At 35.4% G+C, this 124,205-nt stretch overlaps 1 protein-coding gene across 1 annotated transcript; it reads left to right on the plus strand.

Moving 5' to 3' along the window:
* Positions 1–8,678: 8,678 nt before the first annotated feature.
* Positions 8,679–117,948, plus strand: LOC149806717 (uncharacterized). Its single transcript, XM_089956882.1, has 31 exons — positions 8,679–8,779; positions 32,682–32,778; positions 36,902–37,096; positions 40,815–40,945; positions 42,221–42,329; positions 43,687–43,841; positions 45,889–46,011; positions 51,143–51,254; positions 57,540–57,718; positions 59,597–59,707; positions 61,593–61,676; positions 78,904–79,027; positions 81,116–81,280; positions 83,139–83,369; positions 84,147–84,259; positions 85,136–85,169; positions 86,667–86,776; positions 87,484–87,595; positions 90,666–90,844; positions 94,181–94,291; positions 97,614–97,691; positions 98,989–99,112; positions 100,945–101,118; positions 102,841–103,065; positions 106,869–106,981; positions 108,087–108,153; positions 111,314–111,550; positions 112,610–112,855; positions 113,173–113,415; positions 116,356–116,514; positions 117,328–117,948. The coding sequence occupies exons 1-31, from the start codon at positions 8,693–8,695 to the stop codon at positions 117,459–117,461; spliced, it is 4,362 nt and encodes a 1,453-aa protein (XP_089813008.1). The 5' UTR covers positions 8,679–8,692; the 3' UTR covers positions 117,462–117,948.
* Positions 117,949–124,205: the final 6,257 nt, after the last annotated feature.

Genomic DNA, 124,205 nt, shown 5'->3' on the forward strand with positions numbered 1-124,205 from the left:
TAACACCACATTGAAGCAGTTATTCTTTAATATGTGAAACAAAATTGTTTTCAATGTTAGCATCTGCTGCCAGTTGGTCCAACATCCTGACGGTAAATTACTCAACCTCATCACCGCGCTCAGATTTTGTCTTGTTTATATGATGATTAAAATCTAATCTTAAATACAAACACCAAAGATGGTAAAGTTTCTGTCCAGATAAATGTTGATTACTTCGAACAGAATTTCATCTCCGGCAACTAATAAAGTAGATAATGAATTTTTTTTTTACTTGGCAATATTGGTGGTACAACACTAAAACCATGATGCCGCTTATCATTTATAAAATTTTTTTTAGGTTTATCAAAGCCAACATCTGTAAAATCTAAAATAAGTAGACCATTTTCTAACATTGATGAATTAGTTTTTTCCTCTCCTTTTATCGTTAATATTTCTACAGTTAAGGTTCATGAAGTTACTATGCATGGTGGTGCCGGCATGCGAACGATTTCTTCTTGCACATATTGTCTTATTGCAATATTGGCTGTATCAACATAGTTTTCGACAAACGCAACCGACACACCAAAGTCTCTGATTCCGCTGTTGTCAGTGAGTTCAGCTGGATTGTTTTTAACTTGATAATAATGTCTTGAATGTCTACTTCTGGCATTTTTAGTTTGCTAGTTTGATCTTCAAAAATCACAAGCTCATCTTGATCGACAACAACACGACTAGTAAATTCAGCCAAATCCGCCTTGGTGGCAAATCGGCTCAGATCCGCATCAGCACCTTGTCATCAAGCATAAATATTAGAATACATTGTTGTATAATATTTCACATACTTTTAATGTGAAATCAACAAGCGTTTGAGGGGTTGGTTAGCTCTCCAGTGCATGGAACGCTTCAATCACAAGATGTCCTCATATGGGACCATCTAACCATGTTTGTACTGGAATAGTCGAGTGAAACAACAGTTGTTTACTATACTTGGATAAATAATTGAATTCATCTGGTGGTGCAAATCAAAATAAAACTATGTTGAGGTGTTACCACATATGCGACCCAGTGAGTAGCAGGACCTCTTGACGAATCCAGATTGATGATTCCAGTTTCATGTGTGCATGGCACGATGGATGCATGTTCATCTTGCATAAAAATGCCACGAACATGATTGATCAATATTGCTATCGCAAGCAAATGAAGATTGGTCATTGGATGCGTGATATTTCTCCCACCGGGTAATCGAAGTCCTCTGTCTGAGGGTATTCGACGACTCGTGTCTGGTAATCGAAAGACTCTTAATTTTTTATGCATCAAGGTGGCGCTCTACAGTTTCGTATTTTGCATAGGGTTAGGATTTTAAAGAAAAAGAATTTCCCCGGCTTTCCTCACTGGTTATACTGGCTATTTAAAAAATACCTTGTATATCTTAGGTATAATGCAAAGAACCTTTAATTCCCTTTATTTTGGTGTATGATTGATGGGTGTACTATGGGTTATAGAGTATACAGCTTGGCCTTACTTCAGATGTGCACCTTTCAAAAAAGTGCTAGCTCTACTTGGTCATGTTCACTTCCTGAACTTAAGAGGTAAATTGTATAAAAAAGAGCCGATAACTTTTTTGCATTTTATATATTTGGTAATTCATTCATTGTACTTTCAGAAGCTGGTATTGTCTAGTCCGGCAAAATTCATTTTCCCTATTTTAATAGCTGCTATGTATAGTGTACTTTAGACTAATTCAGGCTGATTTTTTAACACAAGGTAGCAGTCATTTTAGCTAGCAGTGCGCTTAAATCATGTAAATTTCCATAAGTACAATATCCAAAAGAAATATCATCCACATTACATTAATGTAGCATAGAGGTATGCCAACATTCTCTCCATTGTACATGTTTTAAATGCGAACTATTTCACCTTACAAGCGTCACTCTCTCAAAAGTACATATTATCTGGTGAGCGCCACCCAAGCAACTGCTTTTTTCAAAGCCATTCCAGATGCAGTTCCGACAGCTTCTAACGCGGCAGCTTTTGCAACCGCTGGAGCCAGTGCTGCCAATAATGCTGGAATCGCTGCAAGGAATGGAAATATTCCACCAGTCTTTTGCACATGTGTCACCCCTGACTTGGATAATTTTAATGTTACTGTGATGTTAATGTGTTTCTGTGATGTTAATGTGTTTGGCCGCATTCAGATGAGCAAGCTGTGTTTGGATCAACCATTCAGGGACATTTCCAGTTAATTTTGCTGGAAAAAAGCTTTAATGTTTTACTCCACAGTTGTTTTTGTATGCGTGGTTTATCTTTGCAAGTTGATTTTTTAGTAAGGTCGACTCTCACTTTGTGATAGGACATTATTAATAAAATATGTAACAGGTTTAATCAAGAATTCTACTGATTTTCAACAGGTGCATTGATCACCCTCATTCGACAACCAGCACTCTCCAACAAAAGCCTCTTGTCAGAATATATCACAGCATAGCATCGATAGCCACCACCGTTGTCGCTTACACTTGCATGAAAATACATGTCGACAACTCCAGGTGTTCCAAAGTAAAATTGGGTACAGTGTCATGAAGTCGTGTTAGGGAATCTGCCAGGCAGTGTCAACATTTTTATGCCTGTTCATATACGATCACAGATTGTATGCACATGCAGTATGATTGGATGCAAAGAGAAGCCGAATTTATAAAGAATGTTCTAGATAGCCGTTTAATTGCAATGAAACCTCATTCACTTCTAAGCCATCATTTTGCTCCGAGTTTGGATATTGTCTCGATTTGTAAGTTGAAACACCACAAATACAAGACCATGTTGAGTAATTATTTGTAAAGTAAGCTGTACCACAGTAGCAGTTGTAAAGTAAATTGTACCACAATAACAGTTGGCTTGTGTATGTGGTATGTGCAAGAAATGACAACGTTGAAGTGGTTCCTGGCTGCATATATGGCATTGAAGGGGATAACACAGGCATCCACACTGTTAATGTTTCTAATGCAACTATGCCAGCAGCAGCAGCTGCACCACGAGTAATTTTTGTGGGGTAATGTAACTGTGTTTGGCCCCCAAAAACCTAGCGAACATCTCTGCGTCAACCAAATATGTGTATGAGGAGAAGTGCACACGATAATCATAATGAGGCTTCATGACGTTGTTCTTGACAATGAGCAAATCCACCATTAAAACTGCCATTAGGGCCCACAACTACAGCTTGTATATATGCATCACTAGCAGGTTTAGTGTGTACTTTAAGTTGCCTAATTGCATACTGTTGAGAATCCACATTATCACCTGTATCTTTGATAAACATCATTACTGGACCAGCTGTTCTCGTGTAATAACTATATCTGGCAAGTCCACTAATTGTTGTGGTCACGTCAACGTTGTCCAAAATGGAATCAATTTCCATTCCGTCGATGGAGTAACGTGCACTGTTAGACAACAATATGATGTCATTGTTAACAAATCCTACTTTGGTATTGGCGAGATAATCAGTATCGTCATTCTGAGCTAGTTTTCCCTCGACTTCCAAGTATGCCTCATGTGGAAGGAAAAACCTAGATGGACTTGTTCTATTTTTACTGAATGGGATCTTTGAATGGGTATGAGTAATATTGAAAATCTCTCTTGCACTCCCCATGTCAAATGCTGGATGAAATAAATCTTTTAACAGGGCCATTATACATTATTGATTTCCTTTAATGTCATGCAAAACCACTCCCCACTGGCATATTTTCAATCATTGAATGTGACAATCTCTGCTGGGCAACCACGTTAATGACAATACTAAATGCAGGCGACATTGGTTCTGTAGATGGTAATGTAACTGGAACCATCGTTGGTGATCGTGTTATTAATTGTCGTGTTTGATCCTTTTTGGGTGGTTTGTATAATTTTTTTTTTGTTGGATCTTGGAGCGACTGAACTGCCTGCTATCCCAGTTGTTTTAATCGATCTACCGCTGCACTTTTAACTCTATCCACAACTTGTATTGTCACTTGCTTACCAATGGGTGCAGCAAGCGATGATAAGGCAGTATGTTTGTTGCACTTGCAAATAGCCCGTGAAGAACATCACCAAGTCCGGTTCTGTAATAGTTCATGTACATTGGTTTCTCACATTAACTGCACAAATGGCTTGCACACGTTCATGCAGGACTGTCATTGTTTTCATTATTAAATTTCAGGCCGATTTCAAATGTACAGTTGTCTTGTCATTGTTTCGCGAGGGCACTGGAGAGATAAAACCTCTATGGAACTGTTAACCAATGCAGCCAAGGTCATTCTTGGGATTGCTCGATCACGTTTGGCTAAACAAGTGATGTGGCAAATTTATTTACCAGTACCAATAAAGATTCATGGGGTTGGTTTGATGTCCAGACCGCTAATGAAGTTCTTCAAGCAGATTTGTTATTTCTTCCTCACAATTGTGTCCATGATCGACAAGGCTGATTGCGCACCTATAAATCTGCACTAACCATTGTCGATGTGGCTGGCAGATAGAAAGAAGCGGAGCCGTTGAAGTCAAAAGATTCTGCAAGTGTCGCAGATGTACTCAAGCGCATTTATGCACGAGGACCACTCACATGGCCACGTTTGTTACAAATGGATCATAGCAAAGAATTTGTCATATCTGTGGCTGTGATGGATGGATTTTGGTTACACACATACCCAATTGCAAGTATACCTGCAGATTTCACAAGTGTAATACATAATTGTGTTTGGTCTTGAGACTTGGTACCAGTTTGGTGCATTCTGTGAATTTGAGGCCGGACTCATCAGCGATTGAGCACTGATCTAGTGACAACCATGAACCAGGAACCATCAGCGCTTCTGGAGCTAGCAGGATATTCAAGGCCAACTTCAAAGAAGTATCCGTAGTCACTTGATATTGTGATCGCACATGTTTTTATAGATCAATGTGAGCAGGATCGATCCATTGAAAGCCATCAACCGGAAGTTGCTGCATCGTAGCCGATTCATAAAGGTTATAAGTATCTACATGCATGATTTAACTGTTGGGAACATCGTGGTCGTACACGTCCACGTCGGGGTTGTTGGCACGAGCATATCTGCAACTCAACATGGATATTCCGTCACGAAGTGATCGTTCAACAAACAGATGTTGATTAATGTCCTTGAGCACTTCAAGCTCAATTTTGGGTTTGAGCGACAATGCATCCCATGACATACATGTACTTGGTGATCAAAGGTAATGCGCATGATAGAGCTGGATTATTTATATCAGAGTACGTGAATAGTTATATCGGCCTCTTGGGGGATAGTGGGGTATACCATTAAAATTGGCGGAAAAAGTAATAGGGTCATGAGTAAATTTATCATTGGTGACGTCGTGATTTTTATAGGGACAAAATGGTTTGTAGGGACGGAAGGAATTAATAGGGCTAATGGGAATTTAACATTGGTGACTTCACGGTACTGGTGAAAAATGGGAACAGTGTTGCAAGTGGTTGGCCTTGATTGGGTGGGAACTTAGTAACAGTGTTTAAGTTGACCTCAATGCGCGTACTTTAGGTAAGTATGGGAAATCTTATGTGAAATGTTACGTAAAACATGAATTAAAAGAGGAAAAACACGTCTGGCAGGCAGCTCTGGAAAATATCTCCCAATTAACATCGTAAAGGGAACTGACTACATTACCAGAAATGAGAAGACCTCAATCATGTCTTCAATGAATGTCAACAATACTCAATGCAGAGGAAAACATTCCAAGGAAAGCAGAAGAGGGTAGAGACACCTAGTACATACTACATCTTATAGAAATAAGGATCTGACCTATCTCAATATTCTGAATTTCATTTCAGAAATAGGGAAAAAAATGGAAAGTATAGACAGTTGTCTCTGTTCAACGTAATTATCCATTCGCGTAGACAGACTATTATTGACGATCTAAACCCCATGTCCCACACATGCATATTAGCCAGGTCACTCGGTCCTGACATCACTCGTGCGCGTGCTTAGGACCGACTTCGGTTGAGACGGAACTCCCTGCCTTTTTACGTCTAGCAGCTGAAAGAGATCTCAAACACTTAGGGCAATGAAACTGATAACAGGTTGTAAGATATCACTAACGAATATATAATCAATGTAACTATATATACAAACAATGAGAAGACTATAAAAGCAGTGTAAATAATAATAGGTCAAAAGATATATAATCATAACCAACACAAAAGCAATTGAATATAACAATAAGACCATATTTAAACGAGGAGAGCATTGTTTAAAGGCAATGTAAATAATATCGTCAAAAGAATATACTACTCGAAAAGAAATATTCATCCCAATCACAATTCCTTCTCATCCTTTTTTTCTTCATTCTTGATCATGAAATGGCGCAAGAAGAAATATAAAGTGAGAACAACAGGCGTGACCCAACTAGCCACAGCCACACAAGGTGGATCACTTAAAATAATCTAATAAAATAATGACACCAGACACGTATTTTGAGTCGGTCCAAACCATGACCGGCTACACGTGGTAGCTGTTTTTGTTGTTGTTGTTGTTGTGGGGTTTAACGCCATTTTTCAGCACACGATAGGCTATGCATGGCTGCCAGTATTAATTGTGGAGGAAGAACCACCGACCCACGAGAAGCTACTGGCAAGCTTTCTCGCATACCCACATTGGCCGAATCCTAGACTCAAACCCACGCAGACAGAGGTGAGATGGCAGTGATCCGTAATGGAGATCGCCTTAGACCACTCGGTTACACATGGTAGTAACATTAACTATAAACTAACAGGTTACGAAACCCGAAAATAAAAAAAAATTACGAGGTGGTAAAGTTCAAGCCATCAGCTCCCACCCGCACCCCCGAGCAAGGCGGACTAAACAGAATTGTTATAGCAAAATAATTATACAAAGCAAGATTGGTGAGACTACCAAAATCCGGTCCCTAAAATTAAAACAAATAAGGTGGTTATAAGCCCCAAACCATCAGGCCCAACCACAATGTGGCGCAATTTGGAAATAATCAATCTAAAATTATAATTTCAAAGCCTTGTCGACAGTAAAGACCAATATATTTTGTATTTTGGAAAGTGGGTTAAAATATTATTACCCAAGAACAAAGTGCACACGGCTGTGGCATTATGGTGGTTTCAGGGCCCAACTTTCTTCCTTGCTCGGCAACTATAAATTGCAAGCGGTACTCGAATTAGAGCGCACGCGAGTGAGGATCCATTTCTCTCTTGTGCAATTAACTAAGGATCCAGCGGTGCTGGAATTAACCCGTCATGGGCTAAGGCGACATTAATTCACAGAAGGAAAGAAGGCAGTCTGGCTACCAATCGTTGACATGTCAACACTTACAAGAATGAGCTCTGTGAATGACTTGAAAGACTCGTGATATTGGATGGTAGATGCGGAGTATGTTGTAGAAAAGATGTTTGTTAGAGGTATCAAGACAGCCTAGCTTCGTGATAAAGCAAGCGACATCTCTAAAAGCTGCCAGGGAGCTGATTAAAGAGGTGTTGAATGAAGAAGTGAAGAACTAGAGGACTGATGGTCTTTGAATACTGCAGAGTGGGTAGCTTATTGTATGGTGAGATTAAAGATTTTTTTTATAACAGATATAGACCTGATCAGATTGGTCTTATCCATCTCAACGTAGTGTGAGACAGGTATCAGCCAGCTTAAGCAAAGCTTAGAACCTTGTCCGAAAAGTCATAGAAGAGGAAATGAAAAACATTGAGGATACCTCGGTAAAAGATAGGAACAAAAAGAAAATAGAACGAAACAAGCAAACTGACAGGCTGAATGAGAATCGGATCAAATCCAATAACAGTTTAGGAGCACAAGAAATCCGGAATGGATACCAGAGGAAGAAATGAAAAATGTGAATGTCCTTCCAAAACTAACATGGTAGAATAACTGGAGGAAGAAGAATAAGAAGAGAGCAGCCCTTTTCAGGGCCCCTTATATGCCTCGCAAAGTTATACTCTTCTACTCTTGTCGATGTTTTTTTAATTATCTTTGTGTTATATAAGCATTTGTTGTGTGTGTATATTTTGCTTTTCTCCATCAATTCTTTTGTCCCTATAAACATTTCACGTCAGATTTTCCATACTTACTTTGAGCAGAGCATTTTAACATTGTTTCTAAGTTCCCATTTTTCCCAATATCCAGAAAAGTGACGTCACCCAACGTTAAATTCCCATAGTCCCTGTAAAAACTTTCTATCTCCATAAATTCTTTTGTCCATATGAACCCATGATGTCACCCATGTTAAATTTTCCCTTGTACCCATAATTTTTCCGCCATTTTTAATGGTAAGCCCCATTGTCTCCAAGTGGCCCATGTAACTATTTACGTGATCCCAGTCCCACTTGGGTCTCTTGTTTGTCTTTATTTTGACTGCTTTCTACGCTATCAATCATAACGGTGGATCGTGGGTGGAGTGGTGGTGGTTGTGGTGGGACGGGATAGGAGCATAAAACTTGTTGGTTGAGATCGATTAAAGCAGTACGATAGTGAGGAATAGGGCTTCTAAGGTTCCTCGAAGGAACAAAGTTAAACATATACATTATCATCACCAATTATAGTGATGGGGCATATAAGGCTCTATCATTATATGAATACACCGCTGGTAAAGTAGATAATAAAGTATAGACTGTTGTTTCAGCGGTGTATGTATAGTGATAAACATGACGCAGAAAGGACACTGAGTACATGTCAATCTGATAATTAGGATGAACTTTAATCTCGAAACCTCACCCTGCGATACCCGTATAGAAACTAGTATTGTTTTCAAAATGAGGGCATTGACAAAGATGAAGGTAGGTGACATTTTCTGTGTTAATATTAAGTTTATAAAATATCTTTATATACACGAGGGTACATTAATTTCCATTTGATTAATCATTTCCTATGAAGGGGTTGTATCAACTGTTAACATTTGATTAGTCTCACGTGATTCTTCATGTGTATTTAATTTGGTGTTACGTTTGATGCAAAATGTTTGATTCCTTTTTAAAACTGATCTAAACAAATCAAATTTAAAAATGACAACCAAACTGTAATAGTAAAAAATAATTTAAATTATTTAAAGAGCTGACAACGAAATATCGTAATTTTTCGTTTTGATTGGAAATGAACCTTGTATAATTTCTCATTAGCATCGGAATTTTGCCCCATCGGACATTATCAGTCAAGCTATTAATATAATAAATGTAACCAATAATTAAAAAAGAAGAAATTTGATAAAGATCAAAGCCATTACACTATTTACGCCCGTACAATAAAGTGTCCTTCACTTTTCATGACCAGTCTAGTTGAGCAGCAGAGAGGGTGAACAGGCCATTTGCTGGAAATTCCATTTATGAAAAATAAATCTTCCTACGAAAATGAAAAATATAAGGTCAACAACGTCAAACCGAAGTCTCTAACTTACCAAGAGTTTGTTTAATTGGGTTAGTTTTTTTTATACTTTATTGTTGTCGTTAGTGTTTTTTAAAACGTATGCGCGCTTGTTTACCCACTGTGACCTGTGACGCTTCATTGAGGTCGCACCCTATCTGCTGCTATAATTAAATCATTTTATTATATCAATAATGAGACCGGATATGGAATCTTATACAGCTAGATTAGCTTGGGAGAGATTAGAAGCAATCAAAAAATTTCTTCCCGTTAGTGATTTTGTTAGACAAAAACTACAAGAACGTCAAGAATCTCAAGCTGAATATGCAAAAGGCGCAGAACAGTTATTTAGACCTGTTACAAAAATTACTGTAAGAGTTGCAGAGGCTATTGAAGGTCTTTTTTTCATCAGTAAGACAAACTGCCGAGCAAACTGAAAAAATAGCAAAAAGAACTAAACAATCAAAACAGATTTTACGAGATCTTCCAACTGAGATAGCTGCCGTACAACCTCCCCATGTAGATGAAGAAATACTTGAAGGTATTGGCAAAGTTCGTACTGAAATAGCCGATGTGAAAAAAGAACTTGCACCTAAACCTAAAGTAAGAAAAGAAAATGTTGAACTGATTAGTAAATTTAGAGAAGGTGTTATTGAAGAACTGAAAGAAAAAGTTAAAAGGAAGGATTTTCCTCTTTTTGCATATAATTGTTTTTCTCAGAAGTCTCAAATTGTAAAACCTGAGTATGTTAACATAAATACTGATAGTTATTTAAAATGGCTATATCGTGCGTATGATAACAAACACCAGGCTGGAAGTGACGATGAAGTATACAATGAATATATTATCGACATAAATAGATTTTATTCAGAACAACTTCAACAACAAAGACTAAAACCTCCCCAGCAAGAGCCTTCATATAAACTTTCTCCACCGCAGCAAGAAATAGAACGACAACAATCTTCTTCACAGCAGCAAGAGATGATGTTGGAACTTGAAAAGTCTAGAGAAGAAAGGAAACAGGGAGAAAAATAAATGAAGCAGCAACCTAAAAGAGCAAAAGTTGAAAGATCACCCTTAAGACTATGGAAGTAAAAAGCGGACCAAACAACAAATGAGGAAGTAAGAGCAACCGGAAGTGGTTTTTCTTCCCTGACTACGCATAGGAGGAAGTGGTCTTATTGCTTGTCCTAACACTGTTCTTTCTCACGTAGAACAACTAGAATTCCTCATAGAAGGGAAACGTGATGGAAATAATTATCTAGAAATTATTAATGAAGCAGCTGATATTTGTCGAAGGTTATTTACAGGCGGTATCATGGACATTAATGTTTATCGATCTCTTATCGATGAAATCGTTGATGATTATCACAGTGATTAGATAAATAAATAATAAATAAGATGATCGTACTTAATGCTCAACGTGGACCGATTATGGTCAGGGTGATGAATTCGCGATTACCAACTTACGAAGCAATTCACGGTGATAGACTCGGCGATGTTGTTAAAGATTTATTTGCAAGGATAGTCCCAAAAGCAATACCGATTGCAAAACAACTAGGAATGAAATATATTAATCTTGTTCGTGAAAAAATTCCTGGCGCAATTGGTAATGTTGCCGGTAAAGCATTCTCAGCAATCAAAGAAATACTAACACGATTCATACGACGAAAACCGCAGCCACCAGGGAAACTAGCCAGCACTGAAGTTATGCCTGCAAATGTTAGAAGAATAATAAATCAAGCTGCAAATAAATAAAAAAGCTTGCAGAGGTGGCTGCTAATGAAGTCGCTACTGCAAAGTTGACTAATGAAATTATGCCGACAAATACAAGTTTTATTTCAGGAAGTGGTCTTCGTGTCAGACGAAGATAGTTAGAATAAAATGTTCAAGCGTATATCTGATCCAGCGTTCGACATGGACGCACCAATTCTTAAAGATGAATCTATACGCGATTATCAATATCATTCTTATGACGCACGTGTACTTAACGCACGAGGAAGAATCGAACTACAAGTTAAAGATACAAGCAGATATTTTGTACCTGTTCAAGCGTTTATTGAAGTAAAAGGAGAGCTTGTTACAGATGTCTCTCTTAATACAGCATATGGAGCCGATACTTTAGTTGGTTTTGTTAACAATGATATTATGGCGTCGTTTGATAGCGCTACGTACATGATTGACGGAAGGAATATTAAGACAATTCAAAAAGACGTTGATGTTGATACAACGATAATACATTTAGCGAGATATTCAAATGATTATGCAAGATCAGCTGGTCCATCAATGATGTTTGCCAAAGATAACACTGAAAGTAACTAGTATGATATAAGACGACCAAGAAACAATGCAGACGCCGCTGACATTGATGCTGAAAACATGATTATTAACACCAGACCAAATTATAACCTAGGATTTGCTATACGTAAATCAATATTGAAAGATGGTCGTAGTAGATTTTCATGCGCTATTCCATTATCACACATCTTTGGAATTTGTAGAAATATCAGAAATGTTATCTTTGGAGCGAAACATACAGTTGTACTTGTAAGAAAGGGTAACGATAATGATGCTATTTGGTGACCAGACGTTGATGCTGCTAGTAAAGCATCATTATTTAAACTTTCACTGTCGATGCCATTAATGACTCCATCAATTGCCGAGGAACAAAAATTACTTTCTTTTATGGATTCAGGTGGTAAATCATTGTTATCATGGTTAGCAATGATCACAGATAGTATTCAGAGTAATATTGCTGGGTTATTTACATGGCATATTGCATCACAACAAAGAGTTTCTGCGCCAAGGCATATATGTATCGCTTTACAAAATGCTGATCAATTAGATAGTCAAGAGCGTAGTCATGTGATATTTGACAACTTTGCAGTTAGTGAAGTTTCTTTACGGATAAATAGACATCAAGAACCATCCGAAGATATAACTTTAAATTTCGAAAATAATTCCATAGCACGTGCATATCATCGTTTAATTGCATTCATGGGACGTGATCAAAATATTAATACCGGTTTACAAATATCACAGTTACATTTTAGAAATCTGTATCCGATTTATTACTTTTCACTGGAACATCTTGATTTATCTAGACAATCTGTTGTTGATATTCATTTTCGAGCTCGTGTAAATCCAGGCGCTGATGTTAATTATAGAGCAATTGCAGTTATACTCTAGAGACAAATCAATGTTGCTTGAAGGTGTTAGTGGGCGAATGAAAGTTATTGATACCCCAGTGGAAAATATGTCATATTTTCTAAACATGTAATTAGATCACTCACGATATTTAAAATGTCATATCATCATGTTAGTGTCAGTCTGACTCCTGGTCAGATTAAGACGATTCAGTCAAATTAGCAAAGAACTGCAGAATGAAAATATCACTAAAGCGAGATCAACTCGTAGGTGGTCAAAATAAATTATCATTATCAGAACGTCAACTTAACCATTTCAGTTACGCTAAACATTCAAAAACAGGCGTTAAACCTAAGCTCTCTGCGGGTGCGATTATAGACTCAATTAAAACAGGTGGTATATTTCCACTTCTTGCAGCTATACCAGCGTTAATAGCCGCTACAGCTCCAGCTGTTGCAAAAGCAGCCGTACTTGGTGCTGTTGGAACCGCTGCTGGAATGGCATTAAAGAAAGTAACAGGAAAAGGATTTTAAAAAAAGAGCAAAAGGTCTAAGATTACCACGAACCCTTTATCAATACGAAAAAGGTCTGAGACTTCCTGGAACATTTTGTTACTCGCAAAACGTCTTCTTCCAATGTCAAATTTTGATTTACTCGATGCTGGTAATGTTACAATAACCACATTTATATCTGATTATTCTACTCATGTGAACATATTTTTGAATTATCGCAAAAGAATACATGGAATTATTGCTGAGGTATTTGAGAACCCGGCATTTGTTCGTATTAAACTCTACGAAATAATAAAAATGTCACCGACAGTTCAGTGGGTACAGTAGCGTCTGAACAAGCATTATCGTCACCACTTAATAAATATATCAAACATTGCGCTGAGGTTACCGGTATATACAGGCTCTCAGTACTTGGTGTTAAAACATTTATAATATCTACCACAATTTCACGACGTTATCCCTTGACTCCGTCAGGTGGATCTATGTTAGTGATGTAGGAGCAAAACGACGAGGAAATAATTACTGTGGAACCGTTAGAAATATAACTAGGCTTGCTTTACAATTGGTGTCTTGAATTAGTCGCTAAATTTCCACCTAATTCAAATATAACGAGCTCCCCAATCAACGTTCAGTATTTTAGATACAATCGAGCACGTGAATGGCAAACAAAATTAAAAAATTAAATTGACGAATATACAGTTAAAGTAAAAAAAAATATATGTCGTGGACGTGTAGTTGTTGTTGACGTAACTGTATATTCAGTGTCTGCTGTTATTGCTGGAACCGGCGTATTATTATCAACAATAACAACGACGGCGCCAGCAGTTGTAACAATTTGCGTTCCAGCTGCAACAGCAGTTGCTGACCTTCTTAATATCATCGCAAAAACAAATACACGTGTACAAATGCAAAATTGCATGATTATGTAGTAACATTACCCACATCGACTGTAGCATACTCCAAATCATCCTCATTAATATCAGCAAGTCTTAACGATGGAAAAATATCAGATTGTGAGTTTGCGGAGATGATCAAAAATTATGAAGAAGCAATGACTGTGATCAAATCCACGTCTGATTTAGATAATAGTAATAATAATAATTATGATAATAATAATAATAATAATAATAATAATAATAATAATGTCAACCCACTAACGTCGTTGAACGAGCTACTAAAACAGATTGTCGTTAATAAAACACCGTTGAAAACCACGATGATATCAGTAAGCTCAACCAAGTTTGAATTTATTGTCAACTTACCAACTGCAGTTCCAGTAAAAGAAATAGTTCTTGCACATTCACGAGTATGTTAAAGTTGGCCAAATATCAGATCAAAACCATTTGGCGGACTACCAGCAAATAATTCGATTGTATTTGCAACAACAACAACGACAACAGCAAAAAAAAAGACAAAAAAGAAAGAAAAAAGAAAGAAAGATTGAACACCAGACTGGAATGTTGTCGGCATACCTGCAGGTAATTATCAAATCGAACGAATCAATGATGAATTTCAGCGCAGAACAAAATAATTAACCGGAAAATATCGAAAATAGCTATAACAGTTCACGAGCCGACTTTATCATCTGCAATTAAAATAAATTGACCAAATTACATCATTGATATTTATCAGTCATCGACCACATCCGTATTAGGGTGGTCTGATATAGCACCTGTTTATCAATGTCCACTAGAACGAAAGTTAAAAGAATTTCTTACAAATGAAAAACAATATATACCAACTCCAAAATATCGACATATGTTTCCGTGGAATGGAACTGATGGTGTATATAATATTTATGGTTTTCGTGCTGAGTTAGGATATTTGGACGTTTATACAATGTATTCCGACCCCATTAATTGTGAGATCAATCAATCACTCAACAAAATACGAAGCATTTTTTCTTCCTTATCACAGTACTATAATGATGATATAAAACAACAGATCATTTAGTCAATACAACATCTAAATCAAGTAGAATTGCCCTAGAAAACCACTTATCAAACATTATAAAATAATAGAGGAAGGATATAAAGGACCAGGTGATTTTACATGTGATTTACTAAAATTTAATAAAGAGAAACTACAAAAATATTATTAATGAAAATTTTCCTAAAATTGTTGAGTCACGGAGAAAAATAGCCCACCAGCATCTCTTCTCAAGCATAAGAATGATCAATACGGAGGCGGGCGTCATATTTCACCAGGAGTTGTTAATATTACATCAACGATCGCAGTTAATATTGTATGTGATGCAACTGATGGCAGCTATCAAATAGATTTTGAAAAATCTAGTCAGGCTCAACAAGGATATACTATATATACATTTACACCGCAAGTACTTCCTGGATATTTGATAGTACAAGAAGAGATCAATACGGTTTATCTACGGTGTCATAATAATTTATTGTCAAGAATACATTTTAAACTTACTGACCAATCCAGACACATATTTGATTTACATGGAGAATTTCTGAATAAAAATTTATATGTAAGATCCTTGAAACTTTCTGAAAGTTACAGAATTTTTTTTTTATTTTTGAAAAATTTGAAAGATAGTTCTGAATTTTAGTCGTTTCTTCTTGTATTTGTCGTTTTTTTCCGCCTATGTTAGTCGATTTGTCAAAAAAATCGGTCAAATTGCAGTTTTTTTTTAGGTAAAAACCTCCGCGGTTTTCTAATTGATTTTGGCATTTTTCGATAATTTTTCATTTTTGTACATGCAATTATGGTAAATAATCAGGCAAAAATCACATAAAAAACAGTTATCGCGTTTGTGTGGCCTGAGAATTTATCGATAAATCCTAAAATCATTTAGAGAATCGCACGAGGTTCGACCCTTCGAAAATATGTAATTTCACGGAGTTTCATTGACAAATCAACTAAAATCGGTGAAAGCAACGATGAATTTTGAATAAATTTCACTAAAATATCGGATGTTTCTAAGAAATCCTGTAAAATGTTTTGTTATAATCAGAATAAAAAAATCTGAAAGTCAAGGATAAATATTATACTCTGAATAAATATTTCAGAATAGTTATTACACGTGTTATTTATCACTAGCGACAGGGACTCCAGTTGCCATAATTTCAAGATTTGACAAAAACTTTCTTAATTGTCTAATACCAGTGTTAATAGTATTTTTTGTTTCGTATTCTTGATCTCATTCCGATCTAATTTTTTCGATCACGCTTGAGAGGGATACGAATTTTTTAACTTCTATTTTCTTGACCGCAGTCAAGGATTGGAACATAGCTTGTTGAATTTGCTTATTTAATTTGTACTCTGATGGTAGTGTATATCTATCTTCAAATTTTCGTGTTTTTAATGATTCAAAATCAGAAATAATTTTTTTTATGGATTCATCTACTATTTTTATGCCGTCATGTTTTAAGTTTTTAATTTCAGAAATAATAACATTAATATTTTCATAGTTCATTATAGAATAAATATATATTAAAAATTTAAATTTTTTTTATCAATAAAACCTCCATGTAAACTCCTAGCCAGCCAAACGACATTCTAGCAAGGTTCAGGGGGCAAGAAATATATACAATCTTACATCTAAGGACGGCACAGTACATATCGTAACATATTTACTGTATATACAATCTTAATTACATGGACGGCACAATATTAACTTAATTAACTTAATTCTAAGGACGGCACAACTCTAACTTAATTCTATTTTAATGCTACAGACTGCACACTAACTTAATTCTATAGACTTCACAACCTACAATTTTATCTACTATAAACTTTATTCTATGGACAGCACAATACATATACGGGGTCTTCTCTACGTTCCACATTTCAGGACACCCTCCCCCAAAATCAACCCGGGAGAGTGCAAAAGAGCACCCACCACGTCGTGAGTATGGGAGGGTGTGCTTCTCTGTTTAATTTCGAACAATTATGGGAGGACCCCAATGATAAAACGGTCCTATGCTATATAAGCTAACTAATATTTAGAAATCCAAAGGTATCTCACGCAGTTTCCATGGCTTATTTGCCGTTTGTATTTCTTAATTATTATAGCTGACAAAGTCTAGGTGAAGCAGGAAGCCTGACTGATTCAGAAAAATGAGGATAATATTTTTTTTTATAAACAACCAAAAACATTCATCAAAAAATAAAACTATTTTATAAGATTGCAGGCTCTGCCTTATCTTACAGAGTTATTCCCCTTGATTATATCAGGGACTTAGTCAATGATCATATCAATGACAGTCATTGACGTTGAATTTCTCTGTCATACAATAAAGTTATACTCTGAAGTAAGATATCTTTGTATTACTTTGAAAATACCGATTTGGTTATATTATTTGCAACACGATGGATAGAAAACCAACCCAGAAAATAATTTATAAGCGATTCTATCATAAAATACAGGCGAGATAACTATTTAACCACTCTACGTATCCTTTACATAGTTATCTCCCTTCCTTCAGAATGATAAAATAACTGTTGTAACAATAAATAAGATGACACAAAAAATAAATAGTTAGTAACAACTACTTATTTAATCTACCTAGGGCCATCTCTTAACAATAATGAAATGTCATTTTTTGTTCATATTTCCTTGAAAACGCCAATCTGGTAATATTATCCGCGACATGTTTTACTGAGCGCACTGAAATATCAAAATATTTACCAGCTGCGTTCATTGATTTAAATATCATTTCTTCGCCAGTTTCTGTATTTACAGACCTAACATGTCTTGCAATTTTTGAATGTTTACCAGTATTTCCAGATCTGCTGTTCTGGCTTTGTGTAATGGCTCGTAAAGTACATAAAGAGTTATCGAGTTTCTCGTTATTAATATGATCTATCACAAGTACCCCTCGAAGACATTCGTAGAGGGACCTGTGACTTCAATAATGTTTGTTCCCCTTAGTACTGATCATGAGATAACCAGTATCAGTGACATTATCGACTGGCTTTTTTAGTCGACAGTGTGTGATGATACAATCACGGGATGCCTCATAATTCTTGATGATTGGATGTCTCACAAATTCTTTGTGCTCCATTTATATATATTAGCTGTTTAAATGCTTTTTTGTCTAAATTATTATTTTTTAAAATTTAGCTAGATAATCTTTCACATTTCTTATAACCTTATCAATATTGGTGTTATTTTTGTTATCATAATATCGTTTCAGCTCTCTTTATTTTTTACCACCACATTTCACACACAATTGCGTATTTCTTATAACTCTAACACCATGTTTCAAACAGGATTTGGTCCATAACTTCCTCTCCGTACACTTTGTAAATGAAGTCCGCAGAATTCGATTATACAAGATTTGTCACAAGGAGTTGTAGACCTATCATTAACCAATTGTATTTATTCTTTGTTTGAATCATTATCTATTCAATTATATTTCAATTTAAATATATATTTGTCTTAATTATAATACGGAAGAGTTTGAGAGATTATCTACAATCGAGCCTACGATATTCAGATTCGATCTTGACAGAAGAACCCCTGACTTGCCGATACGAGCTCCGGTTGATCCGACGAAAACTCTGATTGAAAGTATTCGTGATGCCGAGAAAGAAGTTCGTGACGATGGTGCATCTCATGTGTGGTCAGCATTCAGAATTATTAACGATAAAAATGTTATCGATGCTACAATGAACGATGATCGAACAGCGACGATTATTAATTATCTCGACACTCAATGACTTTTTTTATAGAATAAAATGTATTGCGGAAGTAGACGATACTTGGATTATCCGTGACAAACGTGACCCTGTCCGTGTTCACACTGGAAATATTGTTACGTTAAATAAAAATTCCAGACCAGGAATATTGACTGGTATTGACAAACCGTATTATGAGCGAGTGCATCCTGTAACCGCAGTTATTTATGCAATATATCCGCTGAATGACAAACCTAGCGTTAATGATCTCAAACTATGCATTTTTCGTAAATTGTGTATCCGAGTGAATTATAGAACACTTCACAAACGCGATATGTGGAAATAAACAAACAGATCTACGAGGGGAAAAAAATATACAAATCGGCTGAATCAGTCAAGGATAAAGGAGCTACAATAAATGATGTTGCTAAATGTTAGGAAAAAAACCACTAAAATTCCCAATTGCATTAAAAACACTAACAGGAGAGGTATTATACGAATCGAAATATAAATCGAAGGGAGCTCCGATAAATATCGTTGATCATATTGCGACCGCTTGGACTTCTGCGGTGACAATATTTCCACAAGATCGAACTGTTAAATTTTATAAGGGTGCTGTGTTTGATTTTATTAACGAATTAAGTAAGAATGATCCTGTATCGGTATGGTTATTTCAAAGTTCAGATGGTGGAAACTATAACCAATTTGTACGGCCTAATGGAGATATTTATAGTACATAATCTCTCCATGAAGAAATGAAAAATCTGGTGTTGATATATACCCATTACCCTGACGATGTCAGGGCTGAACAATTGAGTAATTGTTTTACTCTGTTCCATCTGTGGCGGCTCATTTTGCTAGAGAGAAAAATTCGTGGAAACCGACTCGATTTGATTTTTTAGATGATATAGCATCAAGTTGTGTCGAATACGGACACGGTGGATTATGGAATACTAAATACGATTATAAGTATGTTATTTAGGTTGATATAGTTGCAAGTTATCCCGGATGTTTTCTGGGAATGGATGAATGAGTATCGATAAATGGACCTCTGCAAGATTTTGACTTGACAGGATTTGCTTCTTTCGAGTCATTTAAATTTGCCAAAGATCTCCATATGTCTGGTTTGTCAATCACTTATCAGAGAAAATGTGGGCACCAACAGTATTATTACGATATAAGACTGATGTAAATATTTTTATATCGTTGGTTGTAAGTGAAGCAATTATATCAGATAGTTCGCAGAAACAAGTTTGGTTACCACAACAAAAGAAATATTCTGATGATGGAAATCCTGATATGACTGATTTTGAGAATAAAATAGCAAAAGATCTTGGCAGGTCTTGGCAGAAAAATAATAGGTAAATTCACCCAAGGAGGATCATATGATGATAAACGACATTGTACAAGATTAATTATGGACGAAGCTGAACTAGATTTTATAATTGCTGATGCAATGAAGAAAAATACGTTTATAATTCGAAGTAATTTTAACTTATCGGACGGAACAATATCAGGTACAATTGTTAGTTAGACTGATGGTGAATCACCACAGTTTACTCATTTAACATCTTCAGTGCTCGCGTACGTTTCGATAAATGTATTATCGATGGTAAACAGATTTTCTAAATTTTCTGTTAGAGTCGCCACAGACTCATTTTATGTCAGCAAGAATACAGGATTGGTAGAACAGCTACATATTGGCGCTGATGCATCATGGGGCGAATGGAGAATAAAACAAGAAAAAATGCTTAGTTATTCTGAATCCGCTGCTGTTTCGATTAAAGATATTTATTACAAAAATAATAAAATATCAAAATTGTCATCAGCACCATATGTATATGATCCTGTGGCTGGACATAAGACTGCTTATCTCAATGAGCCTGGAGGTTGTGGTAAAACAACACGTGAGATCGAATTATTTTATCATGATTGTTCTTACACCCACACACAGACTCGCCAGAGAAGTGAACGAACGCGGATTAAAACTTTTACTTATCACAGGTTTTTTTTCGATGGAAAGGAGACGCATGAACTCCTGATCGAATGGGTGAAAAATATATTCCAAGGATTATTATTGTGGATGAGATATGTACAGTGTCACTAGAAACACAAAAAGATTTCTTGATTGGTTATTGTTGAAGAATACTGCTATAATAATGTGTGGCGATCATGGTCAACCACCACCTTTTGTTGGATTGTCTCCACACGAATGGCTGAAAACAAAAACGTGTGGATTATTATGAAGAAACAAATGATGTCCATAGAGCGTTTGATCCAGAATTAAGATAGTTTAAGAAATTCATCAGACTACAATCAAATAAAATTCAATGTGAAATAATGCGTGAGATAATTTTAGAAACTCTTATTAACGATTGTATGCCAATATGGAAACCATGTGGTTTGATAGTTGCAAGTAGAAAGATATTTCGTGATACACCTGAAAAACAATTATGTTTGTTATATAATGAAAACATTTCAAATCTACATGTACCATTATGTTATCGACCAGCAGATACGCGACAACAAAATATTGAAGTTGAAATTCCAGGATCGTCAGAAAAACAAAATCTTGTACTAAGTGATATTGTTTTAGTTCCTGTCAGTGTTGCTGAGAGCGCCTTAACGCCTGACGGAGCCAGGGACAAAACTCCATGGGCATTAGGATATGCTATAACAATCCATTCATCACAAGGATTAACCATCTCTAGTACAAATGTGTGGATCGTCGATGATCGTATCCAATGGTCAAACTTAGTTTATCTCGCAGTATCTCGAGTCAGAAGAATATCTTAGCTGCGGAGGGTTATCATAAATTTTACAGAAAATATAGAAGACAACAACGAAGTTTCTGTTGACGATATAATATTTTTTTTTTAGTTATAAACAGTGTAATAAAAAAAATAAACGCAATTTTGATCTCGTTGCTGAATTTATCATGACATTGAAACGAAGACGCTCTTTTTTACCACCTTCAAGTTCACCGGGTTCATATAAATATCTTACAGTAACATTACCTAATACTGGTTGTTTTGAAAATTCATGTCATTGTATTGGTATATGTTTCGTTTTGTAATCGCATTAAAAGGTTTCGTGGCAGTTGTTCTAGTAATTTCATTATTTAACGCAGCTATCACACTCGGTAATCTTGCACCCATTCACGGGATGTTATATCTTTCTGAATTATTTCCTTCGCATATTGATAACCAAATAACCGCTCAGCGAGTGTTCGATGAAATCGTTCAAAAATTGCCCGATCACGATGAGTTGCAGTGTGTCCTTGTCTGATTTTGATATTATGTTTTTTCATCAACGACGACACTGCACCAAGAAATTCCTTGCCAGGATTAACTTCTAAAAGTTGTGGCCATTGTAGACCACCTTGTGGTCCAGATCCTCATTGATACATTCGTTCAAAAGCAGAATAAACTTCAGTTGCTGTTTTACTTGATAACGGCTCTGCTTCCTTATATCTACTTGCAACATCAACGCCAGTTAATGCGTATTTGTATGTTAATTGACGTCTTCCAATTTTAATAGTATCATGTGGTAAAAACAAAATATATGCTAGATGAACTTCATTAGGGATGCTTACATCAAAATATGCATGTGGAATTATTTTTAGGTGGTGGTAGATAAATTTGCCATATTGCCTGTCGTGCTAACCACGCTGCAGCAGCAGAACGTGTAGCATTTTCTGCATCGGCGAGTTTACTAATAGCTGCTCTACCTTTCCAATATCATCTTGGGCTATAATAAATCGATTCCATTATTTTATAAAAATCTGTTGATTAATTACCAGCTCCGAGTAATAATTTACATTTCATCGCACTTTCTGCCAATCAATTAGCTAATGATTCTCTGAAATATATATATATATATATATATATATATATATATATATATATATATATATATATATATATATATATATATATATATATATATATATATATATATATATATATATATATATATATATATATATATATATATATATATATATATATATATATATATATATATATATATATAATTTAATGCATGAATCAACTTCACATCTGCAATATGTTTTTGTTCTAAATCTTTTATAAGCTACATCATGAATATGACATGCTTTATCAATAGTGTTTATAGGAAATTCTCCAGGTCAAGTCGAATATCAAGTCGGGTACCAGGACCGCAATAATTATATCCAGGAAGGCGTTTGTCTCTAGGCTAATTAGCCCATCGAGTTCCTGGTAATTTTCCTAATGATGTAGCGATATCACCACCGCCAGTAATATTATTACTGGTAGAAATAAATTTATATTTTTGTACCACATTTTGCACATATACCTGTATGTGCACGCTTTTCATATTTTGTTATTATTGTTGCTAATCCACGCGTGGATGTAAATGCTCTACATCGAACACAATATAGGTCCATATTATTTATTATATTTCTACAAAATGGATGTCATTGATTTCTCAGCGACACGAAAACAACAGCCAATCAAACATCATCCAGCGCTACCAACTTATATAATAATAATAATAATAATAATAATAATAGGTCCACCTGGGTCTGGTAAAACGCAATTATAACTTAATTTGATAATGAGATGGCTCAAGTGGGATAAGTTATATTTAGTAGCTCCATCTGTAGATGATCATAGATGCTACAATGTTCTTAAAGATTTTAATGAAAACGCAAATTTGTTAAATGAAGATAGCGATGACATTATTCATTTTATATCTGATATTAATGAAGCACCATCCGTAGACGACCATGATTGATTTATTAATAATTTAGTTGTATACGATGATGTGATGCTGGACAATCAATCAAATCCAGCTCGGATATTTTTTCGAGGCAGGGAGAAAAATACTGATGTGATTTATGTTACTCAGCGATATACACAAATACTTATTCAGAGATAATTGTAATATTTAGTTGTGTTTAATGGAGTTGATACACATACACTGCGAAACATTCATCAAACTTGGCCTAGTGGAGATATCGACCTGTTTAGATTTAAAAGCTTTTTCTCAAAAGCACAAATTACTCCGTACGGATTTATAACAATAAAGTGACATGATCCTCGATCACGAAGTCTTGATAAAATCTTTAGTTGATATAATACTGATTTAATTACAGCAGCAGAGAGGGTGCGACCTCAATGAAGCGTCACAGTGGGTAAACATGTGTGCATACTTTAAAAAAAAAAAAAAACACTAACGACAACAATAAAGTAACAAAAAAACTAACCCAATTCGAGAAACTCTCGGTAAGTTAGAGGCTTCGATTTGATGTTATTGACCTTATATTTTTCTTTTTCGTAGGAAGCTTTATTTTTCATAAATGGACTTTCCAGCCAACGGGCTGTCCACCCTCACTGATGCTAGATGCATCACTCTTGTCTTAGATCTGATAATGAAAGATCGTACTTTTTTCTTATTTTTGTTTTGAAATGAACTCTGTATGATTTCTCATTATCATCATAATTTTGTGTTTTGAAATGAACTCTGTATGATTTCTCATTATCATCATAATTTTGCCGCATCGGATATTTGTTAGTCAAACAGTTAGTCAAACAATGAATCTAATAAATGTCACCAACTAAATATAAAAAAGTAGTTTTATTAAGGTCATGGGGGTTATTCTCCTTGGAAAGCTGTATCAACTTATTCAGCAGACTTCACTGAGATATTTTCTTGCAGCGAATCAGTATCGGGCAAATTCTTTTCCAGTCTCACTCATTTAAGAGCAAGTTTTATCTCTTTGTCTTCTTTCTCGTGAAAAATGAGATCTGGTCTTGCATGAAAGGCACCAAGCAACCCGGTGTGTATATTTGTAATATTTGTTATGTCCACTCCTGCCCCATCTACTGCTTGACTAGTTGTTTCGACTTGTATAGTTCTTTTCTTTTTCTCTGACTGTTTTCAACTTTCGGTGATAGGTTGTCCTTCCAGAACAACACTAGAGTTTGTATTTGTAAGTTTTTGAGTGTACCTAATGGATAAGGTATACCAATCTCCCCTCATGATTTAGTAAAAGCACTAGTTGGCACTTGTGCTCTCCTGTCTTTATCTAGTTCGAAAACGTTCAAAACTAGTGACATGTTTTAGCTTTATCTGATGTGTTTTATATGTGTTACTGAAGTCATCCCCATTCCAGCATAAACCATTTACAACAGAGATACATGTCTCTTGTGAAATTGTACTTATTGCTTTAAATTTTAATTGAATAATTAAACGTCTAATTTAAATAGCCGTAAGTTTGTGTTTATGTTGGCAAGCAGACATCTTTTTTATTAACATGCGAAGTTAAAGCTACTTTTTGCACTCTCATGTTACACAGCTCAATATGATACGACCCATGCAGGCTCATTTCTTAAAAGTTTTCCTCGTGATTAGATATAAAGTTCTTATACAGATAAAATATTCAGATTCTGTGTGATACAATATTTCTTTATACTTTCCTCTGTTTATGATTATGATTGGTCATTATTGAATGGAATTTTAACCACAAAACTATAGCAGGTGCGCGGTTTATATTTTCCTCTCCTACTCCTGGTATAGTTTTTATTTCTTTATTGTGCAGTGTCAAAATATTTTATTTCATGTCATTGTAAAATTTAACAGTTTCAAATATAGATTCACAATGAATCTGTATCGGCAAAGTTTTATTTTACGGTATTTGTTTTCCAATTTGTTGTAGTAGAATTTATGCATTAGCCCCTTTGATAGCTATAACACAGGGGAACTTCTATAAATTTGTTTGGCTTATTTGGTTGTCTTGATTTTTCATTCCAACTATGAACAAACCAATGTTTATTATTATTTTAATGGAAAATGGTCGTTCTTTTAAACATTTTAAAATGTCTTTTCATTTGGGTACATTTTAACAACTGGTCATTTCCTTAAATTCTCCGTCTGCTTACTAAATATCTAATTTATCATCATTTGATAAAGTCCTTTTCAAAGCTGTAAGAGACATTTTGTCTCAAACTTGTATTAAGCTTGATGCTTGATGTAAATTTTGTTTCCAACCATACATTTAAAAAATGTTTAAATATATTTTCAAATATATCACACAGCATCAGTATATTTTTCTCTACTCCATTACATTATAAGCGTATTCATAATGACCCTTTGATATATTGGTGTTGAATAGTGACGAGTTAAACATGCATATTGGCTATACAAAATAATTTAATCGTGTCTGTGAACAATGCTCAAAATCTTTTTCCATTGTACCCACAATTGCACAATGAATTTATATATATCTTCAAAAATCTGATAGCCCTTCTAATCGTTATTTCTTCCATTTTTCACGAACTTACTTCTATGAAATTAAATTCTCTTTGAATGATACGTTTTATCTCAACATCAGAATCTCGTCAAACCACCATCTTAGTAAAGAGGTGACTGTCATAAACGGACAAAAAATATCAATAAATAATGGAAAATGGTGTTGATATTGAAAAACACCAAATACATTCCTTATGAGCAGAATCTCTATACTCCACTGTTATGTGATCGTAATCATGCACTTTACACGTTCACGTTATCTGGCTTAAAACCAATTTCGAAAAATCTTTTATTCCAGCGTAATGTTACTTTCATTCCTCGCAGTCGTCAAATGCATTGAGGTGCACCGAAAATGTCTTCTCCTGAATTAAAAGCGATTGTCATATCAATAGATTTGCCTTTCTCGTGTTGGATTATTACCACCAGTCTAATGCATCTATTTTCAACTGGCTCATACACATCAACAGGCATATTATATTCGTTATCACTTATTCACTTTCCTTCAATACTTTCAGGACATGTTTCGAACCAATGTCTGTAGCTAATTAAATTGTATTTTTATGGATTGGACGATTTAAAATTTACTAGGAGCATAAAAAGCATTTGTTATTACAAATGTTTCTCAGGTTAACACATCCATTTTGCTTTTATTCTGTCTAGTAACTTGATTGTTGGACTTCTCTTCATAGGTTCACATTTGTCGATGTTCACACTTAGGCGTTCTATTCTGTTGAATATCCATTTTCGTTCAGTCAAGGATTTTTCGTAAAATTATGTATGACTATCTTCGAACATTGTGCCGAATATAAATATCGTTCAAGTTTGTTAGCGATGACTTGAACATATTATTTTGTTTCTTTTTGTTGAATGACTTTATCAAGTGTAACCAATCGTCGTCATCTGCACATTTTAATTTTTCCACGACGACTATTTTTTTTCTCGTGATTCTATTAAACCCAAAATAATACGTACATCTCTTGATCATTACCTTCAGAAAAGTTGTGTTCACTAATTTTTTTCTTTAATCTGCTCAGCTGCTTTTTGCCTTCGAACCTTGTTTTGGCTTTTCTCATGGATTGTTTTAAGCATCGTTTATGAGTAATGATAATGGAGATGTCCTTCTTTGTGCGTTTTTAGGTACTAACGGACCATCTGCACCGAGTACGTGAGGTAAATGAACTGATATCGCATGTATAAGTTTATCAACTGTCAAACTATGGTGTCTATAACTTTTTGTGATGTTCACCAGGTGTACTTAAAACATTTGAAGTCATTCGTGCCTTTAAAGTCATTGATTTGCATGGCGAAAGTGTTTCCTTTTTATTCGCGTTAGATCTCATTGGTTCATATAGTGAAAAGTTCCTCAGTTTGTTTGCTTAAGAGGTTATTGATTTATATACTTTTTTAAAATGTTTTGGGAAATGTTTCAGAGGTTCTAATGGATATTTGATTTTAAGTGATATTTAATTGAATGAGTTTTAACATTTCTAACACATGTGCAATGAACGTTTTTGTTTCATTTGCATTCTGTCACCCATCTGTTCCAGTCATCCTTCTGTTTATGAACCATCTTGCATTGTTTCTCATTAGTAGTCTATTTTATTTCACAGTACCTTGTACTAGTCAATTCTATATTTTTTTTACACAAGAGTTCATTCTTATAGGTAGGAAATACATTTTGTTTTAACTTACATTTTGACCGATTTATTTATTTGCTAAACTTTTAGTCAATTTTCAACAAACAAGTAACTGAAAAAGACTACCTAAAAGTAACTGAAAGCGACTATTAGTAAACTTAAGTGAGAACTAGTTAGTGACTAGGTAACTAAAAGTAGCTGACTTAATTTTTTTTTTATGAATTTGAATAGTAAAAAGACAACACGTATAGCCTGCAGCAGAGAAAAGATAAAACAACATATTCTACTCATGTTCAAAAATGTTCCTGAGGACATTCTTTCAGAAACATTGATTAATTGTAATGAAGGAAGCATACGATTTACAGTGAAACAAATCAAACTGAAAGTGACAATCGAACTTTGAGCTTGAGAAATTACGAGATGCCAAAGTAAGTTTGAACAGATAGAAGGAAGTATGAGAAGATTATCTATTTTAGAAAAGATGAGTAGAAGGAATTGGAAGAAATAGACACGAACGTAAACAAACTGTGGAGGATAACACAAACTTGGATGACAATGTGGAAAATAAATGGAAAGAAGAATAATAGCACATATAAAAGAATCAGTCAGCAAGAGCTATTATACCAGCAAGAGATATTATACAAGCAAGATATATTATACAAGCAAGATATATTATACAAAGCTAGTAAACTACGTAATGCAACATATTTAGCAAAAGAAACAGCTATTAACAAACGCACATTTTTGTCAGTTTAACATTCTGTCTTTTCGATATAACGTTTCAGTTAATTAATTAATGGTTGATCGTCAGTCATTTAGGTATTTTAGATCGGGTATAGTGCGTGCTTCTGAAATACTAGGTAGTACATTTCTGTTTATTGCTGTGAACTGAGGTACCAAAACATCTGCAGATCAGTTGCGGTGTGTAAATTCAAGTTTAAAACAAAACCATTGAAGGACTGTGCCAAAAAAACCTAGTCTAAACTACCACATACACAACTATGGTGTGTATAAAGTTTATGTGACCATTAATATCGTTGGGCCTGAATCACTGCTTTTATATTTGGGCTCTTTTTGTGTGGAATGGTCCGCAAAAATGTTATTGACCTGACAAACTCACATGCATTATGGATCATGGGGGGGGGGGGGGGGGGAGACTACGATCCATAATTCGTGTGGTTGACGACGAGAGCTCACTGACAAACTTACGTGAGGCGATAAACTGTTTCCCTACCAAAGACTTACAGCCCCAGTGCTAGACATCACCATAAACTGCCACACTGCAGACATCGTAGCGATATGAATGAAAAATTGTTAAAGCTACGTTAAAAATCCAAATCACACACACACACACACACACCACACACACTCCATTACTACTTACAAGTACATTTAGTTTTAGTACAGACGGTTCCAGAGGCGTAGCTATGATATTTTGCGCCCGGGGACGAACTATAAAATTGGCGCCCCAGCCCCCTCCCCGTTTAATCACATTTTTGAATATTACCCTTGTTTACTTATTATAATGTAACGTTGTAAGCCTCATTTTGGCGCCCCTGTATCTTGGCGCCCGGGGACATATATACCCCCCTGCCCCCCCCCCCCCCCAGCTACGCCTCTGGACGGTTCAAATGCACTCTTTTAGTACATTTGTTTTCAGCTACTTTTTTAGTTACCGATATTCATATGCATTCGATTTTATAATTGTAATTAAAGATCAGTTTTAAAAATGTACGTCGTGCCTAAATATAACAGCTGTGTTAACTTTGATTGATTCCTTTAAAAATGTTTATTCCTTCAAACAGACCACTCCAATTATGAACCAGAAACACAAAACAACAGGTGATATTCTAGCAGATAAATCCACGTCATGTGGTTCATTTGTTATAACAATGTTCGCGCGTGAAATCTAATCACGAGTCATACAGTTCTAGGACAAGGATAATAGAGTAATGTACCGTCTGTACTCGCAGGACAAGTTTAGCTGCAAATCGCACATACCCAGATCTGCCGTCACATATTGCACCAAGCTATCTGGACCTATCTGTTTGCTAAGGGTAATCATGAGAACAAATAGCATGAACCCTGATCTGCCGGCGCATTATTCGATGTCACATCAGGGTCTATCGTGTTTGCAGTTGGACTCTACTTATACGAGATTATAGCATGATATAATTTTAGGGCATGGTGGCCGCACTTAGTTTTCCTGAAAAATTGTCAAGATGTCAATTTTTTAAAAAAAACATTAAGTGCTTTTTGTTGATGTGCTAATAATGTAGGATCTTTATGTGTTTTAAAAGAGCGACTGTCGTCTTCAACAGACTTTGTCATTGATATTTATTAAGTACTCAAACATACAAAGGTACTTCCCCCCTTAATCGATATACCTTCTCAATGACTTTTCCTGCCAACAGTTCCTTAAACGACACAAATTTAAAAAAAAATTCCTCCAGAAATCACAGACAAAACTCCCAACCTCGGGATCATTACTTGTTCGCAGGAACTCTGCAAAGACTCGTTCCTGCCTGTAAATACTGAGCTTCGGATGGGATATTCCCATCTCAGACCAGAGGACATGATGGCTTCTGGTAATCTGACTACGGAAAAGTTATGTCCAGTGGACAGAAAAAGACTTATCCCACCTGATTTTATTACATGGGAGAAACTGTGTCACAGCTATAAAGAGATGAGAGAAAAACAAGTATGGACTCGACTTACTAAACCCTGTTTGTCCATAGTATGATGATGAAGTCGCTGATAACTAAGAGAATATAACACCTCTGTAACTTGGCTGGATATTAATAATCGCACGAAACAGTCCTATAAATAGTACAACAATCTGAGTACTTACTTCACGGATGTTTGACGCAGTATATCATCGACAATAAAACTTAGGTTTTGCGTCTCTAGTACAGACTGTTTTGTCTCTATGGCAATTGTTTTTATGCGATAAGTTTTTCCCGTTGACGAGTTTTTAAAATGCTGGTTTCTTTGCCATAATTTCAAGGAAACATGTCGTGTCTTTATCAGATTAACAAAGAGAGTATTTTGTGACAAAGTTTGACGTTCAAGAGCAATGCTGACCAGATGTGTCGGGTCACTTGGGACTCTTGTTGTAAGTTAGGGCTATACAGACGCTCAAAATGGGTTGACAGACTTAATAAGGATACAAAGTTGATCTCTTTTAATTTCAAATTAATTCACAGAATAATTGTAACTAATAACTATTTTTTAAAGAAATAATATTTTAGATGACGACAAATGCATTGTCGTAAGAGTGATGACGAAAGTACTGAACATCTATTCTACGACAGCAATATTACTTCCAATATTTGGTACTCTTTTACTACAATTTTTGCTCCTTGTTGACCAAATATTGTACATTTGTCAAAAAAATAAAAATAAAAAAAAATAAATAAAAATAAATATTGTTAGGAAGTGAACAATTGGATATTTCGAGCAATCTCTTGCTTATTTTGGCTAAATATTATATTTACATTTGCAGATTCAACATGCAAAATCCTTCCATTAATGTTTTCAAGCAAAATAGTTGAAGCGGATAAAAATACTGAAAACTAAACTGCAAAGTTAAACGACAAAGAGGACCAATGTCTTCGAAAATGAGCCTCAGCCATGAACATGTAACTTGTGCAATGCGTTAAACAGGAACTAATACTGTAATATTGATAAGTATATATCATCTACACACCGTACATCTGTGTCAGCCTATCTGTGTGTGTCCACGAGTGAATGTGATTTGGGTTTTTAATGTAGCTTTAAAAAATTTCCAGTCATACCGCTACGATGTCTGAAGTGTGGCAGTTTATAGTGATGTCTAGCACTGGGGCATCATGCCGCAGACATGTAGAATGATGTCTCACCCAGCCACATTATTCTGACACGAGTCCGACCAGTCCTAACACTAACCTCTTAATGCTGAGCGTCTAGCGAGGCAGCTGTTAGTGCCATTTGTTTAAAGTCTTTGGTACGAATCGACCGGGGTTTGAACCCGCGACCTCCCGCATCCGAGGCGGACGCTCTAACCACTAGGCCACCGGAGCGGTGTCAGCCTGTATAATTTGTGTCAAAAGAGATTGCGTGCAATATGCATGTGTGCATGTGTGTGTCTGTCTTTGCTAATTTAGTGCGTAATATTTATTGTCACTAGAATAATTAATAACCATACATGTTTTGATTGTAAGGTGACCTTGGGATGGTGTATCCCGACCCAGCGGTCAACCTATTACGGGGATTAACAAAAGGTTTGACTGACTTGTCCTTATGTGTGATTCTGATCTGGGGTGTTCGCAGTTTATTGCAGATTTTGATATTAATCTCAGTCTAATGCAGATGTACATGAATCTTAATTGACGAACGACTAAAGTAAGGCAACTGCACATTATCATTTGCATATTGCATGTTTTATTAAATCAAAGTTTTGTTTTTTAATGAGTATCTCATATTAAGCGTACAGTTAACATTTAACATACGTGGATGTTAGACAGTACATTAATTAGAAGAAAATGTAAGTGTATCTGTCATAAAGTGAAAATTACACAAACACCCGAATGTTAGGCAAATATAGCGTTCCAGATGTAAATATGTACACATATCCTTCGATTTAACTATACAGAACCTCAGAGTTATATCGAACGCACAGAGCGATGGATAATAATATGGTGGCATACAGGTGGACCTCAAGGATCGTTTAAATCAGTGGGTGTATTCTTGTTGAGAACACCGTTTCATGCGTCAAAATACATTCACTATTGTTATGAGTAACACTTTTGGTGAAATTCGTGGAATCTACATAATTATCCAATAGAATATAATTGTACCCGTTCCTCAATGGACGAATTTAAGTACAGACCAAGATCGCACTTTTTTATTTTCGCATTGTCATGAAAAGATATTTCAGGAAAATAAATCAATATAATCGATTAAAATTCTTGTGTGTTTCCTGCTACATGTTTCACTTGTATTATAAAATTAAATGACATTTATTTGACATAAAATATTTATGTTTTGTCTAGAACTTTTATAAGAATTACTGTTATAGATACCAATAAATTATCTCTTAACAGGTTGTTGCTATGTTGCTAACTGGACTCCTATTGCTGATAGAGGACGGACAGACAGCTATTTGCACACCAACTCAAGGTGCCACACACAGTCCTAACGGTAAACCTTCATTTGTCCTTGTCATTGCATAATGCAATTTTAAAATAGATTGACATGCATCAACTTAACACTGTGTTAATTCATTGTAAAGAATGTCTTCAACGAGTAATACACGAGCAGAGAGATGCAAGCAAGGATCTTTAATGAAAATCTTCTTGCAAGCCATTATGGATTCAAGTTGAACACTAACCACACTTTGTTTTACTGATACAGATAATTTGTGTAGTGATAGCGAAAACAGTTACTACGAGCCTCACTATGATTTACTCTTAAATTCCATCGTAAAAGTAGAAAAATATTCCCTTAACAGAATATATGAATTAATCATTCAATTGTAATATTCTCAATATGTCTTTTTTGTAAAATAAAAATTATTTGAAAGGTTTGATTCATGCGGGACAAATGCCTGGATTACAACCCGGATATCACGCACAATAATTTTACCCGCTCAGATGCACGTTTGATAATTCGTAAGGTTTAGTGAAGACCATGCCGTATAACGTAACAGGGAATTTGTTTGAACTCTTCGTGCTAACGTTAGTTTAAGCCGTATTATAATGGTCGCCGTTTATGTAAACATTTGATGACGGGTTGTAAGCGTTGTATTACTCAAAAGTGTAGCTAATGTTGTGAAAACAATGATGTCTATAATAAAGCTTTAAGGACTCACGCGTACAAATGATCTGGAAAAGTGGGAACCAGCCTAGAAATGGGTTAAGATAAAATAGAGTATATACTAGTTCTGGCTGGTCAGAATTGGTTAATAATGAAAGTTAGATTTTTAAAAATAATATTTTTAAATGCTTATTCTAGCACCACCGAAACAACAAAAACATTGCTTTATTGATAGATTTTCAGTCCCTTTACAGATGTTTGTTTGAAAGACTCATTGTTGAAATCAGCAGCTGACCATTTGGTGCGGATCTAAAAGAACATAATTAAAAAACACAAGTAGATTCCGAAACTGTCATCAAGGATATGTCTATACTGACAAATATAAGTCTGACCATGAGCACTCGGAAATTTTAAGCTGTTGAATTTTTAATATCATGGTGTTTGCATAGGTTTGCTATGGGAACTGAATTAGTACTGTAAGTCATTACATAATCACAGATCCGATGTTTGCTGTATAGGTTAGACTGGTTCTTGACCACTGCGTAGCTACCGCCCATAATCATATGTAGGAATACAACAAGGGACCAGTCTAAGTGTAAATTTGCTTACAGTGTTAAATAAACCTTGCTAACAACATTTAAAAAAATATATGTTGAATGAACTGTATATGTCTGCTATCCATGCTGTGATGATGACACCGTGATTATTACATATTCCTAAATTGCAAGACTTGTTTTCAATCTCTGTCATACGGTGATGGTTTAATGTTCTAATTAAACCACACGATGGATTTATTGATGATCAATATCAAATGCAACCTGATCTCGAATATGTTGAAATTCACTGACATATTCCATGCTGATGCCTTGGATATATTTATTTAGTTTCTATTAATAAAATATATGTAGTACAAATAATTGATTGGTTTAGGTTTTTGTTAGGGTGGGTAGAGGTCATCCACGTTTCGCTACGATATTTCTAATTTATTATTATCACCTTTTGCCTCCTGAAATTCTAATTTTTCAGTGACTATGTTTACACAGGCAGCCTCAGCTTAACTCGAACTATGACCTTATATAGTAAATACATAAGTGTGTCAAAAATGACATTGTGTACTAAGCAGGGAATGTTCCAACTTAACTTGAAGTGCAACGTTCTATACTGAGCGGGGTAGTGTTCATAATTTAACTCGAAATTCGATATTTTAATCTGCACAGGGAAGTGTTTTAAATGTGATGTTTATATAATCCACTTTTTCTCCGTTAACTTTACATTGTCAGGATCATGCAATATTCTACGATACTGAACACCTTCATATTGCATGCACGTGCACGACACATTTACCAAAAACAGTACAGTGTATTAGGAACTAATTTGTAAACAAACCATGTATACTCATGTAGTAGACTTTAGGTTTCAGTTTATTAGATTTGTTTGTGGATGAACTAAATCAGCTGTTTTGTCTATTTGATTGTAGAGATGATAAAGTGAACAATGTGGACGAGTTTACTGAGTCACAAATAAACTTTCAAACAAGCAAATGAATGATCGTGATATTTGCAATGTCCACAACAAACGTGAACGACGCAGTATTGAAAATACCGTTCTGATCATTAAAAAAGTTATTTGGGAGAAATGTTTGTAACTTTTCGTTAATGGAAAGGTTCAGACTATGACCAGTGCTCTCTAGGGTCTATAAAAATAGAATAGAAAAGCATACCGAGGGCAAAGGCAATCGCATATCTATCCGATACGTACCATTTTATAAGCGAAAGTTCTAAATTCCTGAGGAAAATGCAAGTGAAAGTTTTCGTAGAAAAGTATGGGCCTCAGATACAATATCCGAAGACGACGAAGAATTCTTATTTTCGTCGGTTGAATGGGTTGTCACACACCAGCTGCTTTGCAATTTTCCGCGTTAACTTTGTTGATACAATCTTTAGGATTTAGACTAACGATAAACGCCATGCAGGTCATAACATAGCTACCGGAACATGCAAGTTGCCAGGCATAAACGGGTCTTCTTTAGCTGGAAATAACAATGGCAAAAATATACTTACATTTTTCCATCTTGAATTTCCTCAAAATGTACTTTCGTAGTTCTGCAAATTTGAATTACATGAGATATGTCATGGGTTCAAAAGCTTGATTACACATTTGGAAATTGTACTGTAATTTCAACTACATTCCAAGTGCAGTAACATTATCATTACTGCAACAGAAATGAAATGAACGTATTTTTGATAATTTCAATTGAAAGAGTTCATATTTTCACCACACAGTGATTCAAGCATTTAATGACAGAACAGAATAACACCTGGAGTTGAGCCGAGAGGCATCCCTCCCTGCTCAAATCACATACACATGTATTTTGTGTGGAATTGACACAGCTGATAAATCCAGTCCATAATCAGCGGAATTGAGTAGAATCGACATCTTTTTGAAGGTGATGTCAAGCGCGCGAATAAGTTCAAATTTTGCTGGTCGGTGTTATGTTCGCATTAATATTGTTGTTGTGTATTGATGAATCTGCGCTTATGTATTCATTTTCAAATACAACATAAATTCAATTACTTTGTTTCTTGTAGTGTATTTTTTATATATAATTAGGCCTTGGATAGATTAAGAAAATGAGTATATAATAAAATACTAAGCAGGGGAATATTCTAACGTAGTTCTAAATGTGAAGCTATATACTGAGCAGGAGATTGTTTTTAAAGCTCTGAACAATGATGTCTGTTCCGACGAGATTGTTTCAACCAGTAATGTGGTCCTGGTCACGTATGTCTCTTAGTAAAGTAGAATCAAATCATGTCCACAATATTGCCTGGTAAATAAACTACAGCTACATATTCCCACGTAACTCCACGCAGCCAAATATCCATACTTGTGCTTATTACATTAAACAAGGCGGAAACACATTGGTAGGACCAGTAGCATCACATAATCAAAGCGACGATTGACTAATTACCTGTGTGAAACAATTTTCTGGTCAGCATCGCTAAAACTTCAGCCCTTTACATAAGGTATTATCATACTCTTTGTTCAGAGCCGCTCTTAAATTTTACACCAGCATCTAAGTTATTTACCAAGCAGGTGATCCTCAGTACAAAATGTCTAATTTTGGATGATTAATTTAACGTGTTGATTGCCGACCCATTCAGGTATCTCATTCAGGGATTCTTGTCCAATCACGTTTATATATACCCAGAGAAGTTCTCTACAAAGTGTCTCATCTTGTATCATAATTTTTAAGTATAAAAAACACAAAAATATTTAACTTGACGTTTAGTTTCAAATCTGTGCTCCTTTCATCGCAAGTAACTTCACTTTAGACTGGCTGACGAGGAAACCCAAGCGTAAGCTTAATCTCAGTGACAGAGCTGCTTGGTACATAAAGTCCCATCTGGAGCAATGTCCACGGTGGCTTCGAAATTAACAGTTCATTTTTGCCCGATGTCCAGAATTACTAGATATTAACTACTCTCTTTATGTTTTTAAAATTCAGATCCCCCAATGCCAACATACCCAAATTCATTCCAAGTAGACCTCCAGGGGATCATTTTAGACAAAGGCTATACCTTAGACGCCACGATTTATTACGATTTCCCGGGCAACAGAGCTGCCATGAGAACCTTCAGCCGTGGACTGGATGGAAGGATCATCTTTAATTACGCTACAGACGAAATTTTCTTCATAACAGGTTATTATTACATTATTATTATTATTAATATTATTATTATTATCATCATCACCATATCGTCATTATCATTATTATGAGGATATTCTTCAAATAATTGTCACTTCTAACCACCTGATACTGGCAACAGGTTCCTGTAAATCTTTTCTGAATCTTATTGCTGTAATGAAAAGACGCGGTATAAACACACGGTGACATGTAACTTCGAATTTATTTTGCACCGTATTGGGGCGTATCCTACCACATTTACTGCTGTTAAAGACCGAGGACTTCTGTTATTGTTTTCCCAAACCTTCCCTAACTATCAGGCAAATCTGGTTTTGTCTTTTTAAATTCGATGTCTCCAAACACTTTCAGAACAGTCCCTTATTTTTGTTAGAGTTTAACGATGAACATCAGCATCTGTTTCTTTCCAGCCAGTCCAATGGGTAACTTTGTACGAGTTGTGCTGTCGTCGGTCTAGATTATGTAGTTCTATTAAATCTTTTCCCTGTTGTTCATCATTTCTATCTCCGCCATCAGCTCAAACCTTATTCAGAGCCAACCTGACCATACAGGCAATTTGGCTTAGCTTAGTGCGCCAGGCGTGAAGGGGCACCGGATTAGACAGAGTGAATTTTTGCCAAAGCCAAAGTTCGCTTAGAGCACACAAAAAATGAACCCTTGGGCCGGCCGTGACCTTATTATAGTGTAAAACATTTTGTATTTCTGAGACAGCGTTCAATCTATCAGATAGTGTCCGGTTAGGATTTTCAAATATGTTCATGATTCTGGTTCCATTTTGCACATATAGGTCGGGAAGTTGATTGTTTATTTTCGTGTATCTCACGCATGTGTGAAAGGTCACGACCAAATGTTGCCTTCGTTAGAATGTCATTATCCACTTACAACCAGGTCTGAATGTACTTACTATCCTGCTTTTCCGTCTGTGTAAAACTGTTCAGGACAAAGCAATTTCCTCTATAGTCTGACTATACCAACCCGTTTGTTTGTAACAGCCCCCCTAAACCATTTCAATAATGGAAACATTTTAATGTGATAAAAGGTGCAAGGAACTTAGTCAATTCATTCATTGATTTATAATTTCTAACATGACTGAGTAGAGTGGCCCTAGCACCATCATCATCTGCGCGTTTCATGCTTAACAAAAGTTTTAAATATTATAGACGGACGTGCTCGAGATCCATTTCCAGTTCATGGACAAGACCATTTTCAGGAAAGGGGTGTGTGCACGACTTCAGATGTACATACATATGTCGTCTGCTTCCGATATTTACAATGGTAATTTACGGAATTATCCAGCAGTTATCGAATAGGATGAACTACGTCATTATGTTGTCTGATGGAAATTAACTAGGCCATAGTGTGCGCAATATGGCGCCGTGTTAGTATGGAAAATCCATTAAGCACGAAAGGTGCAGCGGATGCCAATATTAGGCCACCCTTGTCACAGTCAGTTAGAAATTATAAATCAATGATTCAGTGGACTTAGTTCTGTGCACCTTTTATCAGATTAAACCTTTTCGTTATTGAAACCGGTAGGGGTGTACAAACAGACGGGGGTGTATAGTCAGACTATAGCTAGATACATTTTCAGTTCTCTATATCTGAGATGCTCTCTTTCGTATTGTGTGAAGAAATCTGTGAGTGTCTTTTTCCTAGAATTTGTCGTCCATATTCTCTTACACTTCCTATAGCATCCTGTCTTTATTTCAAAACAGTCTTCTACTGTCATAGTCGTACATTGGGACATCTTCAGATACAAGTTAATGGCCACCCTAAGGAAAATAATCTCAGTTTAATACTAAACATAAAATTGGAGAAATTAATGCTTTTTAATGAAAAAATAACGGAAAGAAATGAGGAACGCTATTAAAAAATTTTGAGAACCTAAGTAATTTAGTGCTTTGGAAATAAAACAGTTGGTTGACATTAGCTTAGAAAGGAGAAAAGGTCATTTGCTTCCACAACGGGGCAAGGATTCATATTTTTGCCAACCATTCATTAGTTTGAAAATAATTGTTTGGAAGTAAGTTAATGATGTAATTGCTATGTAATGCCTTAACATACATATAATGCATTTGAAGGAGCGTATATAGAGGATAAGAAGTTCTAGTTCTGGCTTAGTTTATCCTCTTTATTTTTAAATTTTTAAATCTATTCCAACCGTTGACATATGAGATTCTCAATTATATGGGTAAAACTGGCTTGAAATTAAAAATATTGGGTCGTTCAAATGTCCTGGAATATTACAAATTTAATATAAGCCCAAACATAATTGGTCTATGTTATACTATATTTGGCTTTGAGTTTTCTTTTGTATATACATTTACTGAATATTTATATTGGGGAATAACTGTCAACGTTCAAATATGATTGTTTTAAATTAATTTCAACTTATAACATCATACATAATATTTTTATATGATTTCGAAGTCGATTTGAGCATTAAGTCTTAACTAGAGCTAAAATCTGACGATTCAAGATTAAAACTGACGGCTATGGTAAGTTATGTTATCCCACTAATAATTAGAGATATACCACCAGACTCTACAATCCTTGTAAGTGATAAGAAACAATAAACAGTACTCTTCAATGGAGATGGGTAATATTGGTAGTGCAGGAAAATGTTAATGTACAGAATATTGAAATATCAACTTTGCAGAAGGCAGAAATTAGATTATTCCACTTCAAAGTTCGTTATATCAACTATTTATATTTTTCAACAACAATTGCAAAAATCGCATAATTTATTTTTTCTTCTTTTTTAAGCATACTTTAGATGCTAACCGGTGATTTTCTTGTTTCTAAAATACTAAAATAAGTTTCAATGATTCAGATTTGAATTATTTTTCTTGCTTATATTTTAAGTTATGTGCTAGTGATTTGGCCCGTTATATTTTTGTATCATAGTATGATTATGTCTTTGCAATCAGGTTGATTTAATGTCATTATTGTTGTAATGCCATGTCAGTTAATAAAACTAATCAGAGATGATGCTGAATTGTTGTTTTAAGTCACGCTGATAAGTCTTACCTTTTACATGCAACATTTCATGCTTGGTTTGCACATTTACCGACTGCAGTCTTTGTAGATTGGGTGTAGTCCGTTTTGTCCTTGTTCTGGCACAACGTTTCAAATGAGCCTCGAACAGTTATTGATTCGTGTTACGCGATGTTCCTTAGCAACTGATCTCATATTATATGTAGATCGACATAGCAAGTTTTGTTATGATAAAAATATTTACATGGTTAGGGAAATTATTTGGGACTTTATCTCAGTCCAGTTGCCTTCAAAATTACATGGCATTTATTTACAGTATAATTCATTTATGACACTAATTCCTGGTTTTACGAATTTTGCCTCATGCAAGATATTGATTTGTGCCAAGCGATTATAAAATAAACGTATTAAATGTACTTATGTTTGTACTGATTTTTTTAAGACGATCGCTGCTCGCGTGATTTTAGGTTTTTGTTATCAAGGCTCTGAATGTAAAACATATTCAGCTGAATATCTTTGCCAAGATTACTGTTGATTTGTACACTCGACACATCCTGTCGGGTATTATGACGTGGGAGCATGTCAATCATTACACGAATCCTCGTTAGCTCGAGACACTGATTTCTCGAACTGATTCACTACAATCTTTCGAGTTATAAACTGTTGACTTTGAATTGCTTCCACTGGAATGCATTTTTTGTTTTGTTGTTATTCTCAGGTAATGTGTGCCAGACATTTAACTTGAGCACTAGTCCAGACAAGGTCTTTTTTGGTGAGACGTATTCAAATGGTGCGCCTCATATTATGTCCAGCACCATCGCTCTCAAGTTTGGTCCGGAATTTGGAGAGGTAATTTAGTAATCAGTCTATGACTATCACCACAATATTACATGGATTGCAATTTCTCTGTACGTGTAATTATGTATATTTATGATGATCGGTGATAATGTTGCTTTTGTATTTTCAAGAGAGATTCACATAGGGAAACGCTTGCGTCAAAATTTGATAGAACATTGGATAAATTACTTTAAATTGACGCATAATTCACGTGAATGCTTTTCCTTTCCAGTCATTTATGTGTAACACTAGTTAGATCTTTGAAACACGTGATGAAATTATGTGATACTAAAGCATGCCAATTGTGTGTGTGTGTGTGTGTGTGATTTGGATTTTTAACGTAGCTTTAACAGTTTTTCAGTCATCTCGCTACGATGTCTGCAGTGTGGCAGTTTATAGTAATGCCTAGCACTGGGGCATCATGCGGCAGACATGTAGCATGATATCCCACCCAGTCACAGTATCTTGACACCAGGCGACCAGTCCTAACACTAACCTCGTCATGTTGAACGCCAAGAGAGGCAGCTATTAGTACCGTTTTTATAAATCTTTGGTATGACTCCGCCTGGGATCGAACCCAGACCTCCCGCATCCGAGGCGGACGCTCTATCAGATATTTCGAATTTTACTGTCCATACTCAAAAGGGTGATTGTTGGAGAAAATTCATTATATATTAGATTATTCATAGAAGTACAATTTCTTTCTTCTCGTTCAATTCATGAAAACGGAAGTATATGAAGGTTGACGGGAATTGTATGATTTCGTAGGCTATTTTACACTTGATCAATAAACGTGTTACAATAATGTATACATATATGCTGTCAGTTGACGTGTTTTAACCAAACAAAAGAGGAAAACCTTGTGTGTAAGAAAAAACAAGAGTTCTTAGTCCGCTAGAATATTTAAATAAAAATCTCGTTTCTTTATAATAATATACCTTACATGCTCGCTTTGAAGTAAAGTCAAACTGCAAAAAATATAGACCATGATCTGCCTTCGAACAATGCGATGGTAGACCGGGATCTATGTAGCTTGTTGTACGGATCACTCCTAGCGAACTATTTTGATCCAGATTGGCCAGCGCAAATCTGGGTCTAGGCCGTTTGCTGTTGGACTCGATTTATAAGCGAGTATGTACGGTACTTGTTTAACAAACTTTTCTAACCATCAAACATGTCATTTTAGTGTCTGCTTGCTTTTCTCTTCAAATGTCACTTTAGTAATATTAACGGTAAATAAAAAAAATAATAATATAATGTTCAAGAATTCGTCCCGTCTTTCCGCAGGTTTATATGGGAAATGCCACAATTCTGGGAATGACTGTACAACACTGGCAAGCTTGCGTATATTGGAATTCTACCAATTCTACGTTCCTTGTGGATTACTACTTTACACGTATAAGATTCACTTATTCATATATCATGTAAATGCTTTTGTTTGATGGTGCCTTACATGGTATTATGTTATTATGTTTTAGCGTTGATCGTTTAGCTTACCGTTCATTTCCAGAAACGTTCTGTAATGCCCCTGTTAAAATACTTAATAATCATTGCACACTAAAAACACCAATAATAATCTGTTGAATCTGCCTTCAGGCATTTCATAATATTTCATTATGGAATCGGCATGTTCTTCTGCTAATTACTGAAAATTGACCCTGCAGAAAATGTAGCATGTTAGTAATCGCGTCCAGTAATTTCTTGCTTGTTTTGTTTTGTTAAGTTGGATGATGGTAAACTGTGCAGGTCGAGGGTTTGATACGTTTAGTGGACATACCCAAATTTAGAGGAATCGATGAATTCATTTTCTGCAGTTTATCTTACTTGTTATTTGTGGTTAGTGTTAAAGTCATAAACCATTACATCCTGTTTGCCGCTATTGCTAATTTGCTTTCATTTGTTGTTTTGTTGTGTTTTTGCCTGACCAAATTTGCATGTAGAATGTACATGCGTTGCCTTCTTGTTCAATCAGTTGTATTTAATATACTAACATTTAAGTTTATTCCCATCATTCAACCAGTGTGTTCTATCCTTGTTCACATGATCTCATCTGCGTCAGAAAAAAGTGGGTTTTATCATTGTCCATCACCTATACGCATCTTCTAATCAACATGTTCCACACGATGACGAAACGTTGTTACAATTCCTAACAGATGACAGAAAGAACAAAATTATGTGCAATTTGTAAAACTCCTTTTCGTATACCAGTGTACATATTATTCTCTACTCTGGCTGATTGGTTGACGCACATCCTTCATTAAAAGTAAACGACGATATCAGATTAAATAAATTATGACTGGTCTTTCCAAATTCAAAATACGCATCAACATTTTTTGAATATTTTGAATTTTTATTGAATCACATAAATCACACCCTCGTTAGCTATTATTTTTGGACTGTCATTATTTATTCATTGTGTATGTTTTGCAGCAATTTCATAATGTTTAATTTTAATTTTAATGGGAATAGAAAAAACTTATAGATTGATATCGTGACCTTGTTAATATATCTAATTTTGAATTCCACATGTACATGTTGCAAACTACAATTTATTTTTAATTGCTGCTATTTAAATGTATGTGTTATTTTGATTTAATTGTCATATTTATTTAAACTGAATATGTATTGGCATGGAATACTGGCCTATTACACTGAATGTTGACTGAATATAAATAAACGAATAAATAAATAAATAAATTTGCAATATTAGCGAATGCTATAATAAGGGTGATCTTAATATAAATTGTTTGTAGAAAACTGGGATACTGCGTCAACATACCAACATGTTCCTGTCAGGGCAAACGTAACCGGAAGTAAATGGCAAAATGGAACACAAACATTTTTCAACCACGTGTACGACTACTACGCCTTTCATGTGACATTAGATCAAGATCCCGATATTTTTACGGTATGATTATGTACAGTCTAATGGACAAATTGCACCTGAAATGTTTCATGCATTCTAGAATTTGACAAGGACACTATAACAAGGGTGAAAAGCAGGGAATTTCAAGTACGTTTAATCTCAAAATCATGAAATCAACAAATTACTCGACTGCTACATGAGGTTAACATAAAACATCACAAACATTTTGTTTTAGATTGAAATAAAAAAAATCATCTGTATTCTTTGAAGACGGACTGTAATATTTAGTTTCGCCTATACATACCTTTTGTCTGTGTAGGGTACCTTAAGACTGACTTAAAGAGATTTTGAAATATTTAAGCTAGAAAATATATTGGTAGTTACATTTTTTTTTTCTTTTTTCCACTAAGACGCTTTCTACAGCTGACGCAAGTACGTTCACATTTATATCTGAAAACACTAAATTGTTACAATTTAATTGATAAATTCTGATGCTAGGACAATAACGACAAGAAAGAGGAGGAGGGAAATACACAAAGAAATTCACTTTATCAAGACCGAATGGGGTGGAAACTTCTAAAGCGATTATATCATGATACTTTTAATAAAATATGGTATTCTTTTGGCTAAATCTTCTATTTATAATCTATAATATTTTGGATTTACGGTCAAGCAACTTTATTAAGCAATGAGAATTCCGCTTAACATTCCCAGAATATTAGCCAACGGATTTGCTGAAAACGTTCAGGTCAATGAACTTAAATTATCCAGAATGTTTGCCGTACATTGTTATGGCATTCGTTCTGATCTCTGGTATTTATTAGATTATTGCCTGTAAAGATTGTCACAAACATTCTGTAGCAACTATTCTGGCAATGTTGGTCAAAATCCAAGATAAATCCACTAAATATACATAGCTGCAATAATAATAATGTGACTTACTCTTATTCTGCAGAAGCGTAAAATGATAGGTGACCGTTAAATGACAGGTGGACACATTCAGCAATCCGTCAGTACCATTGAAATACAACTGTCCTTCATAAATACATTTCTTGTACTAGTGTATGCATTTTTGGTTCGGAATATGCCCATATACTTGTCTGGGTCGTGTCCAGGAATGGTTATGGTAGCTGGCATTCATATGTCCAGGAGATATATGGACTTTAATATGTCAAGGATTAGTCTGGAAATGGGCTTTGGTGAGTTTAGAATATGTCTGGAATTATGAATTTAGAGAATGTCACATTATTCTTGCATTTGTCTTGGGATAGAGATTAGGACATATTCATCAAAATTCATCCAAGACATCCTGGACATATTCCAGATATAATTCATGGGGCAGCATTGTTCTTGAATGTCTCTGGGAGAAGTTCAAGGCAAGGACATTTTCCTGGATACATTCCTGTTATAATGTGTAAGTTATAAGCAAGTCATTCCAGTTCTTTCTTCTATATCAATATCTGATCATTTATTTATCTTTAAAAAAACAAATATATGGGATATATCCAGGAATAACAGAATGCGTATAAACGTCTGCGCTGTGTCTTAGAACAGAAAATAAAATACAATACACTATAATAAGAAGCCTTAGCATAAATAAAAGGCGAAATTCCAGTGATTTAACATTAAAATTATTATTAGTCTATTTCTTTTCTTTGATAATGCACAAACATTGAAAATCAGTTGTTTTTTCATTGTGTTCTTTTGAGAACCGAAGAGATCCATTGATTTTAGGACTGATTAATTAAAAAATTATTGTCAACAATTTATTCACGGTTTTCAAAAAAGCTCAATTGTTGATCTATTGAAAGTCTATGATGTTTCTTGATCATTTTTTCATCTGTCACTAAAAATATGATTTGAACGAATCTACCATTTTCATAAACACTTCACAAGGATGGCCGACTGATCAAGGTGGAAGTTGTCGAGGTTCTGTACATTTTCTAACGATTCTGCAGTCTTATTTTTTTAAAATAGGTTTTCTGTTGATTAAATGTAGATTCATTAAGTTTCCAATTTATTATGTATGTGATGTTTGATATCATGCAGTAATATCAGATTGCCTAGCCATGCAGTTCGTTTATTTCAGACACCGAAAGGAGTTATTTGCCCTGGGCGGAAAAACATAAGACCTATTCCACAACTACCGGACTATTTTTACTTTAGGGTTGAGATGATATATCCCGATCTTGGAACAGTTTCAGCGACAGATGTAAGTTGCAAATACGAAAATCGCTTAACGATCATTTGCATCTGTGTTGTTTGCTTGTTCATTTTAGATGCCTCTCATCACATTTCGTCGATGTACTGAAAGCCTATGCTCATTTATCTTCACATACAAAGATAATGACCATGTTTTTCACCTCAATTTTGCAAATACAAAAACTGCTTACATGTTCAGGTGTTTTTGCTCTGAAATAATACATTGTTTCCAGAAATACTATTATTATTATTATTATTATTACTATTATTATTATTATTATTACTATTATTATTATTATTATTATTATTACTGGTGTTGATGTCATTCGTCGTGGTTTTGTATTTTGTTGCTGTTTCTGTCACTGTTGCTATTATTATTATTATTATTATTATTATATATGTTTAGTGTTGTTGCTGTTTGTCCTTCATCCTTATATTTGTTACTGACTAATTGATTGATTGATTAGACTTCCAGTACATGCACAGTCATCTTCGATAGCCAAGCTTCTGATATGATAACCCTATCGACACCTTGGCGTATCCAGCAGATATTTCTTTACTTTAGGTCTGTGAATTTCATTGGATGTGGTGGCTTGCCACATTGTCTACGTATTAGGCTTATATGCATCTGTAATGTTGTCTCTACATGACACGATTACATCAACATCTCCATTGTTATAATGTTGACCATAGATTATGTACAGATTATGTACACGCGTCGTCATCGAAGTGCAGCGGGCCAGGATAGGTTTCTTTTCACAGCCCGGGAGGATGCGAACCATAACTCCATCAAAATGGTAGGTGGGATTTCCTTAGCTATTCGATATTTGTTATTTGTGCTCTTGAAATTGATCCCGGTCCAGGATATTAAAGACTACCAATAACTAAAATCGCATCTGGTGGTCAGGTCTAGGGGGCAATCAGCATTAGGAACATGCATTTGGGGACTTTATCATCAGACACGTTGAAAAGCGACATGTTTATGTTCATGGATCCTATATGAATGCATTGCTCAACCGGGATTGTCCAAGACGTGCGAGAGACATAGTTAAAACAGCGACATCACCTGCTGTGTTAACGAAAACGATATCCCACGATTCTCCTATTTACAATCTCTGTTGCCGCACGACGTACATCAGATAACCTTTCTTCCAGAAAGCCATAATGTCTGAGAGGACCAAACGCCATGATTCAAATTGTGACTGACAATCGTTCTTATAGTTGACGGATGAATAATTGATGTGAATGTTTTCAAAAGATTACCAACAAACCGAATTCAAAAATGAAGAAAATAATGAAGAATTCAGAGAACACAGGGAACACTTGACAAAAAATGTTATTAAAAGTGCTGAAAATGTAGAAGACCAACCAAGACGCCAAACTATAGTTATTTTCATGATCTCCTAGTTTTGGTTTTGTGGGGTTTAAAGCAATTTTCTTCAGCACGGTAAACGTCTGGAAAATTTTCTCATATAGTTGATGGAGCCAAGTCTAAAACTCTTATTTAACGAACGCACATTATTCGAACGAACAGAGAGCTCCAAGGCTGCGATTTGAAACTTCATGACGAAACACCGCTTAGTGTCGAAGAAGGCGCGAAAGAAAGCTCAGAAGAAAAGTAGAAGCTCGTATTCCTGTGTCAGAGGATTTTCACGAAACAGTTGAGCCGGACATGCATACTGTTTTATCCGGTCATTGTACAAGCGCACATCGATAGGAAAACGGCATTTCTGAAAACATGGCAAACTCATTGAATAAAAACTATAGGGATATTGAAGAGACATGCATAAAGTTGTTCATGATAAACATAGATGAAAGAATACTGAATTCAAGCTTTTAATTTGTAATAGTTCAGGTATGCCAAAGAAAATATCCGGTGATTAGTATAGTGTTGAAACCAATGATTCAGTCAGTGTTTTATGCAACATTTATGATATTTTGGATTTAGCTGAAACTTGCAATAAGGAAAAAGGTGATATAATTGGTTATTCATGTACCGTCAGCGTAAGAGAGAAAGACCCAAATGGAAAACGCAATCCAGGATGCATTGATATGTATGTGGTAGAAACTTAAATAGAAGTTGATCGTGTTATTAATCTTGCAAGTAAGCAAATTTTTTTTAATCATTTTCAATAATTCTCCTGCAAGTTTACTGTTTGGGATAATGTGCATGTCACCTAAATTCGCAGAGGAATGGAAAAGGAAATCTAATGGAAAACTAATCAGCGGAATACTGCAATGCTGCAATACCAATTCAGATCATGCTTTCATTACTGGTGAAGATTTCAATGCACATATATCGACATAAGCTGATTATCTAGTATATAATATAGATCGTCTAGTGATTGATTACAAAGAGAACTTGGTATACAGGCTAACTCAAACTGTAAAGACCCGAATCACTACGGCGATCATTTACCTAAGTTTTCTCAGTTATCTAGGATGTAGATCGTAAATCAATATGAGGAGAATACATAGAGATTGACAATTTATACATGCAGCCAAGACAGATCAAGTAAAATCATAGATTATTTTCTACTACATCACATTCCAAATTTGTAATAGAGTCGAATATATTTACCTACCGATAATATGTAGTTTGGACATTACTGATCTTTCAGCTTTAAATAAGTAGTATGTTGAAGCTGTTTCTCCCATACGGATAGGAATTCAGTTCATACAAACACATATGTCAAAAATTTGAATTCTTTATTTTTTTTAAAGCTGATTGGGTATCGATTCCTAATTTCGGAACAAGACTAAGTTGATATTGCTTTGTATACTTTAATGGAAATAGTACATGAAACAGCGCACAATATGAAGGTAGAAGAATGTGATGTCAGATGTAATCATTCGAAAGAGTCATCAAATAAACAATCGTGGTTTGGCTCAGGTTATAAAATTGTTATCAAGGCATCGTGCACTTGATGCACTAGGAACATTTAGACGGTCACAAACGAGAGGGGCTTTGCATAAGTACTGTATGAACATGTATAAGACATAAACAAGATGTACACAAAGTTACGAATAAGGCCAGTTTAGAAACTGCTTGATAAAAATAGAACTTAAACAATTTTGGAACTTTTAAGAAGCCATATAACCACCATACTTACAAGAGTTATTAGCAAGGCATAAGGTCAGTACTTTTGGGAATTGTTCAGCACATCGCTAGACGTTGATCAAACATTCAGAAATAGCAGGACTACTGATATTATAATAAACTTCTAGACAACAGAATAACTGAAAAGGATGTGACTTTTTACGGGATTACAATCTGGCCAAAATCTAATGGTATCAACGAGCATTCTAGTAATTGTTTTGCAATTTAGCATGACATATCCTAGTCTATCTATTTTGCAAAGTAGTTGATCTTGACAGCTTTCCCGCATACTGGAGAACGGCCGTGTGTGTGTGTGTGTGTGTGTGTGTGTGTGTGTGTGTGTTCCTGATACCTATTAAGGAATTAACATTCTACTGGTTTTGAGTAAAATATTAGTTATTTCTATTTTGAACGCAATAATTGTCATGGGTTAAGGATAGCTATATTTGAGAGCGATGAACCGGCTGAATTTGGATTCAGATACTCCACGGTGGATAATATATTTATTTTGAGCACATTGATAGCTATATACTTAAGAAAACAACGTGGTCGACTTTACACATTATTTGCTTATTGTCGAAAATGTTTCATAGCACAGATACTTGTTTCTTATACCATAAACTCATTGATACAAATTTAAATAGTAAAATGCTGATTTTGCAGATTGCAATCGATGAAAATATTAAAGCTTGTGTGAAGACGACGCAAAGTTTGGCTCAAACATTTAATTGCCATGTTGATATCAGGCAAGGCTCCGTTCTATCACCTATCGTGTCTGGTTCTTAAGCGGTTTGAAGTTCCTTATGCATGTGTTGAATAGCACCATTACAATGCAATGTTTATTTATTTTATTTGTTGTATGCGGCCTAGCTGGTGATACATGATGAAACTGCAGTTCAGCTACAATGATTGATTGATGGAATAATGGAATACTAAGAGCTTTAAAACCAGTTTTGAGAAGACGAAGATCGTTGTTTTTTAATGGGATATATTTAAGACAATACAACAACTGACGATAGCTTCATGCTATAAATATCTTGGATGTGTGTTCTTTTAAAAAATTCTTGTTATATGTTCCAGAAAAACACTAAAATCGTAAGCAGTAAAGACACATTATGTTTGAAAGCCAAATTAAATCGCATTGATACATTTCTCCCAATCTACGTTTTCAATATTTCATACCAAATTAGCATATCTTCTAAACAATGGGCAAAGAGGTTTGGGTACAATTATGAGACTAATGAAACAGAAGCTGCGGATACATCTTTCTTAAATATGTTCTTGGAATCAATTTTTTTAAAATTGTGTTTATTTTCCTAAACTAGAGACAGTGCTAATGCAAAAGGAAGCTAATATAGGATAATTGAATACTAAAATACCAGATTCCCAGAACAAAACTATCGTTTACAGTTAACTTAGGCTGACCACTGTGAATCTTGGGCAAATCAAGTTTACCCTTCAAATAATGATGCCGAAGAATTGTTGTGCAATAGTTGATTGGAGATTTCAAATACAACGGCAAAGATACGGTTTTATAATAGGATTAGAAAATATTTCCGCTATCAGTATTATATACTTTGAATACTTGTTATAGTGTTTGTTCACGCTGTATATTCAATAGTGGAAGTTTCCTTATCATGGGAAACTAGAGTTAATAATATTTCTTAAATATAGCGACTGTGTCCTTTTAATGCACATCTTTACGATGAATATCACTTTGTTTGTTAACTTTCCAAAATACAGCAACTTCGAAAGATCCCTTGTTTCTTCATATATCTAAAGAGATGCCAATTATTGCAAACTTGAAAAATCCTTGTAAAGTTCATGTAATAATTATAATATCTTGGATAATGTTGCACTCTTCTTGTCAACATTTTTGATGTTGAATGAATCAGCGTGTAAATTATAATATTATAGCAGACTTTCTTTGTACAATATTAAACGTATTTTTGTAAGATCGGCAAGTGACCAATATTACAAGAATAAAGGTTATTATTATTATTATTATTATTTCTATTATTGCATGTTCATCTGCTTGTAGATTTGGTATGATGAAGATTACAAACTATTTCGGAAGGATTACAGACCTCTTTCGCCCGATGAACCAACCTACACGACCAATCCATTGACAGAAATTCATGATTTCAATACAGGTAATGTCTTCGAGTTGTAGGTCGGTTTATACGCGGGTTATGCACTTTTTTGTGTTTATGCCTGTTCAGTTTGGGGGTAGGCTTATATGCGAACGGGCTTATACGCGTGTCTATACGGTATTTCATTAAAATTTAAAGCAGAAAATGAGTTTTTCCAAGAGGTAATTGATATATACAACAACACATATCACACGTCAACAGACATCAATCCACTTGAACAAAGCAACAACGAAATTTGATCGAAAGTATGTATCAACATTTCGGTTATATGACAAGTGTTGAATTTCAAAGTGGCCAAATAGTTAGAATTTCGAAAAATAGAACAATATTTTCAAAGTGATTCCTTCTTATCTTTACTGAGGAAGTCTTCAAAGCCAAGCAAGGAATATTAAGTGAACTGGTAGTTTACAAATTGGAAGATTTAGATAGGTAGGATATTGAGGTAATATTGTTTGAACAATATATATCTCTATTAGACAAAAAAAGAAACAAATTTGGAAAGATTTTTAACAATAGAAGAATGAAAGACTAAAAATGTATAATTTCGTGAAATGGAAAGGATATGACCAATCGCTTAAGAATTGGGAGACAGTAACAAATATTATCATGTCCATGACTGAAGCAGGAAACATATATGACTGTCAGGGAGGATGAAAGTTCCTATTTTTGTGAAAATAAACTAGTGTTTAACGATGAAAAGTTACTGAAATGTGATAGATATGGAAAACAACCGTGTATTAGAAAACAAATGAGATAACACATGCATTTCGGAGAACTCCCTCTACCTCCTCCATGTACAGCACGTTTTATCAATTTGCTTTGATAGTGTTATTTTATTGCTGTATAGATATTGCTACACCACTTTCTCTGTAAAACAATTTTAACATTTACACTAGAAAAAAGTTTCCTTCCACATCATTCGTTAATTGTTTTCATATTAATATTGTAAATACTTCTAAAATGTTTGACGTTTTCAACTAGATCTGAGGTCATATGTTAACTTTCTTAGTTTAATTTTATAATACAGGCTTTTATTATTATCTCGTCCCTTCTTCATTTAAAAAAGTTTGTTGGTTATGATGTTTGAGTTCTGTTTTAAAGGATTATATTTTTAAGCCTGCAATCATAACAATTTTTTCCTCTCTTTTCTCTTTCTTCTTGTTAGGACATTCAGACTATTTTGTATTTTTGCGTGGTAGGTGTCCTTCCAACAATTTGTTTAGCATCCACAGGTAATAATTGTGATCTTTGTATTAATCAAACAATTCATATATATCAGTTTCCAGTCTTTTTTGTTTTCATTGTTAATCTGTTGACTTGAGTGACGAAAGTCTTTCTTCTATATTAGTCACTGGATAACAACTGTAGGCTCAATTTGATATTTAGTTTGCGTTTCCTTTGCTTCGCTGTCTATGAAAACTATCCAGAAATTGTTGTATTAAGGGGGATGTATTAATATATCATCTGTCTTATTTAATAAAATAGCATCCTCAGACTTATATCTCTACTGAATACATATCTTTTTACTATCAGTTTGAATGATCCTTACATCAGCTACACAACCTTATCTGTTTTTAGAATTGATTCATACTTTCTTTTTTTTCTATCTTTTTGCATACGTCTTGTATATTGGCTTACATATTCCGCGTCTACAGTATGACAAAAATTTATGAATAGCTTCATTCGTATAATTTCTTTCTGTTTAGTATCTTGAACATTAGCTCGTCGCTGTTCCCAACCATTAGCACTATTGACATCGTGATCGTTTTCTGTTTCGACATGTGTCTCTACCATAATATTGTTTTCTTATTCACTATTTTACTTTTTGTTAATTTCAAAATCTTCACCACCCACATAAATGTGTTCAGTTATTTAAATAGAGGAGAAATAAATCAAATGAAGAAAAAATTGAGATTTATGGGTAAATTAAAATAGCTTCATTTACCCAGAAATTGAAGAATATAAAAAGGAACTAACAGGAAGTATTTAATTTATTCATTGCACCAGTTATTTATTTGTGTGTTCCTGTTGCAAGTGAAACGTATGACTCGCAAACGGAACAACAAATAAATAACTGGTGCAATGAATAAATTAAATATCAGCATCAAATATGAGAATGGAAAGTAATAGATGTTTAAGGTATGACTGTAATGTGTAGTTTTGGTCGTTTTTTCCACTTAAAGATCATGTCCAGAGTTATTCAAGCTTAGTGATTTTTTGCGCCCTTTACACTTTTAGACAAAACCAGTTGAAAATTTGCTTCAGTGGGTCAAACAATTAGCAGTGACTTAGACCGCAGGAATCATCCTATTACCAGTGTAGCAAACCAGTTAAAGACACAGACGTTTTGTGGTACAATAAATGCGGTGAAAGACATACGTACCGAGTATTACAACATATTACACACTGAGGTTGAACAATCTAAAACGGATACAAAGTAGTTCTCTGATATATTAGTGGTCCATAATATCGGTTCTGTACAAGGTAATATTGACGAAAAGGATGAAATGAATGAGAAATAAATAATTGGTCTGGATCAAAGGTATACAAGAGATGTAGATGTGTCCATTACTCATTTGGACAAGAAGACGCATGGATTAAATGGTATATAAGTAAACGAAAATACAAAGACATTAAAAACTGACATTCCAAATGTTTAAAAGGGATGCAGATATGTCCATTACTCATTTGGACAAGAAGACGCTTAGATTAAATGGTATATAAGTAAACGAAAATACAAAGACGTTCAAAACTGAATTTAACACGGAAATGGACGTAAATAATATTGTAATGTTTTACAGAATGTTGACATTCTAAGAAGAAATAACGAAATCCGAATCGGAAGAATTTAATGACTAAACCGAAGTAATGCATGGTTTATATATATATATATATATATATATATATATATATATATATATATATATATATATATATATATATATATATATATATATATATATATATATATATATATATATATATATATTGCTTTATTGGTTTCGCACTGTACCGAGTCATGAGAGGATGACATTATAATTATTGCTGCAGACAAAACTCAATCTTTACAACGCGCTAAAGGAATCTACTTTTAAATATCCAGAATCGACGGGTTTGTCCATAGCAACACCTAAAAATGGCTGAAACTTACAAATTAAGGATTTATCACATTCTGCTTTATACAGGTGAAACAGCATAGGTCAGTCGGAGTAAAAAATTGCCATTCAAATGGAAAGTCGTACTTTTATTAACTTACCTTTTGCACCTAAATTTTACATAATTGGCTTTAGCTTTTATATCGAAACAGAGACAAACAATAAATATTTTGCATACACAAACAATCCACAAAAGGAAACTAATATGTACAGGGAAGGTAATACTCTTAAACAGTTTCTGCAGCAGTTATGATTCGAGAAGCAATAGATAATTGAATAGCATTTACACATTGCAAATTATTTGATCCTAAAGGAACCGATGAAAATAGAATTTTACACAACAAGGTGTCGAAGAGCACCAGATAAAAACATCAGAATTCAATGAAAACAGCTTTAGGTCACCTCACTACTTGAATAGAAGATCATGAGAACAAGGCTTTGTGTTTAAATTATCTTGATGGTGCTTTTTCACAATAATTATCTACCCATGATGATGATGGCAGAGATGACTTTAGTGATATTGATGATAAGGCAAAATCTGAAATACCAACAGAGCTAAAACTGAATGATTTATATCAGCCTTTTTATAAACAAGAAAAATATGAATACATTTCACGTCACTTGTAAGGTTGTCAGTGTCTATCTTGTATACAAGCTTTTGTAGGTAATGGTTCTGTCTTCAGCAAAATAATAGTAAACACGGTTACTCTTGGTAAATACCTAACTTCAAAGAAGCAGAAGATGGTACCGTTATGAGTTAATACCTAAATCCACAACATCATTTATCCCACAAAAGTCAGAACTAATTTTGGAAGTTTATTTACCAACATTGTAAGCCGATATAGGATTATTGTAACTGTTAGTTTCATTTGATGTTAAGGTGACAATAGATATTACAATGCAGTGGTGAACAGTTTGGGTAGAATGCTTGTGACACACATAACTATATTCGACAAAAATGATAATCTTTTCAAACAAAACGACTAATAAATTTTCATGACATATATTTTTCATTACTTGAAAACATTAGAAGTAACACGACTGAACAAGAATCATGATTGAAAAACCGATAACGCTATGCTCGCAATATGTGTGCGGAAGATATACATCTTACTTTGTATGGAAAAGAGTTTAGAACACCACCAGACTTTCAGACGCTATCAAATCACTGTCCTTTGTATCCATGCTTTCCTCAGGAATTCAAGTTTAGAAGTGTGCACTTGCAAAAGCAGTTGAAATGGCAGATGGTGGCAATTATCATATGTGAATTCCAAAATATTTGCTTGCAATACACTGCCATTACCTCCGAAACAATATCTCAATAAGTTAATGATAGGTACAAAAACTGGATTTTTTGTCTGTAACTATATCACGAAAGAAAATGAATCATCGATATAACAGACGGAACTCTCTGATAGTGCACTGAAAGTAAACGCCAGGTATGACCTTTAAAATACATTTGTGGGAAACCAAATACGTTGCGACAGGTATTGGCAACATTGAACATGGCATCGTCCTTTATGATGTTGTAAACATTTTTTTATTATCTCAACATAGATCCACAAATAATCTGTACCAGTTGCCATTAGTGTCATTCTGTCATCATATTTGTTTTCCTTAACTTGTTTTAGTGAAATCCCTACATCAAATGATAACTCTAACATTGTAAATCGGTTCGGTTAATTTGATCTTTTTGTTTTTGAATCTGAGTCTCACTATAACATCGTGAACATTTGTTATCGGAGAATGAAGATTTTATTGGATATCTGTACATATTTTAACTATTGTTCTCTAATTAAGAGACGCAAGTTGTTTTCCAGATACACAGTTGTACAGTAACTTTGTAAAATCGTTGTTAGTTTTGTGCTTCAAACTCGTATTTATTCCTATATAGGATTTCAGCCAAGTTTGCTTTACAAAAACGTAACTCTTAAAATCTCTATCAGTTTCAAACCAAATTAAAGATAAAGCCGAAGTGAATGACATTTATTTGTACTTTTCATTGTACAATATTGATTTGGTACAATTGTTCTTGTACAATTGTAATCATTTGTTAATTTATTTTGACGGAATTAGAAATCATTTTAATCTTGTACACTTTTTCAGGTACTCCTGGGTAGTTCATAAAGTTGGTGTTCTTGAATCTCTAATTCACTTTAAAAAAAAGTGTACCCATTATCACTAGCAAAATCTAAACGCGATAAATCTTTTTTATTTGCAGACAGGTCATCAGGTATTTATTGCAGATTGAAATTTTTTATTACTTCATTATCTGGCCGTCATATTTCTTTTACCAAAATTTATTTGTTTGCTCATGACCCAGTCATATAAATTATGTATGTCTTAGTGCATAATGAAGAACCTATTATTAATTCATCATACTTTCCATTACATGTTATCCTTTCATCTTTGTCTGCATATAATATTCTATAGACTTATGTGCATCTGAGTGGTATCATTCTAAATCCACCACTAATTCCACTCTCACTTATAAACAGGCCAAAATCTGTCAAAAGTTCTAACTCAACACAAAATATTTTAAAACTGGTATCATAAACAAAACCTGTTTCAGTGTAATACTGTGTTGGGTTATGGTTTATGGTGTTTCATGCAATACATTATGAATCTCATCGAAGATACCATACTCTATTAAAGTATGAATTTGCACATAATAGTAGTTTAGATCAACTAGCATTTTATGTTTGATATGTAATTTCTTTTGATGGTATTGTTCCAGAATCCTTATTTACTATCTACTCTTGTTTAATCAATTATTTTGCAAATATGTTTCCTGCAACTGACCGTTGCATTAATTTTTACAAAAGAAATTTAAGTAAGGAATTGCGAGAAATACGTTCTATATAATAAACTGAATGTAAAGAAAATTGTTTCTTTCATTTGGACTAGTCTTTCAAAAACATGTCCGTTTTATCAGAACATTGTGACTGATGTAAAAAGAAACAAAACTACTGACTCATAAGAATACACAGGTAATACAAAATAGGACACATCCATTTACTTTTCACGATCTGCACGTGCAGTGCTGTTGTGTATATCCTTTGTTTCACCTTAGCGTCAGCAACCTGTTACTCCCCATTCCTTGCTGAAACAAATCTTGCAATATTTTCAGGTGTGAGGTATATAATTGATAATTTGATGGGAAACTGCACAATCCTTCCATTGCTCAACTCTTCTTCCGACTCCATGATGAACATGACTGCTCGCAAAGTGAACGGTTCATATGTGGTGGAAATGAAAACTCCTAGGCAGTATTTCTATATAGATGAGAGTTTTACTTATGCAGGACAGGTATACACACATATTCTAAATAATATGCACCCAGTGTTACGTCATAATTACATAAAGTCAATATTTATGTGGCAGTAGATTGTGGTTATTATTTAGAAACAAGATAATATATAGCTGACTTTTGTCCATGAATGAAGATTCTAATTTAAAATAATGGGCTATAAAAAATAAATTGTTTATTTGATTATGACCTATGAATTTTCTAGAAAATGAGCCTGTGTACATTTTGAAGTAATTTTCCGATTGGTTGTTTGAAGTATTGCGCCACATGCAATGAGGGATGAATTGCGACATAGAGTCGTAATAGAGTTGTTGTTGTTGTTGTTGTAGAGTTTAACGCCATTTTTCATCACACGATAGGCTATACATGGCGGCCAGTATTAATGGTGGAGGAAGAACGCGGGAAAACCCCGGAAAGAACCACTGACCCACGAGAAGCTACTGGCAAGCTTTCTCACATACCCACATTGGCTGAACGTAATAGAGTCATGAGATATATATAAAGAGAGAAGTGAACAATATCAGTCTTTTAGTCGTGTTCAGTATTCATTTAAGAGGATTGATTTATTTAAAGTATTCTTTAGAATTACAAAGTTCTCTTGGACACTGGATTAAAATATTAATTTAGGATTATTGTGAATTCATTCGAAAACATTCTGGAATAATATCCTTGTAAATCATCAAGACTGTTAGATATTCCAGACTATTGGTATTTCAGCACATTCGAAACTCCACTGAAGTTCATGGACTATAAAATTCTCTCTCTCTCTCTCTCTCTCTCTCTCTCTCTCTTTCTCTCTCTTCTTTGGATGGCTTGACTAACATTACCATCATTTATTCATAGCTCCAGAGACAAGCGAAAATCTCCAACGCTTGTATTTTCATGGATTTCGCCCGTATTAATGGTGGAGGAAGATAATCCAGAGAGAGAGAGAGAGAGGGGGGGTGGGGTGGACTATTTGGACATTTCTATATTTAATAGTTAATAATCGATTTTTAGAACATTATAATAGGTTTAAGAAACAACCACAAAGGATTATAACACACTACAGTATGTGTGCCTCGTAACCGACAAATTTAACATATAGGCCTTGTGTCACTGGCTATTGAAACTATGTATGATTGATATTATGAACACTGTAGATAGATCCCAAGGAAAGCGTAAACATACAGTTATGACAAACCAGATTACTGTAGGTTACTTGGTACAAGTTCAGTTTTAATGTTTTCGTCCAGCGTAATATGTTTTTCTTTCTCACTCCAGATTTGTGCTTATTTTGTCATTTACGCACGAGAGGGGAATGGAAAAAAGAAATGATTACGATGTAATGGTGTACCATTTTAATATCATTTAGAAAACAGGGACTATTAATACTTTTTATCGTTATTTTCATATGTCATTTATGATTTATGAATGAGTAGAAATTCATTATTGATCTAAGGGCCTGCGGTTGAAAGAGTGTTTTTATATTCGTATTATGGCGCCATGGGCGGGTCACAATTTGATATACCAATAGTAGTGGTATATCAATTTGCTTTATACCAACACTTATATATATATATATATATATATATATATATATATATATATATATATATATATATATATATATATATATATATATATATATAAAGAGAGAGAGAGAGATGAAGGCTGTAAATCTGTACTAATTTAGTTTCCTTCCTACATTCGCCAAAAATATGTTCGCAATTATTTCTTATCGGCAGCAGACAGAGAGATGGATGGATAGATAGATAGATAGACAGACAGACAGACAGATAGATAGACAGAAAGACAGACAGACAGACTACAAGTACATGGAACATTAAATCAGTCATTCCTATATTTTTTGGTCCAAGAAATCGTTTCATTTTTAGCGTTGGGAGCGTGGTATGCTTGTTGACGTCTTCATTGCCCAAAGTTACAACCTTTACCTTGGATCCTATGTTGATTATGCCAACTCCACAGTGGAGTTGTCTTTCCTGTCGGTAAGTACTTAAAATTTTCCGTTCGCTATGTTCTGAATGCATATATTGTAAATAAATATATTTGTTATAATTTTGTCAAGGTTTTAGTTTCTAAAATTTTAATCATGCTGATAATTCTGTATTAAACAACTACATCCTCCATCATCTTAGTTGGGTCAGTGTCACGTTTCACAGCAAATGTGTTATTTTAATTTTTGCGGATGACATGTCATTGATAAGTCCTTCTTTCGCTGGTTAAAGGAAATTAATTCAAATAGGCGAACATTATGCCTTCGAGAATTATATCTATAATACGAAAAATCGGTATGCATGGTTTTTCATTCAACCACTTTCAAATTACCATCTCCTTCCTCTGTAGTTCTTAACGGCCATGCTCTTACATTTGCGTAGTTGGGTCATATTTTAAAATTCATTCGGTCCGACGATGAAGATATGATGAGACATTACATATTTTTGTGCACTCGTACAAAATGAGTTTATGTAAATTTAGAAATTTGTTCTTTGAAATATCAAGATTGGATTATTTTATATATATTATCTGCACAATGTACTGCGCTCCTCTGTGAACAGACTTTAGTGAATGTATGGAGAAAAAGAAAACAGTTATAGGTTATAATAATAGCCTTCGTTTGCTAAGATGAAACAGTGCCTTTAAAACATGTTTGTAAACTAAAATTATTCCGTTTCGAAGTGATGAGAAAATGCGTTTTCAATGATATTAAGAATATCATGTATTAAGAATTCTATCTGGAAATCTTTGTGGAACTATGATATTTGTTTAAAATCTCGGATTATGAATAGAGGGACAAATTGTTCTTTTCATGTCTTGCATAAGTGTTTTCTTAAAATAACCAGATACATTCTCTGCTGTTGCTGACGTGTCTGTATATTTAGATGCAAGATACCCATGATCTCTCATGTTCAAAATACTTTTATATTTTATAATTTAATTTAGATGTATGGGCTATGCAGTCTGAAATAAAGAATATATATATATATATATATATATATATATATATATATATATATATATATATATATATATATATATATATATATATATATATATATATATATATATATATATTAATATCAGTAATGGATTCATACCGACATTTAAAAAAAAATCATTAAAATGTTAAATATTCTGATTAGTCAGGCCCTTTTGAATTTAATTGTTACCAAAATATCGCTGCGGAAACATCTGTATGAACTTCTCCATTTTTGCACAGCGTTTTTTGGTTCATGCTTCCCTTAATGTAACGAAATAAACACTTTATTCTTAACTAAACACAGCGGGATACGAGTATCTCTTTACAATTAAGCCACGTTACGACTCGTGGGCTGTATCGATACAGTGAGAAGCATCGTTAACGTTTATTTTTTTTATAGTGACACTATATTTTACATCGTCACCATATATAACTCTAATATACAAATTTAATACATGCAAGAAGATAGTCATTAAATTTGCATGATGATTTAATTTAAAAAAATGAAAAGTCATTATTTCGAGTGACGTTTCATTGGCTTTTAGTTTAGTTTTTTTGTTGTTGTTTAGTTTTTTTGTTGTTGTTTTGACACACTATGACTAGTTTTAACAACGACATATAATGCACATTCATTTAAATGGTTGCCAATACAACAAAACATTTTCAATGACAAGATTAGAATAATACATATCAGATGGTGACATCAGTGGCAATAGGTCCCTCTACTCTACTCTCGTGGTGACTGATAATCGATCGGTACAATTTCTGTAATAAAGATAACAAACATTTTGTGTTTTTGGCTTTGTTTTAAGTCGAGTATTATATCAGTTGTGTAGAAGACGATCAATTAGATTTTTCTATATATAAATGAAATACGATGTTTCATCTTTCAGGCTGATTGGGTAGATATTCCGAATGATGGCACAGTGCAGGATGCTCCAAATGTACCAGTTAAAATGGAGCTATCAGCAATATCCGTGAGCATTTTATTGTTTCCTGATTTTAGTAATATATATTTTGACAACCAAACTAAAGAGCAGCAGCTGTGGGGGAGTAGTATAAGAAAATGGGGGTTCTGGGTCAACCTTTCATTACTGTGTAATGAAAGAGTGAGCAAGTGTTGTCCCATGGGCTTATACGACTGGGTCCTGGCTCACCTTGTGTCGTGATTGATGACTCACAGTCGTGATGGATGGGGGTTCTGGCTCACTTTGTGTTTCTTATTAGAGAATTGCTTGTAATGTAGTGAAGATGTATCTTCCGTGTTATCATTGGAATGTTGATAAGCCGAGTCTGCGTGAGAAGGGTCCTGAACCTGAATGGACTGAGGAGGAATCGCGTGAATGGTTAAAGTGTGCGAAGTGGTTGATAGCGTGCGAGAATAAGAATTTGAGTTATGTGCCAGCGATAATTACTTTGAGGAGAGTGAAGAGGAGGAAGAGCATGAGGAGTGGACGAGGTTTAGTCATCGCCATCAGCGTCCAGTTCAGAGGTACAATCAAAAGTATTATATCCAGAATAAGCTGAAGCGTTTTAATTTGTCGGATGTCCATCGAAATGATTACTGGTTGAATAACATCACTCGAGTACAGTTGTCGGATCGTAAACACTTTAAAAAACAATTGATTATGTGTTTAAGCGTACGTTTGAGAAGGTGGGTCTTTACGAGCATGCGGAGAAATGTAAGGCTGCTTCTGGGAAGAGTTTGTTGGAGAAGTATGATAAGATTATTTCTGAGGCGTTATGCAAGTGAGGGCAGCGGTGGGAATCCAATCGTTGAATTGTTTTGAATAGGCAAATCACTTGACAAGTGATTTTTTTTCTTTGGTAGAGATGACTTTTTCAATTCAGAAGATGTCTTGGCTTGTTTGTTTCTTGTAATTCCTGTTCATAGATAGACACGTGGATGGATTCTCCTGAACAATCTTTGAGGGTGTAGGTGATTAGAATTGATTTTTTAATGGTATCAACGATGAAGACATCCGCGGTCCAGTTGGGAGTGTATCCCTTTTCGAAGGTGGATTTTTGACTGCTGATTCTAACGCGATTCCCTATTTTGAATTTGGATCTGAAAAATAAGGCCTCTGTGACTTGTTGTTTTCCTCGTGGGTTTTGGGAGGAAGTTTCTGCGGGGGGAATGCTTCCATGGTAGGTATGATTGCTGTGGTCGACGCGGTCTGGAAGAAAATTTAAGTATCCGTTAATATTATTGCTGGTGAATCTTTCCCACATGCGATTTTTGAGAGCTCGGTTAAATCGCTCACTGACAGAGGTCTTGAGAGGATTACGAGTGCTGTACAAAGTGATGTTATTTTTTTGGAAACACTGTTTCTACGGGAGATTTTCCTTGTCGACTTCCTACGATGTAGTCGACGCAGTACCATCCGCAGGTGCTATCACTGACGTCTTAAAGTTGTAAGGAGTTATAAACTGCTCCCTTACGGGATTATTGGGTGGATGTAAACCAAACGACTCGAAATACTTGACATCGTGTGAATGAGGCTCATTGACAATAAAGACCGCGTGTGTACTCTGACCCTGGTAATAATTTTGGTGATTCACAACTCAGCTCTCGTGGGGATAAATCTGTTCTGGAAGTTGATCATTGGAGAAGACGCCTGGGAAAGTGGGAGACGCTAAGAGATGAACGAGATTAAAGTTGTTTAAAACCTTTATTTTCTCATGCCTTTTCTGCGTGTAGTGCCTGGTGCTTGAGATCCTTTACCAATGCCAAGCAATCCTGGCAGTAAGGTTCCAGAGATGTCCGCGAGCAGAGGACCTATACATCCTCCTTGTTTGGACAGCTGCATCGCGGGCAAGTTCAAAACGAGTCCTTTTCGAACTTTATGTTTAGCGACTAAATTGAACTGACGCTGGGTCAGCATGAGTTGATCAGTTTCTATCAGGGCTGAGGCTTTAAGTCGGACAGAGACAGGTCTTTATGAGTAGCAGCCACAGCGATACCATTTTTCTGTTGTGGAGACAGCGTGGCATCCACTGGAATGTATGACATGGTGACGCTATATGAAATACTCTGATTTTTTTTCGTTTTTTCTTACCGAGGTTAAAATAACCGTTAGAGGAGGTCACCAGAGATCGTCTATTTCTACGCATACCATTTCCCATGACTGCTTCTTAGGTAGCTCCGGTAATGGCTCCTGTAGCTTCAGCGAGTCCTAAGGGGGCTAAGATGTCTTTAGAAAATAACTTAGGAACCATGGTTTTGATGAAGGGAACGATGGCGGTGGCAAGGGAGCCTCTGTGCTGTCGTCGTCGTTGCTGAGTTGTCTTTTTTCTAGGCATGTTGTTCGACAATGAGGTTGTGGACCACGAGGTTGTCTATACAAGGATATTCATTTTCCGATGAGAACGTCCAGTGTCATGAATCGGTCTGAAGTGACCAGGGCGTAGAAGAGGTAATCCGCTCCTGGAGTCACTGTACATCGGATTTCAATGTCCGCTGGAGAGTCTCATAGACGTTCGGAATGTTTGGAGACATCGAAGTGGAAGATGGGATACAAATTAGTAAAATCGTCCAGATAAACTTGTGTGTCTGTGTTGGCCTCTTGATACTTCTGCATGGCCTCCATCAGCACCATGTAGGCTCGGGAATAATTTCGTGTACCTACTGCGAAGTTGCCCTCGAGTTATCGCTCGGAATATTGTCTTGAGTTGGTGCGGACGTGATTGCAAGACAAACCCACGTTGTTAAAGATGTGCTTATTTTGAGCTTCATCTGCACGTTGAGCAGCCAGTTGAAAGGCGACGAAAACATGTGTGGGAAGTTCGCTGCCTGGATTGGTGGCCACTATCTACGAGGTAGTGACGTACGCCACCATAAACTGGTGAATGTAGATACAGTGTTGTTCGAAATACAGTTTCTTAGTGAATCGGGTTAATGTCGTTTCCAGTTATAGCATGTGTGCAGTTGAGGGTGTGATTTTAGGCATCTGCTGACTCAGCGGCTCTGTGCATGTATTCAGTGGGTGAATCACTTTCCAACACCAGCGTGTGCTGGACACCTCTAAAAATGGCGTGAATATCTCACCACACTCAGAAAATACTGCTGAGAAGAAGTATCATGCAGATCTCACGGCTGGTATCGGTCAGAGAGCGTTAAGCGGCGAATCCCACGCTATAGCCTACAGTACACGCAACGAGAATTTGGTTCTGAAAATGTTTCAGGTGACTGGACCTGCATTGCCCAAAGTCGCCACGGGAATCAGATCTGTAGTTATGGGATACTCGTTGCTCACCGCTGCACCTATACTGGTATCTCTGAATCACCACATGTTAGTAACACAGAATCGTATGTAGTCATCGCTGTACATGATCAAATTCAGAATGGTGCTGGCTTGAGTCAAGTAGCCATTGATTTCTTCCACGGTTTGATTGTTCAGCTGATATTGTGCAGACTTGAATAACGACCACCCGTTATTTTGGAGCGTGATCTGATCACCGGCTGCATAGTCTACGGGTGGATTGCTGTTCGTTTGTATTTTACCACGGCCTTTCAAAAAGGCCTTATGGGGAAGCATATACACATCTTCGTCACTCGTCTGCAGTTTTCGATGGGTAATCGCGTTGAGATTGGTGATGTTGGTGTCCAGTTACTCCATATACTCGTACTCGGTGGTAGAGGTATCCACGGAAGTATTGTCATTGAGACGAAGATAATCGGGAGTAAATCTCGAATACGCGATTCTATGCTATAGATATGTGATAAAATAACATCGTTATAAAAATTACCATAATCGTTTTACTCCATATACAGACATGACGGATCCTATGGAAAAATGTACACTAACCTTTTTGTCCAAGTCCTGTAAAATCGCTCACTGAGGATCCTAGCTGTTTTTTGAAGCGCCTGTCTCCCCTTTTTAGAGATAGACATCTCAGACGCAATAATATCTGCCACTGGAGTTGACAACGGTGCTTCTGCGGTCATTGGTGACGTCTGAGGCATAAATTTACTGGCTATTTTTGTTCTGCCTCTGTTGCCGCAGCAGATGATGCTCCGGTGGCTCCCGCTTCGGCTGCTTTGAGAGCGATGGGGGCAGCTTTGGCGGCAATTCTTAAAAGGGCTGCTCGTATAGATGAAAAACAGCTTGGATAAAAATTAATTTACGACTTTACGTCGATGTGTGTGTGAAGGTCTCATTGTTGCTTTATTTTAACTATAAACATTTTTTTAGTCTGATCTACAACGTCTCATGTGCAGGTAATATGTGATCCTATTATTGTTGTTATAGACGGCATTGCCGGACTGATCAGTCAGCCACATGGTGATTCACATACGTGTTCGTGATGGGGTAGTAAATGAAAGCATTGGGACGAAGTTGCATGAGCGAGCCTGGTGGGACATTAATCGAGGTGGAATAAATGATGTTGGAGGCAGAGCCTACGGAAGACAAGGATACTTGGGCGATCGAGCAGTTAATGAGAAGGCTGTTGAGATCAGTGATGTTGACAACCTAATCTTCTTCGTACACTCCTTTTTGAGTCAGAGTGGCTCCAGCGTTGAATACCAAAAGAGATCCAATGGAGGTAGCTATGTCAAATCGTACTACATAATTTCAGCGGGAGTGATGCGAAACTGCAGGGTAGAGTAATTAGGTTCAAGTTTGATGTTGGCCGCGGTGTCTCCGTTGGCAGTGATCAGTTGGGAGATTTTCGTGGCGATGTCAGTAATGTTGTATCCCTCGAGAGAGATCGTGATCACGTTTTGTTGAAGCGCAACGACGTACGAAAACCGATTGTTGTTAAAAGAGACATTGAAGAAATTGAAATTGAAGTTACAGATTACGGCGCAGATGAACACGATTTCATACGACGATTGTTGTTCCAGTTACAGCTGAGGATTATACCTTATCGTGGACGTGGCTGACTTGGAGTCAAACAGAACCGTTTTATCCCAGAGAGCCATTTGTAAAATTCTATATCAAGTCTTCGTACAAAATGCGATACTAATCGGACGTCACCAGCGTTTGATCCAGAAGATGATTGAGGATTTCGACCATCTCGTTATCGACCTCCACACCCACTTGTTTAGAAGCTAATTATATGTTTGAGACGAGAGACGATTTCGGCGGGAGTATGAAGTAAGCGGATGCCAGTTCCATTTTCTTCTCACTCTTGTCGTCTTGAAAGCCATGGTTTAAATTTGCCAGTTATTCCAGACTGCTATGATTGTTGTTCAGCCTGTGTTTTTCGCCCCTGTTCTAAATACTCTCTGTATCGTTTCTCTCTTTTGCCAGTTCAAACATAAAGTTCTTATTTAACAACATTAACCTATTTTTGTACTTTGCTTATACTGACACCCTCCTCCTCATCAGCAAAATTAACCACCGAACCATACTTTTTGTTTACTTTACCGAGTAAATCATGTTCTGCTACGATGTCGAATTAAGCTTCCTCTAATGTTGTTTTTCTATTTAAGTATTCTTGTACAGCGTTCAATTTGTTTTGCTCAAAATCAATTAACCATATTAAGGTCGAATCGAATTCTGAATACTTAATCTCCTGTTCCAGTTTACTCAAAAACTCTTTACGCCTTAATTCTTTCTACTTGGCAAATTTAGAAACTTTTTCTTCCTCCTCGTACAAGTTTTCTAATTCATCATTCGTCTCTTTTTCCTTCTCACGTACTTTTTCTAACTTTGATTTTGCAAGTTCTTGTTTTCTTTAATGTTTGCAAGCCTAGCGTCTTCGTCTTTTATCTTTTCTCGCCTGTCTTCCTCCTTTTTTCTCATTCTGGCTTCTTCTTTTCTAGCTATTTCCTCTTCTTTTATCTTTTCCAGTGTCATTTCTCCTGTTACTGCCTTAGCGTCTCCTTTTTTATCAGTTTGTTTTGGAGTTGAAATGTTTGATGGAGATACAGGCTGTCTTGGAGCTCTTACTTGAGGCAATACTGTCTGTGCTAACTGCTCTAACAATCGTTCCTGTTGACGGTGAATCGCTGTGAGTGTATCCAGGAGCTGATCTGGCTTAGCATCGTACGTTGTCTTGGCTTTGTCGAGCTTGGTCAGAATGGGTTTGAATAATTCTCCACATCAGGTTGAAAAGACTATTAACCTATTTTGTCTTCGAGAACACGTTAACGAAGGGCTGCCCGCTGCACAATAAATTTAAACACTGGCGGTGATTGTTGATTTTTTGGAAATACGTGTTTGAAACAACTTTGTTGTTCATATACTAATTAGGCAGGTAAAATTCATCAAAGCCTTTTACGTAACGCTCTGGAACGGTCTCAGCATCGCAATGAGAAGTCATAAAATCATGTTTGGGGTTCGACGTCGCTTCAGCATAGCAGTCTTTGAACTGTTGAGCAGTGATACCGCGGCAGTGGTTCCTCGCGATGGCGTAGATGTCTCGGTTATCTAGCCCCGAAAACAGCACAAAGCATCCCGTGTTTCGTCGAATGTATTTGGATATGACTGAGTGAGATAAATACTGTTACAACACTATGGCTCAAAAACGAAAAGTACTCGCAGATTTAACTCATATTGTCTTAGTCGATTTTAATGTCATCAAACACGATGATCTTGTGCAGGTCTGAATCGAGCTCTTCCACAGGCTGAATCTCGTCCATATCAGCGATCGTCAATACATCTCTGGAAACATCTTTTCCCGCCATTGACTCTCCAAACTCGTTCAAAGTAGTGTACTTGTCTTGGTGAGGATTAAGCGTTTCAATGATCACCCTGTCATACTTGAGCATGTTATTGAAAAACATGTCCATGAGGATGTTGGTTTTTCCTCCACCCGTAGGACCCACGATCATGTAATGACAGTCCGGCATAAAAAAATGATGCGGATGTTCTGGGATATTTTCCTTGCTGTCAATGCTAATGATGTTTATGGTTTATGTAACTAAAAAATATCGTACACCTTTTTTGGGACATTGATAACAGCAACGCACGTCTTTAGACTCGTACATACCAAATTATTGCTGTCGGGTGGCACGATGACGGGTAATCTCAACATGGGTAGATTGAGTTTGTACTGACTTCCTGTGGAGACAACGGGTCTTCTCAGGCTGTGAAAGCTTCCGATTTGTACGTGGCACTGACGACAAAATATGATAAAACGGGTGGGACAGTCAGCAGCAATGTGGCTGTAAAGGGAACGTTGTCCTTGGCAGGTCACGTGATAAACGATCTCACCATGACCACACTTACATCGGGAACCACCTCTCATAATTCAAGACGTGTAGGAGTGGTTACTGAACTAAATCGCAGAGCTACGATGATTTACCACATTGGAACGATGGACCGTTCTCTTTGTTTCGACAAAGAAACCGGAGGAAGTTACATACCCATCACTGTTCAAACTGTGGAAGGATTTTGCATCAACAATGCTTATTACTACTGGATGCGAAGTTCTACGATAGCCAGTTTAACTTTTACAGGACTAAGTCGATGCAAGATCAAAAACTATGCGGACTGCATACAACATGACCCATCACGGATAACAGTCAGGCTAGTTCGTATGGACAACTTCACTCATTTGGAAGCACAAAATTATCTGCCACCGGAGGCACCATGACGGGAATATTCACCATGTCAGGAAATGCCTTCAAAGGTCTTCCCACAATGACACCCTCGAGCGATGATACAACAATGAGTTATAGTAATGTGAAAAGTTATGCGGTGAACAAAGGTGGAGACATCATTACTGGGAACGTGTGTTTTGCTACGGAAGCATGATTGTTGATCACGGATTATCCTCTCGTTCTTGATACTGAGGCTACACACAAGCAGTATGTGGACAAATGTCTTGTCACAAGTAACAATGGTCATGTTTCTGTGTTACCAGAATCTGCAGCAAATCGATCTGGATTATTAATCACAGCGTCGTCGGAATACGATGTTGCTCATATGTTTTAGCTCGTGTACGCTTAGCATTTAGTCGCGTTTAAATCAGCCAACGATTGGGCGACGGCTGGAGTGACATTTAATTTTGCATGCAGGTGCAATTGCCAGTATCTGTCTCCATCTGGAAATTTCAGCTGCGTGGACGTACTGGAGAGTCAGAGCGCGTGCTCGCCTAGAGAATCAATGGTATTAAAACCGATCTGAGTGTTTGATGTGTTGTATAATGGAACAACAACCATCGGAAATATTTTACAGGAGTTCACCACAACGACCAATACCACTAAGTACACGGCTTTTAAATCTGAAGGATTGACAACACAACCTACCTATCTTGGCCTGAGTTATTTTCAGATTTTTACCTTGGATGATCTTGTATAGAGAGTATTGTGGCAATCGTGCGCATTGTACCAGTTATTGTTTGACGATGATTAAAGGCAAGAAACGTCCTATGCAGCCAATGATCAACATGTGCTAAATCAGACGACGGGATGCGAAGATCAACGAGGTGAGAAAGGCAGGTAAATTATCCCCAGAAGAGACCTATGAACGATGCAAAGAGAAGGATGTGAAGAGGTCTCGTATGTCGGTGGGACACATGAGTCAGGCAGAGCTTAGTGAGGTCATCTACTGAAACTGGGCAGTGAGTATATTTTGTAACAATCGTTAGTTCGCGGGGTTAGTCAAAACAGTCGAAGGGATCGTTCACAATATCATTCAGGAATTACATCCCGATCTCGTAGACCTCGTCGTGAAAACAGGTTATGTCAAACGACGACGATTTGCTCGAAAGGAACACGACGGGGCTCACAAAAAGATGAAGACTGCATGGACATGGTAGTCTCCCGAAAACGTTTTCGCCGCATTCGAAAACTCAGGTACGCTATCGACAAGTTTTTCAATCAGGTGGGGATGGAATACAAGAACGTGGACACTATTATGACAGTGATGGCGCTCGATGACCGTCCTGCTGGTGGTGATGCAGACTCTAGAGGAAGTGACGATGAGTCACCAGCGTTTGATAAAGATAAGGCTCTAGAAGCGTTATTTTATGTGGTGATGTATGGAGAGTATGGAAAAGTGGATACCGATCTGTCTACGGAAGCGTACAAATATCTTGAAAATTTTAAGCGTGAAGAGATTAAAAATGTTTTCAGGGAGGGTGATACTATTTCCAGAGGAAAATTTACTGATCCACCTACGGCGTCTCAGGAGCTGCTGGATAAAAATAAATGATAAACCTACATGTCCAAGTACAGACTTATGTTGGTATCAACTCATCTGCTTGATGTTATTGCTCCAGAAATAATAGCTTACGAAAAAGTAAATAAAAATGTGGCCAAAATAGCTACTTCTTTTTATCATCTTTACTAGTATGACCATAATGTCAAATATGACAAGCCATATTTCTCTGCTGTACATGTGTATAGGTCTTGCAGGTATTTAGACATGTGAATCTGCAAGCCATTCCTGACATGCTCTCGGATCTTGTAAAATTAAATCAGATGGTGGGGAAAAAAGGATTTAGTGAACATGGCACCACTTCAACCAGATCAACTTAAGGAGCTTGAGAAAAGAACCATAACGTATCACAGCTCGAGTTCCTGATGCATAGATTAGTGGATGCTGACGTGCAGAGCAAATGATATTGACTTTAACCACATCGACGAAAACTTACCAGAAGATCAACGCCGAGAACTAGAAACGTAATATCGCTATTATCATTGACAAGCCTATGTCTATAAACACGCTTACCTACATTACAAGCGTCTCCTAAGAGTCTTTTCGTTGCTTCCGCTGATTGTGACGTATATGGGTGTCATTTCTACGGGAGCATTGACTAATCTGATGAAACGTCTTGAGTCGCGCTTGGAGGCAAAAAAGAATAGTACCAAACAAACGATGCTGACCTATCAGAAAATGCTGAATAAACTTCGATCGTACTTACGAGAAGCTCCTTTTGACATGGATATGTTGATCGCCGAAATGAGAACTATGGAAGACCTTATTGTGGGCATGGTAGGCAATCAGTGTGTGTCCATCAGCCGATTCGAAAAAATATGCAATCAAAGTATAGAGAAAGTGTCTGACGAAGACTTCCTTGTCACAGACATGATCTTGCATCACCCTGAATCACTCCACGAAGCCATCGCCACTGTCTCACGAAACAATGTGCCTGTGAACGTCGAACTGACGCTGACCAAGGTACAAGGAGCATCACGTGGACAGGTCTATTTTTGACGCAAGAGCAACTGACGGACTTGGATCGCTATGGTGTGGTCAACATCTACTACGACGAAAATCTGATTCGACAATATTGCATGCGAAGAAACTCTGAAATAAATTTGAAAATTATCTTAATATAGAAAACCACCGGTTACGTAGACATGTCGAAAAGCAATCCAATCAACTCTGGGAATCATACGCGATATCTGAACTATGTCATCGTGGAAAACAAGGAAGATCTTGAGGGGGGCATCGTCAATGTGTTCCATCTCAACATCGACATCAGCGTGAATCTCACTCTGACCAAAATCGTGGGTATATGACGAGATATCGTCTTGCCCATTGCAGTACAACAGAAAACACTCTACGAACAGGCACAATCAACATGACCTACGATAAAGAGCTCCTGTTCAAGCATTGTATCTCCTGCATGCTTCGAGAAGACCTCCTTAAGTTATTGTACCGAGCCTACTAAAAAGTTAAAAACGTTGTTTTTGACATTTGTTTGCCCAAATTACTTAGTCGATTATGGATTTATCTCCTTTGAGATGGAAGACAGAAGAGCCGAGGGGTACAATTCCACGATGAGTCTCAAACACGAAACGATGATGATACATGGTGACCCTCACTCCATGGACAAACAAGTACACGATGAAGTAGACAGTCGTGCTAAACCTCACCACGTGTCTGATTTTTGTTCGCACGCTACGTACCTCTCCTTCCAGATTAGCCTCGTGACGATTAAACACGGGATGTGCTTTCTACGGATAAACATCCTGCGTCATGCTTAATCTTGTCAAAAAACTCGTTGAAAATCTTGGAATGAATTTTGGGTTTCTGAGTCGCTCTGGCTTTTTCGTAGTAATATTTAATGGATTGGATGTTTCTTTTCCACAGCCCTGACAAACTTGGAGTTGACCTAGTACTCCTTCCTGACATGCCAAGCAGGGTTTCATCCCTGGACTTCCACGCTTAATCAGAGCATAGTGCCGAGCGCAGTACTCTCTTGTACAAGACCTATTGCACTTCTCCGTGGTACCCTGAGGCAACCACGCACACTTTTTTGTCCCACGCAGAGACATGATGCTATATAGTACACAACATTTTTTATGCCACAAAATGAACAAGCAATTAAAGAAACGAAAATGAACAAGCACGTTCAGAAATGAATTCAAAACTATATTGTATAGCATCTCTATCGTTGCACTGATATACCAAAATACTGTCCTAGTAACAATGAGAAGCAAAATTCTGAATCAGCTTGATGCTTTTTCCATAGGCGCGTCAACGACCTCATTAGTCCACCATTCTCCGCAACAAGTAGTGTTTTGTCGGACAGCGATACATCCATAATCAACAATACCCGTGCCTGTCTTATCCGTACGAGCTTGGAAATGCATATAAACGACGCTTTGTTTAAATAAATCCAGATGTTCCAAGGAAAAGTAGTAGATGGGATACAACGCTGAGAAATCTTTCTGAGATCTCTGGAGTCCTGAGTCAAATATTCTGATGACGCCCCATAAAGGACATCTGCGCCCGATACGCACGTGCGACTTGATTCTGATTAAACACGAGCTGGATTTCTTCGAATGGTTTCCGATGGCCATTTAACAGCAATGAAACTTCGCTGACACCACGTTTATCAAACGCCTTTTATTGTTTGTTTGTGACTTTAATCGATTAATAACCTGAGTAGCAATAAATACATAACGCGGCACAGAAACACCTTGCTGTTGTGCGATCTGCCACTTGAATAGTCCAGACACTGCACTTTGAACATCAATGACAACGTAGAGTGACTACCACCTTACATTTATCTAAGTAGTTGTTGTTCTTCCGCTTGATACCCTGACTGCGTGTCATCCACAGGGACAATCGTTGACTATGAAACCTTTCCAGCACCGGCTGTAGCGTCGGGCCAAATAGCTTCGCTGTTCATCAATGCTTCGTGTCAGAATAACTGTGCGTTTGGCCCCACAAAATAAATCCGCCTGATATTTGTACAAACCCAGTGATGTGTGACAGTGGAATTACGCACGATTATTGACCTCGGGCGTTAATTTGCGATCGACGTACTGCGTATCCCAATTTTTCATTTGGATTTACACCAATAAGTATATTTTCAGTATTGACATCATATGCGGCTGCAGTGTGCTTTATATATGTTGGACGAGTATATGGTCTATTATTCTCATTATATGTGGTATACTTGCGAATATCATTCAGTTGTGCGAGAATAATCATCGGAACATCATGCGAATCCAAGTAATGTCGTTGCCACGTCAACGTTGTCCAGGCATGCTTCGATTTCCTTGACGTCGATGATGTATCGGACATCGTTGAATAACGCCATTATTCCATTGTTGACAAATCCAGCGCGTGCCCCATAGGAATAATCGGTTCCATCAGGTTTTGCAGGTTTGTCCTCTATTTCCAGAAAGGAATCAGTGGGCAAGAAAAGTGTCTTGAACTTTCAGCTCTATTCAGCGTGTTCACATGGCACAGAAGCATCATAAGAATAATACTGATAATCGCGCACAGATTCGTCATTGAGTATGAGTTTGTTCGTGCCAAATTTGCGATCTGATACACGTCTGAACATGTTTTATGTTAGTAACCATTGATTAAATGGGGGGTGATTTACCACCGAGGCGTCCTTAGTCCTGATCAGGGGATATAAGTTCGCCCCAACAAAATTCGAGGTTATTTTGTCTCGCCGATTTCTCGCGTGCCAATTTATTTTTGTCGTTCTGCTTAGGCGGCATTGATAATAGCACTGACTTTGGCCGTCATTTCTTCTGTACTTGGCAGTGGCAACGTCGTGGACCGCAGCGGTAGACCATTAATTGACAACCCGTTAGAGGTCTGTGGCAAAACTAATCTAGTTAATCTTTCTTTTATCTCAGAGAAACTCCAAGCCAGCTGGATCGCACCAAGCTTATTAATTTCCTCTACGGTTTAGTCTTTTAAAACCCCGATGCCGTTATGGCTATTTTCTAGCCAGCGAAATTCAATGTTCTTTAGCAACTGGGTCGATTCTTCTAAATAACCCACGGACATCGTCGCCAAGATCAGCTCAGGAATAAGCTCGATACGCAGGCACTCGTGAACTTGCAACTCGTACCGGAGTACCAGTGTATCGATGTATGCTCATTATGATCACTATTGCAGAAATTAATCGTGGTGAATTCATTTACTGTCGCAGAGTGCTAGCACTAAATTGCAAGCGTTTATGCCGTGATCTACGCTGCAGTATCCCTGATGTACAAACTAACGGCGATAATTTGTACACGAAGGTCAAATACATTATCATTTTGATCTGCATGTACAAATTTGGCCCAACTTAGGATGTCATTGTGACAGTGTTTAAATATCGGCTGGGTAGGTACTACTGTTGCAAGATTTTCCCGAGACTCATTCGGGGGAAAGCTAAGCAGGATATATTCTTGATTGGCGATGGGGCCACCAGTCCTTGCACTGGTCAGATTACTATCAGCAACAACATAACATATAAGATTAGCCGTGATCTTCGATCTAATGTTAACGATACAGGGTAACTGTGGCGTGCTAGATGCATTGACAGTGATTAATCACCATCGCTGTACACATGATCGACTAAATGGTTGATCAGCGCGAGATAAAGATGGGTTCCGTAATCCCACACGTGTATAACTGATGAAAGATTGCCGTTGCTTCGTTGATGACATCAGGGAAATTGCTGCTGCCGCACAAACGTCCATCAAGGGTTTCTAATTGATCCATCAGACCCATAACATTAACAGGGCACAGCGGCAGTGACCAGCTTGCTGCATGTGGAGTATTAGCCGGCGATCAAATCGCTGCCCGGGGAACTTTGTTTTATTTTTGTCGTGACTTTTGTTCTCGGACGGCTGCTGTTGCGGACTCGCATTCCGTTTTGTTTTTGGCAATAACTTGGCTATGCCTGGCCTTATCATGGTACTTTGGTCAGCGCCGACATCAGTTGATTTACATCTCTCATAAAAGTAACCCAGTTAGGATAATTTTCTTCACCCGATTGCCTTCGGTAAGCTCTCGATAAACCCATTTGTTTCAATCGTCGCGCAATTTAAGTTTTCTTCTGGTAATAAATGCTGACGTCTGCGGTTATACTCGTTTTTGGCAAGTTTAGAGGTGTTCTTAAAAATTCCAGAGGTGGGTCCACTCATAAAAAACTTGTGCTCATGTTTTCAATTCTTATTTTACTTGGGGATTTCCTCACGTGCAATGGAGTCATTGATTTGTTCCGAATGTCTGCTGTTGCTTGAATGTCACCTGGAAGACGATCTAAAGTCTACGCGGCTGCTCCTATTACTTTTTTGACGGCTTAACCAAGGGGTGGGATCTTCACGGAATGATTTCGAGATTGTAATTGTTGTTTGACTGCACTGCGCTCTGGTAAATATCGCTGCAGCGTTGCCAAGTGCTCCTTCGCTAGTCATTCTGTTCGACTCATCACTGTTGTTTACTAATTGTGTTTAAAAGATCCCATCAATGCCAATCTGATATCGTTCGCGAGAACTCGCAAGAACTCGCGAGACTGATGGTGACGAATCCATGTGAGGTTGCTTGTGCATGGGAAATTTTTTAAAAATGTTTGTGATCCATATTGCCTGAGCACCATGTTGTGTGAATATTTCTGTGTGTGTGTGTGTGTGTGTGTGTGTGTGCGCGCGCGCGCGCGCGCGTGTGTGTGTGTGTGTGTGTGAACCACGTTAAACACCATTAACATATTGATGTTGTCACACAGTGACGTACTAAGAATAAATTGCGTCCGGGGCGACGATGAAGACCCAAATGGATTTTTGCGTTCCAAGACCTCTGGCGCTCGTAATGTCGTAATGTTGGTGCCCCCAAGACCTCTGGCTCCCGGGGCAACCGCCCCATCCTCTCCCCGCCCCCTCCCAGTCCCCATTAGCACGCTACTATTGTCAATGATAACGTTTGGGATTTATTTGTATCGTTGTGTGGTCCTAAAGCAAACTTTGCCTCATACTGAATATATCTACATGCTATGGTTGCATTATAAGCTTTGGTCAGTAAACATTTTAAAATGTCTTTGTAATTTAAAACTGTCTACATTTGACCTTTAGTACCCTCCAAGGGACTCAAGGCGCATTTCCCAGTAATGGTACCCCTCTTGGAGATGTCAACATAAGGAAGACATAACTAAAATGATGACGATGTGATGACGGACAGACAGATGGAAGTGGGACGGACAAACAATATCAGAATATTCCCAAGTCTATTTTGAAAAGGGAATGGGCAATAGTGCCATGCTGTTGTCCATATTGTCCTCATAATGTTTGTATTGTAATGATTCTGGCAAGATAGATATTGATTTGTCGAACGGCTCGATCAATTCCATCTTGTATTGTAATGATTCTGGCAAGATAGATATTGATTTGTCGAACGGCTCAATCAATTCCATCTTGTATTGATTGTTAGAAAGTATTGAAACTGTTCTCTGCTTTTAACCAGTTCGATAATATGGAATCCTTCCAGTTATTTTCTATACTAATTCTGCATCAACCAAATCAATTCAAACAGCAACAAAGTCATGTATTCTGTTCATTCTAGCATAGGCTGTAGACGAAGAAACATCTAGGGCATTCTGACGAATGAATTTTGTTTAGTTGACCAACGGCAAGATAATTTACTCTCATTGCCTGGCAAGAGTTAATGTTAGAGCTTAGAAGTACCATTTAAGTATTAAAAAAAGCTTTAAAAGTGGGTTTAGCTCAACCAAAACAAAATATTGTTGTGCGCATCTGAGGCAAACCAAGAAAACAGACAAGCTATGAGAGTGGCTAAAAAGAGAATTTTCAGCAAAGAGCCTTAATGCGGATTTTATTCAAGCGCACAAATATTTTTGTTCGTCTCTGATGCAAGCACACCAATAAATAATTGTGGTTTAATATAAAATACCGGAGGATTGCCTAAACAATGCCGAGTTTATGTAACAATGAAAATTTTTTGTCCTATGACTGTGTTCATGTGTTTCTTTATTGACTTGTGATTGCCGCATAGTATACATTAGCTCAGAGATTTTCGTTGGTCATTATACTGGTTTTTCATACGCAGTCGTAGTATTTGCTTGGAGGTATCACTGCAATAATTGTTGATAGTTTAATTTTATTAAGCAGAGCAGGAGGGAAATATTGTTATTGTGAAATATTTGTATCACGCCCCAGATGAAAGCACGTTCAATCAACTTGTAAATTTGATTCTGATTGGAAGTATTTCTACACGTGATAGTTAATCTTGAATATCAGAATAACCGAGCAGAAACGTTCAGACGGATGGTCTTATCACACCGACACGCTACAGTATTAATATGGTTTTATTTTATTCATTAGAAAGAAGAAAGTGTTCTCCAATTGTCTTAAAATATCATTAATCTCTTTCAAAATTGAAGTGGGCCCACATATTGGCCGATCGAGTGTGTGACTGAATAATTGATGCACTTACGTTCGTATTTTTTTCAACTTTATGGGTCTAAAGACCGCAACATCCCTTGGTCATCTGTCTCGGTCTTGCGTTCTAACCTTCTCATATAAATTTTGACCATTGGGAACAACATACTTTTTATAAGTCTTGCCAGTGCACATTTTTTGCCTCTCGCCAATACTCTGACTCGTACAAAAACACGTTTCACATTGTCATACAGGCATAGTTTAGACTTCATACGGGACGTAGAGGACTTACAGAATAGAGTTTTGGAGCGTAATATATTTGACTGTCTTTTAAAATAAATCTGCTGAAACCGATCAAAACTGAGTATTCTGTCGCGAAGACACACCTAACGAATAAATGGATAAACTCACATAGTTTTGTTTATGACAAATGCCTGATGTTATGAAAGCAGAACATGAGCATAAATTACAACATAAAATAATCTACAGAAAATAACTCTCAAGAACATTGATCACTTGTTAACAGTAAGTTTTAATTCAACCTGATTCTCTTGGAGTAGATATATAAGGTTACATTAAAAAGATTGTAATTTTTAACGGTAGATTACAAAATAAATGCAAAACTTGTAAAATTATTACTGCAAACTATTATTCTTATTTAAAAACAGGTAGGGTATCACGCAATTTTCAACTTTATGGACTTTGATGAACAACACCCAGATATTAAACTGTTTGACGTGGCTAGATGTTACGCTGAAGGACAAAAGGCACAGTTCCAAGTACGTTTAACAGGTTGGTGGGGATTTCCTATCATATAATAGTAGATATGCAAACAATCAATAGCAAAATAGTTTTACTTTTAAAAAAACATTAAATAGAATTGCCCTAATCCTACGATGTCTGCAGTGTGGCAGTTTATTGTGATGTCTAGCACTCTGGCATCATGCCGCAGACATGTAGCATGATGTCCCACCCAGTCACATTATCCTGACACCAGGCCGACCAGTCCCAATTCTAACCTCTTAATGCTGAGGGCCTAGCAAGGCCAATAAACTTCTTAGTAGAATTACTAAATAAAAGAATAATCTCTACGTTTAGCAATATGTCAGAAGGCTATCTTAAGAAGTTAATGCTTTTAGGGGTGTTTCTCATCTCTTGGATTATGGTGTATACCATTTATGCAATGCACAATATTGTCATCTTAGCTGTTGTTTAAGATGAAATGGAATTTCACATAAATACCTATAACTATCATCAGCATTCAGCGAGAAGTCTGTCAAAAGCTTTCTTTAAAATGACATTATCATTCATGTCGCTTAGGAAAGTCAAGTGGTACAATTGACCTATTGCCTTATTCTGCTAATTTCGCCGCTTTTTCTAACTTGATTCTGAAATTGGGGTTTTGTTTTACGTTCATAGCGTCCTGTACATTCAGATAATCTTTAATTCAACGTATCAAACGCTTTCTCATTCACATCTTTACCTCAAGCATAACGTATTAGCAATACCAACTTTAAATTCACACCATTAGTATGAAAAGTATTTTCACTCTCGACAGTACTCTCTCATTATACCAACATGAAATGAACATTATTCAAGATGCTGTTGTTGTTGTTGTTGTTGTAGAGTTTAACGCCATTTTTCAGCACAAGATAGGCTATACATGGCGGCCAGTATTAATGGTGGAGGAAGAAACCGGGAAAACCCTGGAAAGAACCACCGAGCCACGAGAAGCTACCGGCAAGCTTTCTCACATATCCACATTGGCCGAACCCGAGACTCGAACCCACGCAGACATAGGTGAGATGGCAGTGATCCGTAACGGTGAGCGCTTTAGACCACTCGGCCACTCGGGGCCCCGCTATTCGAAGATGCATATCTGCCACTAAAACACTTGTGTGTTCCAAAGTATTGTCAAGACTGAACTATTGTAATTCATTTCTATCTGCCTCGTCTCAGTATCTCATATAGATACTTCAACATGTTCAAACAAGGCTGATCGGATCATCCTTAGAGTACGAAGATCTGAGCCCCCCCCCCTACCCCACTGTAACATTTATTTGCCTCCGGTCAGATCCGAATAAAAAAAATACATCTGTTCACCATTCTACATTTCGTTGACTGGCTCCAGTCCAATATATCTGTCTGAACTTACCCATATGTAAATCCCATCTAGAAACTTACGCTCGTCTTCCGATAATAGTATTCTCATTGCCCCCCCCCCCCCGCCACTTCGTTGAAACAAAGTCATACAGACAACGTTCTTTTGCGTATCAGGGCCCAGCAAAGTATAACAACTTTTGCCCATTGATCTTAGACACAAGGACACTGTAATCTCATTCAAGATTGCTGCTCTGAAAACTCACTGATTTCGACTACAGGAGCATACTTAAAGACTTATTGATGTTTACTTCCTAAATTATTATCAGCATGTGTTTGTTTTGTAATTTTATTATGTTTGTTTTGTAATCTTGTCGTTGTAAATGTGTTATCTAATATTGTAAAGTGCTTAGAACTTTTAAAGATTAGGCGCTGTACTATGTTCACATTATTATTATTATTATTATTATTATTATTATTATTATTATTATTATTATATCTCTGAACAACTTTCCTCTGCAAAGAAGTTTACAAGTACGACAAGTACGACATAACCTTTAAAACATACAGTGTTGTGGACACAGTGTGTTTTTTCTTTCATTTTTTATAATCGTGTATAACATTCATGTTCGATGAAAAAATAATATTTGAGTCGGATGAAATCAAGTCACTCTGTTCATTACATGATATTCGAGAGATTGATATTTAAGTTCCTGTTGTTTTCTAACATGACGCAGACTAATATTTGTTTAAAGGCGTAGGTTATATTTTATTATACAGGAACTTATCGGAAAGCAACTAGTACATACCTCCAGGACTTATCCCATCTCAGGTTTGCGCAAACGATGAACATCTCACCATTGAGAATTCAGGATATCCGAGTAGACTATGATGATGCTTTTATATTTCTGTCAGCAACTTTACTTGATAGAGTGCCACCTACAGGTTTGTGCTCACCATTTCCTTTTACGCTAAAACAAAAAATATTTTCTTTTCTTGTAACAAGAGTTCCGATAATTCCCATAGTTGTAATCTTTCTTGATTAAATCCACTGTCTATTCTACTGATGGAATATTTGTCAAATATTTGGCATCATTTACATTAATTTTTTTAAAGTCAGTATAAATTCTGTTCCATAGGGAACATTCGCATTTGATTGTATATATTATCTTAAATGATGCAACATTAAAGAAATGAAAAAAAAAAAATAAAATAAAGTAAAATAAAAAAAAAAAAATAAGCGTTTTATGTCTTCTATCAATTTGTGATGTTTAGGTGCGTAATATCATTTTCGCATCTTGAAAGTTATAGTGAAATCAACTTCAAAATATCGTGATTTTAACCTGCGGCCACACAGATCTATGAGAACTTATGTTTCTTGATATTCGTATCTGAATTTGGTTTCTTAAGATTTTTTATATTGTTATGTATATTTGATTTAACTTTTATTTGATAATTTAATTGTTTGTTTGTTAGTTTTAATTATTTTTATTCCATTACATGCTATTGTAATGTAACTTTATTTACTGGATTTGACATTTTACAGAAATTATTTTGACATGGCTGTTTTTTCGTAAACACCTCATAATAGAAACTGTGTATTTAATGCTGACCTAGTTCCTGATCTTGATTTAGAATCAGTAAGAGTCGAAGTAAACAGCATTTAAAAAAAAATCTTTTCCAGAGTAAAAATCATTGGTTTTAGTCAAGGCCATACTGGGAGTACGTGATGCTAGGCGGCATGTACTAGCTTCTTTGTTGTTCTAGAAACATGATCATGTGACCCTCACACGGGAATCTGTTTTGCGTCTTAAATTAGTGCATAACTATTTTCCATAGAGACTTTAGTCAGTCGGGCTTTAAACCATTGACACTTAAGGGTGTTTTGTTGTGACTAGTTTGAGTTGATTTTTTTTTATTTTTCTTCAAATTATTTGGATTCCAAGAGATTATTTTCCCTGGAAATACTTGTGCTCTAATTTAATTCTTGGACAAAGACAGTTATAGACATTTACACAGAATTCAAACACTGGAATATTATTTTCTGTGATTCAACAAAGAACTGTTCACACATCAGTATGACACTGATCACATCATACGTCATCGTCTTTCATTTTGGATTTCATCGGGATTCAAACTCATTTTTATTAGGACATTTTATTACTAGGACTTCTATTTTTTAATTCTTGGATTAATCTTGGATTATTTTTAGATTTGATTCGTAGAACGTAAGTTCTTTTTCTCATTTTTAACTTGTTTTCTAGGGAAATAAATTATTTGTTAAATTTTACAAAACTTGTTGTCTTCACTCTTTTCTTGATGCGTTTTGTAAGAGCCTAAACGTAACAATATATAACTTACACTTCTAAATATGTTCACTACCAGAGGCTGTTTTTCCGAGATCATAAGTGACGGATTCAAAATCAGATCAGGGCAATCAATTTCTTCGTTTCTTGTACCCACACAACCTCCGTGTTTTAAAATAAAGTAGACGGTATATATGATTTACTTTCTTAACAATTCAATTTCGGATGCTATATCCGTTAGGATGTAGCTTCAGGTGTTGTCCAGTCTGTATTATATTCATATATGTTCTCAGCGAAGATGTCATGAAATTCGGAATTTGATTGATTTATTGATTTTATTTATTGATTGATTGGCGCTATAAGGTTACATTGGCACCCTAATCACAGAGCTATCGCGGCTTCAGAATTCAGAGTAGGATCGTGCTAAACTCTTTATCCGAAGATTCAGCATAGTAAAATTGGACTAAGCAAACACGATTCTATATTTTTTTTAATAGCTCAATTCACATACACACCAAAAAGAGTGGTTGAAAAAGTGGAGGATACTGTTGTTTACAATATCTACTTTCCATGGGACTGTGCCCAGATCTGCGTGAATGACGTCAATAATTACACCTGCAACAGTTTCGATTTTTGCTCGGCTGACAGCACCTGTCATCTTAGTAAACTCCATATTCCTGATGGATCAGCTCTCCTTATCAACAGCACCGTGTGTGACCACTTTTCAAGTCAGTATCTGCATTCATATATATATATATATATATATATATATATATATATATATATATATATATATATATATATATATATATATATATATATATATATATATATATATATATATATATATATATAAAATCTTTACTCTCGTAGTGCCCTTCCTTATCAGCCTTGACTGAAGACAGCAAAATCATACAAAATATGCTTTTTTTGTATAATCTGTACTCTCGTAGTTGTCTTTTTTTTAGTATTATAAAGGTTTTGAATCAATTGTCTTATTTTATTTACTTGTGCCCTTCCTTGTCAGCCTTGACTGTAGTCAGCAATCGTACAAAATATGCTCCTTTTTTGTATAATCTGTACTTTCGTAATTGTCTTTTTTTGAGTATTAAAAAGGTTTTGAATCAATTGTCTTATTTTATCTACTTGTGCCCTTCCTTATCAGCCTAAACTGAATTCAGCAATCGTACAAAATATGCTTTTTTGTGTAAAACTCTAGTTGCAAGATATTCACAAACATCATCTTTTTTAAAACTACAAGAACTGTACTAAGACACATTTAGAAGTTGTTTTATTTTAAACAAAAAACTACATAAATAATAAATATAAAACCTCTAACGGACATATAACAAAAAGTTTAATTTCAATTTCACGGGAAAATTTCTGTATGCTCACAGGAATTTTGACCGGAAGCGTATAAGCTTTCTAACAGAAAAAGGACAGATGAGTAACCTTTCGGAAATGGTAAATATAAACGTATATATTTTTTTCTTTGTTTCTTATAGGGACAGTGGACGGTCCTAGAGTACATCAGTTGACAATTCTTGAAGCATTTACAAAGTTACGTATGGCTGTATATCAAGGATCATTTGAACTGTATGTTAAAGATCTGGATCTGGTAAGCATACATACATACATACATACATACATACATGCATACATGCATACACAAATTAAGACAGACATATACATTTTATATGTTTTTAGGAGAAGGTTTCATTTTTAAATTTTTATTTTGGTAAATTTTCTGTTTAACTGCATGGTTAATTGATTTTTAGAATTGATTTGGCATACAGATAATGTATGTTTTTATTCTGTACTGCATGCATGTATGTATATTATATATATATATATATATATATATATATATATATATATATATATATATGTGTGTGTGTGTGTGTGTGTGTGTGTGTGTGTGTTCTTCGATTTTGTTGTTTTTGATGGGGATGTAAACTTAGCTTATGTAGTGGCATCGATAAAACAGGTTTGCATTAGTCCAGATAGTGTTAGAATGGATTTTTAATGAAAATTAGTACAATAAAGGAGATGCGCCTTTTACTTAAAGAATTTTAATTCCAACAATTTATGCACACGTTTGGTAAGTGTTCTCACTGACGAAAGTATAGTCGATAGATCTTTTCCATTGTGTTATACCTTTTCTACAATGACTGGAAGTTTTAATTTTTATCACTTGGGAACTGCTCTCTTTAGTTAGTAATTTTTGTAATTGAACCCTTTACAAATATACTTTCCTAAGAATTTATGTTTTGATGTGCCATGTTACATTACAATCAAAAGTTCTGACGAACGAATTTCGATTAATGTTGTTTAATGCTTAGATTATGATAAAAAAAATCATCTGACCCATATCATGCTTAGTTCATGAAATTAATTTTCTCAGTATACATTATCATTCACAATTGACATTCTATATTGACTGGGATATAAATACATGAAAATATTAATTGGATATATACATGTTTACTTTTAGATATACAAGGCAGTGGACGTAACAGTCACTTTTGGTATGCATTCACTGTAAACTTTCTCTACCTTTATGATCTTGGAAGCTTTATGGTCACAAATTTGTATTCTTAAATTATTGTATCAAATGGTCAAATCATAATCTGAAATATGTTATCATCTGGTTTAATTTTGTGTAGTCGTGAAGAAAATAACTGAAATACTTTTGGGTTTAACGGCCTGAGTTGAAATGATGGACAACCCGTTACACTAGCAACACCTGTTGATAATCGAACAGCAAGAACCAACACTGTAATCTCGACACGAGAATTAGGCGTATGCACCTTACAAACCATAGATCAAGTGTGTTCTGTAGTGGTGATGGCTGGAATTACTTCTTATTTGTCTTCAAATCATTGTGACATATGCAAATACTAAAAAACTACGCGTTGATTGGGTGTATTAGGGAAGAATGAATGAAAACTCTAATTGTTATGGAGGCCTTCATGACTAACATGCTAAGTTTCTGTTTTTGCTGTTCGATTTGTTCATCAAATTCAAACTTACTGCGCTTAAGAATCATGAAATAAACACTTTCCTTTGCAAATGAAATTAAACTGCTGTATTTGCATGCTTGTTAAAAGCCAGATCGCTTACTATATGGGCATCAGTAACAATTACAACATGCCCCTCTTTAATGTTTTAAAGTCATAACAAGTGTATCCAAGTCCTACATTTTATAAGATGGATTACCAACCAGAACAAGTGTATATAAATTCTACCTTTTATAGGATGGATTACCAACCAGAACAAGTGTATATAAATTCTACCTTTTATAGGATGGATTACCAACCAGAACAAGTGTATCTAAATCCTACATTTTATAGAATTGATTACCAACCAGAACAAGTGTATATAAATTCTACCTTTTATAGGATCGATTACCAACCATAACAAGTGTATATAAATTCTACCTTTTATAGGATCGATTACCAACCATAACAAGTGTATATAAATTCTACCTTTTATAGGATCGATTACCAACCAGAACAAGTGTATATAAATTCTACCTTTTATAGGATCGATTACCAACCAGAACAAGTGTATATAAATTCTACCTTTTATAGGATGGATTACCAACCAGAACAAGTGTATATAAATTCTACCTTTTATAGGATGGATTACCAACCAGAACAAGTGTATATAAATTCTACCTTTTATAGGATGGATTACCAACCAGAACAAGAGTACATAAATTCTACTTTTTATAGGATCGATTACCAACCAGAACAAGTGTATATAAATTCTACCTTTTATAGGATCGATTACCAACAAGAACAAGTGTATATAAATTCTACCTTTTATAGGATTGATTACCAATCAAAACAAATGTATATAAATTCTACCTTTTATAGGATTGATTACCAATCAGAACAAGTGTATATAAATTCTACCTTTTATAGGATGGATTACCAACCAGAACAAGTGTATATAAATTCTACCTTTTATAGGATGGATTACCAACCAGAACAAGTGTATATAAATTCTACCTTTTATAGGATGGATTACAAACCAGCCTCAGCTGGTTCAGCTGCCTAAGCTACCTGACATGTTTTCATATAAGCTGGAGATAGTGTCACCTGGCAGTGCGATGGTATACAATGCTCAGGTAAGTAGCGATGATGTGCCATACTATTTTCCATAGGCATAATGGTATGTATGTATGTATGTATGTATGTATGTATGTATGTATATTTAAAATCATTTGCATGTAAAATTTTATACACGTTTCTGAATATAATTCTTTGAAAATCTTGGATACAAAACCCCTTGGAAACTGGTCTATCATCAGACGCTAGCGTGTTTTCTTTTCTTCTCCTTTCTTATAAATCGGCATGACATTAGTTAGCATTCACTGTGCGGGGAGCATAATGGTTTCAACTGATATATTCATTAGTATAATTAATTGAGAAATAATGCAATGATTTGGAATTCCTTGTTATTTTATTTCAAGTTGTTGTCTAACAAACACGAAATTCAAAATGACCACAGCAGGTAGGACTGTTATTCCATGTGCATTTACAACTTGTCAAAGAGGATTTGTTCCAGAAATATTTTGTTCATATTGCCCTAAGGATCCTTCAGCTGACCGTAATTTATGAGCCGAGAAATTTGTTGGTGTCTGCGATGTAAATGGATATGTGTGGACGAAAGTGTCTGCACGGATTTGCACATGTTAGCGACAAGTCAAGATCGACCGCTAAACCCTCAGTCAGTATTAGAGAGAGAGAGAGAGAGAGAGAGAGAGAGAGAGAGAGATGAATGGTCATATTGATATTTAAATATAATATCTAACTTCCTTTTGTATTTCGATAGGTACTGTATGCATCGAAATACAAACTCGTCAAGTATGATTTTCATACAGCAAATTCACAGCCACCTTTCTACTCTAGCAATCCAGTTACAGTTATCCATGATTTTAATACAGGTAAGTAATCTATGCATGTTGCCTGTTACATTTCTTTAACAGCACACTAACTCATATGTATACATTTCAGCGTTATTGACCTTCATGTTCAGGTGATGCTAATTTGTTCCAGATAGTTTCATGCGTTTATAAACATTATTTTCAAACAAATCAAGCTCGACAAACACTTAATTGGTTTGAGTATTGTAGAGACAAAGACAACATTTTCTATTTATAATTGTAACCCTTTAGTATCAGAGACCCAAAATTTACACTTGATGAAAATGCTTATAGTTGCATGGCAACACTGAATGTTTTAGAGATCTTAGTCGTCCTACAAAGTGAATGGTTTTTTAAATTTGTATAAATTTGTAGCACAAATATCACACTCCATATCAGTGGTTAATCGTTTATGTTCTGTGGTGTTTTGTGTGGATTTGCACAAAAATATCAGTAGTAACATTATTTTCAATTCCAACTGAAGGTAAAACGACACATGAAAAAATATGGAAAATAAAAAAGATTAAAGAAGAAAGGTTTTGGTTTGAACTTTGTTCGACAACAACGAAAATAGCTCAGAATTGCTTTGACATAATTGTATCGACGTAGCAGTGAAAAACGTGTCTCATATTTCGCTCCTGTGAATTATCAAAATTATTTCTCATGTAAAATTTAGGAATTCACGGCCTATAATAAAATATAGATTTGATAATACTTTGTACATCTCATTAAATATCTTGCACAGATAGTATACGCCTTAAACTCCTCGCCAATAATAATGTTTCCACACTGTCAAATGTGAAATTCACGACACCACACGTTTCATCGAGATACTTTACAAGCACAAAACTGACCGCAACTAATGAAATGAAAGGCGCTAACAGATTTCACCTGCGCTGCCTTTGACGCATTCTTTGCATCTCCTGGAAGGACAGAGTTGCTAACATAGAAGTTCTTGAGCGTGCACACAACCTCATCATGGTCTCGTTACTAAGAATAGATTATGGATGTGTATCAAAGGACATCCTCTATCACGAGCTTGCCTCTGGCAAAAGGCCACCTGCACTCCGTAGATGTATGCAGATTCTATGTATTTGTTTAATTTGTTTCCGATGCAGACCATAGCAAATGAACGCCCTGTCATAGAAATTTAGACTTCAGCCTCGGGGTCACTGAGACAAATGCTAAGGTCAATCCGAGTAATATTTTTGTTTTGTTTTTGTCAATAATACGCATTATGTGCAATTTCACACAAATAAAATATCAAATACAAATATTCACAGACATATTTAACAATTTTATGTTACTGGGTATCCGAATCCATCCAAGTCTTCTGTTCTTTCAGTATTGGTAACCCATATGTGCGCAGGTTTCCTACCATTATTTTGATAAGCTTGAACACCGATAAAACATAAGATAGAACACCAACACTTTTTAATAACATGAAAATCTCTGCACCTAAGGTGCATCACATATTGCGTTTTTTATTCTTTCCCATTTCTCTCATCATTATTCAGAATAAAAGCATCATATTGATCAAATGATACAGTGTTCAAAATCATAGATAAAGCAAGTTTTTTTAAACGTACGATTTATTATGTGGATTAAGTTGGATTGGTTACAATAATGAATTTTTCTAATGCAGTAGACCCACTCATGACCAGAGTCTTCACGTTTCTTTGCTTCGCCTGTCTTTGTTCAGAGAATTTGAACGTATTAGTGTTGTTATTCAACTATCATATATTCAAACGTTACCTACGCATATTAATATCTTCATTCCCTCATCAGTAAAACTGTAACCAATAAACTTCTCACATGTATAAAAGTCCTGGTCTCTATGCTGTCACTTCTACTGCCAGAAAAATGGAAGAACTTCAAAACGATCTTTTCAGTTGTCTTGTGTCCATTTCACATTTTATATGACCAGGAACAATAGTGTACCCATCAAATCCATCTCGGCGATAGAAAGGACAATGAACTCACTTCAACAGTTCAATCTGCCTCCACGTAATCCCCCCCCCCCCCCGTATTGTGGAGACCTTTTAATCCACATTTGGGCAGAAACGCCGCTGCAAAACAAGAAACAGAATGAAAGAAAAGCTAATATGGATCTGTATTCTGTTTTGTTATTTTGTGTAATAGTCTCTTCAGCTGAAGAACATTATAAACTGACATCAATCATTACATTACTGAGAACAATAAATCAAATTGAAGTTAATCGTTTTTGCGAGCAAAATATGTGTCTCCCTGTGACCACCAAAACTGAGCTAGAATCTTCATAATCTACAAGGGTCTTTGGCATTTCTTAAAATATACGCGTATTAAATTTGGTCCAGTTTGGGCGTATGGCGTTCGAGACAATGCAGCTTACAAGCTGATGTCGTTTTCTAAACAACATTGAAACCAAGCGGTTTAAACCAAGAATTCTTGACGCAATGCATAAATAATATTATCTTTTCGCAGCCGACACATTTTCTTTTGAATAATTATCTAAATTTGCTTACTATTCACCCAATAGCCTATAATTACTACACGAACAATGAAGTATCCAGGATATAATTTACGCTTACATAAATTTACGTAAAATAACATGTCCTTATGGCCCGTAATTTTCTAGGTCAATATAAAATATTTTCCAGCATCCGCAAGAAGTTAAATTAAACTAGTTGAAACATTATAACTTTAAAGGTTTCATCCCTGTAGAAAGAGTCATGTACAAATTTGCAAACACATTTTTTTCTATTTTATGTGTTTGTCTTGTCATTAAGAGTCTACAACGCTCAGGCAAGTTAGATACTAGTTTTGTACTGTTCATTGTCAGTTTATTGCATTTATCTTAATCAATCCCTGACAAATGTGATCCTTTGCTGGATCCAGTGTACTTGAAATAACTCTTATTTGCCATATGATTTGTATTATATATATATATATATATATATATATATATATATATATATATATATATATATATATATATATATATATATATATATATATATATATATATATATATATATATATATATATATATATATATTTGTATTAAATTTTCTCCAACATTGACACAGTACATTATTTACATACGTTTTAGGAATAGCCTATAACATAGACCGAATTTATGACAACTGCACAATTACACAAATTCCCAACAACGGCGTAGATTCAATCCAAGACAACACTTACAAGAAGACGGACAGTTCCTACATCCTGAGAATGAGAAACCCGATGGAATTGTTTAAAATTGACAACACATACAGATTTGTCGGTCAGGTAAGTTTATCAAGTATTAATTTATTCCGGTAAACAATTCGGTACAGTTACTTTCCAATTTCTTTTGAGTAAGAATTTAATGGTTTTCATGAAAATGAATGCATCATAAAAGTACATAAATACATTTTATAATGAGGCTTCAGTTCCCCTTGAAAATGTTTGTCATGAACATAAATTTGCTCCAACAGCAAAAAATAAAATTACTACCCAGAATTTCATAAAGTAGTACAAAAATGATTATTTATTCAACATTTATAGTCTACAGAATATCCTGATAAATTTTATTCAAAAATTGGTCAGAATTTTGTCATGCTGCCCTAACAGTTGCACACTGCCGGATTAAGGCATCCCATGGCCCTACGCACTGAAAATATTAGGGTGCCTTCCCCACCTACAGAATGTGTAATTAAAGAAAGAAAAGATATATTAAAAGCTTAAAAGTGGGAAAATAACAGTGTTGCCATCATTTCAAATAAACATACTAGTACATGCAAATCGAAATGGACATATATTATAATTTATTCAATTTTATCATCAGCATTTAATTTGAATTTTCTTCGGTGTCCCTGTTAGGTTAGTGCCTAAAGCACATTCTTAATTTGCTTAATGGGTAATCCGGCCCTGCATTTGCACCTAACCTAGGCATCTGGGGAATAGTTTTGTTGAAAAAGATACTGTAATAAAGTATAAAATACTGTCACACTATATCTCGTACATAAGTTATATCATTTTAGATGACTGTGACACAGCCGACCCATAATTAAGTCAGATTCTGAAAAAGAAAACGTGCAAGGCACGTGTTAACGTTATCCCTGTGTCACTAAATAGACGATCTGTGCTCGACCTAAACCTGATGTGCCTCAGCAAATTTATTAGATGTAATAGAAAAATAAAGCCAGTCACCAGGACAAAGTTATCGTTTACAAACCTTGGGAAAGTGAGTCTATTACGAAAACATCTACAATACATGCAATACTTAACATTTTTGTCCTTAGCACAGGGGTTTCCTAAATCCTAAGGCAAGTTGAACATTACGATCTGGTTTGATTTGGTGGTAAGATAAAGGTTGCATATAATGAGTTAAAACAATACACTGGTCATTGTGGTTTAATACTGTCTTGAAGAGAGAATGCATAATGGACGATAATGGATATTGAAAAACTAGTATCTAAGACTGTTTATATTGTTACCAGCCAGGGGTATTTGCTTGACCGATCGGTGTCAAACACTGGCGCGATTCCCGCTAGAAGTCACAAGTTTACACCAGATTTCCAAAGACTTCTATACAACTTCAGTTGTAAATTAGAAGGCCCGACGTTTCCATTCTATGCATAAATTTTACTCTAATCAATGCAAGACCACGAATCTCACGACTTGCTAAATATACATCAACGGCACATCTACATGGTTTCTCTTCATCAACTTTCCGTACCGTCATCATTTGAAGCCGTAGAAACTATACAACTGTCCCCTAACACAATGAACGATTTTAACTACGCCACCTTAGGCAAGTCAATTCATGGTTTCAAGGCACATTTCGCTATTACAACTGCATCACATTTGTTACCGTGGCAACATAATCGGTATCTGCCGAGTCCCTTTTTATTGATTCCATTATGTAATTTACCGGTTTCCTACCGTTAATACTGCCACTGCAGTCACACTACCAATATACACCACTAGATTTTAATAGGGACTATATTATTCTAGGGATACTCGTGCGGTTTTGACCTGAATTCACGAAAAGTGAAACATGGCATCATATAAACTCACTAACACTTCACTCCGTGACGTTTGCTTCTAGTAATTGGCTAATTATTTTGGGCTAAAGAATATTTCCATTGAACCGAAATCCAATAATCAGACAACTAATCACAAAAATCTAAGAATTTCTTAAAACGGGGCGCTATAACCAAATGCGCATACTCCAAATTTATTACAATATAATCTTTGCATTATATGGCTCTGAAACTCACCGCGTGCATCTGAATGAATATTAGACTCACTTCATTGTTGGGACTCAAATTGAATATATGCAAACTAAAAACTATCAAAATAGATGCATTAAACAATTTTCATGCGCATAGATACATATATAATAAGATATAACTTGGTTTCTAAATGTTGGCCTTGAAAATGTAAACAAGACTGTGAAATCGATTTTGGAAACAATAGCCAAACATGTAAACAAATTATAGGAAAACTAAATCGACAGAGTAAATTTAGCCCCCCCCCCCCGCAAAATGTAGTAAACGATCATGAAATTCAATGAATGCGATTTAGTTATAAGCTGTTTATAATTTATTTTTATACATAATCGTATGCATAAGTTCAATAACTAACAAGCCAGGTTCATGAAAAAAGAAAAGTGATCTTTCATGACTCAGCCATTAAGAGGATCTTGTGTAGGATATATTCTAGTGCAGCTTGCTAGCAGTCATGTATGTTTCGACTCTATGACCATAAACTAAGTAACAGAAAGAAGCATACCAAATTTTATATAAAACTTAGTAAATAATTTAATTATGAAAGTTATGAAATAATCCAAACATGTCTCCTCTCAAATTATATATAAACACAACATTAAATACATCTACAGACTGATATTAACATAAGAACATATGAAATAAGAATGCGAAATAGGAATGAAATAATTGTTCAGTTCTCTCGTTATATTCACACATTTGGGCCTAAAACGCTATTTTTTTCTACTTACTAAGTGACATTTCGTACTACCCAACTTCGTAAAAGAACCCACCTAATCAACCCATTCAGTGAGAAATTGACTCAATTCTCCTAAGAATCCATCTGATCGACCGAACCAATAGGAAATAACACCAAACTAGTAAACAAGTTTATTATCAGTATTATTGTTAATGATCGTAAACACTATTTATATCTCCTATGCAATCTACAGGAATATTAATATCTTAAAATAGAACCTATACACATGTGCAAAAATTAGCTATCTAATATTTTGCTTAAAAGCGTTCACTACAATTTACAGTCATGAAAAAAAATTAAACAAAAGATAGATATACATAAGAAATAAATATTTTCAGACGTTAAAATGTCGACCTCGTCATCGCGACTCACGTTTGCAAATAAGGATGAGTTTATATCGAATGAAAATTGAATCTAGGTTGCTTGAAATAGTTAGCCAATTTAATGAGAAATTACTTTAACAGCGCATGTAGTAAAAAGGAGTCGCAAATATAAAATTGTATAGAGACATTAAATCCTAATTCCAAATGAATCAGTCTGTCGTCATTGCCCATATGTGCCAAAATGGCCATATGTATCGACCAATATTATCAATATTTCCTTACATTCCAGAGAACGACAAGAGGAATTTTATGCAACGTTTTCGAATCCTTACGCACTGATTTTCAGCTCCCAGACTACAACGGAACATTCCATTCTATTTTCCAGTTTTATTTCCTCGAGGTAATTTTGTAAGTTTGAAATAAACTGGTCAAGATTCCAGACGTTTTTGTATGGCATGTTTTATTTTGGAGAATATTGTTTGGATTGGATAAAAATACCAATTACGCATCATAAAAAAGTTTCAATGTATGCTGAACTAACATGCCAGAAATATATCTGATTTTCCTGTTTGAAGTATATCTTTCGTCTCACTATTAAAGTATTCTGTACATTGTACCTTTATATTTTATTTTATTTCCATCTTTCTTGCAGGACTATGTTTGCATTTATTTGAAAGGGTTTTTCTTCCCAAAGTTTTTTTTTTACTGTTTTTTTATCTTTACATTTTTAACTACATTTTTAATGTGCAGTATATAGCCAAAATTGTACACCCTGGTATATATCATCCTCCTCAATGCTATTTACGTCATCATTTATTCTGTTTCTGTCCTCGGCACCGGATGACACCATCAGAATGGGTGACACCATCAGACTATCTATAAAAGTTTTGAATTTTTGTTCAAGAAGGAGGTCCATTGGTGGTGGTGGTGGTGGTGGTGGGGCACCGTTAGTTCCCGCACATGACTGTCTATATAAGTTTTGAATTTTTGTGCAGGAAGGGGGTCCATGGGGGGTGACGCCATGAGTTACCTCACTCGGTGACACCAACCCTAGTAACGCCACTGTCACTAAATAATTCTACTCCCTCTCTTACTTCTTTCTTCCTTTTTTCTTTTATTTCTGTTGCTGCTATTTTGTTATCGAGCTATCCCTTACACTGGACAACAAATTTTTACAAAAGTCATGTTACTGAAATAAAATTAGTCAATTCTTATCAATTTTTATGTGCTGAACACGAATATGACAGTCAAATTGCAAAATTGGCTCTAGTTTTTTTGTAATCTGCAAGAAATTAATGTTTACATAACGAAATGCATTTTCCAATAGTAAAAGGTCAACTGTAATAGCCTACCTATAAAAAATCAAGTCATTGACTACATCTTAGATTTCTTCGCCTGTCTCTTGTACAGCTGTTCGGGAGCATCTCTGAGGAGTGTCCAGCAGTAGTCAGCCAGCATTGTAGTGGACCATTTTCCCTGGTATCTTTGTTCCATTGTTGCGATATCTTGATGAAAACGTTCGCCGTGTTCATCACTAACAATACCACAGTTGCTAGGAAAGAAATCCAAATGGGAATGAAGGAAGTGAATCTTTAGAGACATATTGCAGCCAAGTTTCTTATACTTCATCAACATGTCTTCTACTAGTTCCTTATAGTTTTCTGCCCTAACATTTCCGAGGAAGTTTGTAGAAACTAGGCGAAAAGCATTCCATGCTTGTTTCGCGTCACCTTCCAGCAAGTTGTTGAACCGGTCATCTTTGAAAAGCTCTCGAATCTGAGGACCCACAAAAACTCCCTCTTTAATCTTTGCTTCGCTGAGTCGAGGGAATTTTTCATGCAGGTATCGGAATGCTGGCAAAGTCCGGTCAATGGCTTTCACGAAGTTCTTCATCAAACCTAGTTTGATGTGAAGGGGTGGTAACAAGATTTTCTGAGCCTCAACCAGAGCTGGGTGTTGGATATTCTTCTCTCCAATGGCTACATTCTGCCTGTGAGTCCATTCCTTCCTCATGTAGTGCATTTCCCTTGCTCGGCTATCCCACTCGCATAAGAAACACATGCATTTTGTATATCCTTGCTGCAGTCCCATTAAAAGGGCAACTACCTTCAAATCACCACAGAGGTGCCAGCTGTACTTGTTATACTCAATGGAATTCAGTAGCTGCCTTAAGTTATCGTATGTCTCTTTCATGTGGACAGCATACGCTACTGGAATAGATGGAATAATGTTTCCATTGTGCAAAAGCACAGCCTTGAGACTCAGTTTCGAAGAGTCCACAAATAGTCTCCATTCTTGTGGGTCATGAGTGATTTTTAAAGCATTCATGAGGCCCTCAATATCGGAACAGAATATCAGATTACTTTCCTTTCTGAAGAAAGGCTCCAATTGCTGGTGGCGCTTTCGATATGCAGTAATTGTGACATCTTCTTCTAGAAGATTCCATTGTTGGAGTCTTGATCCTAGCAATTCTGCCTTGTTCTTTGATAAGTCCAAATCACGAATCAGGTCATTTAGTTCTTCCTGTGTTATTCTGTGTGGGGTTGATGATGCACCACAGTGAAAATCTGGATCACTGCATGCTGATGGACCAGGAGAAGAACAGGTCGACTCACCTTTGTCTTCGTCAGATGAATCAAGAGAATATTCTGCTGGAGGTTCTGGAATAGGAAGTCCCTCACCATGTGGAACTGGTCTCAATGCAGACGGAATGTTTGGGTAGACTATTCTCGACTTCTTTCGCTTCGTTATTCCGCCGGAAAGAGGAGGAACCAAGCAGAAGTAACAGTCATTTAGGTGGTTGCTTGGCTCTCTCCACACCATTGGGACTGCAAACGGCATTGATGACCTTTTGCAATTCAACCACTGTGAAAGCTGTGTTGTACATGTAGCACAGCATATATGCGGAGCCCAAGGCTTGTCTTGGTCACCAACCTTGCATCCGAAGTAAAGATGATATGCCTTCTTCACTTGAGAATTGATACTTTTCTTCTGGTTGGCAAATGTCACTTCCCCACAAATATAGCAAAAATTGTCCGCGGTATTAACACACTTTCGAGGCATTACTGTTCTTTATTGTACGTAAATGGATAAAATAATAAGTTTTATGTAACAGTAGCTTGAACTGTCTCGCACAACGTCTAAAATATTTTAAATGCTGAACCTATCTGATTGGCCTTTATATAGTACACTGCTTACGTCAGCTTCAGCAGCCGCCTGGCATTAGTATAATAGGCCTACACATGTATAGTACACTGCTGACGTCAACTTACTTCAGCAGCCGCATGGCATTAGTATTGCATTGCATCAGAAAATGATGCAATCAACTGTGGATGATGTGAGCATGATGGTATTATGCAATGTTACATCATTATTCCGGATGTTGCTGCAGTCCTACTGGAGAAATTTACACAGTGAAACATAGAAAATGAGGTATATGAATATCTTCAAAACGAGAGCCAATACAAATTTTTCACGGTTATATTCGTGTTCGGCACACCAAAATACTACAGATTAGGGCCTTTTCAAGTCAGTAATGATTTCACTGTTGACCAGTGTTATTTTCCAGGACAACGATGTATGCATCTTTTCTCCATCTATTATGCGTTTGTCATATTTAATCCAAAGCTATAGTGGAAATCAACAGTTGTGTATCTTTGTGTAACTTATAACCGACAGTCTTTTGTGTCTATGCTTAATTTGAAAAGACATTTTTATTCTAGACTGGATGGAAAGAAACTAGTACTGGACTGGGATCTTCTTCTATGCAACCAGTACGACTGGACATAACAGCTATCGAGGTAAATGAATTAGGGTAATCTTGGAAAAAAAAGACAGATTGTAGTTTATCGTATTTTAAAAACATACCATAAAGGATGGAATTGAAAAGATTAAACGAAACAAAGCATTTTAAAATTGTTTGCTTAATGCGAATTTATTTTCAGGTGTCGATTTTATTATTGTAATATAGTATTTATAGTTTCAAGCACAGTCTTCCTTGTAAAAATAATGACCGTATAAAATAAATTACTTTCGACTGATAATTTAGTATCAAATTTCAATGATAAAATACGATGTTTTTATCGACTTACATCCTTCAATGTTTCGGCATAAATTTATTTTTCTCTTTATGCATGCCAGTAGCTTCTCGTGGGTCGGTTGTTCTTTCCGGGTTCTTCCTTCACCATTAATACTGGCCGCCATGTATAGCCTATCTTGTGCTGAAAAATGGCGTTAAACCCTACAACAACAACAATAACAACAACTATTTATGCACTTCAAACTCTCATTTATTGCATTTATTTTAAAGAAGAAATGACATTTATTTATTTTCCATCATATTATCAAACTGTACAAAATACGAGAACGGTTATACAGGATTAGTTCGAGATCTCTTTGTAATGTTTTGGTAGGCAACATTTTTGTATGAGATGCTATTATTCTGCATCAAAGTACAGAAGATGTATGTCCCCTGCGGAATGTAGTATTCCCCCAGTATAGTAGTAGTAGTAGTAGTAGCAGTTCAGCAACGATAGCTAATATGCGTATATGCAGACCCTGAAGGTATTTTTGACATAGGCACGTCTTGCATGTCTGGTGCTGTGATCGGTCATGAGCTGAATAATTCTGCTCAATGGGGACCCGGGGGTAGCCTAGCTGATAAAAGTCGGACTTATAAACAAAAAGTAGTGGGTTAGATAGTTACCCAGACCAACCCATATCAGCTGTCTTTTTGTCCTTGAGAAGGAACTTAACTCCATTCTACCTCAGCATGATAAGCCAGTAATGTGTTAAAATGTGTCATCACAACCGATACAATCTAAGAAACTCCCTCTCCCCCCTCTCTCTCTCTCTCTCTCTCTCTCTCTCTCACACACACACACACACACACACACACACACACACACGACCACGATTAACGACAAAACGGTCGAACAAGGCATAGTCATCAGGTAGGCAGCGAAGTTTGGTTGGAGTTAACTTATACATTTCACTCCTAATCGACGGTACGGCCTACCAATGTAATTCGTATATATTTTCAATGAAAACGATCTTCTTGATACTACATTAAACTGATTCAACTTGTCTGAATTTCAGCCAGCTGTTTTTATGATGTACAATATTTATGACTTCGATGAATCTGATCCGAATATCAACCAGTTTGATGTCACGAAATGTTTTGGTCCTGATCAGCAACAACATTTTCAAATTACGTTCAATCGTATGTGTTACATACATACATACATACATACATACATACATACATACATACATACATACATACATATAGACAGATATACATACATATATAACAAATTCAAGATCTATTTATTAGAATTAGATATGACAGGCGCTAATACAAAGTCATGTTCTGGTGACGGTTTATTAACTGTCATATCAAAGTTTTCTTTACTGCTAAAAGTAATACATGACATTCGGAACATATCGTTACTACCAATCGTAAGAAAAAATGTAACTGAAGGTTTTGGTAGAAACGTAAGGGCCTCAGAGACAAGAAGCCAAGACCATGAAGAATTCTTATTTCCGTTGTATGAATGTACTGTCATACACCAGTTTCTTTGCAATTTTCCGTGTTGACTTTATAGATACAATGCTTCGGATTTAGGCTAGTGATAGACGCCATAGAGGTCACAACATAGCTGGGGTCCCGATAAAAAGCATGCCAATGACCAGGCATAAGTATGTCATCTTTAGCTGGTAATACAAATGGCCAAAATATACTTACGTTTTTTGCATCTTAAATTTATTCAAAATGTACATTCGTAGTTCTGCAAATCTGAATTACATGAGCTATATCATGGGTTCTTTAGCTTGATTAAATATTTCGAAATTCTACTGTAATTTTGACTAAATTTTCAACTGCTGTAACGTTCTCCTTAATGCACTCAAAATGAAACAAACGTGATATTCCATAGTGTCTTTTTCATAATTACAACTGAAATAGTTCATATTTTCCCCACATTATAATTCCAAATATTCACTGACAGAACAGAAACACACATGGAGCTGTGTCAAGACGCATCTCTCCCTGCCCAAAGCCCAGACACATGTTCTTTGTGAGGAACTGACACAGCTAATAAATCCAGTTCAGCGGAATTGTATAGAATCGACTAAAGAAAAAAAATCCATTCATTCTCGACCAACTGGAATAGCTGTTGCAATGCACATGTATTCACAATATTACTCTACATTTCACTTTTAAGTAGGCCAGAACAACAATTCTTTCTCAAACTGATGTCGAGCACGTGACTATGTTCAAATGTTGCTGGGCGGTGCTATCTATGACCACATTCATATTGCTATTGTGCATTGATGAATCTACGGTTGTGTATTTATTTTGGAATACAGCATATATTCAATTACTTTGTTTCTTGTTGTGTAGTTTTTATAATTAAGCCTTCGTTAGAATAAGAAAATAAGTACATAATAAAAAGGTTGCTGCATTTATATGGAAAAATAGGAACTCGTTTTCTCAGATGAATACTTCACTCCGACAGGTCAGGCAGTATCAATTCGATAAAACTTGTTCATATTTTCCCATACAAGTGCAGTAACCTATAATTGGTGCCTGTCAAGTCTACATTATTTTGGAGATCTCTATTTTAGTCACACATACAAAACATACATACATACATACATACATACATACATACATACATACATACATACATACATAGTTGTTACATATTTATTACTATTAGTCATTTCCGCAAACAAAAAGATTTAAATTTTGTAAAATGGTCGAATCGATAGGTACGACAGTTTTCTTTTTCAATTGCAAACTGTTAATACGCGAAGACAAACTTACGATAGTCTTTTTTACCCTTTTTTAAACTTTCTTCATTTCATGTAAAAACCTAAATATTATTGTATTGTTATAAATTTATATTTTGACACAGGATGGAGAACTCTGATAAATCATCTATATTTATTACAATAAATAAAACTTCGACTATGCTTTTGTTCGTGTTTTGTAATCCGATCCCTCATGCTTTCGATACATATTTTCTTACAGAGATGTTTTTCTTCCAGAGATGTTTCACCCGGCCCTGGATACCATGCAAGAGATCTTCCTTCTGGAATCTCAGTTATTTTTGGCAAAAGCAACAACAGCCTCGCCTTTACGTTTCCAACGAACGCAGATAGACCATGACGACAATAATATTTACCTCACGTCTACATTACTTGGACAACCATCATATTTACGTAAATCTGTCTTTCTCTCTCCCTCATGATGTGTATGTATGTATGTATGTATGTATGTATGTATGTATGTATGTATGCATGCATGCATGTATGTATGTATGTATGTATGTATGTATGTATGTATGTATGTGTATGCATGCATGCATGTATCTGCGTACTTGTGTATGTATGTGTACATGTGTGTTTGTATGGATGGATGCATGCATGTGAGTGTATGTATGTAAGTCAGAGCTTAAAGGCACAAGGTATAACCCAGAGGTGGGCAAACTTTCCAGTGCAAGTGTCGCATATATAAATTTACACCTTGTCGCGGGCCGCATAGTTCATTAAGTAAAATAATTAATATTTGAAATAGCAAAAACAAAAGGTTTTTCTAAATAACATCTAATTAATTTTCAGTTGTTAATATGTTGTTAATATTTGAAAACTTAAACTTAAACTTCAAAAGAAGCACATTTATTTAATAAACAGAGTAATATAAACAGAATCAGTGCGAATGATGACTTGTTCCTAGGCCGCATGAAAACCCTTGGCGGGCCGCATGCGGCCAGCGGGCCGTGGTTTGCTCACCCCTGGAACCATATCTTTGTTTTCCCTTACTTTTTATATGTTTTATTGATGTTGTAAATCTCCCAAGGTCACAACTCTGGTGACTATATTTTCAACAGCGTCATACCTAACATATGCCTGTTTTCAAGAAGAAACGAATAACTAATTACTGAATCAGAATTTAATCCGTTTTTAGTTTGTGTAGTATCCTTTATTTCAGTTTGTAGAGTATCCTTTATTTCAGTGTGTATAGATCTTATATTTGAGATGTATAATATCTTATATTTGAGTTTGTCTAGTATCCTATACTTATGTTTGTAGAGTATCCTATATTTCAGTTATTTCAGTTTGTAGAGTATCCAATATTTCAGTTATTTTAGTTGGTATAGCATCCTACTTTTCAGCTTGTATAGTATCCTACTTTTCAGTTTTAATTCGCTCATTCATTCATCACAATACATTCATTCATCAACCACTTATTGTCTTTTTTGTTGGACTTCTCTTTCTTTGAAAGCCATAACAAATGTTATATGCGTAATAATCAGAAGATTCATTTAATTTATTTTGAGTTTAAAACATTTATCTCTCATTGAACAGCTTAAATATATGTAATAGTGAATGCCATTACAATAGGAAAATCAGTAAAAAGGTTGGTTTGTTCTGATAACGAAGAGATGTTCAATATATTGGTAAATTAGACATTTTAATGATTATGATGGTCTTCTTATGCTACATCTTATAACAGAACATTATCAAATCCTCCACTTTACCTTTTTTGTTTGTAACTTATGTACAAACCCCATGAAAATCTAAATAAAATGGCTATTTTGAAGAGCGGAAAAGGAAAGCACATTCACTAGTGCGTCCGGTTTGTATTGGTGAATCACGAAAACATCTCAAGTCCGACGGGATATTTCGAACATCTGTGAGTATTTGGCTTCAGGTCAGCAGGTTATGATGGTCATTTGTGGCAGAAATTGCTGATAACAGTCAGTGCTACATGTTCAAAAAAGATTAATATAAATATTTTTTTAAAATTTAAATCGTTGAACTTTTTTCCACTGGAAATTCAGGCTTCTCACTAAAACCATATCAGAGTCACATTTTTTGACCAAACAGCTCATTCTTTTTTTACTGAAGGTGCCTTGAAATGCATATTTGATATGATTTTAGTGGATTTCACAAAAGTCGGAAATAAGATCAGCGTCCATCAATCTGACCGAAAAATACCGAGCATACAATCAGCGATGGATTGTGCAGTCATCTGCATGTCCATTAGCAGCATACAGTGTAACAGCTTTGATTTCTGTGCAAATACCCAGGATTGTCTTTTGAGCAAGTACCATGTCCCCGATGGCCCTAATCTGACGTCCAGTTTGACTTGTGATCACTATTCTCGTAAGTATTTGGCATTGTATGAATTGGGTGTCGAATTACCATTTATGGAACACGAATAAAAATCAAAACAAAATTAGAAACTCTGCTACATTATCATCAATTTTTATATTATGAAACGTGAATATTCTTGTGGGGTTTATTTCTGTGGCTAGGTTATTTTTTCCCCGAGGACATAAGTGGCTATTACACTAATCGTCGAATGTACTGCCAAAAGGCCGTTGACTAATTTAATGTCATATGATCTTTTGAAAACCAATCAGAAACTAAGTAAAGCACCCCCTCCCAGAAGATCTGCAGAAAATGTAACGTAAACGTAAAAATCCATCCAAAGCGCAAAGTGAAAATGTCCCAAAACCAATGGAGAAGTAGCATATCAGGACTGAAGCCGAGCTGAATCACGTGTCCAGCTTTAAAATCAAACACAACCACTGGTGAATTCAATAGAACTAATTTCCAACTTCATATAGTGAAAATGCATACAAAATGTAAATATTTTTAAATTAGCACCCATGTCAGTCTATATATATATATATATATATATATATATATATATATACCTTAAAAATAGCATGGCATATAAAGTGTTGGTAAAAAGCGAATTGATATACCGATACTATTGGTAGATCAAATTGTGATCCGCCCATGGCGCAATAAAACGAATATATAAACATTCTTTCAACTGCAGGCCTATAGATCAATAATAAATTTCTACCCATTCATTAATCATAAACGACACATGAAAATAACGATAAAAACTATTAATAGTCCCTGTTTTCGAAATTAAATTAAAATGGTGCACAATTTTGTCGGAATCCTTTTTCTCCCCACTCCCCTCTCCCCTCTCGTGCGTAAGGGATAAAAAAAATATGCAAAAATCTGGAGTGAGAGAGAAAAACATATGGCGCTGACAGGGCCGGCGCCAGACCCGGCCATACTATCTGGCGCCCTAGGCAAGGTTAGATTCTGGCGCCCCCCCCCCCCCCCCCGGGAAAATATCAATTTCCAAATTTATAAACAATAAAACAAAATTAAAAATGCGCCCCCTGAAATCAGCGCCCTAGGCGGCTGCCTAGTTTGCCTATATGGTAGCGCCGGCCCTGGGCACTGAACGAAAACATTAAAATTGAATTTGTACCAAGTAATATACGGTAATCTGATTAGTCGTAACGGTATGTTTACGCTTTCCTTGGAATCTATCTACAATGTTCATAATATCATTGACACATAGCTGCAATCGCTAGTCGACAATAGGCCTACATGTTTAATTTGTCGGTTACGAGCTTACGAGGCACACATACTGTAGCGTATTTAATGTTTTGTTGTTGTTTATTCTTAAACCTATTATAATGTTCTAAAACTCGATTATTAATTATTAAATATAAAAATGTCCAAATAGTACCCCCCTCTCCTTCTCTCTCTGGGTTATTGTAATTAGATACAGGCGAAAGTTCATGAAAATAAAAGCGTTGGGGATTTTCGATTGTGTCATACGACGATGCTTCTGGTCCTATTAGTGGCGTCACTAGGAAGGCGCGAACCGCAATGGGTGACACCATCATAGGGGGTGACACCAAAATGACTGTACAAAATTTTTTGAATTCGAAATGCAGGAAGGAGGTCCATGAGGGTGACACCATAAGTTACCGTACTGGGTGACACATACCCTAATGACGCCATTGAGAGAGAGAGAGAGAGAGAGAGAGAGAAAGCCTTTGAAATGTTCATTTAATCAAAATAATGACTTAGATGAATTGTCAATATATTAAAATATTTTAATTATTTCTTGTTGGTTCGTCATTTGGCTTAGTTTCTATTCCACGCTAATTTTCATACGCCACTACGTGAATGCCAGACAGATCACGTTCAGTGTACAAGAGGCTAACCGTGTTAGTAGTGCACTACTTTCTTCATAAAAACATATTTCATGCTTAAATCATGAAAGTGTCTTATATTGATTTAATAAATGTGAATGAAAATAGAAACTTAAAAAGAAAACAACTTATCAATTTGCATATGTAATTGTGAACAACAAGAAAAATCTTAGAACTATATTTTGTGGCGGCCACACTCGCATGGATGTGAGGAGCACATTCACTCGGTCAATACACAGTTAACAGGAGCATATGTTAATTCCATTCAAAGCGCAAATATGTGTATTTTTATGTGATATAAATAAAATATATGTATAATATGTATGCTGTATCAATGATGTACCACTCGTTATATAAATTTTTCATTAAAAGGAAACACCGCAAGCCTCGTTTCCCTTTAAAGAAAAATGTATACATCTGGTTGTATATTATATATATATATATATATATATATATATATATATATATATATATATATATATACCGCATTTTACCATGTCATATTGCAGGACAATATGTACCCAATTACCCTTACATAGCCATGATTGCTTGCCCCTACAAGATAAAACCACAGGAGTCTGACGTTTTATCAATTAAGTACGGCGAAATCTCAGACAATATGAAATCCCCTTATCGGTAATATAAATAAACACAAGGAGTGCAAGCGTGACCACAACCCTTCGCAAAATCGGCTAGACGAAAGTAGCACATTCTACCAGTTTCTTCCCTGCAGTAAATATGCGTTAGGGTCTAATAATTGTACCGAACACGACGCAGAATCTGTTTTATCTTTGAATATTATTTCTACTATCAAAACTTTGACTACATATTTCTGTTCTGGAAATTTAAATAAAATTATAAAATGATACAATCTGAATACAAAGCAAGACAAACATTTTATCTTGTGAAATTACTTTCATCATGTTATTCAGCATATTTACTGCAGGGTAGAAACTGGTAGAATGTGCTACTTCCGTCTAGCCGATTTAGCTAGAAAGGGATTTTGATCGTAGTGGTGAAAATAAAGGTTAATTCGCTGGATTGAATTCAGGACATGGTCATTTAAGAGATATGCGTTGGTACGTTACTGTCTTTTGAATGTGTTTATGTAGTTTTTCAGTCTTCTTGCGATTCTGAAGCGATAAAAGACGCGTGAGAAAAAGTCGAATCGAGCGAAGGGTTGTGGTCACGCTTGCACTCCTTGTGTTTATTTATATTACCGATAAGGGGATTTCATATTGTCAGAGATTTCGCCGTACGTTATTGATAAAACGTCAGACTCCTGTGATAAAACGTACGCTGACGGCGCAACAATTAACACACTGATTCCCAACCTTTTTTGGCTGCGACCCTAGAAAAAAAAATTCTGAGCCTCATGACAATATTTCCACATTTTCATAAGTTTTGCCACCCTCCGCGACCCTCCAAGAACGTCCTGGCGACCCTGATTTGGGTCGTGACCCGTGGGTTGGGAACCACTGATTTAGCAGGGGTGAATTCAGTGGAATAGATGGAAAGTATGTGATATAAATAAAATATATGTATGGTATGTACACTGTATCAATGATATGCCACTCGTTGTATAAATGTTTCTTTGTATGTACGATGTATCAATGATATACCATTCGTTGTATAAAGATACAACTGTATCAATGCTATACCACTCGTTGTAGATACCACTCGTTGAATGTACGCTGTATCAATGATATACCACTCGTTGTATAAATTTGTCATTAAAAGGAAACTCGGCAAGCCTAGTTTCCTTTTAATGAAAAACTGATACATCTCGTGGTATATCACTGATACAGCGTACACACATACATACATACATACATACATACATACATGCATACATACATATATGACACATGATCGCTTTAGCATCTTAATTTTCTCCTATAAATGAATCATTAATTACATAGTCATTTTTAGGAACGGTGAACCACATTGGAGTCCCACAGCCATCCATGCTAGATGCATACATAAATCTAAAGGATGTAGTTTACAAAGGGATGTTTCAGATCCCGATTCCATATGGAAACAAGGTTCGTATATGTTCTATCTGACCATCTAATATAAATGTATGTCTTTAAAGTTAAATTATATATATATATATATATATATATATATATATATATATATATATATATATATATATATATATATATATATATATATATATATGCTACGAGACTTAACAAGCATTATCATAATCCCTTTATTCACTTTACATTTTTGTGGGGTCGATAGGGCTTGATATTTAATTCCTTAAATGTATTAACTGAAAAGAAACGCATAGATTTAGAAAGCTTTTCTATCCTTGATTAACTATCCTTGATTTTTGACAGCATGATTTGCACATTTTATCGTAATTGAAAACTATGCAGAGGAGTAATTAAATCTTGTAGATCTATGATCACGTATGAATGAAATCTTGTAGATCTATCATCACGTATGAATGAAATCTTGTAGATCTATCATCACGTAGGAATGAAATCTTGTAGATCTATCATCACGTAGGAATGAAATCTTGTAGATCTATCATCACGTAGGAATGAAATCTTGTAGATCTATCATCACGTAGGAATGAAATCTTGTAGATCTATCATCACGTAGGAATGAAATCTTGTAGATCTATCATCACGTAGGAATGAAATCTTGTAGATCTATCATCACGTAGGAATGAAATAGGATCGTGAGAACAAGACTAAAACATAATCAAAAAGCAAAAGTAATGAAATTCCAAGAACTCAGAATTATGTAAAAAGTCACTGGCATGGACAAATGTGGAACAAAACCTCTCTCTCTCTCTCTCTCTCTCTCTCTCTCTCTCTCTCTCTCACACACACACACACACACACACACACATACACACACACACACACAATCAGACATACATACGTGCATGAAAACATACATACATGCATACATACATGCATACATGCATACATACATACATGCATGCATGCATGCATGCATGCATGCATGCATACATACATACATACATACATACATACATACATACATACATACATACATACATACATACACGTTAAACAAAAAAAAATAGACTCAGGTCTGCCGTCGCATTATGAGGGTGAGTTTTATATATGGGTAAATACGGTAAATTTCTTCGTATCATTCCTGCAGGGAGTAGTGTACCAGGCCAGCTCCATACGAGATGATATAATTCGCTCTCAAACTGACAGTAACGAAGGTAATTTTTCAGTTTGTCTTATTAACAAAATAAAGATCGATTGAGACCTATAGGAACGAGTTGTTGCCAGATCGTGGTGTATTTCAAGCTTAAATTATGTTGGTACGCAATTGATAAATTCTAGAAATAAGACAAATAAAACAATCGTAAAAATCAATGCACAGTAATTGTTTCAACAATTTGAACTGTAACCTTTAATTTAAAATAATGATGACATTTATGCAGAGATGCTTATATGCTACCATCGCCGAGATGGTATTAACAGAACTTCGATCCAATTATGTGTTTTCACTCTTTTGTTGTTTTAAAAAAAAAAAAATTTTAAACTAGCGGTCTTTTCATGAATTATCAATAATGATGCATATATTATACTGTCTAATTATCCATTATCAGTATTGATACATATATATTCACACATTAGCAGTACTGATACATATATTAGATTGTTTATTCATAAATTATCAGTATTGATATATATATATATATATATATATATATATATATATATATATATATATATATATATATATATATATATATATATATATATATATATATGATTGTCTATTCATACATTATCGATATTGATACATATATTAGACTACCTGATTATTCATACATTATTAGTATTGATATATATATTAGATTGTTTGTTCATACATTAGCAGTATTGATACACATTTTTGATTGTCTTTTCATACACTATATTGATACATATATTAGATTAACTGTCCATTCAATGATGGGAAATAATGACACGTATATTAGACGAGTGGTGTATTTATATATTATCAATACTGATTATATATTATAATGTCTATTGATAAATTGTCAAAACTTATAGATATATTAGACTAGCGGTCTATATTAGACTAGCGGTCTATTTATACATTATCAATATTGATACATATATTAGACTACGCGTCTATTCATACATTATCGATATTGATCGATATTAGACTACCTGTATATTCGTGCATTATTGATATTGATGCAATAATTAGACTACCTGTCTATTCATACATTATCAATATTGATGCATTAATTAGACTACCTGTCTATTCATACATTATCAATATTGATACATATATTAGACTACATGTGAGTTGATACATTATCGATATTGATACATATATTAGTCTGCCTGTCTATTCATGCATTATCGATATTGATACATATATTAGACTACCTGTCTATTCATATATTATCAATATTGATACACAATTAGACTAGCGGTCTATTCATAGATTATCAATATTGATAAATATATTAGACTACCTGTCTATTTATACAATATTAATATTGATACATATATTAGACAAACTGTCTATTCATTCATTATCGATATTGATACATACATTAGACTACCTGTGTATTCATACATTATGAATATTGATACATATATTAGACTACCTGTGTATTCATACATTATCAATATTGATACATATATTAGACTACCTGTGTATTCATACATTATCAATATTGATACATATATTAGACTACCTGTGTATTTATACATTATCAATATTGATACATATGTTAGGCTAGTGGTGCAAATGTGCCATTTGCTCCACAGAATTCTTCAGATTTAACAATATTAATATGTTTGTGTTTCTTCTATATTCATCCAACCTTCTAGTACCTTTTCAGTTTCTGGACCAGAACAACCAAACCGTTTAAAATATCTATAAGAAACCTATTAAATTTGGAGGTTTAGATGTGCATTTTTCTGTTCAAAGTTCTTCAATTTGAATTTTTTGAATGGTTTTGTCCATTTGTATTTCCATCTATCCCATTCATGATCCACATATTTTGAAACAAAACTCTCAAACCGTTTTAAAATAGATTATTGAAATTCGAATAAGTTTATTAGACTTGCGGTGTAGGGATGTATTTTGCTTACTCGCAGTTCTTCAGTTTCAGTATTTGTAATGTTCTCAGTCAGTTTTCTTTCCATCCACCCATCCATGAAACTTTCGCTTATAGAACCAAACTACAAAATTATTCAAGTTATTTCAATGAAAATTTATCCACATATTGGACTTGTGACCTGGAATGATCTTTTTTTTCTCTCAGGAATTCCCCAGTTTAAATTAAAGAATATTAATTTTTACGGTCGTGTCCGTGTATGTATGTATGTATGTATGTATGTATGTATGTATGTATATATATATATATATATATATATATATATATATATATATATATATATATATATATATATATATAGTCTGCTTCAATATCCGTTTGATGGGATGGGAAATATAGATGATTCAGTCTTGTTTCACGTTTCACTTTTGTCTTAGAAGTATATGAGTATATGGCATTTAATGGGACTACATCATGCAATAATGAACCAATATTCAAAGTTAAGACACTCGAACAAATTAATGCATTCCAACAAGTTTCACTTAAATATTTGCCGTCGACCAACTACTTTAAGTGTAGGCGTTGAAAACGTATATGCACCATCTGCCAATGAAAGAGATATTAGAGCAGGATTGGAAAAACATTATGTTTGTCTTGTCCAGGTATGTAATACGGGTGGAAATGGTGTGTGTGTGTGTGTGTGTATAAAAAGACTATTGCTATTCCTGCCGGCCAGTAAACATTTTTGCTTCTGGAGCATAACTCGCAAACCGTTCACGGCTATTCGTGAAAACTTGGTAGACAGCGCAAACAATTTTAATATTTGTCTTCGCGTGCAGTAGCTTCTATGTTACTATGGAAATAAAATGTTGCCTAAGTAGTGTATAAATTGGGACTGATTGACCAGTGGTTACTTGCATAAATAATATAAATTTTTTGACTACTAGACCATGGCGAACTTTCATTTGGAGTCGTTGCATGTAACCGCATGAGTAATCTTGTGAAAACTTTAGCTCCAAAATGCTTTCTAAAAGGATCATCATAAACAGTTCATTTAAATAATTAATACTTATATCAGAATCTGAACTTTTCACGGTTTTCTACCCTTATTGTATCAAAAGACTTGAATAATTTGGAAAGGGCGTGAAGCGGCGGGTAAAGAACTTTTCTATGTTCTCGAAGCGATTGCTTAAAAAGCGCATACTCTTTATAAGTATAATAATAATATTTAAAGATCTGTGCTATCCATATATTTTAAAGTACCGACTCTCATCTTCTTGATTCTTTTTAGTCCGAGACATTTCACATTTCTCGGCAATGAGAAATCACGCAATTCTTCAGAACATTGGCTACACGCAGACGACATTAGCAGTAGATGACTGTGCCACGGCCTGCATTTTGGAGGAAACGTTCGAATGCAAGTCATACACGTACTGCTACAATACTGCTATGTGCTACCTGAACAACATTCATCCCGATAAGAACTCGACATTGATAGAATCTTCTACATCGTGTGATTTGTATATAAGTATGCTGTCTTTATAGTTTTTGTCTTTTCCATGCCAGAATGCGGTATATCCAATAATTGCTGGAATTTTGTGTACTTAGGTCAGTTTGTTTTTAAAATCATTTGCAAGCTTTAATACAAGGCGGTCGATATATATACCTTACCCGTGATCTTAGTTTCAGAAACAGTCAGCTGAAGGCCTGCATTCTTTAAAGCATTTAATTTGGAACATTATCATACCTTATAGTCATTATAAAGCACACAAATTCTTTAAAACATGTTTTGGTGGAATTATCTGCATATACTTCCTCACAGGGCCGGCATATGAACGATTGGACCGATTTGGCTCAATCGAACCCAGCGCTCACAGGGGGCCTGCGCGAAAGTAATTTTAAAAAACATATATAGAGAGAGAAAGTAATTTTAAGGTGATAGAAGAAAATGTTAAGTTCAATATCAAATAAAACGTTTTTAAAAGTTGATCCAAATGCCATGTTCACTGGGGTCCCCGCGTGTAAATCTAGGGGGCCCCGCAAAATGATCCAAATCGGACCACGCGTTTGCTAAGGCCGTTCCTGCTTCCTTATTCAATGTTTAGCATTTAAGAAATATGTTTTCTTTGCATAACCGTTTCAATCATTCTACAAATAAATAAATGAGCGCAAGCACTATGAAAATATATGTTAACTTAAATAATGTTCCTCAAAGGAAATGATTGTATCGGTATATTCTATCAAGCGCATCTACATATTCTGTTTATTTTCAAACTCTTTATAGTGCGCAACGTAATCCATAACATATACCGCCATATTTTTGGTAGGCAAAACATTCGGCTTACTCGAATCTTATTGCTCTTTATCTGTAATATTTTTTATTTGAAAAGTGTTTTAATTGTTGCAACATTAAAGTCACAAAAACAGGATGGTATGCTTCTTTTAAAACTTTTGTTTCCCACAACATAAGAAGGCGTTGTTGTAGGAGATTGTATTTTATAATTGAATTTCAATACGGATATAAAAGCTTCCTATTTGATAACCATGAGGTAGCATCAATTATAAAATTATGAATTAATATCGACAGGAAATTACCTAGATGATTATACCCAGGCCCCGGGCACAATGGTTGTGTTGTTAGGAGACCAGGAAGCTTCTGGGGTCACAAGTGCAAACGACTGTGGCCGTACGTGCTCGGGTTACACGAGATTCAGTTGCAAGGCTTTTCAGTACTGTCCAAATGAGAATAAGTGTTTGTTATTTAAGACCCACCATGTGAACAATAATCCAGATGGAACTAGCTCATCGGCTGCACAATGCTACTTTTACAGCAGTGAGTACCATTACTATATCCCATTCCTTTTCTGGATTGTTGAAAAACATGAGTTAACTATGCAAGTTTATTACGTTTTTGTCTCATATATGCAAATTTAGTAAGAGTGTATCAAATTCACGAGTATTGTCAAAAGTTAATCTTAAAACTAAAATAATAGTGAAACACAAGTTAACTCTTTGGTTTCAGTATAAATGATCGGTCTGGCCATTAATTTGCATGAAATAAAAGGAGTAATAAGCCGTTCTCCTAAAGTTTGAACTGGACTAACAGGAGCTGCCTAATGTGCGAATTTTTTTATCTCTGTTTTATTTCAGGAAGTCACATCAGTGACTTTAGAATGATTAATGGACGTTCACTATTGTTTGGGACAACAGTGTTGGAATTTGATTCCATATCCCTTGACGAATGCGCAAATACATGCATAGAACAGAAAGATTTGGGGTGTAAAGGATTTTATTACTGTGGTAACACAACCACGTGTAGGCTGACATCGGGGAAACCAGGATCGGGTGACGTCAATGCAAGTGATTCCGGTGATTACTGTATATTTTACGCAAGTAAGTAGATTTGAGTTACAGCTTAAACGCTCCGTCGGGAATGATAAAAAAAGATCAAATCTTAGTTAAATGGCCCCAAAAATAAAAATAAAAATCGCAAATAGAACAAGTATTTATGTATTTGGATTGCATTTACAATGACAATTTACATTTTATGAAACATGTCACTAATGAAAAAAATGTATCTGGTTAGAGTCAGAGCTACAATTTTGCATATCCGGTTATGAAATGCATTTTGCACGAAAGAACCACATACTAGACTTGGATACGTATAAAAAGCATGACATTCATTCATATTTTAAAAATAACAAAACCTTGATAACATGTTGATAAGAAACGTTACTGATTTTAAAATGTGCGTTATATGTAACAGAATTATAAAACTGAGGAAACACGTTTCGGCCAGATTGAAGTCATTCACAAAGCTTTTGCATACAAAGGTACCTGGTCTATCCTTTAACTACTAACAAGCGTAAGCTGCCGGGCTTGCAATAACTGTTATTTCACTCTTTCTTGTATTTCTGTTCTGTTCTTTGCTATAGTTTGTCCACTTTGTGTTCTTTTTGTCCTGGTTTAAAGCTTGATTTGGGCTTAAAACTTCCATCAGACTGACATTAATTCACTTGTATTAGACCTGTATATTTTGTCCTTGCCAATTCTGAACATGCAACCTTTTCCAATATGTAATATTTTAAAATAGACCAGTGCATTATAAATATGCATATAAATGAGAAAAAGACAATATCAACATTCTCATTTTCTATATTGTCCATGGAGACTTGTGTGATAATATTTATCTCATCTGGTCAAAAAGCATTGAGAGGTTACGATATACCCTACGTCAGCCAAGTGGTGTCCTGTAAATTTTCGCTTTTTTTCTTCAAATTATTGCTAAAACTTAATTTGAAAAATTGCTTAACTAGCTTCAACCAAATTCAGCAATGAGGTTTCCGTCAATTAGACATTTCAGGTTTGAATAATTGTGCTGCTCGGCCTTCAAATATTGTTGCTATTATTTTAAATCAAGGACAAAAATAAACCTAAATGAGAAAGTCTTCCAAACAATATGACCAATGGAACCAGAATACAACATAAATAATTCTAACACGAAGATCCTAAATATTTCGTACAAACGGAGCCTCTGCATAGTTAAACGCGACTCCTATTACTCTCAATTTTACATCCTTAAAAAAAATTCTTCTCTAAAGACACTTTATAAACTTGCATCATTTTACAGAGAGCTGCTGACACTATGACCTTGTAATTTAGTTCGGCCAACGTTGCACAGAATAAGCATACAACTACACATTTTTTTTTTGTGGGGGGGGGGGGCCCGAGTGGCCGAGTGGTCTAAAGCGCTCTTCGTTACGGATCACTGCCATCTCACCTCTGTCTGCGGCGGTTCGAGTCTAAGATTCAGCCAATGTGGGCATGTGAGAAAGCTTGCCAGTAGCTTCTCGTGGGTCGGTGGTCCTTTCCGGGGTTTACCGGGTTCTTCCTCCACCATTAATACTGGCCGCCATGTATAGCCTATCGTGTGCTGAAAAATAGCGTTAAACCCCACAACAACAACAACAACAACACATTTTTTTAAATAGAAGAATGATCAGCCAGCCAATTCAGATTTAAAAAAATCTGACAGAGAATCATTCTGGAAGAAAACCTTTCCATTTTGAACAAATAAAAAAGAACTAGATAATTCTTACGTTCTGGATATGTGGCAATATATGTATTTGTTAAATTAATTTTTTAACAGTTTTTTTTAATAAAATAAGTTCAAAAAATTGAAATCAGATGCAATGTCATATCATCCCTGAATATAAAGTTGTAATAATTATATTGATCTGCCAAAAAATGTGGTCACCGCCATTAAAAGTTTATAAAAATAAGGAACGGTTTTTCCAAAAACATAGAACACGGTACGGTCAAATTTTATAAAAAGGATCATACAGTCAATAATAACAATTATATGCAAATGGTGCAGATCAAAATACCACACCATCTACATTGCTGATCACCCCACCCCCCATACTTTTGACTCCTTGTCCAGCACTGCCTGATCAGTACTATAATGCACAAATCTTGACAGAAAATATAGTAACATTAGGGTGCTTTTAATTTTGCACCCATCTCGTTAATCAGCACGCAAGCATGGCCCCGTTACTAACAATATAGAAAACACTTCCAGCGACTTTTTATTCAAAAATGCTTCACTGATTTAGATCAGATTTAACATTCGTCATCAAACCATTCAAAGCTTTTGATTTTCCCTATTTATGGTTGTCGTTATATATTGCACAGAAATACTGTTCTAAAAATGGGCGAAATATACGAAAACAGATTGGAACTTAATTTCGTGGAAGTCTTTCATCGTTATTGCACAGAAATACTGTTCTGAAAATGGGCGAAATATACGAAAATAGATTGGAACTTAATTTCGTGGAAGTCTTTCAAACAAGTGCTATACTAAAAATGGGTGAAATATACGAAAACAGATTGGAACTTAATTTCGTGGAAGTCTTTCAAACAAGTGCTATACTAAAAATGGGCGAAATATACGAAAACAGATTTTAACTTAATTTCGTGGAAGTCTTTCAAACAAGTGCTATATTTGGCTTTTATATCAATGGCATGCAGGTGAATTAAATCAGGTTATGACGTTAACTTTAACCTACAGGTTATATTTAGCATCTTTTCGGACTTTTCGAACTTCTGCTAGAAGCATGGGGATACGAGTATAATGAATCTCATTGAAAATACAGATTACAAACAAATACGATTTACAGAGATTATCCTGAAAAATATCTACAGCACATGTATTCGCGAATATCAGTGAGTAAATACAAAGCATTATATTTCTAAATCGTCGGATATATTTACTCAATAATATATACTACATTTGTATGTTATTTGTGGTATTTGCACACTTTCTTCGAACAGGACAGTATTTTCCAAGTGGCTCTTCTCGCCCTTTATCAACAACGCCGATAACATCACCGTCACCCAACACTCGGTCGGTAACGTCAGCATCAATCTGTGTAACAAGAACTTCGCATACCGAAAACCAGAAAATTGTGTACAGAGATAAGACTGATACAGGTATTATCCGTATCCGGATCAGAACCCTATTTAAACACTCGATATAAGCCTACCTTTATATATAACAATGTTGATGCTCTCAACCCTGATATTTCAGAATAGTTGAATATACTGAAGTACGGTCAAAAATACACTTCTCAATTAAAAAGGAATATTAATGTAATTATCAATTGCCTATTATTTCAGAGAACTTTCACGTTTATTTGTGTTATCTTTATCTGTGTTTTCTGTACATTACAGAATTTTTACATTTTATGTTTATCTTGTAATCAGTGTTTATAATTATTCGGTGTGGTATATATTCCTAAATGTTTGTGCAATTCATTTTTACAGTTTTCAAACTTTCTTTTCAGTTGACACTACAAAGCCATTTTAGTACTGAAGTGACATAAAACATTGCTACATACAGGCATCCTAGTTTTAATTTTTGTAGCTATTGATATTGCAATAAACATCTGAGGAAAGTGATTTTGTCTTGGAAACAATTACCAATATTTGGAGCATCTTTATTAATTTAGTGTTAGTTTATCGACAATTTTCATCAGAAAATGTAAAGCTCCAACTCTACAACTAGCATGAATTTTGCTGATTATATACAAGGTACATTCACACTAATGTTTTATATTTCTTCTTTATGACTGATGCTGACAATCTTTTGTTAAAGGACGTTGTTGAATATAAATAATTTAAGTCTCAAACTTTTAGAAAATATTGCAAATAAAGGATATGATTATTTGGCAATGCTATCCTATATTTTACAACATGAAATATAATTTTGTTTTATCTTCTAACAGTGGTTGTTTTTGTTTACAGGTTCGATAATTGGAGTGGCATTTGGACTATTTATTGTGGGGCTACTGACTGGAACCGCGGCAATGCATTTTAGACGCAGATGGAAGGAAAGAGGTTTAAAATACCAGGAATGGCAAAATGACATTGACACCTAATGTTTACGTGTTGTATGCCATAGTGATGGCAAATGGTTTAAGTGATGTTATCATGCTCAGTGATGATTTTTTTTAAAAAGAAAAACAACATTGATGTGTGCTAGCTGGATATAAGCCTACCGGCAGATATAGTAGCCAAAGAAAAGGCATCAAACACAAAATTATGTCTATAATGATGTTAAAAATTACAGTTTTGCTCGACTACATGCATATAAAATAAAACTTCTCTTCAAACACACAACACACACAGTCCCGACGGGTCTTTCATTTAAATGCGTTATTGAAACATGATAATATGTGATATATATATATATATATATATATATATATATATATATATATATATATATATATATATATATATATAATTCCAAGCAATCCATTATATTACAAACACGTGCGAATGGAGAGTGTTGTTAAGCTGCCAATTTCATTTTATCATGCTTTTTGTATTAAAAACATAAACTCCAATAAATTAAAAACACCATTTGCGCATTAGCTTTTCGTTTTATTTGGCATAATTACTTCATATAAATTAAATAACTTGATATTTGTCTCCGAAGAACCATATCACCTTTATTTTCTTGCCTTATTGACTTTTGTAATTTATTAACAACGATTTTTGATGGAAAAATATTTAATAGTTGAATATTAACGAAGACGCGTAATGTTTGTAACTGGAAATGTCAGTTGGTTTCTAGAACGCGATACTTAACTCAGTAAACAGAAGATTTAATAAGTAAATTTATATCATACTAGGAGCAAAGAAAACATAGAAGACAGCAAGCTAAAATAAAATCCAAGAGACTTAACAGTTGTCCTTCTGATTTACAGAGGCAACGTATTACAATTTGAGGCTAATTATTATCCAGGAACGTGCTATGTGGAAGAAAACAGACAAAATATCAAACTACAACTTTATAGTTTAATCAAATTTATTTTAAAAAATCATTCACAACATTGAAAACAATGACTAAAAAATACAAGTTGTTGGTTCAAGTCAGATATTATGAATTATCTTATCGAAATTACTCTGCATTCTACGAGAAAGCTTTATATACGGATAAAAGGTTTTGAAAGAAAATCAAAAGTCAGTTCTTATGCCTGCAATATTAAGAACTTGGTAATTGGCGTTGCAGCTTCTTTTTTTATTTGTAGAGCTTCTTTTTGTCGATATTTATAACCTGTGTGCATCATCTGATGTTGTTACAGACATGGAGGGGTACAAATTTGTTTCGGATCAGTGATGTCATAAAACAAACAGTGGTTTGAAGAAAGAAACATCCATAAAAGATGCTGACGCATGATTGGTTGTAAAATTTGTTGTACTAAACAGAAAGATACAGACAAGCAGATATAAGGCGCAAGTACGAATTGTAGCTCAACGTTGCAGCGAGGTATGAGCTTCATCAGGAAAACGAGGGACATGTACAGACAGAAAACAAACACACGAAAAGTTATTCGAATGGAACGTACTTTTATTATTGTACAAAGAATGCTGCGCCATGAAATGAATGAAATAACAAAGACAAAAAGAACATAGACTACAAAAATGTGTGAAATGATACTAACCTAAAGAAAAACGCAATTTAAAGCATACCCAAATAACAATGAAAACACCGTAGACTCATCTTAACACTCGAAAGCAAAATGACTGCCATGGTTAATAAAACGTGATACAGCAAATCGCCTAGTTACAGAATCATATATTTCTGATTCCGGGTAAAATATATGTAATAGAAATAAAAGCATCGGTTATACTGTGTGAAATACTAAACTTATGTTTTGTAATAGATGTTATTGTGGGGATCAAAAGGGCACGTGCAAATAATAATAATAATAATAACAATAATAATGGCGAAGGAGGTCAAGAAATATTCTGACTTATGCTTAGAGAAAAAATGAGTAATGTTGTTTCTTATAGTGCTAAGAGAGGAAATGGAATAGGCAGGCAAGATTTTGACGCAAAGGCCAGATTTCTGAAACATTCATTGATGTAGACTGCCGCTCATTTTGTGTGCGGTCAGAGTCAGTCAATCCTGAGATGGACTCGATTGGCAACATGTCTAGTTACTCGATAGAATGTCTGCCTGACTTGGAATGGATGTCTAGTTTAGCGTCGAGTTTACTGCAAAAAACGTGGCTCTTTTGGTTATTCATTCGCTTTCTGAAATCTAAGTTTTGCTAATATGTTCAATATCAGTTTTGCAAGTCAGGAGATAAATGACTCATTTAAGTTCAATCCATCAGGTGCAACATCTAAAATATTCAAACAACACTTCTATGAGATATACGGTCATTTAATGTTTGTAAATTCAGCGCATTTGTTGTGCGTCTTGTTTGTAATAGCTTTTAATAAAACCGCAGAGTCGAAATCACTAAGGCTAATAAAGAACTAGTTTTGCACTGTTCATTTGTGGTTTTATATATTAATCCTAATCAGCCCCTAACATCGGACCCAGTGCACTTGCCACAGAAAAGTTTTCACTGTCGCTTGTGATATTAGTTAGTCAATGTTCGTTGATCGATGGCATTTGCAGGCCGGCAGAATAATCATGTTTTTCTGCAATCTTATTGGATGCAGCTGAAAGAAAATTATCCAGTCGTATTGCTCATGCTATTTACTTTGGAAGATACTGGGAATAACTTGAGCAGCCCGTAAACAATGACACATGTCCCACGTAAATTTCTCCAATTGAAACCTTACACTTTTCTAATTGGAATCAAGGCATGTGAAACATCGTTAAGTCCCCGCATTAAAAATATAACAGGTCAATTAGTGAGCTTTTTTTCGCTGAATTGATTCTCCTTGCTATGGACAGCAACGTTGAGTCCACAAGAGGGCACTTGCTTAAAACACTGTTTAGGCTTGCTGAATAACCCGAGGTTGATGTGGAATATCGTGGAAAGACGACTCTGGGCTAGTAAAGATGTGTCAATAATATGCATACAGCAATAAGACCTTTTTTCAGTCTTAATCATTGAATGTAAATCGTCTCCAAAGTCTGATGCTGTATTTATGAACATATATCAAGGAAGACATACAATTTATATTAGGGTTAAAAACTTTATATTTAATCATGAATTATAATGTTGCCAAGTGCAATGATTTAATTAAGACTAAAACATCAACGTTTATCAATATCTAAAATACTGAAACGTGAAGTCTTGTTAGCTCTTTAGGACACGAATCAAGTTTGCTTGGATGCATATTTAATTGCAACGGTTGTGCCAGGTGTTTTATCTCGGGAGGAAGAAAAAGCTGATTGATCCTCCAGCATCACATATAGCTCTAATAGCAATTGGGTAGATTTCCCGATAGTAAAACCTACAAACGTTTATTAACTTAAGGTGACAGCACTGCAAAAGACCACTAAAAATGGCGTTAAACCATACAACAACAACAACCACAACAACGGCTAAAGACAAGCCTTCAGCATAGGAAGTCACTTGCGTTATGCTATGAGGTCAACTGAAGCGACCTCTTCATGAGAAACAGTAGATGGGCATGCTCAGGTTGAGGCTGAAATGGACCTTGTCATATAATAGGTTTGGTTTTGGTTGTGTGGGTTTTTTGTCATTTCTCAGCACATGATGGCGGACAGTATGTTTACGAAAACCCCATGAAGAACAATTGAACCAAGGGAAGGTACTGGCAAGCTATATCTGTTACCAACGTTGGCCGAGTTGAGACTACCTCAGGTCCAATTACATGTAATAAGAATTTCAAATTAATGCTGTAAAAAATTGTGGAGTATGGGCATTTTGTTATAGCCCCCCCCCCCCTTTTAAGGAATTCTTAGATTTTTGTGATTACTTGTTTGACTATTGGAACTAGGTCCAACGGAAATATTCCTTAGCCCGAAATAATTAGCCAATTACTAGGAGCAAATGTCACCGACTGAAATGTTAAGTTTCTATGATGTAATGGTTTACTTTTAGTGAATTCAGGTCAGAACCGCATGAGTTTCCCTTGCGTTCCATAGTCCCTATGAAATCTAGTGGTGTACATTGGTGGTGTGACTGCAGTGGTAGTATTACGGTAGGAGACCGGTAAATTACACATTGGGATAAACAATAACGGACTCGTCAGATATCGTTTATGTCGCCATAATGGCAAATGTGACGCAGTGTTGCTGACAGAATGTGGCCCGAAACCACGATTCGACTGGCCAAAGGCGGCATTGTAAAAATAGTTCCCTGTGCTAAGGGATAGTTGTATAGTATACTGCTTGAACTGCTGACGGTACGGAAAGCTGATGAAGAAAAACCAATCAGATGTGCGGTAAATACATTTTTTTGGAAAGTTATGAGATCTGTGGTCTTGCATTGATTAGAATAAAATTTATGTATAAAATGGACACGTCGAGCTTCTTATTTACAACTGAAGCTGTATGTAAGTCTCTGGAAATTTGGGGTAAACTTATGACTTCTATATGAATCGCGTTAGTTTTTGATACCGCTCGGTCAAACAAATACCCCTGGCTTGTAACAATACATAACACGCAATACACATAATTTAACTTCGAAGTGCTTGAAGTATTACAGAACAATTACTTAATACAAAATAAACTTGTCAATATTTAAAAAATATTTCATTGATATTTGCTAATTTTACATCATTGTGCAGCAAATTTCTGAGTTCATTATGTGTAAAATGTAACTTAGAGAAATTTTAAAATCTGGAACATCCATTTTATATATTATAGCTCTACTATTTTTGTTTTCATTCTTCAGGGAAGATTTGATATAACATATGGGAATTTCCTGCTATGTACGAATTATAAAGAAATTCAAAACATAAATGTTGGCATGTATTTAACACAGACCTTGTCTTGACAAATACTTTACCATATATGTAAGTTGCTAGAGTTTCTTGTCTTGAATAACAGTGCATCTTATGTATTTTGAAACTAATAATGAAGTTATTAATTACTCATGGATGATTCTTTATTTTGTATTTTTTCAATTCAAACACGGCAAATGCGGCGATATACAAAAAATCCGATGTTAACACCATTTGTTTCCAATCTTCGGAGTATATTTAAACAATAAGAAAAGTTGCCATATACAAGATGCTAAATTACGCATGACCACCAAACCCGTTATAATGTACAAGCCATGTGACATCGTTAATAATTGTGGAAAGTAAATTTATCTACATATTGTAGTGGATTTTTGCACGTGTTTCGCGCGTGTGATAGCGGATCTAGCCATTAACAAATAGCTGTAACAAGATTCACGTAAAAAAATCTGCTCCTCACAGAGTCATATACTGTTGATTTCAATTGTTAAATACTATTTAGTTTTCACGTTTTTGTTCAACTGTGTCAGAACACACATGCATACGTGTGTACACAAATACACATACATACATACATAAATAATACATACATACATACATACATACATACATACATACATACATACATACATACATACATACATACATACATACATGCATGCATGCATGCATACATACATACATACATGCACACATAAATAAATAAATAAAATAAACAGAAAAGGGAAAACTTTAATATTAAGGGCACTCAACCTATTTCAAAGGCATATGTTTTGTTTCCTCTTCGGATGGATGGATGGATGGACAGACGGACACAACAAGGATAACAAAGTTATCAGCAAAAGAGTGAAATACAGAGCTAAAATTTGTTATCATCACAGATTAAAATTAATAATTAGATAAATGGTCTAAGTTTACATCTGTCAACACATTTGTTTTATTATCCATGTCAAAATAGTTAGAGGGAAAACAATCATAAAAACACATACATGTAAATTTAAAGACAGTATAATATGTGTATCCATTATGGTATAATATTCACTTCTTATTTATTTATGTGTATATGAATGTTACTACATGATATTAATAATTGTATCAGTTATGTACTATCAAAATCAGAATTGTTTTAATGTTTAAGCAAAACTTAAATAATATTTAAGACATCAATTTAAGTAAGGACATACACTCTTTTTGCTTGATGTATTATGAAATGCTAATAATCCAATCAATGTTAAAGCAATCTTCGGTGGATTGTTATCTACTGTTACGACTCTACGTCTTAAAATATGTAACAGAAAGAACTTGAAACAGACATTTTAAGTAAAATCAAGAAGCAATTTATTTCTCCAAAATACAAAGTGAAAATTCAAGAGACACTTACATTATTATGAATGAAATCACCAAAGTAATCTTACATTTCACATTACAAAATATTCCATCCAGTAGTCTTGGATGATATGATATAACACAATAATGTGCATCAGACTGTTTTTAATATGTTAAAATCCTAAGTAATTTATCAATCCAAAAGTCAATGATCACTTTAGTAATTCCAATGTAATTTTAAATACTTTCTCTCGAATTATGTATAATGTCAACAACAACACAACTGCGAATTCTGATCACGGATTTCCACAAACTGATATAGAAAATAATTAATTATTTATTTATTAAATCCCAATTTATACACATTTTCACTTGACTTATAAATGAATCATTAAAAAAAACACAACACTTTAGTCTTTTTGTAAACATGTCTGGGCCTATAATGTTCTGAAATATAGAGAATCGTGGATGGGGCGGTTGCATCGGGCTTCAGAGGTCTTGGGGCACCCAAACCCTGATGGGTCTTGACAGTCGCCCCGGGTGTCATTTACCTTTAGTACGCCACTAAACCATGGTGTTAAAGGATCTTCCCTGATGATCTTTTTGCAGGTTAG

This window comes from Sinohyriopsis cumingii, chromosome 1 (genome assembly GCF_028554795.1).
Source record: "Sinohyriopsis cumingii isolate HCF-2022 chromosome 1, ASM2855479v2, whole genome shotgun sequence".
NCBI lineage: Eukaryota > Metazoa > Mollusca > Bivalvia > Unionida > Unionidae > Sinohyriopsis > Sinohyriopsis cumingii.

What these genes read in the sequence shown, in the direction of transcription:
- LOC149806717 (XM_089956882.1), top strand. Translation starts at nt 8,693, where the DNA reads ATGAACTTTAATCTCGAAACCTCACCCTGCGATACCCGTATAGAAACT. An exon ending in TATCCATGATTTTAATACAG is followed by an intron (nt 87,596 to 90,665) that starts GTAAGTAATCTA and finishes CATACGTTTTAG; the next exon opens with GAATAGCCTATAACATAGAC. An exon ending in TGGACAACCATCATATTTAC is followed by an intron (nt 101,119 to 102,840) that starts GTAAATCTGTCT and finishes ATATGATTTTAG; the next exon opens with TGGATTTCACAAAAGTCGGA.